This window comes from Xyrauchen texanus, chromosome 34 (genome assembly GCF_025860055.1).
Source record: "Xyrauchen texanus isolate HMW12.3.18 chromosome 34, RBS_HiC_50CHRs, whole genome shotgun sequence".
Lineage (NCBI taxonomy): Eukaryota > Metazoa > Chordata > Actinopteri > Cypriniformes > Catostomidae > Xyrauchen > Xyrauchen texanus.
Window position 1 is genome coordinate 21290774 of NC_068309.1, and position 121896 is coordinate 21412669.

The window sequence follows — 121896 nt, forward strand, 5'->3', positions numbered from 1 at the left end:
CAAGCATGGATCAGTACCAACTGTTCATGTTCCAGCTTTATATCCTGAAGATATTCCCTCGATATTGTAGTACGCAAACCTTAAAATTACTGTGACCCATTTAAATTCTAATAAGACGTTTCTAGTTTAAAGCGTCACAAAGGAAGTCAAGTCAAACCCATCAAACAGGCAGCCCCGACATGCCAAACTGCACTGATGAGGAAAAGAGCAACTCTGTGTTATGCCCTAAAAAATTAAATAAAATCATCTTTACAAAGTTTCACGATTTTACATGAGTAAAAGTGACTGTTACATTTTGATAAAATGTTATTCTTTCATATGAAATAATCTAAAGGTAGAATGAATTAGACTTCATTATTATATCAACAGTGGCAGTTGTAGTTAAAGTTTCAAAATGTGTTTCAGCTAGTATTTCTTTTCATCAATAGGCTACTATAAATTATTATTATTATTATTACTTTTCTCTATTGGAGAAAAACAACCTTGGGAGAAACCAGACTCACTGTGGGGGCCAGTTCCCCTCTGGCTAACATCATGAATATAATGCCAATATCACTTATGTATAGTGAAGGTCATGGTTTAAAATTATTAAACTAAGTAAGTGTTAAGGGACAGTTTGTATGAACTGTAAGATTAATGACCAATGTCTTTGAAGTTCATCCTGGATTAACTGCAGAAGTTCACATAGATGCAATTGTCCTTGTTAGTTGGCTTATAAAGGCTTTTGTTGGCAATTAATTGATAGTTGATGTATTCTATTTCAAGAGTGTAGTCGATCATTAGACTAAGGTGATGCAGGCAGAGATCAGTGAGGTGCAATGCAGTTCAACCTTGCTGGTAATTTCGGTGAGGTCTATCCTTAGTCCAAGGTTGGAGTTGGCATCAGTTCATCCTCTGAAGTCCATCATAATAGACTGAAGTGATGTTTGGCTTGCAACGGCTGCATTTAGTCATCATCATTCAGCAACATGTAGCAGTGGAGTCCAACATGAAGCAGGAATGGAGCTGGAACCAGCCGGTCAACCCAGCTGGTCAACTCAGCGTGCATCCTCTCGACCTGGCCACACCCTCCTTGTCACAGTGTTACTGTCTTCTTAAGATGAATTGCCTATGATGTATCCTTCCTCATTTTGTAAGTCGCTTTGGATAAAAGGCAGGAGAGTGCAGAACGGGATCACTTGTGCCACTCAAAATCGAGGTGACGACAACAAAACTTTTTTTTAAAAAAAGTGAATATTTTTTACATTTAAAGCTCTATCGAGGAAGTCAAACATATCAAACATGTAGACAGCCTGAAATTTTAACCACCACTGATGGGAAAAACATCTACAACACTGTAATACTCCAAAATAAAGGGGTTTTAAACTAAACGTCATCACCCTTATTAAAATTCTGTTTGAATAATGTTTGATAATAGGAAACAAAGGCCATGTTTGCCTTCAGATATCCATATATCTTAAATAAGTATTTATATTTGTTGGATACATTTTTACTTATGTATTATTTTCTTTGTTCCCTTAATTTGAGAAGATATTGATTTTGTTGAGGAAAGTTTATAATAATAATAATATTGGTCAACAACATATCAGACTAAAATTTGGCATACTATAATTTTTTCATTATTTTATGTTGATTTAAAAACCAAGTTGAGTGTTTTTTTTTTCTGTTTGTTTTTTTGTCTTTTTTACTTTGAGTGTTTGTCAAGTTCCAAATAAAGAAAAAATTATAAAAGAAAGTAGTTTTAATGTATAAATTATTTAATTCACTGACTGGTTTATCCAAAACTAACAATACAATATGGTTATTTAATATATTAACCAATTTTTATTGATAAATCGTTATCATGATATAAATTATTCATATCATGATAAAAGATTTTGGTCATACCACCCACCCCTACTCTTCCACCAAATACAAATCACTCAACTGTATCCCCACTCCACATCCTCTCCGCACCACTCACATACTCTGGAAAAGTGAAGAGTTCTTTTACTAAAATATCTGTTTTACTAAATATCAGCACTCTTAGAACCAGTGGTGAATTCTCAGGGCCAGCAAAGCCTTCACTATTGGCCTAACATGCAAAAATATTTTTCATCTTTTCATTCTCAATCACCTTTTTGCCTATTAATTTTTTAATCGCTTTCTACTCTTAATTAATCTACAAACAAATAGAGAAAAACAAAACGTTCATTCACTTGATGCTTACAAGTGAAGCATCACAGCTGTTTCACAAACCGCACGCCAGAAGCAGCGTGTGAGTTTGAGCTCCACATTGTCAGGCCTTCAGAATTTCTATAGAATCCCTCAACAGTTAAATGAATGCACATCTAATGTCTGATTGTCAGATTCATCAGCCAATCACATTGATCTATTTGTTCTTGGTGGGTGTGATCTTTAGGATATGTCCCGGACGAGGCCTTCTAGCTGGCCTTGAGTGACGCAATCACACTTTAAGTGATGTACTTAATTTGAAAGTGAAGAAGAGCACAAGATCTTGTTGACGAGTCGGCTGTCATCACTGCTGGCATTGCCGTTGAGAAAGAGATCCTTATGGATTTACAAACCTGAGATGTTATGCATCACCGTGTGATTGATACATTTTTTAAACAGGAAAGGAGGACTGATTTTCACTTCAAGTAAATTGGTAAGTGCTTTTTGCATTGTTTTAGCAACATCAGGAGTTTTCTAAGTGTAAATTAGTCTGCTGGAGCATTCAGTGTTGGATCAAGTTTTGAAGAGTAGCACAACATTCAATTCAACTCGGAAAGTCGGATTTTCCAACTTCCTACTAGGAAAAGTGCAATGGAATGCATCTTTAAGTCAAAATTACAACTTGAAGACTCGTGCAGAAATTCTCAACTCCGATTTTGCGAGATGCAGGTGCATGATGTCACACAAACATGTCGACACTCAGTAAGATATACAAAGTGATAAACATTCACTTTATTAAGTAATATCGATAAATAGGTTTGTTTCCACATTACATGATATTAAAGCTTGTTTGTTCAGAAACAGGTGTATAAAACATTATAATCTCTTTTGATAATCGTGCACCTGTTGCACAAATGCTAGTGCTGCAGCATTGTTTATCAGTTGGTTTGCTAGACATCTCCAATGAGAGTGGAACTCCTGCTAAGCTAACGGGAGCATTGCAGTTTTGTTTTCTTAAACGTCATCTTCTGAATATCGGGGAATGGACTGCATTTAAGATTAGAGACATCAAGTAATAATTTCCCACATCCAACTTGAATGGAACGCAGCATAACCGTGTACCCTAATGAAATGAAATTTATTGCAAGCAACATTTAAATCACAAATATTTTTAGATAGATTTTTTCCAGATATTATAGACCTCATTGGTAGATCAAAATGAAAATTATGATTTTTGAATGTCTGTCGGGAGACGTTCATTTCCCAACCATTCATGCTGCAGTTCAAATTAGGCTTGCTTGAGCATTAAGTGTCGTTTCAAGTTTTGGCTTTTGTGCTTGGATGTGTTTTTAAATTGTCAATTGGTATTATTAGTTATCTGTGTCATAATGCATGATGCTCAAAAGCATATTGTGTCTTATTCATTGTGAAACTGTGTTTTCTTAATGGCATGAATCACACTAAAGGCCTAGACTTTAAATGCACGGCCCGCCACTGCTCAGAACATACAGTAGAACGCTTCTTAATGACAAAATGTGTAATCTATGCTCAAAATCGAATTGACCGTAGTTTAATTATTCATAGTAATTAGCATAACATCTGTCTTATTCAAATGATTTCAATCTGGTAATTACTGCTCATTTAGTGTATCTGCCTTGTTAATGTGCTCTGAGACAAAGTGAAGTGAATATGACAACCGGGTGCTTGGGTGCTCTGTTGGGTGTTGGCTAGCTCTGTCAATATACATGCCATAGCTCTATAGCTTTCAGCCGACAAATCAAAAGAGTTCTCTCTTTTATTAAAAGAAGAACATAACAAATTTCTGTGTGGATTATTGTAAAACCCTAAAACATCATGATCAATGCTCTTGGGATCTTAAAAAAAAACATAAGATGAACTAAAAATTGTTTGCCAAGCATTTTCCACAAATGAAATAATAAAATGGAGTAAGCATTATGTAAGCAGTATGTGACAGTAATGTAATGCAACCTTGATCAGATGAGGACTATAAATCATTCAAGGTCAGTTTGCATGCTAATTATGAGGCTGGATCCTACTGCAAATAAAAACCCCATCTTAAACCAGCCTAAAATGGCTTGTCTTAATTTAAAATGGTCTTAGCTGGAGATGGCCTTCAGCTAGACTTGCCAGCTAAAAAGTACCCAAAATCTCCCTAAAACCAGTCACTAACCAGCTAAATTACATGCTAAGATTGGTTTAAGCTGCTATTTCTTAAGATTTTCCATCACAGTAAAGATATTAGCTATTTCTATAGCTATAGTATGTTTACAGCAAATTTTGAGAAACTGTATTAGTCTTTCCTATCTCGATAGTTTCAAAGGCAAAACAATTGTTCTGACCCTGGAAATACTAATATGAGCAGATAATAAAATGGAGGGAATCAGAGTAGGACATTTTGGCCCACATACTTATAGATAATAGTTGTATGGGACAAGGAGCAAGGGCAAGGATATATCTTGGTATTGTATCAGTGTAGGAGGAACAATATACATTTAAAAGGAAATATTCCTCATGAAAGGCTCATTTGAACAGAAATAATTTACAATGGTACGTAACTGAGGGTTTAAAATGTTTTCAACGTACAAGGGAATTCAGAATAATCAGAGATCTCATAAAGCCTTTGTCAATTTACATAATTCACACCTGGCTGGCTGAAAACTAATCTCCCTTTCAGAAACTGTGCAGAGGATCTACAGAATAAAAAAATACTATCCAATTCAGAAACTATTAAAACTCCCAGGTGGTACACACACCATGAAACAGTAACACAGAATTACCGTCATGCTCCAATGCTTTTATAAATGTTTTCATGATTATTATCACTATCATTGTGTTCTATATTGTAAAATGCATCACTGACATACAGGTTGAAAGTAGAGGATGAGGTTTCTTTTCAGTTTTGTTTCAAAATGTATGGCTTTGTGTTGCAGTTATCCATTCAGTTTGTTTTATATTGAATGTGTGTGTGTGTATATATATATATATATATATATATATATATATATATATATATATATATATATATATATTGCTAGTTATCATTAAAACAACCTAAATTATATATTCTTTATTGTATAGTCATTAAAAACTGTCTGCAAGTGCATTTTCTTTACTGTAGAGTGAATAGTATTTTTTACAACACCAATTTTTTTGTTTATTTTTTTTGCCTGAATTCTCAGAGCAGATGAAGACAGAACAAAACAGGATATGCACCATGGAAAGATCCACAAGAAGAGACATCCATCAAGGCAGACACACTGAGAGGTTGGAAGAACGCAGTGGCAAAGGCTCTTTGCATGGTGATAGTAAGCCTGTCTGCTGAATCACTCTATCAAACACCCACACAGCAGATCCCCTGTCACTGAATCATTCACAAAACAAATTCTCACAGTGGGAATTAATGATTTATCCCATCCAATGTTTTACTTTAACCTCCTGAGACCTGAGCGTGACTGCTGGTTTTTTCCTCTTTTTGATTTGTAACTAGTAGCCCCTCATAAACATGCAAAATAAATAAATGAATAAATGTGTGGTTAGAAGGACTAAGTTGTGAAATTATACCAAGCTATGGAAAGGAGCGTCTTGCGATTCAGTTTGCTGTTCTTGCCCTGGCCTGAGTTGGCGGTGGGGGTATGTGGCATGGGGGAACATGATCATGTGTCTGTCTGCAGGAGAGGGAAAGTGGTAAGGCTTGTCACCTGGGTTGTAATTACACTAACACCAGTCTCTCATTATAATGATGGCGGAGGGAGACCTGATAAGGCTTGTCAGAGTGTCAGAGGAGGGAGAGACTGTGGCTGAAGGAAGTGGTGTGTGCGCGTGTCTGGCAGCACCATATTAAGAGTAATTATATTATATTTGAGTTGGCTACTGAGAGACTATTTTTGTTTATGTGTGTATGTGCAATAAAGATGCACCTCAACTGTTCGCTGTCTCCTGACTGCTCCATCGCCCACAAACTTAGATTTATAACAGTTGCGTATAGCGAAGCCAAAATGCAACGTCCACACATGTGTATGTGGGGTTGCACAATTTTTAAGAGATCTCTGGATATCCAGATCAGGTACCGTTATCCAGAAAAGTTAAAGTTTTAACTACATGGATGGTATCATGACATTTACCTTACAGTATTAATAAGCAGAATTGTAAATAAAAGAATAGTTCACCCAATATGGAAATCATTGTTGTCATTTACTCACCCCCAGATAATTCCAATCCTGTATGGCATTCTTCCATGGAACACAAAAGGAGATATTATGCAGAATGCTAATCTCAGTCCCTATTCACTTTCTTTGCTCTTCCTTTTTTCCATACAATGACAAAGCATGGTGACTGAGGCTGTCAGACCACAATATTTTGCTTAATATCTCCTTTTCTGTTTCACGGAAGAAAGAAAGACATATGGGAATGACATGAATCATATAATCATATGATGAATTTTTATTTTTGGGTGAACTATCCGTTTAATGGTCCATCAGAGGGAACAAATCTACACTGTCCATTATATGAACAGATGTGATGTATTGTGCATGAACAAAAAAGCATCAGAACACACCAAGCATCATATAACTCTAACATCACCCTTTACACATCAAGATGAAATCTCCCAATGTCATCTCAATGTTGTTGCACTGGAGAGGAAAGAGCCACTAGATGTGCTAGCTGAGCAGAAAGAATGGAATTAACCTACTGTTGTGATCTGATAAGACCTGCTGAACTTAGAGAGGCCCCTCTGGCTGTTTACTGAAAGCTCTGTCAGCTTGCTGCAGTGAGTTAGTCTTTAGCCAAGGAAATTAGACATTGCCGTTTCTCTAGTTTCATGCCTTGTAAATAAAGGAAGGCATAACACAATGTGACTTTGCTTAATGTTTTTACAACACCCATATTATTCGGTGGAGTCTGTATTGTAGGCACATGTCACTGGGGGCAGCAAAGTAAATTATCTGTCAATACAGAAACATTTGGGGGAAGCATTTGCACTGGATAATAAAAACTTGGACAAATGTTCTGATGTTCCCGTATGGCACCATAAACAAAAGGCACTTTGGCACCAACACAGCTGTCATTGTAATGAAAATCAAGATTTCTCTCAGAATGGCTGCCTTGGAAAAAGACTGTTCAAGCCTCAAAGTCACAAATCTCACCTTAAATGCATCTCAAAACTGATTTTGCTCTTCACACATTATAAATGTATCTTAATGTTACAAATCTTAATGTTACGAATTAACTGAAATTTTCTCTGTTCTTGAAATTAATGCAGAAATATGTATGTGCACTGTAACTCTAAGGTTATTAGGGGGAGTGGGGTATTGGATAATTTACACCAAGGGCGTAGATTTGGCTTGACCCATGTTTCCATTGATCATGGTATAAATAATGGAGGGGTTGTACTTGCTTGTTTTGATTATTGGGGGTAGGGCTCAAGTTGAGGGGGGGTGCAAGGTAATGGCATCACCCTTGTTGCAAGAAATACCAATAAGCATTCCCCTTGTAAAACCACCATCCCCTCCTTCCTATCCCCTTTAGATTAATTGTGTCTTGTATTACTTAGAACATTTGATAAATAACAGACTTTAATAACGGCGATTTTCCTGTCAGAATTAGATTTTGATATGTGTAAGGTTGCCAGAATTCTATAGGTGAAATCCCCCAATCAAATCTTGACACTTTGAACAGTTTGAAAATATTCTGCCAGGGTGACGGTTTAGTCACTCAATCTGGTAAACTTGAGCACGCAAGCTCTCTCTCCACTGGTAGAAGATGCCGGTTTCCTGAAAACACTGGTAGGTATGTCGGAGCTTAGCGATGGGTTGATTGGTCCTTCCTAGTGTTCACATTAAAGTTATGCACTGAAGGTAATGCAAGTCTGTGACAGTGGGCGAGCGATCTAGAAAAAATATTTCCCTATCTGTCACTCACTCAATGTTGTGCCGATGAGTTGACACTAGGGGTTCACCCTTGGGAGCCCAGACATCTCTGATCTTTGAGAAAAGGCCAATTAGAATTGGCGTGTGGAATATGCATGCCACTCCCCCGGACATACGGGTATAAAAGGAGTGCCACTTGCAAACACACACTCAGATTTACTCTTCGGAGCCGAGCGGTCGTATTCACAGAGCTGAATTCCTCCTGGTGTTCCTGAAAAGCTGTTGTATCTACGGCGCATTACAGCGGTTCTCCCCCTCACACACAACGGATGTGTTGAGTAACACCCCTGGGCGCTTCGACAGCTGAGCAGCGCTTCTTATATATATAGTGTATATATCCAAGTCTGAGTTTCCCGTCCAGGGCCTGTGGGTTTATGTCGTCACTCACGACAGAGCCTACAGTGCCTACACTGGACGCTCCGTGTAGGCTGGCCCTGGCGTCAAGCCACCTGTTAAAAGCAGACGCCACCTGTCTCCTGGCCGGCCGCCAAGAACCCAAGCGGCCGGCCAGGCCTGCTTTGCACAGACTCCCATCCAATAGGGATGGGCGGATCGATGCTAAAAGTACAGATACTTACGATACTTATGTTGTATCAAAAATATCGATCCTCATACAACAATATTGATTCTAAATAATGTTTTTTTTTTTTTTACCAGGGATATTATTATTTGGTTACCACGAACAATAATCATAAAGCTTCAAAGTGAAATAAAAAGGATTAGGCCATATTAGCAAATACTTGTGCAGGATGGGAACTTTTTCTTCTTCCACTGAAAAACACAAGCAGACAAGTATTAGTTCCGTCACAAGACTCGTTCCAACAAGAGGGATCAGTGCCGTGTAGAGGTAATTATAGAAAATCAGAGAAACAGCTTCTGGTGTGTAGTCTGGGGCATACGCAGGCATATGTCGTATGCCCTCCTATATCTTTTAGGATTTTGCGTATGCCCACCTGAAATAAGTGATGATACATATGGCCGCCAGAACAATGAGCTTTAGACCCGGAACCAATTTATTAACGCAATGCCGCGGCACCGTTGAGTGAATGGTGCTTAATTATTATTTTTTTTTTTTTTTACAGAGATTCTCTCTAAATGCACATGGAGATGCACTGGCAAGACAGACCTGTTCGACTACGAACATTCATTTCAGACGCGATTGGATATTGCTAACCAATCATATTTTCCGTTTCAGTAAGGGGCAGGACATTTCCAGCATCTGACACCAAGCATCCCTGGAGAAACTATCATTTACACTGCATATTCATTTCCCTGCTAAACATAAATATATGTGTATACATTTAAATTTAATGTATGCAATTACATTTTGTGAAAATTCTACATGTTATTGCATCCCTTTTTGATGCTCCTTTTTTCTTCTTTTTTTGCCCTTTATACTGCTGTCTGTGGTGCCTTTTCTCATGATAATAAATAATTAAAATGTATATTTCTAAGTAGGAAAACAATTTCAATCTACACAGAAAAGCACATAATAGCACACCAATAAAAAAAATAACCATTACTTTTTATCTAGGCTATGTATGCTAATGCAAGATAACAACATGTTGAAGTGAACATTACTACACTCATATTAACAATTAACAGTTTATTGCATATTATGAATTAGTTTATTAGTTAGAATAATAATAAAGTATTAACAATTTTCACAGTAGCCTAATAAAAGGAACATTAATGACACCTATTAATTTAAATACATATTTAACATGAAGGTACCAACCCATTGTTATACTACAGTAATATTGTAGTAGTAACCATGGTTAATTGTGTCTAAATACCATGGTTAAACTATAATTACTGTAGTGAAATGGTTAATTTTTGTAATGGTAAACAAAACAGAAGTCTAATAATTTTCTGTTTAGGCTAAAAAAAGAATGACTTGAATAATAACTAAAAATATTATTTAAAATTACCCATTTTATCCCAAGTAATCGCAAAAAAATACATTTAACAGAAGTATCGGTATTGGTATCGGTAGCGACGATATTGGACTTGAAATGATTGGTATCGGATCTAAAAAAAAAAGTGGTATGGCCCATCCCTACCATCCAAGATGCCGACGCAAAAACGCATCTTAGCAAGCGTCCGGCATCAAGGTTGATTCGCGGCAGTAGACCTGAAGGACGCATACCTGTCACCTCGCGGCTTCACGAAGGTCGCAGAGGCAGCCCTTGCCCCGTTAAGGGAAGTGGGTGTCGGCATTCTCAACTATCTTGACTACTGGCTACTTCTAGCTCACTCGCAGAACACGTTGTGTGCACAAAGGGACCTGGTGCTCAGTGCTTCGGGTCAACTGTGAAAAGAGCAAGCTCTCCCCGGTTCAGAGCATCTCGTTTCTCAGTATGGAGTTAGATCGTTCTCAATGACAGTGTGCCTCAACAACGAGTGCGTGCTGAACTGTCTGTGTACACCCAGACAGAATACAACAGTCCAACTGAAATTCTTTCAGAAGCTCCTGGGGCATATGGCATCCTCAGCGATGGTCACACCGCTCAGGTTGATGCATATGAGACCACTTCAGCACTGGCCTCAGACCCGAGTCGAGAGACAAACATGGCACCACGCCATACACCACATTCTCGTCACGCAGCCTTGTTGCCATCTGTTCAGCCCCTGGTCAGACCTAGCATTCCTATGAGCAGGAGTTCCCCTAGGCCAGGTCTCCAGGCACATTGTGGTTATGACAGATGCCTCCCAGTGTGGCTGGGGCGCCGTGCGCAATGGGCACACAGTCGCTGGCCCTTGGACTGGCCCGCGACTGCATTGGCACATTAACTGCCTCGAGTTGTTGGCGGTACTACTTGCGCTGTGGAGGCTATTGCTGCGAGCCTACTTGCACAGATGTTGTGTCAGGGAGGACAAGGAGCAGATCCTTCTAGTGGCCCCTTATTGGCCCCCACCGGACTTGGTTCTCGGACCTCATGCTGCTTGCGACAGCCCTCCCTCTGGTGAATTCCCCTGAGGAAGGATCTTCCATCTCAGGGACGGGCCACCTTCTGGCACCTGTGACTGGACCTCTGGCGTTGCTGTGTTGTATTCCACTTAGAAGCCCCCCCCCCTCCCCTTCTTGGGGCCGGGTGTGGTCTCCACGGTGTTCTCCTCTTTGGAGGGACACCCCCAACATGGACCTTATATGGCCCTCAGATGAACTATTTTGTTCCTTTTTTGGGGAGAACAATAGAGAGAAGGCTATGGCTGGGCCAGCTAGTCCTTAAACCTCTGAGCAGTTAGCCGCTCCCCAAGGTGTAGGGGACTGCTTCATGCCTGCCAGTGTGTTGGGGGTAGTTACGCAACGGCTTGCTGCACTGGCTACGAGGCACACAGAGTTCTACCCGTCTCGCACCTCCAGTCTGCGTAACTCGGTTCAGCTCTTGTGGCGATTTCCATTGGGCCCCTAGTGTCAACTCATCGACACAACATCGAGTGCGTGACAGATAGGGAATGTCATGGTTACTGATGTAACCTCCGTTCCCTGATGGAGGGAACGAGACATTGTCTCCCTCTTGCCACAACACTGAACCAACCGCTGAAATGGCTGAAATGGGAGTCTTTGGCTTGGCTCCTCAGTGCGAAACCTGAGTGTGTGTTTGCAAGTAGCACTCCTTTTTATACAGTATTTCTGGGGGAGTGGCATGCAAATTCCACACGCCAATTCTCATTGGCCTTTTCTTCCATAACACCTCAGCAGTGCCACAGGCTGATAGCATCCATGCCACGCCGCATTGAGGCAGTAATTAATGCAAAAGGGGCCCAAACCAAGTACTGAATACATATGCATGATTATACTTTTCAGAGGGCCGACATTTCTGTATTTAAAATTCTTTTTTTTTTTTATTGATTTCATGTAATATTCTAATTTTCTGAGATTCTGAATTTGGGGTTTTCATAAGCTGTAAGCCATAATCATCAAAATTATATCAAATAAAGGCTTGAAATATCTTACTTTGCTTGTAATGAGTCTATATAATATATTAGTTTCACCTCTTAAGTTGAATTACTGAAATTAATGAACTTTTGCATGATATTCTAATTTTTCGAGTTTCACCTGATATATATATATATATATATATATATATATATATATATATATATATATGTAATGCCTCCACGAATGACAGCGGACAACAGGTTCCTTTCACACTTTTTGTGGTAAAGCGGTTTCCGCTTTATAAAACAATCAGTGTTCACAGAACTCTCTCTCTGATCCAGACTGCTGATCTGCTGGCTTTGTTGCTCTATTATGCCGCTCTCCCCGTGTTCACTGTAATCAGAAACAGGTGTTTTATATAATTTAGCTCAGGTGTAAGCGCCCTTACCACTCTTTCTCTCTCCAGGCGAAAACTTGACCACGCCCCCGATGCCACAATATATATATACCTTGAAAAATGTATTTGAAGAGTTTTTGGAAATTAATGATGAAGTTGTTTATACTCTCATGTATTCAAGGTGCAAATAAAATGTTATTACGCTTGATGGTTACACCACATGACAATTTTAAAGTTTTAAATATTTTTGTAGAAAATACTATAAAGGTTTTTCTCCCATATTTCATTGAATTGAATTACAATTGCACAAAAATGAATTGTGCCATTAAGTTGTGGTTGCTATTCAACCTAACATGTTCATAACAATATCATGTTGTTTTGTCACAAGTTGTAACTTTTACAATGGTCCTTGCCAATTTGAACTTCTATTGTGTCATAATTTTAGTGGAAGTATACTGAGACTGTTTCTCAGTGTTTGAATAAGTCCTGGCAAGTTTAGATCCATCTGGCCAGACAAATTAATGTCTCCTAAATCATTCTCAAATCTACTCTTGCATTTAAAATTGTATTATTGAATTATTCATGCTTTTATCTTTTGTTTTGTCTGACAACCGGCTATCTACAGTCTAAAATGACTCATGAACCTTCGCTTTCTAAACCAGCACACTCACTCATGCATGACCTCCCTATAAACTTTACTGAACTTTGTAATAATACAAAAATACAATGTTACCCTGTCCTTTGTGAAAAGAAGACAGAATGTTTCTGGCAAATGCCACTGCTTAAACAATGCTGCTGTGTCCTTTGTGCAGCACATGCATTTCATGATTGGTTGGGAAAAATGTGATATGTACAAATCATTCAAACAAGCAATACTAGAGACTATTTAGCAGAGAAGGGCCACTTCTATAAAAATTAATTGGAGAAACTGGAAAAAGCAATGGTCAATTGATGCAGAAAAGGAAGTTCCCGCCTTAAAAGTAAAAAAGCCAATCAGCTTTTAGATACAGACATCACCTGTCAATTAACTCAAACTCGAGAACTTGCGTACGCATTAGACAAGCTGGGAAAATTGAGTTTATTGGTGTAATCTGAGGTAAAGAAGCACAATTTATGATACCAGTGTTATGAGATTTTACTGCTGATTTGAAATATGTTCTTTGATCATAATCTTGAACTAGATTTCGGTCTTTCCCCATTCAAGTAGATAGGAGCTGCACATTTATGCCGCTTGTTTATATTGAAAAATAGCTGCCCAGGAGCATTTCAAAGATGTCTGCCCAGTGGACTGACTTGATAAAAAGACTTTGGTGATACCTATCAACAATCCTGTTCACTTGGCTGATGGCCTTCACTGTTCTGTTGTCAGCTATGAATTCAGACCCCAATCCCTTGATTTAGGTGCAGGCATTCTTATCATTAACTTCCAAGTAAATGCATTATGAGATAGTGTCAGCTTTGTCAGATTTATAGTTGTCTCTGGACAACTATGTACCTTAAAAAGATGATGAAACATTGTTATCTTGATCGCAAGGACATGTAATTCTGTTGTACTTACAGTAGTACACCTGCATACTCTATGCAGAGTTGCTGCTTTCACCTGTGATTAGCTCTTGTTATATATTGAAACAAAATTTATTAGGCACAGTTTTTCCTGCCCCAGAGCGCCAATATATGTATATCAATAAAACAGGACATGAGCTTACATGTGTAAAACATTTGAGCAAACAACTGGAATTTTAATGTTCCTTATTACAAGGCTTCCATGAATGCTTACTTCTGATCCTAAAGCATGGCATTCTGAGGTCGAATGCTTTTTTATTATGACCACTAAACCGTATAATTGACTGTTGTCCCCAGCAACCAATTTTCTACATGGTGCTAGTCTCTTGTATCACTCTGTACTCTTTTTCTTCTCTCATCCTAAAAGAGTTTCAACCTCAACTTCATGTTAAATTTGAATGGAATTTAAAAAGTGATATAATGTACTGACTGTACTGCCAATCATTATTGCAAAATAAGTTGCATTGTTGATAATATAATCTTTGAGTTTATTTACAGTATGACTATTACCAACTGACTACATTATCATTTACAAATTGATCTCACTTATGCTTCACTTTCTTTTACTGTACTTACATACACCTTGCTGGACAGCCTGATTAAGTGTACAACATGGTCTCCGGGGCCATGAGGTCCTCCCTGCTCCTTATTGATATTAGCCTCTGTCAGCAGGAGGACATACACCACGCACACACCTCCTGTCAGTAAATAGATTCACCCATGAACCCTTTGCATCCATCAGGCAGGGCAGCAGTGAGGCTTCCTTATTCTCAACAGACACATCGATGTGTCTGGCACTGTTGGGAGCAGAGGTGTGACAATGACGAATGTAACCTGCAGGAATAACAGGGTCATCGTGTTGTCAGGTGTTGAACGTTCGCCACAAAGAAAACAGCCGCTTGAAAGAGTTCATACAAAATCACGTTCAACCCAAATCATTATTTATTGTCCTATGATTAATTTTTTTGGTTAGTAGGCCAGTAAGAATCTAAAAAAATTCAAATTTTCCATTTCTGAAACATAACCAAGCTGTTTTTACTCTCATGGAATGTCTCCCTCCATTTTGTAACCTGCTACTACTTGCACTAAAAGTGGATTAATGGGAAAACCAGGTCTCATTATTATTAAAAAACTCATTACCATAGCTATTCTTACCTGTTGAAATTGTATTACTAGATATCAATAATAGTATATTTACTGGTTAAAAGTCACATTTAAGATGTTCTATTTTCACTAGTTGCTAAGGCTATTTTAGATATCAAGGTGATAATTGTTACTAATAGAGCTCCCTTTACTGATATAAATAACTACATTGTTACTAGTAAAATGTTCATTCTTGATATCAGTAATTGAATTTCAACATGTTACATTTGGTATTTCTGATATCTGGAAGTGGATTTCAGATATCAATAATTTGGACTGTATTTTAAGACTGTATTAAATTAAAACACAAATTAGCATTTGTATTAGTAGGAATGCATGGAGAACACCACGTGTTCGATGGCTGAGTCTGGAATCTCCGCAGACATCCAAGTTTCTGTAAGGCCGATAATGCAGCAGTCCCTTGTCTCTCGTTGGAAAGAGATCTGCGCTCTCATCTCACAGAGCTTGTTGTCTAGAGACTGAACATTTGCCAGTAGAATGCTGGGTAGCGGGGGTCAATTTGCGCAACGTCTTGGAACCATCCTGCCAAGTTTGGTGTCTCCACAACATATGGTCTCTGATGCTCAGATACGTTTAGTATAGAAAAAAGAAGAAGAAAAAGAAGAAAATCAGAACAATTACAAGAGGGTTCCAGCACCTTCGATGCTTGGCTCCCTAATAAAAACATATGTATGGTTGAATAAGGTTTTTAACATGTATTTAAAAATAATAAAGGTGAATTTTTATTTCTTGCTGACTTTAAGGGTTATCTCGTCTTTGAAGTGCTCTGTAATACAACACACCTCTGACATTTGTGTCAGATAGAAAGAGAAAACAGTGGTGAATTGAACGCAATGTTCCGTGTCCCCCACTTTTAAGCACATCCCAGTGGGTGCTCTGTATATATTTCAACATACTGTTTGTATAATGGCAGCCTTTGTGATGTAAATTAAAATCTTGACTTGACAAACAAATTTTAAACCTCATGTTTTCCAATAACCGTTTAATCCTAATTTACTATGGATGTCTGACACATACATTAGTCTCTTCTATAGTCCTGGATTGGTTTAAATGAGAACGACTCACCAAATGAGTTTTCTCCATTTGCTGGCAGAGCAACATCAGCATAGTGATCACTTAATGAACACTAAGTCTGGCTCTCCTGCCTAGAGCTTTAGAGAGAACTCTCTTAATGGCCCCTAATTAGTGGCGCTACCTGGGAGAGTCTTGCTGAAGTCTTTTTCTTGATAACTTGCAGATTCAAGCCAAGAAGTTACTTTAATCAATGCTCAACAGAGTTAGCCAACCAGAAACATTCACCTTAGTTTAAAATAAATTTGGATTTGCTTGTTTAAATGTAAAACGTGTCAAACAGCGGTGTGGATAGTAAGAATATATTAAGAGATATATGATGGGAGATTCAACTGTCAGATAAAGCTGCTCCTTTATGTTAAATACAAAGCTGATTACTTACCTTGAGGAAGTTTGGACAGATCTTTGGTATAAAACCCGTAAAGGCATGCAGAATTTGCAGTCAGGTTGGATTTATAAATGATTTATGATGTAAGAGTAAATGAAATAACTCAATGCAAATGTTAAATCCAATGACTCAATATGAATTGAGATTCTTTTAATGTAAAAATAAACTTAATGAATGTATTTTATTGTTTAACATAACAGTAAAGCATTAAAAATGTCCAACTGTTCAACTAATTTAGTAGTCAATGCAAGGGTGCGACTGGTACTTTAAAATTTTGTGCTTTTTTTGTTTTATTTATTTATTTATTTATTTTTATTTCCAGTGGCTCATCCAACTTGTTGTTGTTTCTACCTTGAGAACATGTAACATTCACACTAAAACAATCATAAGGCATTTGTTGGCTTAGGGAGACTCAATGATAAATGTAGTATTCAATTTCCTTTTTAAAACATGTCGCCTGTGACAGCCCTGATGAAGAGACGGGTTATTGAATTAAATATTGATCTTTATCTCTGAGTCATGGCAATGCCACTTTTGGACTGTGGGATTTCAGGCCTCTAATGACCAATTAACTTGAAGGTTTTTCAGTTTTCATGCAATTATAAATGAGATATTCCGAAAGGCTGTACTGGATACGTATAATACCAGGTTACGACCAAAGCCAGTATATGTTTAAGAAAGATTCTGCATATTCTTTTACATACTGTTAATACAATGTAATGTGCTTTTCTATTAATGGTGATATACTGAAGCATGTTGATTATGAGGGAGTAGCCAACAGCATGGCTGTTGCATTCAATTAGTTAATTAGGTAGGTCATTGCAATGTGTGGGTACTGATTGGTAATGTTAAATTGTTATTTATAATTTATAGGGTATATACTTCCACTTCTTGTTCAGTTTAGTGATAATTATGTGTTATATAGAGAGAGAGAGAGAGAGAGATTAGTGTTCCTTTGAAATACCTCTGACCTTGTTTCTGTTTGTTTCTTAAATAAATCTCAATTAGTCTTCTGAGTGTAACATTAAAAGAGCAGGGGAGTCAGGGCAGAGTCAGTATCTAGTTTTGCATGCATGAAAATGAGGCAGTAAGCCATTCTTAATCTCTTAGGACACATTTAATTTGAATAACTAATGAAAAGGCATTGTCAGAGTAGAGCATCTAATTGAATGGTCACAATGCAGTTTTTAAATGAGGTGAGGATTAATTAATTTATGAATTTAAATAAATATATTTTCCTGTCTCATTTCTGAAAACTCTTCATTTTTGAGGAACACACATCAACATAAATACGAAAATGCATGAAAATATGCTGTGATCCTGAACCTTTTAGAATTTTACAATTTAGACGTGGAAATGAGATGATGTGGAAACATTTGATCTTGATTTTCCGTGAACATTCTGTTGTTTGAGGTCACGTTTGTCATACTGCTCTTTGGCTATTGTTCAAATCCATATAAGAGCCGCAATGCCTACAAATCATTACCAGATGGTTGAGAATATGCCGTGGTCTCCTCACTGCCCCACTATTCACTCATTCCTCATACTTCATACGGCTATTCCTTTTTTATTATTATTGTTTTGCTCTTGTTTGGTTGTTTTGAGGATCTCTCTGTGCCATTCTATGTCTCTATCGACCAGTTCCCCTAAATCTTAATATAACTAGGGATCATAGTGTCACCTCAGCTCTGACATTTGCTTCCTGTTTACTGAACCCAGTACAGAAAACAAAGCCAGACTCTGTGCTCTTTGTCCTTGTGATTAAAATCATTCAGAGGCCAGCTTGCAACGCCTGCAAGGTCAGATTGGTAGTGATGTTAGAACAAGTTCTGAAGTTTGTGTGAGAGGCCCAGTAGTTCTGGCACCCCTGACTTCTTATTTACCTCAAAAGGTCTCAAAGATTATGTTTTAAAAGGCTGTCTGATACAATTTGTGGCCACACACCCCTATTCACATAGGGTGAAATATTGTAATCTTGGCAACATCACACAAGAAGTTGATGGTTTCATCCGGTTTGCCATTTTTCTATATAAATATCTACTGTGTGTATATTAAAGTATTATTAGCTGGCAAAGTAGATTTACAGGTTATAGAGTTACCAGATGTTATCATGAGTATTTTAAAATATTCAGGGGATGTCATAACAACTGTAAGCAGAGCAGCGAGATTTTATAACAAGAGTACTTCATTCATAAATCCACAACATCCTTCCTTCATGCTGTGAACGTACTGAAATGCATCTGTGCTCATGAAACTACTAGAGACAACAGATAGTCATTAAAAATATCTCTGTAAGACACCTCTGACCATCTTCTTGTGTCATTCACCAATAGCGTTAGTTAAGGTGAGCAGATTTTTTAAGTGCTAAACCATGGTGGGGGAAAGGCTGCTACTATATTTACAAACACACACACACACACACACAAACAAGTGTAAGTTTTATTTAATATTTACAACAATTGTAATCACATTTAAGCCTTTTAAAAATGTGGGGTGACAAATACATTTTAAAAAGTTCAAATGTAATGTCCTTTGTTATGAGCTTGAAATGTTATGAGAAATGAAATAATACGAGCCGTTACTGTTTGAAATTTCATGTCAACTACACATTTTAACACAAATTATATAAACGTTAATAATAAACACAAATTAAAATCTAAAACATTAAGCAGAATTACACATAAAAATGTAAAGCTAGTTTCATGAAAAGTGCAGTGTGTCATAGCTGTCTGAATGTGATCAGCCAGGTCCAATTTACCTGACATACAAACATATACAGTGAGAGCAAAAAAAGTAGTATTTTTCACACATAGTACATTTTCATTTTTACGTAGTAAGGGGTGCTGTAGACACCATCAAATCTTGGTGAAAAATACTTTCTGTACTCCCATACATAATTCATTTTGATTGACTCTTTTCAGTAGCTTCAATATAAACAGGATGTTAGATGACAAATTGCAGAAGAGTGGAGCTCTGAAAAGGGGCGTGGCTAAATAAGGTGAATGCCTCATAAAAGTCATAATACTGTTTCTGAATTTATAGTGAGATCAGTCTGATCTGGGACACCTAAGATTTGTGGTAATTTATTTATCTATCACAAGCAAATCTATGTTAACATTACCATATTTAAGCTGTGTTAAATGTATTAAAATGTTTAATCATATTAATAACATGATATGCCCACTAATTAATCGAATTAATCACAAATATCAATATTTGCTGGGAAAGGCAACCAAGGAAAGGTCTCAATATATAATAAACAAAATAATCAAATTCAAAGACATTACATTATTGTGGCAGACAAGTAAAGGATTGATTAATTTGTCAGTCTGTCCAAAGTATACAGGGCTGTTCTTGTGTCAGTCTGTGCTAGTTTTTTGGTCTATAAACACATGCATCAGATGAATGATTTGGGAGTATCTCAGTCTGGTTGCGTTGTATTCCACTGGTTTCCAGCATCTCATGCCATAACCGCTGCTTTTTTTGGAGGCAGTGTCAGGTTAAATGTTGTTTGGAAAATGTGTCTCTAGAAATCTACACTTGTTATGCTCTGTCCAGCTGTCTTTGTTGCCTGCACAGCTGTACAGTAGTTGTGCTGACTGCCCCCTACTGATTGTAACACAAAAACATGAAAGTACTTGAATTGCTCCATTGGTAGAAAATTAATTATTGCATGAGTTATGTATGTCAGGTGGCATGATTAATTGTGTATATATTTAAGATATAATTTTTAATGTAATTAATTGCGATTTAATTGCAAATAAAATCGACAGCTTTACATGTGATAAAGTCTCAGTTGATGGTCTGAAGTATTGATTTGATTGTCGCAGTAAATTGCAAAAACTGAAAGTGGAAAAAAAATTCCCAGATTACCATAATTCACCCTATACTCACCATACTTTACTCAGTGGCTGTATTTAGAGCTGAACTCTGAGGTTCCCCTTTCGACCCGCAGCCTATTTCCAGATGGGCCGCGTGAGCAGCATCATGATTAAATCTGGAGACCCGCAGTTGTTTCATAGCCCTGGGCTATCTCTGCATTTTCCTCTGCCAATTGAGCTGCCATTCTCTGTAATTTGTGAACATAGCAGGGGTTGTATATGTGTGAGTATGTGGCATTGCCTTTAGGTTTTGATGATTTCCATATTACAAACATCAGCATTTATTTGCTTTAATCAAAATAAATGTGATCACGTTAGCAATGTGATTTCATTTGTCAAGTTTGAAAACATTTTAATCCATCATCCAAATATGGTTTGTTTTTTACTTTTTGTGTATAGGCTGAGTGGTATTAATTAACCATTAATACCTGCTGATTGGTATATGTTGCAGCATGAATTCATCATTCATCTGTTTAGATGTCATGTAAAAGCGAGTCTCTCCTCCATATTCAGCACGTCCTTGATTTCACTTTTCCACTAATGCTTTAATGAATCAAATCTTGCCCTTAGCAACAGCACTATTCCCACCCCCTCTGTCTTCATCTCCTCATCTCCACCTTTTATACCTTATCATTTGGTTAAATCTTGCATTCCTCTTTTATTTTTTAGACTTATAGAGACACATTATCCATCTATCATGTGAAGATCATGTAGATCTTCACAGGTTTTCTTTGAGTGCCCCCAAACATCTATTTCCTTCTATTAGATTGTTGTTTTCCTCTGAAATGTCCTCTCCCTCTCTGTATCTTCCAATCTTACCTCGGTTGATTACATGACCCTCATTCTCATTTTGCTGCTTTTTAAACCCATTTCCTGTGGCCATTTCCAAGCTTTTATCCCACTCAGTCTGTTAGCTGTTAGCCTGGTCTCTCTTCTCTCACTTCACAGCATGACAAGAATAATTGACATATTAAAGGAAGAGGTGAAGCATGCAAGCTAACTGCCTACATTAACGAGAGCTTAATTTCCAGATTGCCATCGGCATGGGTCTCATCATCAATACCTTCCTTGGCCTGATTTATGCAATCCATAATAGATCTTCAGCTGATAACCTGCCACGATTTAAACTGATTGCTGTTGGCTTTCTGACCTTGTAATTGGGGTGATTGTGAATCGAAGAACCACTTTTTTCTTCAGGCACCCATTCAGTCATGGCATGTGCAAAAAGCTGTCCAGGGCAAAGACAAGATAAATACTTCTATTCTCTAATGGTTAGCTCACTGAATGGAGTGTCTTAAACAGTTTGACATAGATAACAGTAAAGTGAAACTGACTATGTAGAGCAATATTGTTTAATATATGTGGTATTATTTTGGATTCTTTATTTGTATCTTGATTTATTTACATATTCCTGTGGCCTTTATCTAATTTAAATATAGTACTCTTTTTTTTTTTACCCAGAGTATTCATTACTATGAAAGACAGATTCCACCATGGAATAAAAAAATAAGAGGTAATTTTGACTGCGTCTCATAATTGCAGCTTTATATCACGCAATTGCAACTTTATTATTAAGATCTAAAAATTCAATTTATCACAACTGGGCCCTTATTTCTCATAATTGCAACTTTATACCTCACAATTGTGAGTTTACTGTACATCACACATATGCAACTGTATTATTAAGACTTATCACAATTGTGACTTTATTTCTAGTCATTATGATCACAATTACAAGAAATAAACTCACAATTGTCATAACTGCGAGTTTATTATAAAGAACTGAAGACTTAATTTCTCGCAATTGTGACATCATAACCCACTATTGAGACTTTATTTCTTGCAGTTGATATGAGATATAAACTTCGCAATTGTGTCTAAATTTTGCAAATGTGATTTTATATCATGCAGTTGTGACTATATCTCGCAGTTGTGACTTCATATCACACAATTAAGACTTTACATCATGCAATTCAGAATCGTGAGATATAAAGTCAGAATTACCCTTTTTATTTTTTTATTCTGTGACTGGATCAAGGTACGATACAATACAAAAAAAGAAATGCCCCCACTACTTTTTATAACCATCTTTAACTTCAACAATGCTGAGTGTTAAATTGGTTCAGTCAATAAAATGCTGTTACTTCAATTAGAATGTATTATTCCAGCTCACATATGTGGATACATATATTCCGCCCCTAGAGACAGAACCCAATCTCTGTTTTCTCGCCTTCTCCTTCACCTGTACTGGAATTTTGGGGGATGAGGTAAAACTCAGATTTGTCCCATCAGTGCTTTAGTTAATGGATGTGTTGTGTGCTCTGTTATGGGAGCAGGGGGAAGCTCAAATCAATGATTTATAACAGGTGTTCTAATCCAGCAGTTAAAAGAAAATAGCACTTGTTCAATACCTATGTGATTGGTAATATTTATTTTTTGAATGTGTATTAGCATGCAAGTGCATATCTGTGGAGCTCCATTTGTAGTGTTATAGGGGCTGGGTGATATGGCGACAAAAATGTATATCTCTGTGTTTTTTTTTTTTTGCCTATTGGTGATATCCTATACCCATGTCATGTTCACTGTTGTCTTTTGTTTTTGTGCTTTTATGTTGAAGTTTAATTTAGTTCCTGTTTCCTGTTTGGTTTTTGTAGTCCTTTGTAGTTTCATTTTATGATTGGTTCTCCCCTGATTATTTCTCATTCCCTAATTGTTTCCCCAGGTGTTCCTCATTCCCTTGTTTGTTCCTTTTGTGTATTTAAGCCCTTAGATTTCTTGTTTGCTTTGTTAGTTCTTGCATGTTTCGATATGTTCTGTGCCAGGTTTCCTGTGTTTTTCTTTGTTCTGAGTTTTCTTTATGTTTGTTAAATAAACAGCTGCACTTAGATCCTCATTCTCTGCCTGCTTCGTCACAACCCACTGTAGTCAAGTTTATTATCATATAATACTAAATTATTATTATTATTATGAGGATTAGATTTGTTTCATACAATAGTACCCTAATATATTTCTGTCATAGTTATTTAACCTGGAGCTTTTATTTTGGTAGAACACTGAAAGTGCAGAGTGTATTTGACAGTTTACAGTGTATACCTCAAAACAAATGTTGTCATGCCCTCTATCTTTCTGTGAAACTGTATCGCTCTTGTAGATTTATATAATAACTTGTGTCAGAAACAAATGTTTGCAACTGTGTGAATGTGTGAACCTGTAGCACTTTGCTTTCGCAGTGCATTGGGGCTTATCCACTGCACAGTACAACTTGACTCTGCTCGGTTTTTGGAGGTATTCCACTGTGGATAGTACCTGATACTTTTTTTAGGACCACCTCGGTCGAGGTTCCAAGCGAGTTGATCCGATACTAAATGTGATATCAAAATCCTGCAGATCACTGATTGGTCTGGGAGAATAGTCACTACCAGCGTCACTGGATTTCCGACACACGACATCAACTCGCTAGTTTTAAAGTTAGTAACTGCGATAGCAGTATCATTTGTTCACGTGACTTTCGAATTGTGAAATAAGAAATGGCTGTGCGCAAAACCACGCCGTTGTCAATAAACGAGGTGCAGACGGTCCAGTCGTTAGCAATGAGCGAAACGAAAAAGTCTCTCAGAAAGTGTATCATCTGTTGACTGCACACGGCTACAACCGAACCTACCAACAGTGTAGGGAAAAGAAAAAAAAACTTAAAAGTTACTACAGAACCATTGAGGAAAAGTGGAAGCGGTTCGACCAAATGAACGCTATCTAAACTGGCGAGCAATGGGAGGAAGAGTGCCCTGGATTCAGTCACGATGGAGGATGGTATGTTTTGTTTTCTTATGTTAACTCTATTCTCTGCTTGAAAGCGTCACTTTATTTTGTTGACCAGCTACTGGAAGCTTGCTTCTAAAACAACCAGGCCAATTTCACTGTTATACTTGTGTAAAATAACCATGCAACAACTGCTTTATGCAGCACAATGAGCTAGTAGCTAACAGCTAGCGGTTGTGTTATTGTTTTGGTCAGTTTGTGTTGTGTTTAAGATGATGTCACGGCAGTAGAGGTGGCGCAACTATGACGATCAGCCTATAATCCCACCCATGTTGAGGTGGCACTAATATGCAATAGAAATGAAAGCTCAGAAAAGTTAAGTTGAGGCGAGTCGAACCGTAACCTGCAGTGGAAAATTGCCATGACATCTGGTGCTGATGCATCGTGGGTTACCCGAGTTCGAGTCCTGGTCCTGAGGTCCTTTCCTGATTCCATTCCCACACTTCTCCCCTGTCTCTCTGTCATTAAAAAGCCAAAAAACAGCAATGCATGATTATGAGCCCTGCATGTAAACACAGAACAACACGTCTCCCATTCGCTCTGAAGTGCACGCAGATCATGTATTCATTTAATTATATTACAGCCTTTTGTGGTTTTATATTCACGAATGCCATATCGCGATTCTGATGTTATTTTGATCAACTGTGCAGCCATGTAGGATCGTGACATTCCTATTGGCACGCTCTATAGGAAATAATGTGGCCAAATAAAAATCGCTTAAAAATAATCGTGATAATTACGAAATTGCTTAATTTTAAATAGTCTGCCAAATCATTGCAATTATTTTGTGTATATTCGATATATCGTCCAGCACTATATGCCTATTTTATAGAGGCCCTGAATTGTATTGCTTTGAATGCCCTCTCTCAAGGGACAGTATACATGGACAAGGTATATGGCTTTTGTAAGATTGCTTTTGAGTTCTTGCTGAAGGCTGGAAAGCAACCCTGTGACACACAAATGCTTGTGTTTGAGTGATGCAGCCAGGGTGTGGTTCAAGAGGAAGATATTTGTTTTAGATGGGGTTCCAAACTAGAGCTGGGTGTTATCACAAAAAATTCTGATATCTTGATAGCTTTAAAAAAAATTGCTTTTGAGGATATTCAATATATATATATATATATATATATATATATATATATATATATATATATCAGTCTACACCCCTAGGTATTTTGGTCTGAAATGACTTAAAAGGGTAATCTTTCTTTCAGTCAGAAGAACCTCCACTGTAAACAGCCATTGCTCTCAAATAGTTTTAAAATGTTTAATGTTAAATATAAAATGGTTAAAATCAGTTTAAAAAACAAGGGCATGTTTCCCATATGTTTTACCCAAAATGAACACAAGAATGGTATTTAATCATTTTCAGTACTACCAATTTATATCCAACAATATATTGTAATTAATAACAATGTTTATTTTTTCTACTGAGTTTTAAATGTGAGATACTATTAAAACATCAGTCTCAATGCTCTCATACTTGCGGTTCACCAGAGGGAAAACACTGTAAAACATTTCTGTAATTTTAACAGTAAAATACTGTAAAAATGCTACAGAAATAAAATGTTAATTGAATAACAAATATTTACTGTAAAATATACAGTAAAATATTTTAATATATTTTAAAAGACAATACAGTATTTTTACAATAAAATTATGTAAAAATAAACAGATTTTATATGTAAAAATGTAAGATTTTCCTGTATAATTAATGGTAAAAATTTACATTATGTTTAACAAGATAGTACATGTACTTTTTACAGTAAATTATTGTTAAAATTACAGTGTGGCAGCGGGGGCGTGGTCAAGCGCCTGTCCAGGAGAGAAAAGCGGTAAGGGCACTTATACCTGAGCACAGTCTAACACCTGTCTCTAATTTCAGTAAGCATGGGGAGAGCGCCCGGTGCTGTACATTAGCCAGAAGCTCTCCTTGAGGGAGACTAAGTACAGCACCGTAGAGAAGGAGTACCTGGCCATCAAGTGGGCGGTCCTCACGCTCCGTTACTACCTGCTGGGGCGGGCCTTCACCCTCTGCTCGGATCACGCCCCACTGCAGTGGCTCCACCGCATGAAGGATACTAACGCCCGGATCACCCGTTGGTATCTGGCACTCCAGCCTTTTAAGTTCAAGGTGGTCCACAGACCGGGGGTGCTGACTTCCTCTCCAGAAATGGGGGGGGGAGGGGGGCAGGCAGGCCGGATGGCGCCCCGGCCTGAGTTGGGTGGTGGGGATATGTGGCAGCGGAGGCGTGGTCAAGCGCCCGTCTGGGATAGAAAAGCGGTAAGGGCGCTTACACCTGAGCTAAATTATGTCTAACACCTGTGTCTAATTTCAGTAAGCATGGGGAGAGTGGCATAAAAAGGCAGCAGCCACAGAGCTGAGAGAGTGACACACGTCAGTCTAGTGTTGGCGCGTAGAAGACCAAGAATTGAGAAACTTTGTAAAATTAATTGTAAACATTGCTGTGGCCATTAAAAGCCTTACCTGGAACGTCAAGTGCCCTGCTTCACGTGTCCTTCTTGGGAAAACTGTCACATAGTAAAAAAACATTTTCCACAATTCCCTGCGTGACCCATTACGTTTCATTATATTTTATGAGAATAGTTATGTTTCATCAAATTTCTTATATCAGTTACGTACAGTGGGGTGTTCTGTGTTATATTTGATGTAATTTAGGTAATGTTTACTGCATTATTTAAATCTCACATGTGTTACCATGATGGTGTTTAGTGTTTGTGTGATCTCTTTCATTGGTCATTGCACCTGGAATAGTCACTATTGATGAACTTCTGTAGTTACTATGGTGTTACCAAAAACATTATAAAGTAAACAATAGATTTTTACAGTTTCAGAAGGCTAATATAAAGTTTCTGATTTTATTTACCGTAAATTTTAAATTTTACATGTAAATTATGACCATTTTAAACTGTAAAATTTTATTTTTTACATAATTATTTTGGCAACCTACAGCTGCCAGTGTAGCTAAGTTAGCAAGTCACTCTTTTCTTGGAAACTTAATGGCCAAATAATACGTTTTTTTTTTTTTAAATCAATGGAACATTCACAATGTTGCTTAATTTTATATAGCAAAATATTTGAGAATATATCTATATAATTGACTTCTGATTTTTCCTGAACCTGTACAATTGTGTGCTGGATACACAACCAGGCAAGTTTTCCAATCTTGTTGCTGACCCTCTGACCGTAATCAGCAACAGCCAGCCATTGACACTGAACCTGTCTCAATCACCAGTTGGCCTTGTTTGGCCCAAGGGTATTGGCAGGCCAAAGGCCATTGGCTGATGAAGTGACAGTAGAAACGCAAATGGCCCTGGCACTCCCTAGCACACCCTCAGTTTGCCTGATAGTGGCTTTTTATATTAATGTTAAAAGCCCTGATGTGTCATACTGAAGAAAGCAAAAATTCCTGGTTCCGAACACATGTTCGTGAAGCGCATGTGATTGGTTATGTATAAATCATAATTTGAGTTTAAAATTTAGTAATAAGAATTTATTACTAAATAAATTCCCCTCATAAGATCCTCCCCCATAAGAATTCGACCTCTACATAGTATTTTGTCAAATTCTCATGAGACCATGTTGCTCTCAGCACCTGTTTCCAAAAAAATAACATTCAATAGTGGCACAGTTCTCTTACGAGAGGTTCTCTCGTATTGCGTAAGCTAGCTTACGCTACAGGAAAGATTCATCTTTTCTGAGATATTGAAGCCAAAAAAATCATCCTTAATTTTGTATCCATTGTCAACGCAGTGTGGCAGCTGCAGACCTTGAGCGGGCTAGCTAGCGGGCTCATTGGTTGCTCTGCGGCAACTGCTGCAGCCTATAGACGAGCTTGGGTGAACTCGCATCCAATGAGAGGCGTCCGCGCGCTCACTGCATCAAAGCCCGCCAAAAAGGGCGTGACTAGAGTGCATATAAGCGTAGTTCGTAGGCTGGAACCCTGATTTTCATCTCTTCAGCGAAGCTCTTCGCATCACTGAACCGGAAGCCGCGTCGCCGTTCGAGGGGCATCAAGCAAGCGTGGACAGCGCTCGAAGAAGCCGGCCGTCTTCGCCACCTTCAGCCGTCCTGCGAGCTACGCCATCCGGCGACGTATCCTTTTTAAAAGCAAGCTAGTTCTTAAAGAACTTCACAAAAGAGTACGAGCATCTTTTTTAAGATGTCTCGCTCCACTTGCGCCTCATGCTGCACTCCTCTCAGCACCGGAGACCGCCACATCATCTGCGCTCTCTGCCTGGGACTGGGGCATGCAGAGCTCGCCCTCGCCGAAGGCGGATGTGATCTCTGCGAGGAGCTGCCGATGTCGACCCTGCGGGCTCGACTCGAAGCGCTCAGGACCGAAGCCGCCGCGCCGCCTTCCGTTCAGCCGCGCAGAAAAAAGTGCCGCTCTCAAAGGCTGCCGGAAACAGTGGTAGAAGTGACTGCCTCGCCGGAGCCCATCCCTCGAGCATCGCCTTCACCCTCCCCGCCCACCCGGGACGCGCAGTTGCCGCCGAGCAGCTGCTCTGCTGCCATCTCGGATGAAGAAGCAGAGGATTAGGGCTGTTCCATCATGGCTTCGGACAGCGAGGAGTGGTCAGGCTCACACGCCTCCTCCTCGGCCCAGGAATCCAGCAGGACCCGCGCCGGAGTTGAAGGGGAACTAACACGCCTCCTCACACAGGCCGTCGACCGCCTCGGGCTCGAGTGGTCACCGCCCCTTGAGCAGGCACCCAACAGACTTGACGGCTGCTTTCTACAGAGCCGCCGCCACGCCAGCACCCGCTACCGGGCGCTCCCTTCCTGCGGAACTCCACGCCGAGCTTTCCAAATCATGGAACACGCCTTTCTCGGCCAGGGTCCGATCCCACGTCTCCACCTTTCTTGCTTCGGTGGACGGCGCCACTGAGAAGGGCTACGCTTCCATCCCTCCGGTCGAGGATGCGGTAGCAGCACACCTTTGCTCCGCGAGATGGCGGTCTAAACCAGTGCTCCCGTCTAAGGCCTGTAGAACAACTTCCGCCTGTGTTGGCCGCGCCTATTCCGCCGCCGGCCAAGCTGCATCTGCTCTGCACTCTATGGCCGTCCTACAGATCCTCCAAGCGGACCTTCTGCGGGAGTGGGATGAGGAAAGCAGGCATCCAGAGGCGGTTGCAGACATCGCAGTGCTACGGACCTCGTCCTCCGGCTACCAAAGCTGCAGCCCAAGCTATAGGGAAGTGCATGGCGCGCTGACTGTGACCGAGAGACATCTGTGGCTAACGCTAGCCGACATGGGAGAAGCAGAGCGCTCTCGTTCCTCAGCGCACCGCTCTCTCCATCCGGTCTCTTCGGCTCCGCGGTGAGTGGTATCATTGACCGGTTTTCAGAGGTCCAAAAGCCACACAAGCCATGAATCTCTTTCTGCCTCGTCGCGCTAGCTCCTCTGCAGGCCGCCCACGTGAGCCTCCTGCACGAGCCTCTTCACAGCGCCCAGCTCAACAAAGCCAGACTTCTCAGCGTCGACAGGGCGGCCGCCCTCGATCAGCGCTCAGACAGCCGCCGCAGACCGCCGCCCCGCGGGCCTCGGACTAAATTGCGCTGAAACCTGAACAACCGAAGTCCTCCTAGCTTTGTTGACAAAGCGACGGATCAGTCCCGCTGCGGCGGACCACCGTCAAAGCTTAGCCCCTGTCAGTCCCCTACCTTCAGGCTACTACAGTGGTAGATTCAGCAGCCAACAAGCCGGTGTTAGCGCCCGCTTGCCTGCACTCAAACACTCACGGCGACCCAAATAAATCTGGTAAAGAGCAAGCATGCCATATGTGTAGAAAATGTGCCCACAACACAGTGTTCACCTCTACACACAAGCATTACACATCCGTGTCCATACCAGAGAGCAAACATGTCTTATGTGTAGAAAATGTGCCCACAATCCAGTGTTCACCCCTACACACAAGCATTACACATCCCGTGGCCCTATCACGGCACACTCACATAAATCGGTTCACGAACCGCTCGAGTGTTAGGGTTAATAAGCGCACCCACGAATCCGTCGCGGCGCCCATTCTCTGGCAGCTCTGTCACACGACCAGCCTTATGTGTAGAAAATGTGCCCACAATCCAGTGTTCACCTCTACACACAAGCATTACACGTTCCGTGTCCCCATCAGAGCACACTCAAAAGCGGTTCACGAACCACTCGCGTGTTAGAGTCAATAAATGCGCTCACGAATACGTCGTGCGCGCCCATTCTCTGCCCGCTCTGTCACACGGCCAGCAAACACTTCTCTGTATGTAAGTCCCGTGCCCGTGACTATGCTTGCGTATCACTTAACAGGCGTGACTCTTTCCCCAGTCACCTCAATCGGAAGTCACTCACAGAACAGCCTGTCCATGCTGTCTGCGAGCAGTCCAGCATAAGCACAGTAAGCGCGCTCACACATTCTGTTCAGCGTGCTGTGTGCGGCAATCAGAGCGATTTGGCCACTCACCCTCTAACATTACGCTTCAAAGCGTGGGAAGATATTCCAGGGATATCCGAATGGGTGTTAAGCACAATAAAACAGGGCTATTTGCTACAGTTCGATCGGCGTTCTCCTCGCTTCAGAGCTGGCTCGAAACTACTGTGAACACGGAAGCAGCGTGCATGCTTCGTTCAGAAATAGCAAACCTTCTGTGCAAAAGGGCCATAGAGAGTGCCGCCTCCCTGAGCGAGTCTGGGTTTTACAGCCGTTATTTTCTTGTCCCCAAGAAAGGCGGCGGCCTCAGACCAATATTAGATCTCAGGGTTTTGAACAAAGCGCTTGCAAAAAAGCGTTCAAAATGCTTACAACCAGCAAACTCCTCGCGCATGTGCACCAGGGGACTGGTTTATTTCTCTCAATCTGAAAGATGCATACTTTCAGATTCAGATAAATCCCGTCACAGGCCATTCTTGAGATTAGCCTCGGCGGCCAGGTTTATCAATACACCGTCCTTCCGTTCGGCCTGTCCTTAGCACCCCGTACTTTCACGAAGTGCATGGACGCGGCGCTCGCACCCCTGCGGAGTCAGGGTTTGCGAATTCTGAACTATTTGGACGATTGGCTGATTTTGGCACAATCACATACGGAGCTTTTGTCTCAAAGGACAGTTCTCCTCAGTCATCTGAACAGTTTGGGCCTTGCAGTCAATTGGACCAAGAGCTCACTACAGCCCAGTCAGACAATTTCCTTCCTTGGAATAGAACTAGACTCAGTGGCAATGACGGCTCGCTTATCTACACAGCGCGCACGCCGTGTGCAGCAACTAGCCGCGTCATTTCAGATGAACAGCCTCACACCTCTGAAGAAGTTTCAGAGAGTGCTAGGCTACATCGCCTCAGCCGCAGCAGTACTTCAACTGGGTTTACTGCGCATGCGCCCGCTTCAGCATTGGCTAAGCACCCACGCGTCTCGCCGGGCTTGGGCCACAGGCCGCCAGCCAATCAGAGTGACTCAGACCTGTATTTCAGCTCTGCAGCCCTGGACAGTGGCCGAGTGGTATCAGCGGGGAGTGATGATGGGAGCTGTATCTCGCCGAAAAGTCATCTCGACAGACGCGTCCAACACGGGTTGGGGCGCGGTCTGTGAGGGCTCTCCGGTTTTTGGCCTATGGTCAGTTCAGGAAAAGCTCCTTCACATAAATTGTCTGGAAATGATAGCGGTCAAGTACGCACTCGTGCGCTTCCTCCCGATCATTCAGGGTCACCACGTCCTGGTCCGCTCGGACAACAGGTCTGTGGTATCCTATCTAAACCGTCAGGGCGGTGTCAGATCCAGGAACCTCTTCCATCTGACGAAACGCATACTGAGTTGGTCCCAGCGCCACCTGCGCTCGCTGAGGGTGACGCACGTGCCAGGCCACCTGAACGACGGCCCAGACAGACTGTCCAGAGACAATATTCCCCCAGGGGAATGGTCCCTGCAGCTCAAACAGTCCAGGCGTTATGGCGCATATTTGGCAGAGCAGAGATAGACCTCTTTGCGTCAGAAGAGAACTCTCACTGCCCAATATTTTTCTCAGCGAGGGCAGCTGGCCCAGGACTGACCCAACCACCCGCTTTACGCCTTCCCTCCCGTCTCGCTATTGCCACAGGTAGTGCAGAGGATCAGGAAGCAGCGCCACTCGGTGCTCCTCATAGCCCAGCTGGGAGAATCAAACATGGTTCCCGGAGCTTACGCAGCTGTCACTGACAGCGCCGTGGCCCATCCCAGTGAGAGCAGATCTCCTCTCGCAAGCTCGCGGAACGATCTGGCATCCCCACCCAGAGCTGGGCGCTACACGCGTGGGTGATCAACGACTACCCGTCGCTTTGCCAGAAGGAGTAATAAACACCATCATACACGCTAGAGCCCCCTCCACGAGAAGACTCTATGCGTCAAAATGGTCTGTGTTTTCAAAATGGTGCACCGACAGAGACCTGGACCCACGGACATGTGGGGTGTCGCCGCTGCTCGTGTTTTTAGAAGAGCTGCTGGATAAGGGCAGATCCCCATCCACGCTCAAAGTGTACGTGGCGGCCGTCGCGGTGTTCGCTGAACCCCTGCACGGCCAGTCACAGGGTAAAAACGAGCTGGTCATCCGCTTCCTCAGGGGAGCTAGAAGGATGAACCCTCCGCGCCCCCATCGGTTCCTATCTGGGACCTTTCTATAGTTCTCGAAGCTATAAAAGCCCCCCCTTTCGAACCGCTTCAATCTGTGGATGTGAAACACCTCTCACTTAAAACCGTTTTTCTAACTGCCCTATCATCAGTTAAACGAGTGGGAGACCTTCACGCGCTATCTGTCAGCGCTGCGTGTCTTGAGTTTGGACCAAGTGACTCCAAGGTCATTTTAAAGCCTAGACACGGCTACGTCCCCAAGGTGGTCGGTACTCCTTTCAGAGCACAGATCATTTCCTTGTCGGCGCTACCAGCATCTGATAGCGAACGCGACTCCAATCTCCTTTGCCCAGTCAGAGCACTGAGATTGTGTACTGCGCGCTCCGCATCTTTCAGAAGCTCCGAGCAGCTTTCGTTTCGTTCGAGGGCGCACCAAAGGTCTCGCCGCCTCGAAACAGACACTGTCCAGATGGATAGTGGGCGCTATTGCTGCAGCGTCGGCGTCAAAAGACCTACCATGCCCGCTAGGCATTAAGGCTCACTCCACTAGAGGCATGGCCTCCTCGTGGGCATGGTCCAGCGGGATTTCCATTCACGACATATGTGTGGCAGCGGGCTGGGCTTCCCCCTCCACCTTTGTCAGATTTTACAATCTGGAAGTACCCGCTCTGCAGGCTAAACTGCTAGCGGTTTAATACGCTACAGCTCCCCTGGTGAGCTGCATTAATGGGACACAGTCCACACAGACCGGCACCGCCGCTCTGTCTATGTGCTTATGTACTACACACACACTGGCCCGCACTCTTGCCGGCCAAATATTAATTCCCCACTCACAAGGGCTGCCCCGGGTCCCCCTTAATTCCCTGGGGCTCATGCAGTGGATACTTGCCGCGCACGGCGTTGACAAAGGGTTCTCGTAGCGTAAGCTAGCTTACGCAATACGAGAGAACCTCTCGTAAGAGAAAGAATCGGTTACTAACGTAACCTCGGTTCTCTCTAGATGAGGGAATGAGTATTGCGTAACCGGCCGTGCTCGCGCCACGAGCGATTTTTCGCTTCATTCAATGAAAACCAGGGTTCCAACCTACGAACTACGCTTATATGCACTCTATTCACACCCTTTTTGGCGGGCTTTGATGCAGTGAGCGCGCGGACGCCTCTCATTGGATGCGAGTTCGCCCAAGCTCATCTATAGGCTGCAGCAGTTGCCGCAGAGCAACCAATGAGCTCGCTAGCTAGCCCGCTCAAGGTCTGCAGCTGCCGCACTGCGTTGATAATGGATACAAAATTAAGGATAATTTTTTGGCTTCAATATCTCAGAAAAGATGAGTCTTTCCCGTAGCGTAAGCTAGCTTACGCAATACTCGTTCCCTCATCTAGAGAGAACCGAGGTTACATTAGTAACCGATTCGTTTCTAGTAACAACACAAACAAGATATCCGAAATTCATAATTTTCCCTCTGGAATGTAATCTGCATTATTTGTCATTCTGCCATGGCAGGAAATTTATTTTTTGATTTACAATCGACCAAGAAATGTATCTTATCTGCCTCTACTCTGACAAGATGTGTGGAGCATATGCTCATCATTTGCTCTGCCATAAATCAAACACAAATAAAGATTGCCAAGGACAGAGAGAGAGGCACAAAGATATCATTCAGATATTTGTTGCTGTTCCCCATTTTTTTCATGATTGAAATGAGACATCCTTTATCCTTTATCTAATTGTCTTCTATTCTATCTAAAGATTCTTCTATTTCAGTATCTCGTTCTTTTTGCGACATTTCTCAGGCTTTCTGTTAACACTGTTCTGTCTACTTTTCCTGCTCTTCCTTCATTCTCTATCTCAATCTAAAAGAAGACTGCTCCGATGGGGCATCTCCTTTGGAAGAATGAGCTGGTAGACAGGATGCAGGGAAGCAAAGAATGGTAACACTGCCTCGCTGACTGTCATATTTTTGACTCCTAGCCACTGCACATAATCAGTGAGCTCTCCCACTGGGTCGTCAACATTGATTTATCAGAGAGCTGATTTTTGGGGGATTTAAAATGTTAAATATATACAAATTTTTATAAATAAAGAAGTAAATAATAATAAACTTTAATAAATAATAATAAAAAGTACAAAATTATATTTTTTCTATAGCGCTTAGATTTATATAATATAATATAATTAGTGTTGGGTGTGATGCATTATTAAGTAATTAATTACTGTAATTAAATGACTTTTTCATTGAAAAAAGTAAAGGATTACTCTTAATTATTCAGTAATTTAATTACAGTTACTTTTGATGTAATTTTGTTAAATGCTGTATAGACTATAGAGCAATTCTACATAAAACAATGGGAAATTTAAAGCAAAATGTAACTTCTAACGTTAAAATGTTTGTTTTCTAATTTAATGCAGCCCCCTAAAATTCTTTGGCCAGTTCATGAATAATTTATTTGATTTTATATGATTTATTTGAAAGAATTAAAAGAACAATTTAATGTCTATCCTTGTATTTTTCATTTGGTCGAGGTTGATAAGGGTTTTAGAAAGTAATTATTAATGCAATTACTTTTCAGACAGAGTAATTAGTACAGTAATCTAATTACACTGTAGAATATGTAATTACTAGTTAGTAATTAATAAATTTTTTAAAGTAACATGAATATAATTCAATATAATATAATATAAAAAATATACTAAATGCATGAATATAAATATATTCATGTAAAAATATTAATTTAAAATCAATATAAAACAAATACAAATATACAACAGCATAACAATAAAATATTAATGGAGATGTTTACCAATAGTCAGATCTGGTCAATCCCAAGATGGTTTCTTACAATTAAAAGACCATGTTGGTCTATATGCCTGGTGTTCAATGCACTAATTTGCTATATCCTCCTCATTTCTACAGGCAAAGGCGTGACAAGACAGCTCGGAAGGGATTTAAAGATGTTTGCCTGACAAGCAAAGCCATTTTGTCATCAGCGTTTGTCTTTAACTGTCACCTCAAAATGAGCAAATAGTGAGAGAGGGCCGTTATTTATTCAGAAAGCTTGTGGAACAAGCTAGCTTGTGCTGTTTTATATTCAAAAGCATGTTGCTTTGATTTCTTTGAGCAGTGAGTCATTGTACTTTCTTTTATTTTACTTCCCTCTACTACAATCGATGGCTTAACAAAGGATTCTTAAACTAATTTTACAATTCAAAACTAATTTTACAAAAAACCTGTTCCTGAGTGTATTCATTCATGGTTTATGCGCTAAACCAAGTTGACAGTTTGCCCACTAAATGCTTTTTCATTATTGAATGTACTTTCTTCTTTTTATTTTGTGGTCACAGTGTGTTCATTTACTTTTGATTAAGAGAGATCTCTTTTATCCAAAGAAAAGTTAATAAACCCTATATTAAAGAAATATGAATTCATATGTATTTGTTTTGATCTCGCTTTTCAATTATTAATTTTACTCTGTTGACAGTAACACTGTGGCATTTTAAACACTATGTGTTAAAACTTATGAACTGTCAATAATTATTAATTGTGTATGCAATCAAATGTTTTAGTGAGAATGTGTGATTTTGTTATGTTTTTCCATGTGAGCAATGGAAAATGTTTTGGGTATCAGAAAGTGTATAAATGTGCAGTGGATAATTCATTCTGTTTTCCAATTAAAGTTCTCTGTGGGAGTTTTTTTTCCTCAGGGATGTATGAGCTTCAAATGAAATAGGTAGTGAAGTGGAATCATATATGACATAAGTTCTGAAACAGGCCTTGTGCATGAGAGTACTGACAAATATCTGATACTGTACTCTTAATAGTGTTTTATCAATAATAGTAAATTTTTTAATCTGAAGTGTGACATTTTTTTCGATGCTAATATGCTTTCTTATGTCCCAGCTGAATAACCTGAGTTAATGAGAAGTAAGCCATTCGTTGGTTTAGCTGAAAAGTATTAACACATTGGTTCTGTTTCTTGACTATAGACTGCAACAGTCTGGTTAAGTAAAAATCCCGTTCATTTCTTACAGAGACAAATTGATTTCACCGTGTAACAAATGTATTTATTTTTGTTCAGGGTAGTTAGTGTTATTTCCTAATTGCTTATGTCTCAAAGGTATAGAAAATTTCTATTATTCTCCACAAACTTTGCTTTTGTGACCAGAACAGTGACATTTTGAAATGTACCTATTTTCCAGAACATTCCAGATAGATTCAGTGCTGAGTAAACTTGGAGAAATGTCACGTATTCCCTGGTTTTTGTGCTTAGACTTTTATTTTGAAATTCTTGTTTTGTTCCCATTCCTGTTTCCTGTGTTAGTATGTAGTCCTTTGTAGTTTTATTTCATGATTGGTTCACCCTGATTGTTTCCCCAGATGTTCCTTATTTTACCTTTTGTATTTAAGCCCTTGTTTCCCCTGGTTTCTTTGTCAGTCTTCACATATGTTGTCATGTTCTGTGCCTGGTTCCCTGTGTTTTGTTCAGTTTTATTCTGAGTTCTTTGTTTATCTTTTATTTCATTAAAAGCTGCATTTAGATCCTCATTCCTCACAAATAACTTCTAGAACTTTCCAGTAATATAAATACAGGGGCCTTAAGCCCACCAGATCATTTTAGTGCCAGCTGCCTAAGTGGATACATATCTGCATTTTTCTGAGATGGCATCAAGGGGCTGCAAGTATCCGGGAGACCCATGTTGCTATGTCTGCGGCCAATTTATCAAGACAAGAGCAAAAAAGTACTCTGTGGAAGCATCTGCTAAGATGTGTGATCTTTGTTTATCTTTTGTTTAATTAAAAGCTGCATTTAGATCCTCATTCATCGCCTACCTCATCACAGAATGACTGACCAAAAATGGATCTAGCATCTGTCACAATTTTGGTTCTGAAGCAAGGGGACCGTCCAGTTGAAGGTCACGTCTGTGAGTTTTTAGAGCTACCAAATCTAGTGCTCTATCCAGACCGCTCTCTGGTGTTTTTCTTCCGGACCTGTCTGAACAGTGCAATGAAGGAACTGATGCCTCCGGCTGATCCTCACTAAACGCACTGCGAATATGTGGAAAAGGCTCTGGAACTTTGCAGATCCCTTTACACAGTGGATTTTAGTGGGAACCCTGCATATTCTGCTCCCTTGTACAAGCCTTCCACGGCTGCTTGCTCCAAGCCTTCCACGGCCCCTGTCTCCAAGTTGAATTCTCTGCCACTGATGTTGGTGCGTAGGGCTATGAAGACCCTACCTCACAAATTGTCAGCGCCCACCCTGCCACAGCCAACGAGCCAAAGCCCACGCCTGCCACGGCCAGTGCCCACACCTGCCACGGCCAACGAGCCAACGCCCACGGCCAACGAGCCAATGCCCACCCTGCCACGGCCAACGAGCCAACGGCCATGCCAGCCACGGCCAACGAGCCAACGCCCAGGCCTGCCACAGCCACCGAACCAACGCCCACGCCTGCCACGGCCAACAAGCCAACGCCCACACCTTGGGAACAACCTCCATGGTCGTGAACACTGACAGAGGATTTGTAATGACGTACATGGTCGTGAGTACAGGCTGAGACTGGGGAATGACCTCCGTGGTTGTGAGCACAGGCTGAGACTGGGGAATGACCTCTGTGGTCGTGAGCACAGGCAGACGAGCCAATGCCCACGCCTGCCTCGGCCAACGAGCCAACGCTCGCACCCACCACGGCCAATGAGCCAATGTCCATGCCTGCCACGGCCAACGTCCACGCCTGCCACGGCCAACGCCCATGCCTGCCACAGCCAATGAGCCAACGTCTATGACTGCCTCGGCTAACGAGCCAACGCCCACGCCTGCCACGCCCAACAAACCAACACCCACACCTGCCGCGGCCAAAGAGCCAATGCCCACTCCTGCCGCGGCCAAAGAGCCAATGGCCACTCCTGCCACGGCCAACGATCCAACACCCATGCCTGCCACGGTCAACGATCAAACACCCAAGCCTGCCACGGCCAACGATCCAACACCCATGCCTGCCACAGCCAACCCAAGTCTCTTCCCCTGTTTACGACCACAGAGGTTGTTCCTCAGTCTCTGCCCATGCTCACGACCATGGAGGTCGTTCCCAGTCTCTGCCCATGCTCACGACCACGGAGATTGCTCCCCAGTCTCTGCCTGTGCTCACGACCACAGAGGTCGTTCCCCAGTCTCAGCCTGTACTCACGACCATATACTTCATTACAGATTCTCTGTCAGTGTTCACGACCACAGAGGTCCCCCCGAGACTCCTCCGTCAGCGGTTCTGTCTGCCGTCCTAAAGACGACTCCTCCAGCGGCTCCGCCCGTTCCCCCAACTCCCCCAGAGACTCCTCCTTCAGAGGCTCCTCCCACTCCTCCAGAGTCTCTTCCTCCAGCGGTTTCACCTGCTCCTCCAGAGACTCCTCCTTCAGCGGCTCCACCACCTGACCCAGTCTGTGCCCTGTGGCCACCTCCATGGCCTCCTGGCCCTGTCTCGGCCCTGTGGCCACCTCACAGGCCTCCTGACTCTGTCTCGGCCCTGCGGCCACCTCCCAGACCTTCTGACCCTGTCTCATCCCTGTGGCTGCCTACCAGGACTCCTGACCCAGTCCCTAACTTGAGGTGGCCTCCATAGTCTCCTGGCCATCCGCCTGATCTGCTCTGGTCTCCTTGGTCTCCTGGCCGCCCGCCTGATCTGTTCTGGTTTCCTTGGTCTCCTGGCCATCTGCCTGATCTGCTCTAGTCTCCTTGGTCTCCTGGTCGTCTGCCTGATATGCTCTGGACTCTTTGGTCTCCAGGACCACCTCAACCCTCTGAACCTCTGGCTGCAGCTTGGTCCTCTGAGCCTGCAGTGTCGCACTCGCTCTCCATCCCTCCAGCTCCGCCTTGGTCTCAAACCTCCCTTACTGACATTTTCTATACTTTTGAGCCATAAGCAATTAGGAAATAACACTTACTACCCAGGAACAAAAATTGTGTTACATAGTGTTTTCAACGCTAACTTATAAACCTTTAAAGACAGACCTACCATGAGCTCCAAGGTTATTAATGGCTGGTATATGCTTGAATGTAAGCATCCATCTGCATTATTCCAAGTTCATTGTTAAACATTATGTTTGATAGTGGAATTCATTACCCATGATCCAGCAAAGAAAACTTCACCAATCAGATAACCATGGCCAACAAAGGGCACTGTTGCGCTCTATTGCTATGTTTGTTTGCGTATCCCCATCAGCTTCCCATGAGTTTGAGGCATGAATAACAATTTGTCAGACAATGGAAAAAATAGAGGAATGTTCGAGAAAACTGCTTGAAAACATTTCAGCTTGAAGACCAAAACAGATTGAATATTCATGTACCCTGAAATCAACCCCATTCTGCCATAATACTGAAAAGCACCATCCCCATCAGACACTTTTTCATCAATTTGAATGTGTTTCTCTTTCGCTGAGACACTACTGATCGCACAATCAATCTCCGAGACATGGGTTCTGATCCAGTGGAAACCAGGAAGTAATCAAGGTCACAATTGTGAGCACGATTCATAGGTTGATTTTTCTCTCTAAAATGCATTTTTACTGCACTGATGGTTGGGTTTATGGTTGAGGGCATGGGATAAGAACTACTAAAATGTAGATACCTGCTGGGGGCAGTGTTTTGAATTTCGGTAAGCACAGAGACTTTTAAGGTTAAGAACTCTCACCTACCGTTCAATGTTGAAGCTATGCTGTTTTGGTCAATTGTTTGACTTGGGCACAATTACTTTTTTAGAGGTGGAACTGTCTCTGTACAACCGCAACACACAGGAGACTTAACATGTGCGCACATCAACGTCAACGCACCTCTCCCTCCTAGGTGTCTCTGTATCCACTCCCCCTCCATTTTTGTATCCATGCGCCACCGCTTTCCACGGCAACAACCAATGATAATGTTGATTATAAAGCTGCTGATGATCTTTGTTGTTGTTGTTGTTGTTGTTGTAATACTTTGGAGCATAACCATTTACTTCTCTTAATTTTTTTTTTACATTTTCACCTCACTTCACCTTGTCTTCCCTCTCAATGCATATCACTTTCTCTTTAGTCCTCCAAATACATCACATTTACATTCTGCGGGCCTAGAGAGTGACCCACTTTTCTGGGTCGTGCAGCATCTCAATACTGATTCTCAAATGGTGTCTGGAATACTGTGTCACTTGTTGTTCACAACATTATGGCCCGAATGCTTTTATATGAATACGTTGTGGCTCATCCATTCTTTCAATCCCAATGGGGACTATTTTGGATTTAATGAAGCAGACCTTAACATGGCATAGTAGATCTGCATTGATCTTTAACACTGGCAGCTTGGGGAATCAGTGCCAGTTTTTTAACGGATTAGCTGAAAGATATAGACAACAAATAGATGCATTTTGGAGAGCTATGACATAAACAGATCTTTAAGGGGTTTTGTTTAATCTGCCTTTCCATAGAAAGCTGCCTGCATAAGGATAAATGTCCAGCACAGAAAACTTTCATCTTAGAATGATTTATTTTCCTAATGAGTGTATATTTAGATATTAATTTATTATGTTTTTTTTAGCCTAACTCCTACCACACTTCTTTAATAATTTGATACATAATTCATTTATGCAACATGTATATGTGTTGAAGCAGGCCAATTGAATTTCCTGGCTCAAGGGCAAAGGCGCAGCAGATTTTCTTCTATGCAGAATCCAGGCGGATTCATTTCTATGATGGCAGTAAAAGTAAATAAACAGATGGATGTTGGTGGTGATCGTGGGTAGAGTGTTAACAAGGAGAGAGAAGCTTTCACACTTGGTTTGCAAGTGCAGAAAAGTTGTCAAGTGGGTTAAAGGGCTCAAATGTGCAATGACTTTCTGTATATTCTACCCAATTTCTAAACCAACTTCCTCTTACTGCCCCCAAAGTGAACATTTGGACCCTTATCATGTTTCTACAAAACAAACAAAACAGAATTGCATCAAGTTCAAGCACGTAAGAATGCAATGAAATCAGGATTATATACTTACAAATGGTGTTAGTTACTTGTAGTGCTATTTGTATCTTTTTTGACAGGCTTGGCAAAAAAGGCTCATCCAGACTGTAATTTGCATTTAAATAAAAGCTCAGTTCATCAGTGTATGAAATTCCACATCGACAGCATGCTCATTCACTTTCCCATCAGGGGGATGTACGCTAACCCTGTTTGATCAAAACTGTGCTGAGTAGGGATAAAACATGTCTGCATCCTTGCTGTCAATGCATGTATGTCTTCTGTCACTGTTTTAAGCCCTCATATCTGCTCCATTTGAAGTGTTCCATTTACAGTATATACTGTTGGTAATTTAGCCTTTTCTGGTGCCTTTTGCAAGCATTGAACATATAATGTGTTTATTGGGTATAGTATAGGGGTTAAAGACCTTGGATAATGGCCCAAAGTTTGTGGTAGGTTCAAACCTGGAAAGGGCAATTCATGAACTATACCAGAATGCTCCAGAAAGACTGCTTTAAGTGTACTTTACATTGCTTAAGATCTGCTAAATGACAAATAATTAAATGTTATCATAGTGTCAGGTGAACAGGTATGCAGAAAAACAAATTATACAGTACATTTGTTATTTAAATTCACTTTATTCATTCAGCCTACTGAAGATATTGTCTGTTGCTTGGTCTCTTCTGACCTCAAAGTAAACACTTGAGAATCAACTCAAATTGTGCTACAAATAAGCACTTAGTGGAATACTAATTTGAGTTGGCTCAAAAAGGCATGTATTTTAGAGGAATCATTTGGCATGTTGGCAGCACTTAAAAGGATAGTTCACCCCAAAATGTAAATTCTCTCATCATTTACTTACTCTCATGCCATCCCAGATATGTCTGACGTTCTTTCTTCTGAAGAACATAAAGAAGATTTTTAGAAGAATATCTCAGCTCTGTAGGTCTATTGTGTATGTACTACGGTAGGCAAGTGAATGGTGACCAAAACTTTGAAGCTCCAAAAAGCACATCAAGGCAGCATAAAAGTAATCCATAAGACTCCAGTGGTTTAATCCAAGTTTTCTAATGTGATTCAATTGGTTTTGGATGAGAACAAACCAAAATGTAACCAATTTTTCATTGTAAAATAAATCTTGACATCAGCAGTCTCCTTAACATGTCATGATTAATCATGATTTCAAGCATGATTACACTTATTAGCGCCATCTAGTTCTCTGCGCATGCAATTCGAGAGTATAGATTCTAAGCTTGGAAGATTTTTTATTTTTTTTAATTTTTCTTTATTTTATCCCCTTTTTCCCCAATTTGGAATGCCCAATTCCCACTACTTAGTAGGTCCTCGTGGTGGTGTGGTTATTCACCTCAATCCGGATGGCAGAGAACAAGTCTCAGTTGCCTCTGCTTCTGAGACCGTCAATCTGAACATTTTATCTCGGGGCACTTGACTACCAAGGGGCCCTTGACTGCCTAAGGTTGCGTGATCTAGTTTGGTGATCCCCCGCTAGAAACCCTTTTGGGCATGAAAAACAACCCCCTTTCCATTCCAAAGGCTATGAATCATTTGAATGAAACCTGCATTCTCCCTTACTGAATAGAATTATAGTTTTTACTGTCCATGTGATGACACTGGAATAGAATGGCAAGTATATCAACGTAACCGTGATGTTTTTCAGAGAGCTCCATTCATCTTAAATTTACCTCATGAAATATGCAGTATAGATTTCTTTGTTGAAATTTTTGCTTGATGGAAGTCTGACCTTTGTTATGAATTATAAATTTGGTGAAATTAATCCAATAGCATGTGGCTCTGCTAATATTAGAACTTTAGGTTCCAATCCCTTCACTTGAGGAGTCTCTTTTATCTTTCAGCATTTCTTGTCTCATTTTAAGTCTACATGAAATCAAAATGTGCCTTATTTATTTTTTTTAAATACATTTTCTTTTTAATTACGAATGGCATGTCATGTCAACTTTAAAATTGACTAAATAGGTTTTTGTCCTATCAAGAAAAGTCCATTGTTCCTAAAATTTGACATTGTTAAGTGAAATACATATTTGGGAATGCTCTTACCTGGTTCTGCAGACAATAGTCATCTAAAGACTGCAGGATGTTGCCATTTTTCTCTGTAGTACCAGCAAATGCTTCTATGCCATCTCAAGGTAATTTTTGGAGCTGCTGTCAAACTGCTGTCTTTACGCAAACACTGCTTCAGTTGCTAACATAATTGTTACAAATTTAAAAAACACATTTATGTGTTGTTTTCTTTATAGGTTCTCAGAGGATTCAATATATTTTTATATAAACTGCAAATGAAACAACAACTAAACTTGATGCTCATTTAGTATTCTGCTTTATTTTTTTAATCACAAACTATTAGACTGTAAAATTGTACCCTTTGAGATTGTGTCAGTGATCCTGTTTTTAATAAGTAAGAATACAACATAATTGCAAATGCATGAAAAATAGATCTTTGGGAAAAGCAGTCAAAGCCTTTTGAGAAAAAGAGGGATAATGATGTAATACTGCTACTTTCAAATGAAAGACAATTCCACTTAGAATTTTAACTATGATAATAAATCTCTAATTCTGAAATCAGTTGTGAAAGTACAACAAAAGAGGAGATGACATGCTGAATGAAACCATCTGTGGTTGACTGTGTATCTGACAGGTGCCCAGTAGATAATCTGCACCTTGCAATAGGTAAAATATACTATAGGGAGTTAGCAGTGTACCTTAATGAAGTGCACAGTCGTTTTGACAACTGTGCCAGTGAACTGCCATAGCAGACATTTTTCAACCATAGCTACTTATTAAAATTAATTGCAGGCAGTTGGTAGCTCATTTCCACTCATACCAACTGCTTTATATGGCATTCAGAACTATACTTTTCATTTCAACGAGTTGAAATGAGGATTCTTCCAGGACTGAAGAATATTAGCAATGATTGAACAAAGTTTTACTCCGTACTCTGATGTAATCCTCAGCAGAGAGTTGCCTACCTCTCTATTATGTCTTATAGGCCTATGCAAAACAGGTATAGGTTAAACAAAGAGAACATGTTGCTTCGGTCTCACACAGAATGCAAGATCTTTGCAACTGAGGGCATCCTTGAAACGCTTGTCTCTGTCTGCTAATATGGATACATTATTCAAGCATTGGTCTATTTTTAACTCCACCCTACACCACTCTCACTGACACACCTGCCAGATCTCTGAAGGAGGGAAAAAACATTCTGGACAAAATCGGTTTTACCACTTCAGTCGTTCAATGGCTGCAGGGCATGTGCCAACCTATGAAGCGCAAGAAATGTGCAGATTTATAGACAGCGACTGAATTTTTTTGTTTTTGTTGAGTTGACGGAGGAAAGAGATATACGTTTTTAGGATGCTTGTAAATTTGACCGGGAACATTCGACAGGGATTTTAAATGCAACACATCCTTGTGCGCGCGGCGGAAAACGCCTGTTACGCCACGAGGAGAGCGCGAGACCGGTGCACTTCTGAACAAACCAGTTAAACATTTGAACTTTTTATAAAAAGTAAGATGACACTGGCTTTTGGACCGAGCATTTGACCTAATGGATCTTCAAGAAACTCTGCTTCTGTGACAGTGTGGCTGTCACATGCCAACGGGACCGAGAACAGATAACTGGGTCAACTGAAAATGTCTTTATTTTTCTCGTAAACATTTACAATTAGTGCTACAGTGTAGCTATATGAGTCATCAAACACTGGCATTACAAGCGTCCAGAGACTTCGACAATTACAAAACACAGTCTTTGAAGAGGTGAGTGGAATTCAAACCTTACACTTTGTCTCTTTTAAACTACTAATGCTAAATCGTAGGATTAAGATTAGACGTACACAAATTATGTTGTAGCACCTGTTGTGATGTGAACACGATGGCAAGCAACGTAGATGAGAGATGTTTTACGAACCGTTCCATACTGAGTGACATTTGTCGTTTTTTTATTTTTTTTATTTTATTGATTGTTTTTTAAACAATTTTAAATAAGTAGTGCCCTGTTCGTTAATTTTAGCGGAAATATTCTCACATATATAAATTCCCTATGTAAATTCGGACAATTTTTTTACTCGAATTTATTTTTGAGGTTCGTCGTCCTCAAAAATAAATTCGGAGTAAAACTAAAAATTGTTATACACACACACACATATATATATATATATATATATATATATATATATATATATATATATATATATATATATATATATATATATATATATATATAAAATCATACCCAGTGAATATATTCAGTCGTAATTTCAGTTCTGAAATCAATACCTAATTATACATGGGTCTGTTAATTCTATTGGTTAAGGCGTTCGTCCACTGTAAGAGCAAGGTGACATTTGAAAGACCGGTGATGTATGGTGTGTGATTTATTGCATGACACTTCAGTCTCCAGGGGCGATGGGATGGGATGCTACAAGCCCGCTCTTCGCACTGTTCCGCTGAGGTGTTCATAAGAAGGCAGCTAGGACTGCAGTTGTCGGTAGGCACCTCAGCGAAACTGACAATGCCCTGAGAGATATTTCAACTCAATGCCTGAACTGCTGTTATTATAAAGGATAATGGGCCCGGAAAAGAATAGGTTTGAATTACCTTTACGCGCCGTGGACGTGTCCGGTTCATCACCAAGGAACGGAGAAGAAGGAACGGAGACGTGTGCACCGGCCGAAGTGACAGAGAGTCACTCTGAGGATCCGCTTTTGATGCAACTGCACGCTGAGTCCAAACCGTGGAGGTAACTGACACAACTCAAATTTGATTGCTCGCGTGCACGTTTTCTCGTGCCAACATCAACGACGTGTTGGAGTCTTTCGCCGCCGTTGACAAGCTTACAGCGGGACTGCTAAGAGGACGCCGGCGCCTTCAGCCGCCTTCGAAGCCTTCTGCTACACCATCCGGCGCGCATCGCATATCCTTTACTGCAAGCGCTCGCCCCGCGATGCTTTTAAAAGTAAAAGAGTAATTTTCCAAGGCGTTGTTTCAAATGCCTTCAGCCTGCGCCTCGTGCAGAGGCCCTCTTCACGACGGAGATCGGCACATCATCTGCACTCGCTGCCTGGGTCTGGACCACGCAGAAGCTGCACTCATTCAGGGCGGATGCCCCGAATGCGACTCCTTGGGCCTCGCCGAGCTGCACGCTCGCTTTGCCGTTTTCACCGCAAACGAGCCGGCTTCCACCGTGCAGCCACCTCCGTTCGAGCCGCGCAAGAAAAAGCGCCGCTCACAGAGGCTGCCAGAGCACGGCGACTTCGGTGACGTCACGCCGGCCCAGTCCCCGCGTGCATCACCGGTACCAGAAATCTCCCCGCTGCCAGTCCATTTCACGAGAGCGGACCTGCACCCCTCCAACAAAGCGGTGGGTCTCGTCTCGTTCGGCACATCAGGGGACGACGATGGAAAGGATGACAGCCTCTCTCTTGACGCTGCATCCGACGACTGGCCAGCATGGACTTGGAAATCGTCCGTATCCTGTCAAAAGCCGTGGAAGACCTTGGGCTCGACTGGTCTTCCCTGGAAGAACCCGCCCGCAGCCGGCTGGACGAGTGGTTCCTGCAGGGGCGCCGGCAGGCCCCATGACAGAGACCCTCTCCTTTCTTCCCTGAGGTCCACGACGAGCTCACAAAGTCGTGGAAAGCCCCGCACTCTGCTCGCCTATAGCCTTTGTTACGTATTAAGTCATAACTCTATTCAAAATAGAACAAAACCATCCATAACAATTAACAGGGATCTGATCAACAAGATCCCTGGAGTTCCCCGCTCTCACTCCCAAGGCTTCCAAAACACCAAAAACACTTTAAAGTGAAAAAACAAAAGTAAATTTATTAAACATAAGTCAGTAAGAAATAACCTAAAGCTTCAGGAGGGAAACAGCCAAAACAAATAATAAAACAAAACTAACTAATTTAAAGATACTAACCTAGAAATCAGATAAGAAACAAAAATACAAAAGCTTCCCTCCCTAACTATAATAAACAAGAGAAAATGAATAAATCAAAAAGGCATCCACCTCCCTACCGTAGCTCCAGTTAGATAAGGGTTAGGATGTTAAGCTTAAAATTTAACATAACAAATCACAACTTAACATAAGATTGTGATTCACATCAAATGCCTTTAACATGCACTAAGAGATCACAATAACACAACTCTTCATCAAGGAAGCCATGAGAGCAGGGACTCCTGGATCCATGACTCAGGAGACTCAAATACAGCGCCAAACACTCTCGTCACCAATCAGGTCACTCGTTAGCAGCTCCACCTGTGAATCATTACAGTGAGAGAGAAAAGAGAGAGAACACACCAAGGAAAACTAGACCAATACACTGTTTTCCCCAACAACACAAAGCAAATACACTCCCACGTAACACCTCCCCACCAAAAAGATGCTAACAGGAAGTTTGTATCTACTACACTGCACAACAGCAATTATCTTACTCTTCAGCACCATAGACTCGGGACAACGCGTCCGCAACAGTATTCTGCGAACCCTTTTGATGTCGAATATCCAAATTAAACTCCTGAATTATCAATGCCCAACGCATTAAGCGTTGATTCGAATTGGACATACGAGCCAAAAAAACGAGTGGGTTGTGGTCGGTATACACCACAATTGGAAATGAACTTCCACCTAAATACACCTCGAAATGTTGCAACGCTAATAGCAACGCAAGGGCCTCTTTTTCGATGGTACTATACCTGCGTTGACATAACGTGAACTTTTTCGAGAAGTAACAAACTGGGTGATCAACATCCAACTCGCTCTCTTGGAGTAAAACTGCACCAGCCCCAGTAGCAGACGCATCCACTTCCAGCTTGAAAGAGCGCGTAAACTCTGGCGCTGCCAAAACAGGAGCATTACATAGCAAATCTTTAGCTGCACAAAAAGCTTGCTCACAAGCAGGAGACCACACAAATACTCTAGCAGTGCTGAGGAGATCGGTTAATGGTGATACAACACTGGCAAAGTTACGACAGAACCCTCTGTAGTATCCTGCCATTCCCAAAAATCGACGTAGTTCTCTCTTATTCACTGGTACTGGAAACTTCACAACTGATGCAATCTTCGCATCAACCGGGCATACTTGACCCTGACCCACTCTTTTCCCCAAGTAAACCACTGTTGCCTTGGCGAACTCACATTTGGCTAGGTTTACCGTCAGAGATGCATCACAAAAACGTGAAAACACTTCACGCAAAGAACTCAAATGGTCTTCCCAACTAGAAGAATATATTATAATATCGTCTAGATAGGCATCACACTTCTGTACTCCACTTAGTACAATACGCATTAAGCGCTGAAATGTGGACGGTGCGTTTCGCATTCCAAATGCCATAACAGAGTACTGCATAAAATCGTCAGGGGTCACAAACGCTGAAATCTCTGAGGCCCGAGGGGTAAGAGGAACCTGCCAATATCCCTTAAGAAGATCTAATTTCGTAACAAACTTTGCGGGACCAACACGATCAATACAGTCTTCCATACGTGGAAGTGGGAAAGCGTCAGGTTTAGTTACTGCATTGACTTTTCGATAGTCAGTGCAGAACCGAACCGACGAATCAGCCTTGGGAACTAACAAACAAGGCGAACTCCACGCACTCAGACTGGGACTCGCAAAGTTATTCTGATGCAAATACTCGACCTCAGCTTTCATTAACTCACGCTTTTTCGGATTAAGCCGGAAAGGATGCTGTTTTATGGGCTGCGCATTTCCCACATCGATATCATGCTGAATTACTGTAGTCTGCGAAGGAATGTCACAAAAGAGTGAATAATGACTTTCAATTAACTCGACGATATCTTTCCTTTGATCCGGAGCGAGATAATTTAAGTGAGACTCCAACTCACTTAAAATTACGGAATTCGCCAAACGACCACAAGGTACAGAAAAATCCTGTTCAACCTCATTTACTACCGACGATACGACGGCACTCGACTTGACAACAAGGGTAGATTCGTCTGTCACATAAGACTTTAACATGTTAACATGAACCATCCGCGACTTCCTCCGACGTTCAGGTGTGCAAATCAGATAATTCGTATCACTCAACTTTTTAATCACCTTATAGGGACCTGAAAATCTTGGTTGCAGAGCAGACCCTGGCACTGACATTAACAACAAAACAGATTCACCAGGCTGAAAAGTACGAGCGACACTTTTACGGTCGTAACGCTCCTTCATCTCAGTCTGTGTTTCATCCAAATTTTTCTTTGCCATCTCACAAGCCCTGCGAACACGTTCACGAATAGAACTAACATACTCGGATACAAGAACAAGCGGTGTTTTATCAATAACAAGTTGCTCGCGTAATAGCTTTAAAGGGCCCCGAACCGTATGTCCAAAAATGAGCTCCGCAGGACTAAACCCCAATGATTCTTGAACGGTTTCCTTATCGCAAATAAAAGCAAAGGGAGATCATCAGCCCAGTCCTTACCGGCTTCTACACAGTGCGCCCGCATCATTGATTTGAGCGTCTGGTGAAATCTCTCTAGAGCTCCCTGCGACTGCGGATGATACACACTCGACACTACGTGATTAACGGAAATTCCCTTTAACACTTGCTCAAACACTTTAGATTTAAAATTTGTTCCCTGATCAGTCTGGATCACACGAGGTAACCCAAACGTTGAACAAAATTTAATCAGCTCTTTTACAATGGTTTTCGCTTTGATATTACGCAATGGTATTGCCTCTGGAAAACGAAGTCGTCGCACACATCAGTGTCAAAATATACTGATAACCCGCTTCGATTTCGGTAGGGGGCCGACACAGTCTAGAATGAGTCGCTCAAATGGTTCTCCCATCATTGGAATCGGCTGCAAAGGAGCCGGACGAATTATTTGATTAGGTTTACCAGCGAGTTGACACACGTGACATGAACGACAATGCTTTGACACAGCAGATCTTAAACCAGGCCAATAAAAATATTTCGCCACTCGCATAAATGTTTTAGTACTGCCTAAATGACCAGACAGTGGGTGGTCATGAGCAAGTTTAAGCACAGCCTTTCGATAACCAGAGGGTAATACAATCTGATAGTCTGGACTTAACCCAGCCTCTTTTGCATTGCAAGACAGCCACTCACGCATTAAGACGCCTCGGTCCCAGAAATACTGTACACCATCAACATTACCTCCTTTCACTTTATCCTCCACGGCCTCAACACAGTGCGTTAGAGAAGGGTCAGACTTCTGGGCTTTACCAAGTTGTTCTCTCCCCATCGTCAGGGAAGCTTCTTGATCAGGTTGCTCATCTGTGTTACCCCCACTGGAATCCACAGATAACCTTAGCTCAGACAGAGAATCTGGAGAAACCATAAAAGTGTCAGATAGATCAATCACATCCTCATTTTTGCGTACTTGTGCACGAGTGACAGCACAAGCTGAAAATGTTGAAGGGAATCGACTGGCAAGCTCCCCATCACAAAGCGGATTCTTCGCTACAATTGGGTGAGAAAAAACTTTAGCACCGGCCAGGTCATTTCCCAAGATTAAACTTACGCCCTCTACAGGCAGTCTTGAGCGTACCCCCACTTTTACAGGACCTGAAACAAGATCACAGGTCAAAAACACAATATGAAGAGGAACTTTAACACAATTCAATTCGATTCCACGAACCAACACATCAGTCCCAGTGTACGTCACATCTGAAAATGGTAATGCACTTTCCAATATGAACGATTGAGCTGACCCCGTATCCCTCAAAATCGTGATTGAATTCACAGTACCATCCAGAGAAACTGACACACTACCTTTAAACACAAAGGGAGTAAATACAGAACTGTCTGAAAAATTCTCAGCACCAGACATTGACTCAAGAACAACATTAGCTACACTTTTAGGCTTGAAAGAAGAATTCTTAATCTTCCAGGCTTTACAATCAACAATACGATGATTTGGGTCCAAGCAATAAAAGCAAACTCTTTTATTCTCAACACTCTTGCTCTCTTCCTTACCCTGGGCTGTAGAACGCACCATAGGTTTCATTGAGCGAGTGTACATCAAGGGTTTCTGCACACATGGAAACATCGAAGTACCAGGATTCGGACTAGCAGCAGAAGAAAAAACAGTTTTATGTGTCAGGATATATTCATCCGCCAACACTGCTGCAGCTGAGAGGGACTTAACCTTTTGTTCATTTAAATAAACCACTAAATTATCTGGAAAACAATTTTTAAAATCCTCCAACAGAATCAGATCTTGAAATTGCTCAAACGTAGTAGTTTTAGAAGCGGCGCACCACTTCTCTAACAGAACTCTCTTATCACGTGCAAACTGCACAAACGTTTGTTTAGCCGATTTATTATAGTTACGAAACTTCTGCCTGTACGCTTCAGGCACAAGCTCGTAAACTCGCAAAACAGCAGCTTTCACCAAATCATAATCAAGCGACTCCTCGATGGGCAAAGCAGAACATACTTCTTGAGCTTTACCTACTAAACTACATTGTAACATTAACCCCCACATATCGTTAGGCCAGTTTAGTTTAGCAGCAATACGCTCAAATGCGATAAAATATGCATCGGCCTCTGACTCTCGAAAAGGAGGAACGAGCTTAATGTATCTACTTGGATCAAACAAGTTACCAGCAGCAGGCTGAACAGATGAAGGGACTGGAGTCACAAGTAAAAGGTGAAACAGCATTAAACGCACGCTCCCTTTCCTTTTCCTCATACACCAACTCTAGCTCACGTAAATGTACCAAACGATTTTCATGTTCCTGTCGTTTTATTTGTAACTCCACTTCTTTTACTTTCAACAAGAGCAAAGGATCTGATTGAGATGTCAAATCAGTTTTAGCAGTATCTAAAATATCACTCTTCCCAATTTCGCTCTCCATATCAACAGAAAAAAAACCTTGTTCAACCAGTTTAGCATAAACTTCAGCTTTAACTACCTGTTTAGGTGCAGAGCTCAATACAGAAACCTCTAAAATTTCAGCTATCTGTAATAGATCTTTCTTTCGAAATGCATCAAACTGCTGTATAGTAGGTTTTGATATAAAAGATCTGACATCTAACTCCATTACTAATGATCGTTACTGCTTTAGACTTTATATGAGCAAGACACAAATAGGAGTACATCTTACCACGTGTTCATTACTCATACAATTGACAAGCGGCCACTTCCACTTGTTAAATCAAAACATGAAACATTCGTTAAATCAATACAAAAAACAGGCGGACGAGCCCCCATTTGTTACGTATTAAGTCATAACTCTATTCAAAATAGAACAAAACCATCCATAACAATTAACAGGGATCTGATCAACAAGATCCCTGGAGTTCCCCGCTCTCACTCCCAAGGCTTCCAAAACACCAAAAACACTTTAAAGTGAAAAAACAAAAGTAAATTTATTAAACATAAGTCAGTAAGAAATAACCTAAAGCTTCAGGAGGGGAAACAGCCAAAACAAATAATAAAACAAAACTAACTAATTTAAAGATACTAACCTAGAAATCAGATAAGAAACAAAAATACAAAAGCTTCCCTCCCTAACTATAATAAACAAGAGAAAATGAATAAATCAAAAGGCATCCACCTCCCTACCGTAGCTCCAGTTAGATAAGGGTTAGGATGTTAAGCTTAAAATTTAACATAACAAATCACAACTTAACATAAGATTGTGATTCACATCAAATGCCTTTAACATGCACTAAGAGATCACAATAACACAACTCTTCGTCAAGGAAGCCATGAGAGCGGGGACTCCTGGATCCATGACTCAGGAGACTCAAATACAGCGCCAAACACTCTCGTCACCAATCAGGTCACTCGTTAGCAGCTCCACCTGTGAATCATTACAGTGAGAGAGAAAAGAGAGAGAACACACCAAGGAAAACTAGACCAATACACTGTTTTCCCCAACAACACAAAGCAAATACACTCCCACGTAACACCTTCTTTTTCTTCCTCGCTCTCCTCAGTGGACGGCGCGAGAGAAAGAGGCTACGAGGCAACTCCGCCCCTTGAGGAGACCGTGGCCAACCATCTATGCCCACCCTCCACCGCTGGATGGAAGGCCAGAGCTTCTCACCCCTCGAAGCCCTGCAGAACCACCTCAGCTCTCGCCGGTCGCGCATACGCCGCCGCCGGCCAAGCTGCGTCAGCGCTGCATTCGATGGCGGTCCTACAAGTTTTTCAGGCCAAACTCCTCCGCACCATGGACGAGTCTGGACCTGAACCCGAGGCTTTCAGGACCTGCGCAGCGCTCACGGACGTAGCCCTGCGAGCCACAAAGGCCACCGCCCAATCCATCGGCCGGGCCATGGCTAATTTGACCGTCCTTGAGCGCCATCTGTGGCTAACGCTAACGGAGATGAAGGACGCGGATAAGGCACCATTTCTTGACGCGCCTGTCACTCCAAGCGGCCTGTTCGGACCGGCGGTGAGAGAATTCACTGAGCGCTTCACTGAGGCTCGGAAGAATTCGCAAGTTATGCATCACTTCCTGCCCAAGCGCTCCAGCTCGTCTCAGAAACCGGCCCAGCAGCAGCAGCGAGCCAGGGCAGAGCCGCCCGTCTCCCAGCCGAAGAGCAGACCTGAAAAGGATGCTCGACGCCGCTCGCGTTCCGCTGGCCGAAGAAAGCCGCACGAGCAATGAGGTCCTCGGCCCAGAATCACTCTGAACACGAAGCCTCGTAAGTCTTCCTAGCAACAGGAAGAAAAAGAGAGAGTACGTGTCTCGCAAAAGCCGGACCGCTCTCTCTCAAACATCTAAAACATTACCCAGTCCCCTTACAGGCGGCTGGAAATGTCTATACAGCAGTCAATGGGCCAGTCATAAAACTCGCTCACCTTCAATCAAACGCCGTTTTTACGGCGACACACAGAAATCACGAAAAGAGTCATTTTCTGCCTGTGTCACTAAGGGTTCACATGTCCACACTAAAGTGCGCATTCCCACATATCAATACTGTCCAAACAGTGCCAAATACCTCCCCAGTTCAGGCTGGATGTCCCAAAAATGTAGATCGTGTGCCTATTGTCATGTATGCACCACTACACACAAGCACTGTTCCCACAGTTATAAACACTTCCCCAGTAAAAACGGGAAATACTATAAGTGTAGCGCGTGTGCCTGCTGTACTGCACGCACCCCTACACACAGTTACCCATACAGTTTCAAACAGCTCTCTATTTCATGCCGCAAGCATCACAGATGCAATGCGCGACAAAGAAACTCCCCGCTAAATGCGGAAAGCTTTATGAATGTGGCGCGCGTGCCTATTATGATGTATGCACCCCCACCCCAAAACACTGTTCATACAGTTTCAAGCATCTCTCCGACTCATGCTGTGAGCATCTCGGAGATAGCGCACGTGCCTGTACTCTCACACGCACCCCTGCACTCGGCACTCAATACGGCTGCTCAGCGCGCACCTGCGCCTCTGAGAGCCGTAGACTCTGTGTTAGCACAGAGCGATTTGCCGGTGGGGCCCATACGTCACTGCGACACGCCCCCAGCCAGCATTCAGCCCATATCTGTGCGAGCAGAAGCCTGGGAAAAATCCCCGACATGCCGAAATGGGTTTTGAACATAATAAAACACGGATACTCACTTCAGTTCGCTCGCAGACCACCCCGCTTTTCAGCGGTGGTCGAGACGAAAGTGAGAAAAGATGTGTCACATGTTCTACGCACCGAGGTGCTCAAACTGATAGAGAAGGGCGCTATAGAAACTGTTCCTCCCTCTTTGAGCGAGGCGGGTTTTTACAGCCGCTATTTTCTCGTCCCGAAAAAGGACGGTGGCCTTCGCCCCATCCTGGATCTCAGACATCTGAACAAAGCTTTAATGATTTGCTCGTTCAGAATGTTAACAACCAAACATATCCTCGCGCAAGTTCGCCCCGGGGATTGGTTTCTATCAGTGGATTTGAAAGACACTTACTTTCACATTCCGATAGCGCCTCATCACAGGCCCTTTCTGAGATTCGCTTTCGAGGGACAGTCATACCAGTACACAGTACTACCATTCGGCCTATCATTGGCCCCCCGTACATTCACGAAATGTATGGACGTGGCACTTTCCCCCCTGAGACAGCGGGGAGTGCGAATACTGAATACATCGACGATTGGCTAATCATAGCACAATCAGAGGACCAGTTAATGACGCACAGATCTTGGATTATCAGCCATCTAGAATGCCTGGGTCTGAGAATCAATTTTGCAAAGAGCGTGCTATCCCCCAGCCAGAATATCTCTTTTCTGGGAATAGTGCTAGACTCAGTGCAGATGACAGCGCGCCTCTCATCAGAGCGCGCGCTCTCTATTCGACGCCTTGCAACATCGTTCAGAATGGGCGCGCACACCCCGTCAAACGATTTCAAAGAATGCTCGGTCTCATGGCCTCGGCATCAGCTGTACTCCAGCTAGGATTGTTGCACATGCATCCTCTCCAGCGCTGGCTCAAGAGCCGTGTCCCCACTCACGCGTGGCGCTCGGGCCACTTTTTGATCAGAGCGAATCACAGCTGTATAAAAGCCCTGATGCCCTGGAAAGCCATCAACTGGTATCAAACCGGCGTGAGTCTGGGCGTGAGTACGCGGAGAAAAATGATCATGACAGATGCCTCCAAAATAGGATGGGGGCCCTTTACGAGGGCACACCGGTCTCCGGGTTTTGGTCAAACCCGGAAAAGCGCCTACACATAAACTGTCTGGAAATGAAAGCGGTCGCCTTGGCTCTCAGAGCCCTGCTTCCGTAACTAAAAAACGAACACGTCCTGGTCCGAACGGACAACATGACGGTAGTTTCGTATATAAATCGCCAAGGTGGACTCAGGTCGAGCTCCCTGCACTCTATGGCCAGGGAGCTCATCCTATGGTCACAACACCACCTGCGCCGCTAAGGGCAGCGCACGTGCCAGGTGTCCTGAACCAAGGAGCGGACATGCTATCCAGAGACAAGGTTCTCCCAGGAGAATGGTCTCTCCACCCTCTGATGGTTCAGTGGTTATGGCAAACCTTTGGCGAGGCAGAGGTCGACCTCTTCGCCTCCAAGGAAAACGCGCACTGCCCTCTCTTCTTCTCAAAAAGCACGGATGCGCTCACCCAAGTTTGGCCGAGCCGCCCCTTGTATACTTTTCCCCCGATCGCGATGCTACCTCAGGTCATCAGTCGGATCAGGGAGGTGAAATGTGCAGTGCTCCTGGTAGCCCCACTCTGGAAAAACCAGACGTGGTTTCCAGAACTGATACAGATGATGCAATCTGCCCCATGGCCGATTCCGCTGAGGCAAGACCTCCTCGGACAGGCCAGCGGGATGATTCTTCATCCCCGCCCTGATCTGTGGGCCCTCCATGCATGGCCCCTCAACAGGTTCCCGAGAACCTCCCCAGTGGAGTTTTGAGAACCATTACTGAGGCGTGAGCGCCCTCTACGAGGCGCTTGTATGCCCGAAAGTGGAAAGTGTTCAGTGACTGGTGTGATACCAAGAGTTTGATCCCCAAAACGTGCGAGATACCAAGTGTACTCGCCTTTTTGCAGGAGCTGCTGGAGGCGGGCCGCACACCCTCCACGCTCAAAGTCTATGTGGCTGCCATAGCGGCGTCACACAATCCTGATAAAGGACATTCATTAGGGAAAAACGATCTGATCGCTCGTTTCCTAAGAGGCTTAGGAGGATGAACCCTCCTCGCCCACCTTCGGTGCCGATCTGGGACCTGGCCACGGTCCTGGACGCACTCAAGGGTGCCCCGTTCGAACCTCTCCGAACCGTGCACCTTAAGCAGCTCTCGCTCAAAACCGCGCTCTTGCTGGCGCTCGCTTCAGTTAAAAGAGTGGGCGACCTGCACGCGCTGTCATCAAGCGCTGCTTGCCTGGAATTTGGACCTAACTGCAGAGTTGTCCTTAGACCAAAGCACGGGTATATTCCTAAAGTGCTCTCTACACCCTTCAGAGCACAGGTGATATATCTGGCAGCGCTATCGTCCCCAGCAGACGAAGGCGACGCAAATTTACTCTGCCCGGTCAGGGCGCTCAGAGTATATTTGGAACGTTCTGCCCTGTTCAGACAGACGGAACAATTATTCGTATGCTTTGGCGGCCGAACTAAGGGTCTCGCTGTCTCAAAGCAAAGAATATCGCGCTGGATAGTGGATGCTATAGCGCTGGCTTATGAAGCCAAGGGCCTTCAATGCCCCTTAGGCATCAGAGCTCACTCTACGAGGAGCATGGCCTCCTCGTGGGCGTGGTCGAGTGGGATACCCATTGAAGATATTTTTGCGGCGGCAGGCTGGGCCTCGCCTTCGACATTTATCAGGTTTTATAACCTACAGGTCCCCTCATTGCATTCCAACATTCTATCAGCCTGACTATAGAATGGAATAGAGTGTGTTTATGCTGGGCATCACCTCCTCCCTTATAAGGTCCGTCTCTGACCGACTTAGAGGATTTATTATGCGTACCAGTACATAAAAAGCTCAGTACATAAGATGTGTGCTTGTGTTTATACAAAGAGCGCCCCGCCTTGGGCAAGGACGCTCTGTAATATCCCAGTATATAGCTCGCCGTTGGCCGGCTCGGGGAATAATCACTTTGCTTTAAAGCTCAGGCACCTGCCTCTGGTTTTATAGAGCGAAGTCAGCACGCACGGCGTTTTACATGGTGTTCCCATAGCGTAAGCTACTTACGCAATAGGAGAGACCTCTCGATAGGGAACGACTCGGTTACTAGCGTAACCTCGGTTCCCTCAGAGGAGGGAACGAGTATTGCGTAAGCTGCCGTGCTTGTGCTTGGTCAGTTCGCTTCAGGAACTCTCATGACGGGGTGCCCATTATATAGCCTGCCTATGCTAATTTCAGCAGGCTCTGAGCGTGCGAACGCGGTAGCGCTACCATTGGTTGGCGCTGCTCAGAGTCGCCCGTCATTGGTTCGAGCAGTTGCCGCGGCACAGCCAATGACCGAGCTGCCTCGCTCATCGCTGTCCTGCTGTGCAGCTGCAATGCGTTTTACATAAAGACTTCAATATTTCTCGAGAAACGGAGTTTTCCCATAGCGTAAGCTACTTACGCAATAGGAGAGACCTCCTCTCAGGGAACCGAGGTTACGCTAGTAACCGAGTCGTTATGGTTCTTGTTGATCAGAGGCTGTTTTAGTTGGTATTGAGGCGTCGGTTGCAGAGTGAAGTTTTCTGAGCAGATGACAAACTGATACTCTGTGAGAAGCCATTTTCATCTCTGGTCTCTTTGCATAATGAATCGAACTTGCTCTTAAAATTGTTTGGACAGAGAACAAACAAGCAACAACCCAACTAACAGTTTTATGTTCTAAGAACGTTTTCAAAACGTTCCCTTTAGGTTGGGAAAAACGTTCATAACGTCCATTTAAAAATAATGCTCTTAGAACGTTTTTTCTTGGTTATAACGTTCTGGAAATCGTTTGAAATTTGTGGTGGGGGGGGGGGGGGTGTTCATTTTTTTTCTTTTACAATGTAGTAATGTTTAAAGAGCATTTCACTAATGATGTATGAATAACGGTTTCATGCTAAGGTTTTGAGAAATCAGAAAATATTGAAAGATTGTTCTATTAACGTTACTGCAAGAATGTATGTTCATAACTTTGAGAGAACTTTCAGAGAACGTTGGCTAAATGTCTGTGAAAATTCCCTGTCTTTCTCATGGAATTGCCTGAAAAATGATGGACAATTACATTTTGTCTATTTGTATTGGTAGCTTGGTGACATCTCTTGAAGGATGGTAATTCAGTTAATATCCAGTGGTCATGTAATACAGTATTATTGCATTTCTTTCTCTAAGGTAGGCTGAATCACTCACTTTCCTTGAGTATTGTGTAATGCAATGATTAGGAACTTATGCAATGTGTTTTTTTAACCTCCTGAGATGCCACGTCCACAGGTGTGGACATTAAATATAGGCTAATCATAATTTAATTTCATTTAAACTGACTGAACTCGGTTCAGGAGACTCTAGGCTGTCATTAAAGGGTTAAACTCGATGCACTGAGTCATGTGACAAAACAACATGACGCCGATCTCAGCTGAGTTTGTCTTTGGGAGAAACGGCAACAAAACTACATCTGGTAAGAAACCTCATTAAGTTTTTACATTAAAACCTATTTGAGTCAAAAAAGTCTCTAGTTTCATCCGATATGCCATTTTTAAAATGTCATACATTTATTCAAAATGACACGCTGTTAAACACAATACATGTAACTTAATATATCCTATATTCACGGTGAATTATCACATTGAGTATCAAAGGGTTCATCCCAAAAGCAGAACCTTTTTGTTTTCAGTGGCTTTATATGGAGTTAAGATGAAAATAATGTGCATTTCAAACTATTCTGAGATAATGCAGACAGACAACACACTGGAGGTTAAGTCATTCACTAAATAGGGAGCTAGAAAGCATCCAATATCTCTATGCAGCCAAGTGCATTCACTCCTAATATCCAGTCAAAAGTTGAGTTTCAGGCTGCAGATGATGTTTGGACCATTCAACATGTTTGGTAGACATGGAACAATGGTAAACAGTACATTTATTCGGAATGTATTATGTATAATTTTATTTTAACATGGTTGGCAGCGATTGAATGATGTTGGCCATTACTTTGAATCAGAATGAATTATGATATTTCTGATGTAATTTCTGTTATGTCTCAAAAACATGATTAACCAACACTCCTGGAAACATAATAAAATATTTGTTTAAAACAAATCTGACTTTCAATAACTTGGTATTACTTAAAATTTCACAACTTAGTCCCGCTGTCCACATATGAACATACATTTTTAGGAAAACTAAAAGAAAAAAATTGTTTTGCATGTTTTTTAGGGGCTCTGGGTTAAGATAATTTACTACATTCTTGTGGTTTTCGTGCTTTAGTTTGTCTTTATTCTCTTTTTGAAGCTGGTATTCAGGCCAATAGCATACATCTCATAGTTAATGTTGAGAAAGGATAATATTTAATTCTTAACTAGAACAGTAGTGGTATAAGATTGTATTTTTGATGTGTATGAGTGTTGACACACACTCATGAGGTGAAGTGTTAAGTGCTTCACAGCATGCAAGTGTCCACGGAGCAGCTCTGGCATTTTTCCGATGCAGCTTCACTCGTGACTTGAAATTATCTTTTAATCTTTCATCTTTATCTTTTTACCCATCTTTTTTGAGAATAAAATTTTAAGTCTAACATAATTTGTAAACCATAATCACTATGTAAACCGTAATGTCACAAAATTGTAGTTTAATGCCCTTTTGCATTTCAGTAAAAATAAGCTTCCATCTGCATTCCCTATTACCTTATAAAGGTCTTAGATACAATTCAGTGTCTCTTTAGTGTCAAATTTGGACTCTCTGATCACAAGGTGTCCGACACCTTCTTTTGAGACAAATCCTTATATCCGCGCACAACAATTGACCTTGTGAAGGTGCGTCCTTGCTGTTGTGGCTCATTATCGTCACTGTCCTTACACATTTCTGTTTGTGGTCACTTAATGAACTGGATAAAAGTTGTCCTATGTAGGTGCAGTGTCTGTGACCCAAAACAAAACTTCTTTAACAGGTTCTGGATCAGAGGCAGGAGCAGATGTGCAAACCCAAAAAGACAAGCTAGCCCCTACTACTCACAACATGTGGAAACCTCACATCTTTTCTGTTGCTGGCAGATGTGTTGGTCCCAGGAGAACTGTGTGAGACCAGCTAAAAGGTGGCTGGAAATAATCCATTACATAATATATCATCATATGTTATTTATCATACCAGTGATGGATGTCACTTCCATTCCATTCTCTCTCTCTCTCTATTTTAAATGAGGTGTTATGCAAACTCTCAGGACCACGTTTAGGGATTAATGCTGTCACTGCATTTTGGTCAATAACTGTTCACATCTGCATTTACATACTGCCTTATTAGGATTTAAAAGACTTCAGAATAGAATTAATTGAAAGAGTTTGTCAAGGTTATTTTGAAAACCTCAGCATAATGTTCTTCTGAGTCTGTTACCAAAGCAACAACATAAAATTTAGCCTTGGATATTTGTAAATTGCATGTCTTTTAGCAAGTAAATGCCAAGAGTGTAGTGTGAATTGACAACACATTCCCAAATACCTTATTTTGCCAGCGCTACCTTTTCAAGCACATTATATTAACTTAAAGGGTATATTCTGGGTTCAATGCAAGTTAAGCTCAGTCGACAGCATTTGTGGCATAATATTGATTATCACAAAAAATTATTTTGATTTGCCCCTCCTTTTCTTTAAAAAAAAAATCTAGGTTCCAGTAAGGCAGTTACAATGGAAGTGAATAGGGTAAATTGTAAAATACTCACTATTTCAAAAGTGTAGCCACAAGACATTAACAATATGAGTGCTAACAAGATTTTAGTGTGATGAAATAGCTTACTTACCTTTGTAGTGTAAAGTTATAGACAATTTTACAACTTCGTTGCCATTAGGATGTAATGTCAACAGACTAAAACCCTAAAACAACTGTAAAAGTTATGATTTAAACAACATTGCAGCTCAAATAATACTAAAGTTTTAACAGAAGAATGAATGTTAGTGCTTTTATAAAATTATAAGCTTCACATTTCTGCCTTTAAACCCTCCATTGTAAGTAACTTCACTGTAACCTTGATTTTTGCTTTAAAAAAAAAAAAGTCAGGACAAATAAAAATACTTTTTTTGTGATAACATTATGCCACAAATGCTGTCGACTGAGCTTTAACTTTTATTTAACCCAGAATATTAGTTAAAGCCATTTTCCTCCATATTGGTTTACATTTGCCACACAGGTCAAGTTATCAAAGTGATCCAAATGACTCATCGATGGTTCTTTAAAATATTCATGTGTAGCTGCCATAAGTTGAGCCCAGAATCAATCAAACTCCTTTCAAAGCTGCCTTCAGCTATAGCTGATGTTAATATCTATGGTAATTACAGTAGCACAGAGTCCTTTTGTACAGCTAGGGTTTGTCCTTGGTGAGCATTACCACAAATTAGCTAGCTTCCTCCTACCTGTCACCTCCTCTTAATTTTGCCTTAATTTACATGAAACTCTCTGTTCTGAGGCACTGTGTCTCTCAGAATAGAATTCATCAAGGATTCCCTATCATATCTTTGGATACTCTTTTGCTGGAGGCAATGCTTGAGCTTTGTGCTTACCTATTGGTCTTGTTTTTTCAGCCTGATCTTATGAAAACCATCTTGATCTCTTACAAAATGACATTACGTGGATCATTAAACATATAGCAGCAGCTCTGAAGTTATATTTTTGGCATTTTTTGCTTTTAATAGATAGGTTAGGTGCGAGAGATTGAAAATATCTGGGAAGAAGAGGGGGGAACAGGTTGGGACTCAAACTCGGGTGGCCTGGGATGTTACTGCACCTTATGTCCAAACTCTAGTGTTAATATCATCATGAAACTTCTGTGATATGTACAACGAGCTACATTATAATCATTAAGAAAAACATGAGATTCTATGAGATGTGGTTGTGTTTTTCAGATGTGTCTGTATATTGCAAAAAGTCTCTCAGGCCAGTGCTCCAGTTTAACTGCCTCTCAGGACCTGAAATGATTAAAACAGACAAGGGACTCATGACATATTCAAAGATTTATCTGATGGTGTGACAGTGTAAAGAATTCAAAACATACATTGTAAATATTTGACCAAAACATCTGTCAAATAAAAATATTTTGTAAGATTGCTAGTACAACAACACAGTATCAATCCATAAACAATTGTGCTACTATATTATACAGGTAACTTATCTACCTTGACATTATCATTGTTTAAAATTAATGACTTGAAAGAATGAGCTCTCAGAAACACACAAATGTATTTCTTACTAAGCTAGAGATATCTCTTGACTGGATATTGACATTTCTGACAGGAATTTAAAAGAACTGCTCTTCTAGTTTGGTCTTATAAATCAGAGTGACAAGAGTTTTAGCATATTTTTAAAATCTATTTGTCAAGTATTTGTGAATGAGTTTGCTTGTTAGAGACACATTTAATTGCAACCCTGGTCTCGTAGAATCATGACCTATTACAACAGCAGCAAGGGGGACAGGCGTGTAAGTCGTGCTATGAATTTACAATCTGTGTGTGTGTGTGTGTGTGTGTGTGTGTCAGCCAGAGTATGCGTTTGAAACATTGTAGAATGTACTTTGATTGAATGCACTCATAATTGGACATTTATGCACACTTCACACTATAGTTTATGTATGTATATTGTACACTGGGGCATTTGGTCTGGTCCTTGTTTCTTGGTCTGGTAACTTTCTTTCAACAACAGGCATGAGATCATTACTCACTTTTGGAGGCTTCGCTGAGGCTGCAGGCACAGTGTGATTGTGTGTACATCGATTCATCTCAGTTGTTTGTTATTCCCTTGAAGGGTGAAGATGCCTTTTCACCATGTGAGAGCAGGGTTGCTCTACACAGACAACTACCTGAGGAACTCTCTCTCTGAAACCAGTGAAGAGCAGCTTGCTAACCTCTCCACAGAAGAGCTTGGTGGTGAGTGTTTTTTTCCCCCTTTTCTTTTTTTCCTGTCTGTTTTTATGAATGTGTATGTATTGTTTTTTTATTTCAATTATAATGAAGGTATTCTTAGATTTAAAGAAAGATTTATTTATTTATTTTGGAAAACAAAAGGAAAATTTTGGAAGATTCATCAGCCACAACATTAAAACCACCTGCTTAATATTGTGTAGGTCCCCCTTTTGCCACCAAAACAGCGCCAACCCACATCTTAGAATAGTATTCTAAGATGATATTCTTCTCACCCCAATTGTACAGAGCGGTTATCTGAGTTATCGTATACTTTGTCAGTTCAAACCAGTCTGGCCATTCTCTGTTGACCTCTCTCATCAACTCAGATAACCGCTCTTTACAATTGTGGTGAGAAGAATAGCATCAGTGCGGGTTGGCACTGTTTTGGCGGCACGAGGGTGACCTACACAATATTAGGCTGGTGGTTTTAATGTTGAGGCTGATCGGTGTATATAGTCATCTGATGTCATATAATAACTTTGCATGAGGAATAGAAATTTTGGTTTTCATTCACTGAAAATATTCACTTCTGCTTCAGCTCTCAAATCTCACTGTGGGTATGGGGGCGGGGTCATGTGTCTGTCTGCGGGAGAGAGAGAGAGAGTGGTAAGGCTCATCACCTGGGTTGTAATTATCTCTAACACCTGTCTCTCGTTACAGTGATGGTGGAGGGAGACTTATGGCGCTTTTCCACTTAATGTTACAGTTCGACTTGCCTCAACTCTATTCGCTTTACTTTTCTGAGCTTGCATTTCCATTGCAGTTTAGTTCCACCTCAACGTGGGTGGGATTATAGGTTGATCATCATAGTTGCGCCGCCTCTACTGCTGTGACATCATCTTAAACAAAACACAACCGCTAGCTGTTAGCTACTAGCTCATTGTGCTGCATAAAGCAGTTGTTGCATGGTGATTTTACACAAGTTTAACAGTTAAATTGGCCTGATTGTTTTAGAAGCAAGCTTCCAGTAGCTGGTCAACTAAAAGTGAAGCTTTCAAGCAGAGTATAGAGTTAACATAAGAAAATAAAACATACCACCATCCATCGTGGATCAACGCCAGTCCAGCCCTTTAAAGGTGACCAGTTCACCAGAGAAGAGGAGTGAGAGAGAGAGAGAGCCACACCCAGCTGCCTTGTTTGTGTTTTGTGTCTTTTTTTTTTTTCTTCATTAAATATTACTCTGAATGTTCAGCCGGTTCCCACCTCCTCCTTGTCCATGTGAACCGTGTTACATAGGCTCCGAAACCTGGGAAGGCACAAAAAAGTATCAAAACACACACACACGGCTGCTGCATGTGGCTCTCTCTCTCTTCTTCTCTGGTGAGCTGGTCACCTTTAAGTCTCGCTCCGCCATCACTATAACAAGAGACTGGTGTTAGAGATAATTACAACCCATGTGACGAGCCTTACCGCTCGCTCTCTCCCACAGACAGACACGCGACCACGCCCCATCCGCACACTCACATATTCACACAGACGCCTCACATTCAGTTACATCACATGTGAGAATCAATGGCATTTTGCCATTAATGACATCATGGTGTAATATATTTGAACCTGAAAAGAATGCAAATGAGATTTCAGAGCTTTGGCTAGGTGTCAGAAAGTGTTAGTATCGTGTATAAAGATGACCGTTATTCGTCACATTGCGTAAATTTGTTAAAGGGATTGTTCACCCAAAAAGGAAAATTCTTTCATCATTTACTTACCCTCATGCCATCCCAGTTGTGTATGACTTTTTTTCTTCTGTTGAAAACAAGTTAAGATTTTTTGTAAAATATCTCAGCTCTGTAGGTCCATACAATGCAAGTGAATGGTGGCAAGATATTTGAATCTCCAAAAATCACATAAAGGCAGCATAAAATTAATCCATACAACTCCAGTGGGTTAATTCATGTCGTCAGAAGCGATAAGATAGATTTGGGTGAGAAACATATAAATATTTATGTGATTTTTTTACTATAAATCTCCACATTTGACCATCCTTGACCAGTAGGTGCACGGAGAATGCAAATTGCCAAAAAACAAAAGAAGAATGTGGAAGTGAAAGTGAAAGTGGAAAAAGGACTTAATATTGATCTGTTTATCACCCACATCTATCATATCGCTTCAGACGATTTGGGTTTACCCACTGGAGTTTTATGGATTATTTTTATGCTGCCTTTACATGCTTTTTGGAGATTCAAACTTCTGGCCACCATTAATTTGCATTGTATTGACCTACAGAGCTGATAAATACTTCTAAATATTTTATTTGTGTTCTGCAAAAGAAAGAAAGTGATACACATCTGGGATGGCATGAGGGTGAGTAAATGATAAGAGCATTATATTTTGGGTTAATTTAATCAAACAAATCTCATTGTATGGCTTCAGAAGACTTGGAATATAGCACACAAGTCTTATTTTTGTTTCTTTTTTGTCCTTTTAGGAACTTGACAGCCATGGTCTTTATAAATCTGGCATTAAATGGAAATGATTTGCTTCAAAATGCTTCAAAATTACTGCTTTTGTGTTGAACAGAAAAATAAAATATTATTGGTTTGAAATGACATGAAGTCATGAAGGTAAGTAAAATTATAGAGTTTTCATTTTGTGGCGGACAGTTCCTTTAAATGAAGGAAACAATCTTTTCTTTGTTTCCTGTTTTACTGTTTTTTTGTTTGGGTCACTAGAGAGTAACCATAACAACCCCAGGATCTATTCCCTTGTGCCTTTACTATTATAAACATTACAAAATCTCTCTACACATGGTTGCTACCCCACTATAATCCTGCAACTGTAAATCTCACTTTTCTCTTCTGGAACGTCTCACCAGTCATGTGTTAAGGCACTGCCCCAGGGCACGCAAGAAGATCGATGGTCTGACTTGTTCTTTGAGGGTGTTGTGAATACAATGGTTTGAGATGTGAAACTCTGGTCAGTGAAATTACTTTTAGATGGAAATAAAGCTTCCAATACCTCCTTTACAAATTCATGTTTTGACAGACAGGAATTGAGGGCATGAGAAATATAATCATGTGAAAAATCATCGGATATATTCATATTTATACCTGAGGCCCAAACATAAATTATGTAACATTTTCCATAGAGAACGGTTGAAGCAAACTACCAAGTATGTTTATAATCAGTTCTCTTAAGATTAGGTCATGATGTGTCAGCCTGATACTTCAGTGTTAAGTATGTTTTTGATCTAATATAATTGCCTATAGATCTTTCAGATGCCAAACAGAATTTGATGGTTTTATGAGGATATAAACATGAGGATATTTTATTTTAGAGCAGTGCAAAGGCATATAAGCATTTGTTAAATGCTGGGAGTGCAAGCTTCAGCATATCAAAAAGCACACATGATATCAGCTTTTTATCCCACGCCAAGATGGGTCTTTTAAAGAGCAAAAAAAAAAAGAGAAGCTACTCCTCTGAAATGATAGAAGAAACGTGTGTTATTTTTGTTATTAGAGCGTGTGACTTGTTTTGGGGGCCCTTAACACCACCTGAAAACCAGTGTTGATACTCTTAGAAACAGTGGATAAACATTCTGTCACAGCGCAGTCACAAAGAATTCACAGCTTTGAAATAGAATGAGCCACATTTAGTATTTCTGTGTCATTTGTGTGATAGGACAGGTTTTGTAAGGTACACCTGAAAAAAACATGCATTATATAACGTAAAGTGTCTTGAGCTTGTGAATTGTAAATCTGAATCTGAATTGAGGTACAATATTTGTGTTTACTCACCGTTTAATACTTTATTAACAGTGAAATTGTTTTCTCCTTTTCTCTCTATATATCTGTGTCTCTTCAGAGATTAGAGAAGCATTCCGTGTTCTAGACAGGGATGGGAATGGTTTCATCTCTAAGCAGGAGCTTGGTATGGCCATGCGCTCTCTTGGGCACATGCCCAGTGAGGTGGAGCTGGCTATTATCATGCAGAGACTAGACATGGATGGTAAGTCGTCTCACTTTCTCTCTCTGCACTCGCTCCTTCAATTTCTATCTCTTTCTCCAGTTTATTTCTGAGCTAGCATCTAAGACACATTTTCATTGCCATAGTTTGATGAGGGGGTGCTGAAGGTGGGGGTTGTGTGATGTCATCAGCCAGATACACAAAATAAGATATGTCCAAACAAAAAACTTTAAATATAACAGTTAATGGGAGAACTTCAATCTTATTCAATCAGTCAACGTCAGTTTGGATAAGTCACACTGAAGGGAACGCTGGCGCGTTTTGGCTGCCGCTCCTAAACTGTTTCACTATTGTTTGTTTTTATGTTGATGCGGTTTTTCTACCTGCTATTTTTAGTTCTCAACTTGTTGCTATGTCGCGGGACTATTTTACATTTGCTGGATTATTGTTTATATCTGTCTGCGTTTTCTGGAGGACCCTGGATCCCTATCCGAGGAGTTTACCCTGTGGCCTTACTTTGAACTTTCGCTGCCTTGAGACTGTTGCGATCCTGGATCCAAGAAGTATGGCTTTAAGGTACACTGCACACCAGTTGCTGAACTTAAAACAAAACTACTACTTACAAAAAGATGTTTATGCACTCTGTCGAAACGCCGGTCTGCTGAGACGAAGACGGTACATTCATCGGAGTTTTGGCCGTAGATATGACCTCTTTCCTTTTAGCAACATCTGCGTGCCAATGTGTTGGCGTCATGCTAAAAGCGTGTCTCGTACTGGTGCAGTCCTGAGTAATCTATCCTCGTTTGTTCGGTCGGAGTTGCACTCTGTGATGTACCAAAGCCCCGTGAATGTTGGGTTGTTTAATGCACGCTCAGTAAACAATAAAGCCCTGCTTTTATCAGACATTATCGCAGAGCGAAAACTGGACCTATTGTTTTTAACTGAAACATGGCATAAACAAAATGACGGTCTCCTCTTCAACCAGATCACTCCTGAGGGGTATGGACTGTTTGATTTACCGCGATCTACTGGTGGAATTATTGTGGTTCATAATCTGCAATCTAACATCAGCGCCGTGAGTGTACCACAGTTCTCATCTTTTGAATGCCTTGTTTTAAATATTTCTGCTCCAAAGGCAATTACCATCGCTACTGTCTATCGACCACCAAAGGCAAATGAAGCTTTTATGACTGACTTTGCTGACTTGTTGTCAATGTTGTGTTACAAATTTGAGAGAATCCTCATTCTAGGGGATTTCAACATACACATTGATGAAAATGACTGTCGCGATGGCAAAAGACTTCCTATTTCTATTAGACTGTTTTAATCTTAAACAGTTTATCAGTGGTCCTACACATAACAAAGGTCATACATTAGACCTTGTGATTGCAAACCAAGCAATTATATCACATCAGTGCACAGTTGATATTGGTCTTTCTGATCATCTGGCAATCTTTTTAATATGGAACTGCCTTTTCCTTCTACGTCTTCTTCACATTCTGTTCATTTTCAGTAAATGGAAATCAATTAATCCGTCAGATTTTGCAGACTCTGTTGTTTCCTGTCTTAGTGGTCCACAGTCATCTCATCTGGAAGATAAGATTTTACATTTGAATGCTGTTCTTGCCTCTAATTTTGATTCTTTTGCTCCCTTGAGGTCACGCAGAGTCTCTTTTTCTCGTTATGCCCCATGGTATAATGATGACCTGCGCTTTAAGAAAAAAGCTTGCCGTAAAATGGAGCGTAAGTGGCGTAACTCGGGCCTGAATTTATTTTACCAGGCTTGGAAAGATCACTTGGCGGAATATAGATCTGAAATTGAGTCTGCTAGGTCTGTTTATTTTTCCCAGATAATTGATGATAATCTAAGTAATCCAAGACATCTATTTCATACTATAAATAGGCTTCTTACAGCCAATGTTGGCATCTCTCTGCCTGTTTCAAATCAGGTGTGTAATGATTTTCTCAATTTTATTAGCTCTAAAATTGAAAATGTTTACAAAATGATTCATGCTATACCGGTTTCCTCTTCTATACTATGCTTGCCTTCTTTCTTTGGCACATCCTTTACTATCTTTTCTGAAGTTGACTCTGAGCTGCTTACTAGGGTGGTAACAGGTATGAAAGTTACCAATTGCATACTTGATCCCCTCCCTACAAGCCTGTTTAAATCCTGTTTTGATTCATTGTGTCCAGTTGTTCTTGGCATTGTCAATGAATCTTTGTGTTCTGGTGTTGTCCCTGCAGCATTGAAAACTGCTGCTGTAGCGCTCTGTTCAAGAAGCGTGATGCAGAGTTGGATAACATAAATAACTATCAGCCCTATATCAAATCTTCCTTTTCTGGCAAAAATTTTGGAACGTGTTGTGGCTTTGCAGCTACATAGTCATCTCTCAGTAAATAATCTTTTTGAGCCCCTTCAGTCTGGTTTTCGAAAATTTCATAGTACTGAGACAGCCTTGGTTAAGGTCACCAATGACCTGTTGATAGCCTCAGATTCTGGTTCTCTTTCCATTCTTATCCTTCTCGATCTTAGTGCCGCTTTTGATACTGTTAATCACAATCTTCTACTAAACCGTCTGGAAAATGTCTTTGGTGTTTCTGAGACTGTATTAACCTGGTTTAGATCTTATCTCTCGCATCGTAAACAGTTTGTTTGTATGAATGGTTTTCGGTCTGAGATTGGTTCTGTCCGTACGGGTGTTCCCCAAGGTTCAATTCTTGGTCCCTTACTTTTTAGCATTTACATCTTTCCACTCGGACTGCTACTAAGATCACTTGGACTTAATTATCACTGTTATGCAGATGACACTCAGATTTATATTCACTCTAAGCCTGGTCAAAATCTGGATGTTCTTTTTTAACACACTGTATTTCTGAGATAAAAACATGGATGTCTCAAAATTTTTTGTGTCTAAATAATGATAAGACTGAGTTCTTGCTTATTGGCACTCCTCATCAGCTTCGTAAGGCTGGTTCACTAATTCTGAACATAGATGGGACTGACTTGGAGGCACAGACTAAGTTAAAAAACTTGGGAGTTATATTTGATTCTAGTCTGTCCTTCGACTCTCATGTGCGGTACATTGTTAAGAACTCTTATTTTCATCTCAGAAATATTGCCAGACTTCGCTCTATGTTATCCCTCTCTGTGACTGAAAGGCTTATCAATACTTTAGTTTTTCTCGCATTGACTATTGCAATGCACTTCTTGCTGGAGTTCCAAAACCACACTGAACAAATTACAATGTGTTCAAAATTCTGCTGCTAGGATCTTGACTGGAATCAGAAGAAATGAGCATATTACACCTATTTTAAAGTCTTTGCACTGGCTCCGGTCAAGTTCGAGTCGATTTTAAAATACTTATGCTCACATATAAGGCACTGCATGGTCTGGCACCGCAGTATTTGTCTGCGCTTTTAACTTTATACACACCCAAGCGTCATTTACGCTCTTCACAAGCTGGTCTATTGGCAGTCCCACAGACTCGGTTGCGTACTGTAGGGGATAGGGCTTTCTCATCCTATGCTCCTAGACTTTGGAATGCACTCCCTTCAAATATTAGAGATGCACAGTCTTTAAGTAATTTCAAATCTTTATTGAAAACGCATTTTTTAGGCTAGCTTTTATTTGACTTTTATTTTATTGTATTTTATCTTGTTTTTTTTTTTGGTTTTTTTTTTTTTTCTGTGATGTATTTTTGTTTTGCTTGTTTTATTAGGTAAAGCGCCTTGAGAAGCTGCTTTAAAGGCGCTATATAAGAATAAAGTTATTATTATTATTATTATTATTAATATAGTTAAGCATAAAACATATATAGGTCAGGAGATTCAGTTAACATTCACATAAACCAACAGAATGGGGAAAAAAAATTATCTTATTGATTTAGAACGTGCATGATTATTGGTGCTAGATGGGCTGGTTTGAGTATTTCCTGGGATTTCCTGCACATCTGTCTCCAGAGTTTACTCAGAATGGTGCCAAAAAAAAAAAAGGTAGTGTGAGCGGACGAGCAAGGAGGTTGGTTTCGGGCAGTAAAAGGTGCCCTCCATGACTTCCTCAGCTCTTCATGCACTTCTGGAAAGCTGTGAGCACCGCCCTGCCTCGAGGAAACAATCATCTAGCCATGAGGGCTGAGGGGAGGATGGAGGGTTCCAGTCCAGCCCCATGCTCACGGCGGCCCGGGCAAGCATATCAGCCATCTGCGCGTCAGCCTTAGACTGGGCAGGCAGACCCGAAGTTGGCAGCCTAGTCTAGTCCTCCGCGTCAGATGCCGTGACACTCTCCGATCCAGTGGCGATGTCATCATCCAGCTCGAGGGGTCTGAAGGAGATATCAGACTGGCCGTGGGGTGAGCCAATCTTACATTAGGCCCGGACAGAAGCAAACGAGCCTGCCGGGGGCCGGATTGTTCGTGGGGATTTACCCATCGAAACCGCACCAGCTGAACACCCCAAATCGTCTCCATCGCCAGCCGCGTCGGCCTCAATCCCGTGGGAAGAAGGCGTGATGCGGGGGGGCGGCAGGAGTGGCGTTTCCTTTCAGAAAGGAAAGCCGTGTCCACAACATTGCCATGGTCAAGTTCTTGCAGTGAGAACAAGAACCATCCACAAATGCTGCCTCTGTGTGATCATGGCCCAGACACACAAGGCATCGTCTATGACCGTCAGATGCAAAGAGATATCTGCCCTATCCAGGAACTACACAAAGGCGGAAAGGCATCTTTAAAAAGCAGTGTCTTTAAAAAGACTTTCAATGCCAATTTGTATTGCTTTTTTAGAGAAAATACTCTTTTAGAGGTTATTGCTCTTTTAGAAGCACTATCGAAGCGCCCAGGGGCGTAGACAGAGAAAAGAAAAGTTGCTGGTAACGCGGCGTAAGATCCAACAGCAAAGCTCTGCAGAGGTGAGTGGAACAGTAGTGAAACGTCAGCTTGCTGCACATACAATCGCAAGGCTCAGAAAAAAAAATCTGAATGAACAGCTGTATTGCACCCTCTTTATACCCGTATATCCAGGGGAGGGGCATGCAAATTCAGTTTTTTATTGGCCTTTTATCAAGTTCAGAGGCAACCAAGGCTCTCAAGAGAGACCCCTAGTGTCACTACAATTGACAAAATGTTGAGTAAGTGACAGAAGGGTAACACCTTTTTGATGAGAGGTGTCAATGGAGAATGGCCAGACTGAGGATGGTGCGGGAGAGAGAGATCATTTACGGACATGTCCGTCATGTGTGTGTGTTTGTCTTTTGTTTAAGTTGATCATTAAAATATTATTTATGCTGTCAAGCCGGTTCTCGCCTCCTCCTTTCCATTGAACTGTGTTATAGTGAGTTTCTAAATTACTTTTACCTTTGGTCAGCTCCACCCTTGAATATTTTGTTACTCACTTGGTTTTCGGTTATTTCTCCAGTTATTTATTCAATATATAAAGAGCTACAGTGTCTGAGAATTTTGGCTTACTGAGATGAAATTAATAGTTTTTGTCTGGTCATGTGATTTAAACATGGTGGATCCAATGAGTCAGCTCAACTCCATGTCTAATACAACAGCTTTTATAAGGCTTCTGTTATAATTCTCAAGTGATATAACTTCTCATGTGATTTTCAATATATTTTTCAAAAGTACAATTTATTTTCTCACTGGGTGCACTTTTAAAGGTTTTGTCTTTGTGTCATCTTGGACTTGCACTGATGCCTAGTGGCTTTGATTCAGCATCATTTAAAAACAATAGTTTTCAGTTTCTGATGCCATTGTAGAAATTTAGTGTTCACAGTCAGCCATGATTACTTTAATCCATTAGTGAAAGTGTCTGTGACAAGGAGGAGGGCGGGGCCGGGTCGTGACTATGCACGCCTGACCCCCAATCGGGCTAATCAGCTGAGAAGAGGGATAAGTGCCATGAGATGCGGCAGTTTGAGAGAGAGAGAGAGAAAGCTACTAGCAGCTGCCCTGTATGTGTTTATGTTTGTGTGTTTTTGGGTTTGAGTTTATTAAAACATTACTTTGATGCTTCGTATGGTATCCACCTCCTCCTTTCCATCGAACCCTGTTACAGTGTCAAATAACAGGATGGTTACTGAGATTAAACAAGTATTATTCGGCTGGTCATGTGATTCTAACATGGCAGCCTCCATGTACAGACATACATGTACCTCTCCATGTAGAATAAAACAGCTTTTATAAGGTTACTGATATGACTGGAGTATTCATTTTAATGTGAGTGGTCATGATGTCCTAAATATATTGCAAAATTACAATTAATGTCTTTAGGATTTAAACTTTTTTAATAAAGAAAACATTACTGAGTGCACTTTTAAGATCAGAAGCACATTCAGAATAAAGTTATATGCTGTAGTAAAATAAAATGTCAAAAATAAATCAAAAATATATTTTCCCCAAAGACTTCCTCATAGAATACAGATAGGAATGCTCAACTTTATTATACTTCAGTAATGATTATTCAGGATTCAGTGGAGTGGAGAGTTGCACTGGGATTTGAGGCAAAGTGAGAACATTAGAGTGATAACCGCTTATCAAATTCCACTGTTACACTCAACTGGTGTTTGAAACAAAGCTTTGTTGCCAATAATTGCTTCATTAAATTCAACTGCAAAAGAAACCAAAGGCAGCCAAATTGTGTAAGTAAAAATCATGAAAGTTGTTGCCCTAAATGTGTATATCGAGTGAATTTGAATGTATCACATTTGTAACCTATTACTAAGTTCAAAGACCCTGAAAGGTTTCATTAATCCGTTCCGCACCAGTAAAAATTGCACAATGAAGCAATCAGCATAACATTAAAGATCCTATTAAACTTGTTTCTAAAAGAGATTATATAGATTTACTCTACTGATCCCTGAAATGTTGTTTTCCCAAATATTCAATTCAATTCTATTCTATTATATTATAATAATGTGCTCGAGTTCTAGACAAATGCACTGAATCTTCTACAGTTTATTTTGCTGTTACATTAAAAAAATATTACATTGTTTTTTCAACTTATCACATTGTGTGCTTCAGCCAATACTACAGCAGTCTAGAAATGTTTTTAGCTTTGAAAAATAATGTTTCAAAATGATTTTTCAACTTTACCTTTTTCAGTGTTGAGGCTACTCTCATCCAAATGTTCTCTTTCTTATGCAGGTGATGGACAGGTGGACTTTGATGAATTTATGACAATATTAGGCCCCAAACTCCTTTCTTCTGAAACCAGAGAGGGCTTCCTAGGCAGCACTATAGACAGCATATTCTGGCAGGTATGAAAAAAAAAATTCCTTTCCCTTTCCATCTATATCCCTGCTCTTTTCTTTTCCACCCCCTTACATATTAGGTGTGTATTTATATTCTGGTCATAGGTATGAGATTGTGAGTCACGCTTTTCCCTCCCCACCTGCTTTCTATCTCCCATGACGATGGGAGAATGTGATTCTTCCCAGACTGTGAACATCAAAGTGAGTGGGCAGATCTGCCCATTTCAAAGTGAATAAGTAGTTAATATAGTGAGGAAATCCCAGTTTCAGTGGCAAGAGATTTCAGTGAGTTTTGTAGCATCAGGAAGACATATTAATTGAAAGTTTCAGCACTTAAAAAGAAAATATAGCTCTTTGAATTAGTCATCATAAACATTTGGTCAAGGATTAGGCATCTCTCTCTCTCTCTCACTCTCTCTCTCTCTCCAAATATTAGCTTACTTACTGACTTTGAAGAAGCAATATCTGAGTTTACATGTTTATGTATAGTCACGTTTTCCTCCTTCATGGAGGAAACAGAACAATGTGTGTGTGTTTTTGTGTAGGAGTGAGTAACAGGAAGGTCGCAGACAATGGTTGTCTCGAAAGGTGATTTAAATGCTCATCTGAATACAAATTTAGTGGAACATAGTGACTCATAACTGCAAAAGTTATCCATGTAACATCATCATACCAGCATACCAATCACCCCTGCTGTCTCTGATTTTATTATGAGACCAATACAAATTTAACAATGGCACAATGACACAACCTGAGCAATAATGTGTTTTGACTTTGGAAATGGTGTTAGAATCCCACAAGTTCCAAATAAAGAAATCTGCGAATCTGAGACACCAATGGCAAATGAAGAACAGTAATTATTTTTAAAGGGATATGTGACGAGGACGGGGATGTGGCCAGGCATGCGTCATTTACTCATTTACATCATTTACTCACCCTCATGCTATCCCAAGTTTGTATGACTTTCTTTCTTCATCAGAACCATGTTGGACCATGTTGGAAATAAGTGTTTACACTTTAACATGTTATCCTTTGGATTATGTTGTCTGTCAAATCCAAAATAAATCAAATCAAATAAAAAAAGAACACATTTGAAGATATCTCAGCTCATAAGGTCCTTAAAATGCAAGTGGATGGTGATTCAAACTTTGATGCTCCAAAAAGAACAAACAGTCAGCATAAAATTCCATTGGTTAATGTCTTCTAAAGCAAAATGATCACTTTTGCTGTTACTATACTTTTTAACTATAAACCACTGCTTCCGGTCAACAGCCCTATGCGCATTCACAAGAGGGCTGAGTTCACATGAACTCTTCGCATGTTTTGGATCTAATCGCAAGTTTTTATCTCAGTTGAGAAATCCAGGATGAGCACACAAAGACCCCATTGTGAGTAAACAAACAGACCAAACAACGAAGCATCTGTACAGCGTTCCTCCTAAACAGTTGTAAACAGTGCCGCTCTTCCAGGTGTGTCGCATGTGTGTCTGTTCTCGCGTGAACATGTCAATGCAATTACGTCACACACGCGTACTGCTACTGACCGGAAGCGATGATTTATACTTAAAAAGTACTTAAATATTGTTCTTTTTCGCAGCAAAACCGATCGTTTCTTAGTAACTAGAAATGGGTTTACCATAAAAAGGCTTACATTAGGATTTCTTACTTGACTGATGTCAAGCGACCCTTTGGTACACCACTTCTTTGGTTATAAACCTTAAGACTTGCGTGAATGCACTCAATACACTGGCAGACCAAAGCAACTAGAATTACATTTGAGGCTTACATTTTATCAGTATGTGTGTTCTATGTGTTGCTAGGGTGATGCTCTGCCAGCAGAGCTACGGGAACACCTGCATAGTATGTTCAAAAATTATCTGTGTGATGTTCCTGTCAAATACATTACAAGCTTTGCATCATAAAACTATCTATAAAATAATAAGGACCGATTCTTGGACATTGGGCATGGTAGTGATCGTCTTGATGTAAAGTGTCACAAATATTTTAGTCAGTGCATTTTAAATGGACATCCCATCAAAAGGTATTGATATATAAATCTGTGCTGCAGATGTGAATTCATAAATCAATCACAGGGCTTTAGGTGAGATCTAGTGTGTCTGTTTGTGTGTGTCTGTGTTTTTTCCAGTGTGCACATTGGGGTGTCATCTCTGTTTGTATTTGCATGCTTACTGGGATATTTTTCATCCCAAGAACCTTGAATCCCTTGTGAAACATGAAAGTCTGTGCACTTATAAGTGGATATATTTTAAAATATTAAGAAAAACAAGATTGTCAATAGGTACATCAGAGTGGAGCCAAGAGCTACAGGCTACCATGGATTTTTGTGGAACACACAGGCATAAACAAGCTTGTTTTCCCAACCCTCAGCACAAACCTTGGGACTGTGTGTGTATTGTTGCTGCCAGCAGCCCCATTTTCATCTATTAGTGGAAATGATGATCATTGGAAAATAATGTGTCAAGTTAAAAGTTGTTCAGCTTTTAAAGGAATATTCCATGTTTAATACAAGGTAAGTTTAATTTGTGGGATAATGTTGATTCCCATGAAAAGTATTTTTAATTGTCCGTCATTTATTTAAAAAAATCTAATAAAATGTTGGATACAGTAAGGCACTTACAATGGAAGGGAATAGGCACATGTATAATATTTACATATTGTGGCTATACTTTTGAAACAGTGTGTATTTTAATGTTTATGGACTGCCCCCATTCACTTCCTTAGGTAAGTGCTTTACGCCATTTTTTATTTATTTTTTAATAAATGAGGGACGATTCTAAATTATCTTTGGTTATCAAAATCATGCCATAAATTCTGTAGATTGAGCTTAAATTGTATTGAATCTGGAAAATTTATTTAAAGAAAATCATCTCAAAACATTTTTATTTACATATTATTTGCTGTCTAAATGAGACTTTAAATAACTGAATGCATTGTTATTTCATTTATTTGTTTAAAATGTGCCTCAGCCAGTTTTATTTTTGCCCTCTGTTTAGTATTCAAGCAGGCACAGAGCACAGGACAAAAGGACTATTTTAAGACAGAAAAGATGGAAGACAGTTGGAGTAAGTGAGCGGAGAGGTTGCGAAAAAGAAACTATGGTTAATATGAAAGCATGCTGCAAGCCAAAAAATTGCAAAAAGGACAGGAGCAATATAGGCAGTATTCCCAACTGTTAACAAATGTTAGGGAGTATGTCTCTTTTTCAACACTATGCAGCAGACAACTCCATTATGCTGTGAATCAGCCAGCCATGTCCAGCCCAAATTAATGACACCAGCATCTCTCTCTGCCACCATCTGCTTGTATAGCCAGTGTCTATACAATAGTATAGAGCTATAGCTGTCTGATAGTAAACTAAAACTTCTGTGGAGGCATTTAAAGCAGTATGACAAACTCAGTGTAATGAACTCAGACCGGAGGTTAGGTTAGAATCCATTTTGCAGAAGAGTTTAATGAACACATCCAAATCAGCAATCACAAATGTAGTCGGTAATACAGGCAGAGGTTGGCAACAGGTAATCAGTCCAATAAGGCAAACAATACAAAAGGCGTACTCCAAGAACGTAACGTGAAGAACGTGAGTGTGCATGGCTTATATACAAACAAACAGGAAGTGACATGTTCAGTATTCAGGTGAGGGCTCCTTCTGGTGGATGGGAGACTGCTCAGATGTTACACTCAGCAGCACTGGATAAACAAATATTTACTTTACAGAACAGTTTGAGATGACAGGAGCGAAGTAGTTACCACTATTGGCCCACACTGCATTAACAATACTTGACAATGACTAAATGACAGACCAGTACCTCCACATTAGCTCAAACCACCAATTTAAAATAAATGTTACAAATATACTGTGTAGTATTATACATGCAGAAGAATTGAAACAACATGATTTGAATCTAGGATTTACCCAACCTTTGCAAACCTGGAATTCTTCACTGTCATAAATCAAACGGCCCATGCCTCAACATTGCTCAAAAAGGCCCCTCAGCACGACCTCCTGAACTTCCACACAGAGTTAAAGCAGACTTCTCTTTGAAAGGTTTCCAAAAGACCATCAGATTGGCATGACTCGAATACTAACACATTTAATCTTAATCAAGGAACATTCTACACAAAGTCACAGTACTTAACCGATTTAACCTTCTAAAATGTACAGAATGCATTTAAATCCACGATTTATACAAGACCTAGGCTTGCTAGGTAATTCTGACAATTGCTTTGAACTGTGGTAACATGGATAACTGACAAATTAATGATTATAGCCTGATGTACCTCTTTAAAATGTGTGTAATATTCTATCCATGTTGTATAACCAACGAATTAACCAGTATGATTTGTAACCAGGGATTTTCATGTTTTATTACCTACACGTACAAATATAAATTAAAGAATGTCAAATTTGGTATGCAAACGCTCGCTTAGTTACATGGAGGAAGCTGATGACAACGAATATCATGTCTCTTGTACCATTCACAAGATATAAAAGTTCATGATTAAATATGCACTATTTTTGAGTGGGGGATTTGTAATAATCTGAAACAAAGGACCATAAATCAACTGTCAGAAAACAGCCCAGTTGACCAGGTGACTCTGAAAAGTCACTTCTGATTGGCGCAGGACACCTTTGGGGATGCGGCCAATTTCATTAAAACATTTTCAAAATAGTAAGAACACTCTCTCTACGCTCTCTTCTCCTCTGTCCTCATGCGCTTCATCTTCTGCTCGTCTGACTGCTCAGACTTCGCTCTGACTCTTCCCTCGTGGTCTTCTCTGGATCTCGTCGGAACCCGATCCATGCCATGTAAGGTCTAAGGAAGCTCGGGACTCGAAGTCCCGAGAAAGCTTGTCACTCTCTATGGTTCACACACCCATGAGAAGGCCTCGCTTCAAAGCCAACCTCATCATTCATACAGACAATAATTATACGGTCTTACAGAGGTCCAAAACATCAACGGAACAAACTTTCAAACAAGAGCCAAGAACCAAGCAACACAAAGAATGCAAAGAAACACCACTACACATAAGTATATCTCCAATATTGTGCTCAAAGTGCTGGTGTATTTGCTAAATACTTTGGGTAATCCGATAGCAAATCGATGTAGACTCAAAGAAGGGTAAATAGTTCTTAAGGCATTGTAAACCGACTCCATAAAATTCATTTTCACTGTATTGATCATTTATCTCACATTCTGTCACTCTTTTCACCATCCTGTCTCATGTATATATGTGTTAGATTAGATTTATGTTTAGAATAGTAATAAAGTTTGTCTGTATTCAAAGATGAATGACTGTGGTATATTTTTATAAATATTCTCATCCCTGTTTCTAAAAGATTTAGCTTCAAAGCTGTACTTAAAAACATGTGATATTATTTTCAATAAGCCATGAGAATAATACCATTCCAATAAGTGAATTAATCACAATTCACTTATTAAAGCTTATTCCTTACTGTAGAAATTGTGAGCGGGTACAACGAGACATTGTATTATGATTTTAATGGTGGAGAATTTATTCAGTCAAATAATCTAGTTATTTGTTATTTATCTAACTTATAATGGTTGTCGAACGCGACTAATTCCATTATACATTTCATTACCTAATAATGTACAATAAGGACAGTTTAATTTAGTTCATAGCACACATATTTTGAGACCCTAAATTCCCTTCTAAAATTAGTATTCCAAATACCCTTAAATATATTGGTGTTAGAAGACGGGCACGTTAACGTTTCCTGTCTAAATTCATCAACCCCTAAATATCTTACAACTGTATATACAATTGTCAAGTTACCGATACATTTAATGAAAATATTGATCATTCTTAAAGCTTTTGTTAAGCATAAGTAAATGTTAATGTAATTCTTATTGTTAAATCAAATGTTAAATCATTTGTAAAAGTTTTTTAAATAGTAAAAAAAGGGTTTTAAAAACATTTCTCTTGAACGCAAGAAAGTGTCCTGTGTGAACAACCCCTTTTTTGTGCTGCCTGCGCTTGGTAATTGTGGCATTGTTAGTCACTAGTATGCATTCCTACTGCTGCCCTAGCATTATTGGTGGGCTGCACAACTGGGCAAAGCTTTCAAAATTCAGGTCACAAATGAAATGTATTGCCGATAAAAATAAGATACCTGCACTTCTATAATTTACTCTACAGAGTACCAGCAGTTTTTCTTGCGTACCACCACTTCTCAGAGTCTCCCGGTGTAATGTCTTTTTTTAAAGCAAGTCAGTGTTCCCCTTCTGTCAATCACTCGACATTGTGTCGATGTAGTGACAGTAGGGGTCTCTCTTGAGAGCCTCGGTTACCTCTTATCTTTGAGAAAAGGCCAATGAGAATTGGCAAACAGAATTTGCATGCCCCTCCCCAGGACATACGGGTATAAAAGGAGGGAGGTGTTCCACTCACCTCTATCAAGAGCGTATGCTGTTGGAGATACAGTGAAAATCAGCGGCTTTTCTTTTCTCTTCTCATTTAATTATTTTTAAACACTATTAAAAAATCGTATTTTATCTAAATTACACAATGATGATTAATCGACTTTATAGACATTACAGTTTTATCGTCTGTTAATGCTGATATTCTGTAAAGCTGCTTTGAAACGATGTGTGTTGTGAAAGGCACTATACAAATAAAATTGACTTGACTTGACATGACTTCTCTGCACCCCAGTGCAGACTACGTCCCTGGGCTTTTCGACAGCCACCTAAAAGAGTTTAATTCTCTAAAAAAGTTTACTTTATCTAAAAGAGCAAGCACTTGGTCTTTAAATACGTCTTTTTAAAGTCTGGTCTTTTTCAAGATGCCTTTCCGTCCTTGTGTTATTCCAGGAGCGGTCGTGACCTCTCTGCTTGAGACGGCCACAGACGCTGCCTCACGTGTCTGGGCAAAGAACACACTGAGGCAGTGTTTGTGGATGGTTCATGTTCTCATTATGAGAACATGACCATGGCAATGTTGCGGTCACGGCTTTCCTTCTTCCGGGGGAAAGCCACTCAAGCCGCCCCTGCATTGCGCCTTCTACCCACGGGTATACTGCTGGCACAGCTGGAGCTGGGGGTGATTTCGGGAGTTCAACGGGCGCGGTTTTGCTGGGAAAATCCCTGCGGACCACCCATTCCCCAGCACGCTCGTCTGCCTCCGTCCGGGTCCGAGATGAGACCGGCTCGCCTTACGATGTCTGTTTCAGACCCCTCGAGCTGGATGTGAGTTTCGCCGCTGCATCGGAGAGCATCATGGCCTGTGCCCACAAAACGCCACCACCTGGCGGGTTCGACCATCACTGTAGGTTGACAAGGCGTCTGGCGCGGCCTGCTCATTACTGCTAGTTACTTCACTTCCCTCCCTCAGGGATGTGGGGAACTATATCATGTCTCTTGGGGCATTTGGGGAAGGTTACGTGCAGCCTGATTCACCAGCTATTTTCGCACGTAACAGCTTGCTTGCACCTGCATCAGCAGTCCATGTAACACGTTCAGTGTTGTAGTGTTTTTGAATATGGACCCCTAGTGTCACTAAATTGACACAAGGTCAAGTAAGTGACAGAAGGGGAACGTCTCGGTTACTGTCGTAACCTCCGTTCCCTGATGGAGGGAACGAGACGTTGTGTCCCTCTTTCCACAACACTGTACTAAGCCGCTGAAATGTCCGGGACCTTACTCTCTGCTCCTCAGCTCAAAACCTGAACAAGTCTGAACATATGCATGCCTCCCTCCTTACATACCCGTATGTATGGGGGAGGGGCATGAAAATTCTGTTTATTTTATCATTGGCCTTTTCTCAAAGATGGGAGGTAAACAAGGCTCTCAAGAGAGACCCCTAGTGTCACTACATCGACTCAACGTCTCACTATCTCCATCAGGGAACGGAGGTTACGACAGTAACCAAGACGATTTGATGCTGCCCTCCAATTACTTTTATCTAACCTTCCAAATGATTTTGATAAAAATCACAGTTAACATCCGAACACTTTCTGAGAAAAAAAAGCGGTGAGTTTTACTTTACACGTGCAACAGGTGATCATCAATCTATCCGTGGAAGTGATGGGAATTCTGATTCTTTTCCGCAAAAATTATTCTTTCGGTTCAGAAATACGATTCACCAGTTAATTTATGTCATCACGTTATGTCATCACTGTACATAATGCTAATACGCCGGTGTTATAGATTACAAGCTCAAACACATTCAATAAAGCTTTATGTAGGTGCATTTTGCTGATTATTAAATTTTATTTAATTAAGTTATAATAATAAGGATGTTTATTGTCATCAGTGTTTCATTCAGTGATCTTACAATACATCCTAAATTAAAGTTTTGCACCTAAATCACCCACTACTGACACTGATATACAAATGCGGATCTTCTACGCGTCTAAAGCATATAAAGTGATTAGCTACTCTTAAACAACGCACCATTTTTTTTACAGAAACCATGATCCAAAAAGAGTCATGTGGTGCCATGCAAGTGTCAGTCATGTAAACGGCAAGCTCTGCACACTTTGCTAGTTTTTAATAATTTTTATGTCATAAACCAGTGAGATTTGATACACCCTGCTACATAACTGTTTTATGAAGTCAACAATGCAAAGAATTCAAAATCCTTGGGCTCTGGAGACATTAAAAGACACTTACCTGCTCAAGCTGATACCCCTGACAGGGCCACAGATCAGGGACTCGGTTTGGACAGTGCATCTGGAGAATTTCAACGGCAACTGTCCAGCATGTCTGTGATCTTATGTTACATGAGGCAAGGAGCAAGGAAGGATTTCTTGGAAGAACCACAGCCTTTTCTTTTTCCCAGACTTTGCGAATTTGAAAAGAGAGAAACATGATCAATGAAAGATTGCTTTTGCACTAATGTTTCCAGCCAAGCTGAGAATAGATACTAAGGATGGCCGCAAAGTATTTACATGTCCCCAGCATTGTCTTTCATAGAGACGATGGGGTGATTTTCATGTTGCCCCCAAGTGAGCTCATCTCGCTGTACATACACTTGACTGTCTGAGGAAGCAGGGCGCCTGTTTTTTTGTGTTGGTTCCACCTAGCGGCTGGAGTTTGTTTCGTGGAATAAAACTCCTTCAAGAAACTTTTGCATTGACGGAGGATCACTTTTGCACTGATGTTCCTGGCCAAATTGAGAATGGATACTAAGGATGGCCGCAGGTTATTTTCATACCCATAGCAAGTGATGTCTTTCATAAAATTGATGGACTGAGGATGTCATGGTGTGTTTCTCACATTGCCTTCAAGTGAGCTTGTCCCGCTGAACATACACTTGCTCGTCCGAGAAAGCTGGGCACCTGTTTTGTTTCTTTTTGTGCTGGTTACACCTAGTGGCTGGAGTTTGTTTTGTGGAATAACACTCCTTCGGGACACTTGTGGATGAATCTGCTAAATTTTTGTGTTTATGCATCCTATTGGCTGTAGTTTGTTTTGTGGAGTATTTTTTGCAGGCCATTGGAAGGATTATGTTAGGATTAGGATTATGTTTGTTAGGTTCAGGGAGAAGTTTGGGGTTTGATTGTTGCACTAATGGGGAATGTGGTCTTTCTAATCTTGTTTTTGACAAACAATCTATTTTTCCTAATATGTCAAAATGTCAAAAGTTAATATGAGTGGACTGTCTTTATCCACGTGGAATGTGAATGGGTTGGGACACCCCATAAAAAGAAGGAAGCTTATTTATTTTCTTAAGCGTAAGAAATATGACAATGTGTTTCTTCAAGAAATGGAAGTGGAGCGTAGTTCTAGCGGGAAGACCAGCAGGTGTACATATCACGTTGCTGTTTCGGTGCGCTAACACGGCAACTTCCACCTCCCCACCACCACCAGTTGAGCCCGGTCCCGCAGGGGGGTAGGCTCCTCACCCCTGCCTCCTATCTCTGGCAGGACATGACTGTTCCGGGTACAACTCCCTCGGACTGCCGGACGGGGCCTACGCCAAAGAGAGAGACATCACCTCCCGTTTTACATCTATCAGATAAACGGCATCTCAAACTTCACTCAAGCTTGCGTGTCTTCCCGATAGAAATGCATTTTTCCCTGCAAGAAGCTGAAAAATTTGGGAAGATATGGGGTGGACATGTTTTCTTTAGTACTGGCTCAAGTAAGGGCAGGGAAGTCATAACATTGATAAGTAAACATCTACAATTCAAATGTCTCAAACAGAGTAAAGATAAATAAGGAAGAGCCATTATTGTTTTAGCTGAAATTCAGGGGCAAAGGTTGATTTTGGCTAATATGTATGCACCTAACGCTGATGATCAGGGAATTGTATAGATCTTGAAGGGATGTTGCAAGCTGCTGGCTCCCCTCATGATATAATATTGGGAGGAGACTTGAATCTATTGATGGACTCAGTCCTTGATCATAGTGAAGCAAATGTGTGTAAGCCCCATAGAGCAACACTGATGCTTCTCAGGATGTGTAAAAATCTTGGTCTTTCAGATATTTGGAGACTTCTGAACCCATCTGGTAGGAACTTTACATTTTTTTCATCAGTCCTTAATATTTATTCTAGAATAGATTTTCATTTTATCTGTTGTTGACTGCTCAATTGGGAACACCTTAGTCTCAGATCACGCCCTGGTGAGTTTAAAGGTGTTGCCACTTATGGAGATAAATAAATCATATAGTTGGCTCTTTAATGTATCCCTTTTGCAAAAATCCTGATTTCCAACAAATGTTAAAGGCTGAAATCAATGTGTATATGGAGACCAACTGGCCCTCAGTATCCTCTGTGGGTGTGGCTTGGGAGGCACTTAAGGCGGTTCTTAGGGGTCAGATCATACAGTATGCCTCATTCATAAAAACATCCAAAAGCACGAGAACTGGTGGACTTGAAAGGGAATATTAAAAGTGCTGAGTTAGAGCTAGAGCGCCGAATGTCATCTGATGGCCTCAGAGAATTGATCCGATTGAAATACAGATATAATACTATTTTGTCACGGAAAGTGGAGTTTTGGCTTTTCATGGTAAGACAGTCATACTTTGAGTTGGGGGACAAAGAAGAGAGTCTTTTTCTACCATTCCCTCAGTGAAATCTGTTGGTGGTGAAATATTTACCACAGGCATTGATATTAATAATGCTTTTTTATAGATATAGAGTTATATCTTGATCTTTATAGTTCCACATCTTTGTCTACTGATGAAGATATTAGATACATTGTGGAACCTCTAGCACTCCTTAAATTGATGACAGAGCAAATAAATTCTCTTGATTCTGAGATAAGCTTGATGAGGTAATTAGGTCCTTGCCTACAGGAGAGGCTCTGGGGCCAGATGGCTTTGCCGCTGCATTTTTGAGATCTTATGATACAGAACTGGCTCTGCTTTTGTTGGAAATTTATACAGAATCATTAAAGAATGGAAAGCTTCCGCCAACCATGACACAACCCCGGATCAGTCTGATTCTTAAAAAGGACAAAGATCCAAGCGAGTGCAAGAGTTACCGTCCAATTTCCCTGATCCAACTAGATGTTAAAATATTGTCAAAGATTTTGGCTAATCGATTAAGTAAAGTTATTAAATATCTTATACCTATAGATCAGGTGGGGTTTATTCAGGGCCGCAGCTCTTCTGATAACATTAGGTGTTTCATCAATATCATGTGGTCAGTGACGAATGATCAGACTCTAGTCGCTGCCATCTTACTTGATGCTGAAAAGGCATTTGATATTATAGAATGGGTTTATCTTTGTAAGATTTTGGAAATGTATGGGTTTGGGAGTACATTTATTGGATGGATTAATTTACTTTATAGACACCTTGTAGCAGTGGTACAAACAAATGGATTAATTTCAGATAATTTTACTCTGGATAGGGGGGCCCGGCAGTTCTCAGGATACAAAGTCAACTTGTCTAAATCCAAAGCTTTGCCTCTGACAGCATATTGCCCAGTAACGGCTAGGCCTTCCAGTAACCCAAACAGGACATGAAGTATTTGGGTATTTTATTCCCAGAAAATGTGTCTGATTTAGTTAAGAGTTCAATTTGACCCTTTAATAAAAAGGTTTTTGAGCGATGTGGGCAGGTGGGCTTCATTAAATTTATTGATGATTGGGAAGGTTAATGTTATTAAAATTAACTGTATTCCAAAATTTAACTACCTGCTACAGTCACTCCCTATAGATGTCCACCTCTCTTATTTCAAGCAATTTGAGAGCATAGCAAAGTCATTCATTTGGAATGGTAAGCGTCTCATATTACATTCCAGTAAGATACAGCCGACTGACAAAGTTGGGCTATGCCTTCTCAAGATTTTGTTTTATTATTATCTGTTCGCTCTCAGACATTTGGCACATTGGTCGCTTCCATCTGAAACAGCCCCTCACTGGTTTTTTATTGAACAGGAAGTTCTTGCCCCTATTTTGCCATTGCAAAGCCTTTCTATCAATCTAATCAAAGAAGTTAAATTACACCCTGTTTTCTCGCATTTGCATTTGGGATGGACAAAAGTGTCCAGAGTGTTTAATGCAGAAATGTATCTAAATGTTGCCTCGAGCTTATGGCTGATCCCCAAACTACATATTAATAAGTCCCCTTTCTGCTGGGGTAATTTCGAAGTACAGTGTGTTCGTGTAGGAATGGGGTGGGTATATGTCATTTATGGATGGGTGATTATTATTATTAGTATATTTTTTAATCGTTTATTTATTTATTTTTTGTCTGTGTGTGTGTGTGTGTCTATATAATTTATGACCACTGAGATGTTGTTGGAGCCAGGTTGGGATTACAATAACAGTAAAGCTATGAGCGTACATAGTCATTTGCATAATTTATTCAAACCACAAAGTGTTAATGGGAGCTGAAGTGCGGCTTGCTGAATAATGCTCACACCTAATAAAATGCAGAAAATAAGTCATTAAAAATATTACTTTGGGCTATTTTAGTCTTTGAGGTTTACTTTGTTGAAATAATAGCAAAAACAGCACTTGTCAAAGCATAGGGCTTGTCACTTTTTTGCAAGAATAATCTGGGGAAGGAATTAAAACACTGCAGGTATAAAAACGCAACAAGCTCACATAGAGTAAATACGAGCAATTCATTTGCAAAATATCTGCATAGATCTACACTTTAAGGGGTATGTTTATTATTATTACATTTTACATATATTTATATTTGTTAATATTCTGGTCAACATTGTTTTCATTGCTTTTTTTAAATAAACATTTACACATAGTTCTGTAATTGATATAAAAAGCATTTTTTGCATTGTCATCAGTGTCCTGCTGGTTGACACTTTCTTCATCTAACTATTTTAAACAACATTTTATGATCTTGTATAGCAACGTATTTGTACGTATATAATATATTATTATTATACTTGTTGTTTCCACAACCTCATATTAACTTAGACAATAGTTCTCTTACGAGAGGTTCTCTCGTATTGCGTAAGCTAGCTTACGCTACGGGAAAGATTCATCTTTTCTGAGATATTGAAGCCAAAAAATTATCCTTAATTTTTGTATCCATTGTCAACGCAGTGCGGCAGCTGCAGACCTTGAGCGGGCTAGCTAGCGAGCTCATAGGTTGCTCTGTGGCAACTGCTGCAGCCTATAGACGAGCTTGGGCTGAACTCGCGATCCAATGAGAGGCGCCCGCACCACTGCATCAAAGCCCGCCAAAATGGGCGTGACTAGAGTGCATATAAGCGTAGTTCAGTAGGCTGGAACCCTGATTTTCATCTCTTCAGCGAAGCTCTCCGCATCGCTGACCTGGAAGCCGCTCGCCGCTCGAGGGGCATCTAGCAAGCGTGGACAGCGCTAGAAGAAGTCGGCCGCCTCAGCCACCTTCAGCCATCCTGCGAAGCTACGCCATCCGACGACGTATCCTTTTATTCAGCAAGCTAGTTCTCACGTAACTATTCACAAAAGAGTACGAAGCGTCTTTTCAAGATGCCTCGCTCCACTTGCGCCTCATGTCGCGCTCTTCTCAGCACAGGAGACCGCCACATCATCTGGCGCCTCTGCCTGGGACTGGGGCACGCAGAGCTCGCCTCACTGAGGGCGGATGCGATTTCTGCGAGGAGCTACCGATGTCGACCCCTGCGGGCTCGACTCGGCGTCAAAGCAGAAACCGCCACGCCGCTTACCCTCAGCCGCAAGCAGGAAGAAGCGCCGCCACAAAGGCTGCCGGAAACTGTGGTTGAAGCGACTGCCTCGCCGAGCCTCTCCTCGAAAGCATCGCCACCCTCCCCGCCTCGGACGCCAGCAGTTGCCGCCGAGCGGCCGCGACTGCTGCCATCTCGGATGACGAGGCGGAGGATAAGGGCCGCTGTTCCATCATGGCTTCGACAGCGAGGAGTGGACAGGCTCCCAAGCCTCCTCCTCGCCCAGGAATCCAGCAGGACCCGCGCCGAGTCGGCGGGAGTTAACACGCCTCACACAGGCCGTCGACCGCCTCGGGCTCGAGTGGTCACCGCCCCTGAGCAGGCACCCAACAGACTCGACGGCTGCTTTCTTCAAAGCCATCGCCGCTCTACACCCGCGCCCGGCCGCTACCTTCCTGCCGGAATTACATACGGAGCTTGCAAAGTCGTGGAACGCCCTTTTTCAGCCAGGACCCGCTTCACACGCCTCCACCTCTCGCGCCGGTGGACGGGCGCCACTGAGAGAGGCTACTCCTCCATCCCCCGGTCGAGGACTCGGTAGCAGCACACCTTTGTCCGCCTCCGCGAGATGGCATGCCCAAGCCTGTGCTCCCGCCTAAGGCCTGCAGAGCGACTTCCGCCTATATTGGCCGCGCCTATTCCGCCGCCGGCCAAGCCGCATCTGCTCTGCACTCAATGGCCGCTTTACAGATCCTACAAGCAGACCTTCTTCGGAGTGGGATGAGAAAGGCAGGCACCCAGAGGCTGTTACTGATCTACGAGCACGACAGACCTCACCCTTCAGGCTACCAAAGCTGCAGCCCAAGCTGTAGGGAAGTGCATGGCCTCGCTGACTGTGACCGAGAGACACTTATGGCTAACACTAGCCGACATGGGAGAAGCAGAGCACTCCACGTTCCTCAACGCACCGCTCTCTCCAACCGGTCTCTTCGGCTCTGCGGTGAGTGGCATTGTTGACCGCTTCTCAGAAGTCCAGAAAGCCACCCAAGCCATGAACCTCTTCCTGCCGCGTCGCGCTAGCTCCTCTGCAGGCTGCTCACGTGATCAGCCTCCTGCACGAGCCTCTTCACAGCACCCAGTTCAACAATCTCAGACTTCTCAGCGTCGACATTGCGGCCGCCCTCGATCGCGCTCAGACAGCCGCCGCAGACTGCCGCCCCCCCGCGGGCCTCGATCTAAGGTAACGCTGAAACCCGAGCAGCCGAAGTCTTCCTAACTGTGTTGAACAAACGACGGCTCAGTCCCGCCGCGGCCGGACCACCGTCAAAGCTTTGCCCCCTGTCAGTCCCCTTCTCTCAGGCTACTACAGTGGTGAATTTAGCAGCCAACAAGCCGGTGACACTGCCCGCTTGCTCAGCACTCAAACGCCGCTTTCACGGCGACCCAAATAAATCTTGTAAAGAGCAAACATGTCTTATGTGTAGAAAAAGTGCCCACAACCCAGTGTTCGCCCCTACACACAAGCATAACACATCCCGTGCCCCTATCAGAGCACGCTCTCATAAAGCGGTTATGAACCGCCGAGCGCCAGAGTCAATGAAGGCGCCCACAAATGCGTCGCGCGCCCATTCTCTGCCCGCTCTGTTACACGGCCAGCAACCATTCCTCTGTGTGTAAGTCCCGTGCTTGCGCGATCACGTAACAGATGTGACTCTTTCCCCATTCATTCCAATCGGAAGTCACTCACAAAACAGCCTGTTCATGCTGTCTCGCGAGCAATCATGCATGAACACACTAAACGCGCTCACACATTTTGTTCAGCGCTCTGTGTGCGGCAATCAGAGCCGAATTGGCCATTCACCCTCTAGCGCTACGCTTCAAAGCGTGGGAAGCTATTCCAGGGATATCCAAGTGGGTGTTAAGCACAATACAACAGGGCTATTTGCTACAGTTCGATCGCCGCCCCTCGCTCAGAGCGCAGCTCGAAACCACTGTGAACACGGAAGCAGCGTGCTTGCTTCGCTCAGAAATAGCAAGCCTTCTGTGCAAAAGGGCCATAGAAAAGTGCCACCCTCTCTGAGCGAAGTCGGGCTTTACAGCCGTTATTTTCTTGTTCCCAAGAAAGACGGTGGCCTCAGACCCATATTAGATCTCAGGGTTTTGAACAAGGTGCTTGCAAAAAGACCGCTCAAAATGCTTACAATCAGGAAACTCCTCGCGCATGATGCGCCTAGGGGACTGGTTTATTTCTCTCGATCTGAAAGATGCATACTTTCAGATTCAGATAAATCCCCGTCACAGGCCATTCTTGAGATTCGCCGACGGCCAGGTTTATCAATACACCGTCCTTCCGCTCGCCTGTCCTTAGCACCCCGTACTTTCACGAGCGCATGGATGCGGCGCCGCACTCCCTGCGGAGTCAGGGTTTGCGAATTCTGAACTATTTGGACGACTGGCTGATTATGGCTCAGTCACATATGGAGCTTCTGTCTCACAGAGCAGTTCTCCTCAGCCATCTGAACAGTTTGGGTCTTGCAGTCAATTGGACCAAGAGCTCACTACAGCCCAGTCAGACCATTTCCTTCCTGGGAATAGAACTAGACTCCGTGGCAATGCCGGCTCGCTTATCTACACAGCGCAGACGCCGTGTTCAGCTGACTAGTCGCATCTTTTCAGATGAACAGCCTCACGCCTCTGAAGAAATTCCAGAGAGTGCTAGGTTACATGGCCTCAGCCGCAGCAGTACTTCAGCTGGGTTTACTGCACATCGCTCGCTTCAGCATTGGCTAAACACCAGCGTCTCGCCGGGCTTGGGCCACAGGCCGCCAGCCCATCAAGGTGACTCAGACCTGCATATCAGCTCTGCAGCCCTGGACAGTGGCCGAATGGTATCAGCGGGAGTGACAATGGGAGCTGTATCTCGCCGAAATGTCATCTCGACAGACGCCGCCCAACACGGGTTGGGGCGCCGTCTGCGAGGGCTCTCCGGTTTTCGCCTATGGTCAGTTCAGGAAAAGCTCCTTCACATAAATTGTCTGGAAATGATAGCGGTCGAGTACGCCGCGGCGCTTTCTCCCGGTCATTCAGGGTCACCACGCCCTGGTCCGCTCGACAACAGATCTGTGGTATCCTACCTAAACCGCCAGGGCGGTGTCAGATCCAGGAACCTCTTCCATCTGACAAAACGCATACTGAGTTGGTCCCAGTGCCACCTGCGCCGCTGAGGGCGACGCACGTGCCAGGCCACCTGAACGACGGCCCGGACAGACTGTCCAGAGACAATATTCCCCAGGGAATGGTCCCTGCACGCCAAACAGTCCAGATGTTATGGCACCTATTCGGCAGAGCAGAGATAGACCTCTTTAGCGCCCAAAGAGAACTCTCACTGCCCAATATTTTTCTCGAAGCGAGGACGCCGCTGGCCCAGGACTGGCCCAGACGCCCGCTTACGCCTTCCCTCCCGCCTCGCTATTGCCACAGGTAATGCAGAGGATCAGGGAAACGCGCCACTCGGTGCTCCTCATAGCCCCGCTGGGAGAATCAGACATGGTTCCCGGAGCTTACGCAGCTGTCACTGACAGCGCGTGGCCCATCCCAGTGAGAGCAGATCTCCTCTCTCAAGCTCGCGGCACAATCTGGCATCCCCACCCAGAGCTGGGCGCTGCATGCGTGGTGATCAACGACTACCCGTCGCTCTGCCAGAAGGAGTAATAAACACCATCATACACGCTAGAGCCCCTTCCACGAGAAGACTCTATGCGCCAAAATGGTCTGTGTTCTCAAAATGGTGCACCGACAGAGACCTGGACCCGCGGACATGTGGGGTGTCGTCGCTGCTCAGATTTCTACAAGAGCTGCTGGATAAGGGCAGATCCCCATCCACGCTCAAAGTGTAGTGGCGGCCGCTGCGGCGCTCGCTGAACCCCTGCACGGCCAGTCATGGGGTAAAACGAGCTGGTCATCCGCTTCCTCAGGGGAGCTAGAAGGATGAACCCCCGCGCTCCCATCGGTTCCTATCTGGGATCTTTCTATAGTTCTCGAAACTATGAAAGCCCCCTTTCGAACCACTTCAATCCGTGGATTTGAAATACCTTTCACTCAAAACCGTTTTTCTGACTGCCCTGTCATCAGTCAAACGTGTGGGAGACCTTCACGCGCTGTCTGTCAGCGCTGCGTGTCTTGAGTTTGGACCAAGTGACTCCAAGGTCATTTTAAAGCCTAGACACGGCTATGTTCCCAAGGTGATCGGTACTCCTTTCAGAGCACAGGTCATTTCCTATCGGCGCTGCCAGCACCGGATAGCAACGCGACGCCAATCTCCTTTGCCCGGTCAGAGCACTGAGATTGTATACTGCGCGCTCCGCTGCTTTCAAACGCTCCGAGCAGCTTTTCGTTTCGCTCGAGGGCGCACCAAAGGTCTCGCCGCTCAAACAGACACTATCTAGATGGATAGTGGACGCTATTGCTGCTGCATACGCGTCAAAGACCTGCCATGCCCGTTGGGCATTAGGGCTCACTCCACTAGAGGCATGGCATCCTCGTGGGCATGGTCCAGCAGAATTTCCATTCACGACATATGTGTGGCAGCTGGATGGACTTCCCCTCCACCTTTGTCAGATTTTACAATATGGAAGTGCCCGCTCTGCAGGCAAAACTACTAGCGGTTTAATACGCCACAGCTCCCCTGGTGAGCTGCACTGATGGGACACATTCCACACAGACCGGCACCGCCGCTCTGTCGCTCCCGTCCTACTATGTGCTTATGTATTACACAATCAATGACCCGCATTCTTGCCGGCCAAATATTATTTCCCCACTCATAAGGGCTCCCCGGTCCCCCTTAATTCCCTGGGGCTCATACAGTGGATGCTTGGCGCGACGGCGTTGACAATGGGTTCCCGTGAGCGTAAGCTAGCTTACGCAATACGAGAGAACCTCTCGTAAGAGAACGTATCGGTTACCTAACGTAACCTCGGTTCTCTCTAGATGAGGGAACGAGTATTGGCGTAGCCGCCGTGCTCGCGCCACGCGCTGACTTTTCGCTTCAGTCAATGAAAACCAGGGTTCCAGCCTACGAACTACGCTTATATGCACTCTAGTCACGCCCATTTTGGCGGGCTTTGATGCAGTGAGCCGCGGACGCTCCTCATTGGATGCGAGTTCGCCCAAGCTCGTCTATAGGCTGCAGCAGTTGCCGCAGAGCAACCTATGAGCTCGCTAGCTAGCCCGCTCAAGGTCTGCAGCTGCCGCACTGCGTTGACAATGGATGCAAAAATTAAGGATAATTTTTTGGCTTCAATATCTCAGAAAAGATGAATCTTTCCCGTAGCGTAAGCTAGCTTACGCAATACTCGTTCCCTCATCTAGAGAGAACCGAGGTTACGTTAGGTAACCGATACGTTTATTTGCACTTATTATACACACTTTCCCTTGTACTTTCATGTATATTTTAACCTAACATCTGTATGTTGGGGAAAAATCTTTACTGACATGTTATTTGTCTGAGCTATAAAATGCTTATTTTTACTGCTTTCTCTAAAAAAATCCACTCATCTCATTTACAGTGGGTTTTATATATTTTAAAGACAATTTTTGCACAGGTGGGGCACGTTGTCATGACTTGCAGTCAATAGACATGTCTTTTTTTCAACACAGAAATCTGAAATTGAGCCAGAAAAATAAATCAATGAGTGGGCCGCTCTGGGCCTTAAAGTCCAGGGCCCCTTTTTAGTCCTAGTCTACCCCTGTATTTAGTCACATGATTTTTTTGATGCACATCTTATATTCCTAATAAATTTAATAGGAATGTTTATGCAAAAATAATTTTCGTTTCGAATAAAAAATGTATCCACCTCAAGTGAGCATATACGTTTTGAATGTGCATTTTGGATATTTTATTGGCATCTTGGTGTTTCCATCCAGCAGTCTTTATGCAATATCCCAAAATGTGCATAAAAAGTGTGGATGGAAACCCATTTATTGTAATTTGACAAGGAAATTTCATTTTTGGGTAATCTTTCCCTTTAAGACACCATTTTTGGGGGGAGAGAAATTATGTATGTATTACTTTAACTTGATGGTACCTGTTCTCTCATGATTCCTGGTCACAATATAGTTCAATTATTGGTTCAGGTGGAAAATATTCTTTAAGATGATATGCAAGAAAACCTATTACACATAATCAACTGCCTACATACCATCTGTTTGTTGGTTTGTATCATCAGACATTGTAACCCTTTATTCATATTTGCTCAATAGCTAATGTAACATTAGTATTCATTTTTCTGTTTATATTTACAGTTATGCAAATAACAATCTTCCCTGCGCTCCCTAAATGTTAAAAAAAATGTCAATAGATTTTGAATTATCTGAATGTTTTTCTGTTCCTCAATGCATCACATATTAATTTGTTATCCAAAATTAAAGGTGCATTGTAATTTTTCCCCTCATTAAAAAAGTTTAACTCCTGAAGACATGAATTGTAACTTTGCAATATATTTGTAGGAAATCATAACCACTCACATTAAAATGAAGACTCATATCAGTAACCTAATAAAAGCTTTTGATAACACTTTATTATACAGTGTCCTTGTTACACTAACACTCATTGCCTTATCTTCTCTAGGACACTTCGGCTAATAGAGAGCAGAAGAAAAGGACAGAGACTTTTCCTCTTTCACAGCTCATTAACATGACAAGATAACAATCAGACCCACGAGCAGATGGGTCGTAACCGTGTCAAATGTCAAATATGGAGACTGTGACAGAGACACTGCATTGGTTGCATGTCTTAAAACTCGTGTTTGCTACAGTGGTGTTGCCACGGGTGTGTCAGGGTGAGCAAATGCCACCCAAAACGTCAGGTTATACAGGCAAATTAAATTAAATTTTCATATTTTTTTTAATGCTTAATAAGAGTAGGGGTGTAAAAATGCATCCATGTCATGAAAATCAGATCAAATCACTTTATTGTCACACAACCAAACGCACAAGTGCAACAGTGGGGGAAAGTTTTGTGTGCAGTTCCGAGCAACATAGTAGTCATGACAGTGACGAGACATATAACAATTTATAATAAACAACGTATTTACACAACACAATTTACATATCTAATGTAAACATAACTACACAACACAATAATTATATACAATGTACAGTAAACAATACACACACTATAGAATACACATACACATAATATAGAAAACACACACAAATTAAAAAAAATTAAAGTATATAAAGTGTATAATTTTTTTTTACAGTAGGTTGTATTGTAAAGAGAATATAATTTATAACAGTCCAGTGTGAGATAATAAGAGTAATTAAGTGCACTGCTGATGTATTTTGATCATGAGAGATCAAGTGTTCAGCAGTCTGATTGCTTGGGGGAAGAAGCTGTCATGTAATCGGCTGGTGCGGGTCCTGATGCTGCGATACCGCCTGCCTGATGGTAGCAGTGAGAGCAGGCCATGGCTCGGGTGGCTCGAGTCTCTGATGATTCTCCGGGCTTTTTTTCCCACACCTGGTATATATGTCCTGGAGAGAGGGAATCTCACCTCCGATGATGTGTCTGGCAGTTCGCACCACCCTTTGCAGGGCTTTGTGTTTGTGGGCGGTGCTATTGCCGTTCCAGGCAGTAATGCAGCCAATCAGGATGCTCTCTACACTGCTGGTGTAGAACTGTATGAGGATGTGGTGGTTCATTCCAAACTTCCTCAACCGTCTCAGGAAGAAGAGGTGCTGGTGAGCCTTCTTCACAACAGCCTCAGCGTAGACAGACCATGTGAGTTCCTCAGTGATGTGGACACCGAGGAACTTGAAGCTGCTGACTCTCTCCACCAGTGCTCCATTAATGGTGATGGGGCTGTGTTCTCTGTCTTTCCTCCTGAAGTCCACAACAAGCTCCTTTGTCTTACTGACATTGAGGGAGATGTTGTGCTCCTGACACCAGCGTGTCAGAGTGTGCACCTCCTCTCTGCAGGCTGTTTCGTCATTGTCAGTGATCAGACCTACCACCGTCGTATCATCAGCAAACTTAATGATGGCATTGGAGCTATTTGTTGCCGCACGCGTGTACAAGGAATACAGGAGTGGGCTGAGAACACAGCCCTGTGGGGCTCCAGTGTTGAGGGTCAGTGATGAGGAGATGTTACTGCCCATTCTAACCACCTGACGTCTGCCTGACAGGAAGTCCAGGATCCAGCTGCACAGTGAGCTGTTTAAGCCCAAAGCCCAGAGTTTCACATCAAGCTTGGAGGGCACTATGGTGTTGAATGCTGAGCTGTAGTCTACAAACAGCATTCTCACATATGTGTTCCTTTTTTCCAGGTGGGAGAGAGCAGTGTGTAGTGTAGATGCAATGGCATCATCAGTGGAGCAGTTGTTGCGGTAGGCAAACTGCAGTGAGTCCAGTGAGGTGGACAGCACAGAGCAGATGTGATCTTTGATTAGCCTCTCAAAGCATTTACTGATTATGGGGGTCAGAGCACCAGGACACCAGTCATTTAAGCAAGTGTTTTTGGATTGCTTTGGTACAGGCACAATGGTGGAAGTTTTGAAGCATGTGGGTACAGGTTGAAAATGTCCGTAAAAACACCAGCCAGTTGGTTCATTTGATGAACATTTAACACATCAATTATGAAATGTAATAATTGATTATAATAACTATACAAATACTCGATGTGTTACAGAGGCCATCTCAGATTGCGCGCTCTCACAACAGACACGGACCACATGCTGTAGAGTTCGTCTTTCTTCCTAATTATTCATAACTGCTTGCGAATAGTGCATTTCTACAATGGCACTGGTAACTTGTTTTGCTCTTGCATGATGCTGCAGCTTCCCTGCTAATGGGGGTGTCACCACTAAAAAAATTATAATAATAATAGAGGAACGTTGCATCCACATGGGCAAAATAAGTTAGTTGTTGGAATATTTGGAGAATACACTTGGAAAGGTTGTCTACTGTAATGCTCCTTTACAAGATGATTTGTTTATAACTTGTTATACACCATTAATAATTCTGTGACCAAGCTTGATTTCATGTGCAATTATCTGCCTTTTGTTGGTGACAGATTTCATTTATAGTTCAATTATTGGCTCAGGAGGCAAAATGTTCTGTAAGAAGTTATGCAAGCAAATCTATTACGCATAATCAACTGCCTACATACCATCTGTTTGTTGGTTTGCATCATCAGACATTGTAATTCTTTGTTCATATTTGCTCAATAACTAATTAGTAATTAGTTTTTCTGTTTATATTTGCAGTCACACATAAACCAAACTTCCCTGCGCTTCCTAAATGTAAACAATGTTCAGTAAAGTTTTTAATTATCTGAATGTTCTTCTGTTCCTCAATGCATCACAAATTAATTTCTTATCCAAAATTAAAGGTGCATTCAGTAATGTTTTACCTCATTAAAAATGTTTAACTCCTAAAGACATGAATTGTAATTTTGCAATATATGTAGGAAATCATAACCACTCACATTAAAATAAAGACAGTTTTAATGTAATCAGTAACATTATAAAAGCTGTTGTTAATACTTTATTTTACAGTGTCCTTGTCACAGATATTACATGTAACGTCTATAGTAATAACAGGAAATTATGCATTATTACAAACAACTGACCCTAAACCAAATCCCAACGATATCCATAAATCTATAATAAGCACATGTTAATTTGTAAGCACAATATTACTCAGTACTTACTTGTGCAATTACACTGTAAGAAGGACACTGTAAAATAAAGTGTAACCAAGCTGTTTCATTCTACATGGAGAGGGTCCGCACATGGGAGCTGCCATGTTAGAATCACATGACCAGCCGAATACTACTCAATTAATCTCAGTAACTCTCCTGTTATTTGACACTTTCACTCATTGATTAAAGTAGTCTTGGCTGACTGTGAATACTGAATTTCTACAATGGCATCTGAAACTGAAAACTATTGATTTTAAATGATGCTGCATCCAAGCCACTAGGTGTCAGTGTCAAAGCTGACACAAAGACAAAAGTTACTGAATACACCTTTACATTTTTGAGCCAGTAAGCATAAAAACTTGTGTATTTTTAATTAATATTCCCGTAGCTTGACCCTCCACGTACATTTTGTGTCTTCAGTATATTTAGGGTCACATTTTATATTAGGTGGCCTTAACTACTATGTACTAACACTAAATACATACAAGACTATGTATTTACTGGGTAACTACACGTTGTTCTGCAAAATTCCCACATTTGCTGCTACTGAGGTTGTGGTACGGGTAGGTTTAGGACTAAGGGTAGGGTTAGGGTTAGAATTAGGGGCTAGATTTAGGTTTTGTGGTAAGGGTTGTGTTAGGGGTAAAGTTAACAGTGTAACTATAAATGTAATTAAATGCAAATACTTTAAATGTAATTACAATGCAACAACATGTATGTACATAATAAGAACATTGTTTAAATGGTTAAGTACATAGTAGTTAGGCTACCAAGTTGGTCCTATTTGGGAAATAAATATGAATCGTTCCAAAATAATTTAATCGATTTGTTGTAGATTTGTTTTTTTATGACTAAATATACTAAATATAAGGCTAATGTTTGGATAAATTAACAGGCCTACTTACTCCACTGAGAGAGCAGTATTACTTTGTAAAAATGCAATAGATGTTTATGGTACATGTCACTTTATTGTGCTTCAGTTTTTTTGCACACCCTGTTTTCCCATGGCACACGCATAGCCTTGTTTCTGGCTACGCCACTGGTTCGCTTGTCACCCCTGTCAGTTTTGTGTGAAAGAGGGTTTTGTCTTGACAGGTCTGCATATGTCATGCATTCATACATCCACTATTGATTGTTTGAATGAAATTTAAAGTAATATTTAACCAGGTCATTGTGCAAGGAGTTGATCTACCTCAGCCGCTATTAGAATAAGTAGAGGTGATATTAGTCCAGGAATTGTGGAGATTAATGAAAATGAGACCATGCAGAGTAATGGATGGCTGATAAACCCCAGACCCTCCTGTTCCAATCACCCTGCTCCCAGACGCACCATATACACCCGAATGCCATCTGTTCAATTCGCACTTCCCAAAGAGACAGTTGCTGAAATTGCAGCTGAATTAGAGGCTGTTAGTGCTTTGGAAATGTTTTCAGAGAAACCAGTTGTTTGTGTGTGCATGTACTTCAAATCTTTAGATCAAGCTATAGTAAAGGCATATCACTGCAGTTCCTCAAACGATTTTTCAGTACTTTTTTGATGCACAGAGATTAGATGTTGGAGCCTCTGATAAGACACCACAGACGGCCACTCCTGATAGCTTGAAGGAGTGATATATCGATTGGCAGTCTGTGTGAGACATTCTGAATCCTCTTGTCCTGGTAAGAGATCAGCTTAATTCACTGTGTCTCCACAAGGCCACAAGAAAAACATATTTGAACAGCATTATATAGGTAAATTAGGGCTGTCAATGAAACACATTAATTTAGTGCAATTAATTAAATAAAATAGCAAGTTAAAATAAATTGTGTATTACTATTACTAGCAAAGCACCTTGCTAAACCACACTTACTCAGTAAGGGGACATTCACACAGGATGTGTTCTTTCATAAAAAAATAGCTAGCTGCACCGCAATGGAATTGAATGCAGATGTCATGAGACATTTTTTTAAAAGATTAACAATATTTAATGCCTTAAACAAAAAAGCACACTGAAGAAACCACAAAATGTGATGCAATGGCCAAAGATGCACATGTTTACACAGACCAACAATTAAAATATAGTGCAGCAGATGGAATTTAAAAATGTCTGAACGGCCCTACCTCAGATAGATTGACAAACCGGAAACTGCCAAACGGATTTCTGTGGACTGTAGGTATGGGCTGAAATATGTGCCACCAGAAACTGAATTTGAACCATTTATATTTGAATTTGAATGGCTAAACTTGAATAATTGCATTGAAAAACTGAATTTGAATCACATAATTGAAATTGTATTGTTTAATTAAAATTGAATTTATTCAAAAACTGAATCTGAATTGTATCATTTGAAATTGAATTTATTCGTTTGGAACTGAAGTCCAATAAAATTTGATCCTCACTGAAAATTAAACTCTCTATATATCTTCACATTCACTTCTCACAATTCAGATTCAGTTCTCAAATTCAATTTCAAGTTACTGAGACAGACATCCGGGTAGTTGGAGGATGAAGGAAGAGCAATCGAGCGCAGATCGATAGATAGCGTTCATAGGTTGGTTTCACGTGACGTCACGCTGCTGCATCGCGAGAGCGCGCAATTCAGATGGAGGGCAGGAAGTGAAATAGCTGAGGATCTGCCGTCTGGCAAAATGCCAATGTTTTGTGTAGTTTACGGCTGCTCCAATCGTTCTAATCGAGAAAAGGGAAAGGGTTTTTATAGAGTACCGAAGATTGTCACTCATAAAGGTGAGAAATGTAAAAAGCTCACAGAACAACGCCGTAAAAGTTGATTTTTAACGTACGTCTGCGGTCGGGAGGAGCAGAGTCTGTTAATGCCCGTGTCTGCAGCGACCACTTCGCCGGAGGTATGTTAGCAGCCAACGTGTTTTTTGTGTCTGTGTTTATATAGCATTAGGTTGTCATTAAATGCTCATTTACTTAGTAATGCTTATTAAGTTACCGGTAGTCTAATATGGACTTGATTGGGGCTTTTAGGTTGCCCTAGCGCTTGTCTAATCTTTCGGAGTCTATTGTCCCATTGGAGTGAGGAGGAGGGAGAGGGATAATAATCAGTCAGTCCAGTACCTGAGCCCTCACACATGTAGTGTCCAATACCTGATCCCTGCTTCTTGGCTCTGATGATGATAAGTAAGAGGACATGGAGTAGTAGTACCTGAGCCCCGACACATATCAGTCTGTTAATATGTTTTCAACAAGTGTAATACTTTTATCCACTAGTCCAATTGTACTGGCTATATGTATTATATGTAATGAAATGGATTCTAATCTGTTATTGCACACCATGTTCTTGTTATTATAACAATTGTTGAAAAATCTAATCTTGTAAATAAACCACCATGTATAATTCTGTCTTCTCAATGGCATTTAATCTTTTCATTTAAATTATACAACAGCCAGAACTCACAAAGACCACACTCATAACAATAGTCAAAATGTAATCTTGTCTCATACAACCGTATTGATATAACAGCAATATCACACAGCCCACTTTCAAGAGTGCCTGGATCCTTTCATTACATTACACATGTGAGTTTGTAACTTGCTGTCCCAGTATTTCTGGAAGTATACCGTTTCTAAAAAGCCTAACATCATCCTAAAGTTCAAGATCGGGCAAAATCCTTTCAACAAAAATGTCATTGTGGTTCCACACAACAAAATCACAGTACTCAGCGTCTACAATGTGAAGCTGTCCCTGAACTTGGTAGTAGTAGTCATGAGTCCGGTCCAGCATGACATTATCCCCATCATTGATGAGGCAGAAGCCCTTTTCCCCAGCACACAAGCGCAGATTGGCTTCATCTTGGTGAGAGTGTGGACACTAAAATCACAGAGAGAAGGACACGTGAACAATAGATTAACAAATATATTTTCTGCCTTTTGCTCAGTTTAGGACTTGAGACACGCACTCAGTCTCGAGATTTAGGACTTTACTACAACAGAGACTGTAATATTACCTTAATCTTGCAGATGCCAGTTCCAGTGACAGTCACAAGCAACAATCCCATCAGGGAGGACCCCATGTATGGCCACTTGGGGTTCAGCCAGAGACCACTGTCCATACAGGAGAAGCCTGCATGCTCCCGACCCATCAGCTTCTCATAGACTCCTCTGGCTTGTGCTTCATGTTTGCATCCATAACTGTACACAGTACACATGCAAAACATGAAAAGGAAATGATTACTTAGTATTGGATGTGTAGAGCCAGTTCAGTGATTTAAATGCCATTTCCCTAACCCCTATACTTAGTTCTACTCCTGCATAACCATAGTCTTATAACCCTAAAACTAATAACTAACGTGCACCAAAGCAATGTGTTACTATACATTTCATTTAATATTCCACCAGTAAGATACATTTACTTAATAGACAAGCTTCTTTTTATCCAAATTATACCCTCTGTTGTCAGTGTTTCTTTTTCTGGACATAAACACTGTTTACACGAGGCCTTACCTCTGCCTTACCCTAATTCAAACCCTAAATACCTTGTAGCGGCTGTGGTGAACCTATATGCTTCTGGGTAGCATATGGCCTTGATCAAGCTCTTGGATGGTTGCTGGGGGTTGGTCTTAATAGCTTGTTTCAGCTTGGAAGCAGTTATGCGTCCAGCTCTTTGCCTAAACCAAATCCTGCATGCACTCTGACTTCGAGTTGCCCTCTCTACAGCCTGGACCTGGGACATGATGAGCTCTTCTAGCTGGAATACCTGGCATAGCTCTCCAAGCTCTTTGGGGGGTAGCTGCAGAGTCTCTGGTGTTCTGTATTCAAGAACAGTTTTAGGAAGCATACTAGATTTGGGGATGAATTCTTTGTAGTAAGGCTCCCTAGCCATCAGTGCTGCACTCCTTGGACAGTTTTTGCTTAAAGTCTCAAAAAACTAGCATATGTTTCTGACCCTCTCTTCACTCTTGGGCATGAAAGTGATTTCCCAACCTGGTTTTCAGTTGTCCTGCCATCAATAGAACGGTCAAGCTTTTTTTTTTTGGCTTTAGCAGAGAAGTCGATCAGAGCTACTGGAGCAGCAGGAATCTGAAAATAAGTTAACACAAAGAAGATCATTAAGTCCACATTTCTGTGGTCCATAACCATAACATATCTATATGCAGTATAAATCTGGCGTTTATCCTATGGCTGTGAGCAAAACAGGTAAGGCTGTCATCACAGGATTGAGATGCCAAACTGTGTTTATGTGGGTCTTTGCTGTCTTAGCTTCTCTTTGTCCAACAGGGAAATTGTGACTGACCACATTGTCACAAGCTACACATGTTAAGGCAGAATATAGAATAGAAATAATTTAATAATCTCCAACATTAGGTATGATGGAATATAATGAAAATCCCCTAAAAGAAGATGAAATGTAGGCTAGATGAAGACAAGCAATCTGCCTGATTAAGTAACCAAAGGGGCACAATATAAACATTAATTTAACATCATAATTTAGCCTACAGTTACAGTGTCCAAAAATACAGTGTCACCTTACCTTTTTTACATGTGATGGCATCAGCCACTTGCACTGCTCTGTTGTGCAGGAAGCTGTATCGCTTTCTTTCGAAGTGTAAATGTGCTATTTTTGTGTTCTAGTCAAACGGAATTAACTAACTTATGCATTCAATTCAAATGAATAGGGCTAGTGCTATGGTGTAATTGCCCTGAAGTTTATGGCCTTACATTATGCTAGCACCTGCCAAACACAGCGACACATAACTTACACGCTTACTACTCTCTCTCCTCTCAGTAAGCAGTAACGTTACTCTGACAATGACAACCACGAGGAGAAGTTATCGGAAAAAAATCACACTGAAGACATGACCAGTCTACTTGGTGGCGGCTAACACTAGCTACGCTTTGCAACAACATTTTCACCGGAGGAAGAGGCAAACGCTTAGAAATAATAAACACCAGGCAAAAATGTTGTTACAAGAGCTAGTAGGCTACCATAAAACGTGGGATTATAGCTACTGTTTGCAACGCCGGAGAAAGATTTAATTTCCCTGTTTCTACAAAATAGCTATAACATTAACAACAGTTAAACAAAAGATCGTTAGATCGTAAAAAAAAAATTCATTACCGTATTTGTCCCAGCCGAATCCATGGTGGTGGTGGTCACGCAAGTCAGGCAAGCACTTCTTCTTTGTTTCATGGCGGGTAACGTACTGTGCTCCAAAACATTGGTGCTGATTGGCCCAAGAGGAGTCCTGTGCGCCAATGAACGCTATCTATCGATCTGCGCTCGATTGCTCTTCCTTCATCCTCCAACTACCCGGATGTCTGTCTCAGTAACTTGAAATTGAATTTGAGAACTGAATCTGAATTGTGAGAAGTGAATGTGAAGATATATAGAGAGTTTAATTTTCAGTGAGGATCAAATTTTAATGGACTTCAGTTCCAAACGAATAAATTCAATTTCAAATGGTACAATACAGATTCAGTTTTTGAATAAATTCAATTTTAATTAAACAATACAATTTCAAATTATGTGATTCAAATTCAGTTTTTCAATGCAATTATTCAAGTTTAGCCATTCAAATTCTAATATAAATGGTTCAAATTCAGTTTCTGGTGGCACATATTTCAGCCCATATGTAGGTCAGTGGGTATGTTTACATGAACACCAATACACTGATAACTTCCTAAAATCAGCTTATTCAAAACATCCACCAATGCAAAAAAACTGCTTTACATGAGATTTAAAATGATCAGATCTCCGATTTTTTGACGTCAAAACACAAAAAGACATGCACACAACACCTGCGCACATTGGATATGTCTGTAAGAATGCCAGTAAAGGTGTTTACTGTGTTGTTTTTAACTTAAACTGTTTATGACCTTAGAAAAGGAAAAACCTTTTAAGCAATTTACATGATGTAAAGGGATTAATTGAAAGGAAGAGAAGAGAACCGGCTTGACAATATAAATAATATTTTAATATAAAACTGAAACAAAAAGACAAACACACGGACAGCTGTTCATAAATCTCTCTCTCTCTCTGTTGCACTGCAGCTTCCAGTCTGCCTTTATCCTTCTATGAGTCTTGATTAGCCTGATTAGGGGCCAGGTGTGCGGAATCATGACCCGGCCCCACCCTGCCACACATGACTTAATTACAGTTCATTTGTTTAACTACTTGGCAAAACATGTAATTAATTACACTTTTTAATCAATTGACATCCCTTGTTAAAAGTATACAAAAATATTGAAGTGACCCTCACTAACAGTTTAATAAATGCAAACCAGATTATGAAATGTCCTGTACTGTGCTCCAAAGCTTCCTAAAGAGTCAACTGACATAGTTCCCTTCTCACATCAGTGTAGCTTATCACTCTATATCAATAGTAATGTGAGTTATGGAGGAGAGCAGGCAGACGGAAATGGGAAGTAAAGAGAGCTGAGCTCCTATTTCAATGTGATAAATGTATCTGGACACCTTCAAGACAACGCTTACCGCTCTTGTTCCTTGCTCAGTGGGTCAGCCAAAGACATCAGCCTTTGATAGATTTCTTCATGGCCCATCTCCCCCATTGAGCAGATCCACTTATACATGTGACATGAGAGCTGGCCACAAAACAGACACACTTTTAACACCAGGTTTAGGTTTTGGGGGGGAAAGCAGTTGCAGAGGGTGATTTCGGGGGTTTAAGACACAGTGGGGCATTAAGCAGTTGCGTCACTTTAGAGCTCATTGCAAAAAATCTCACACAAATTCTTAAAGAGTAACCAGCAACGAGCTAGTTTAATCATGTTCTAGATGTGCTAAAATAGAGCTGCAGAGTAGTATTTAAATTGAAGAAATTATAAGATTGCTCTTTATCCATTTGACAATCGAGTTTAAAAATGCCATTTGACAGTTGACACGTGGAAGCAACCAATTAACTTTTTGACTTTTGAGTCACACGGAGATGTAAGGCAGTCTGTCATTGGAGGTCTATTGACGCCAGGAGGTCTGGCATCTTTTTCCAACGGCTCAGTACCTCATGCCCGTGGAGCGAGAGCATGGCGGCCACGCGCTTTTCAGTCAGTGGTGCGTATCGGTTCTATTTATGGCATCGCAGTTACCAGATCCCTTCCTGGACACATAGCTCTCTGCATGTTCGGGGAGGGCTGTGCTTGGCATTTAACTGCAGCAGCGACAAGTGACCATTAACCTCCGATATGCCTTGCGTTCATTTATTTTGCAAGGGCTTTATAGACAGTAAACCTCTATTAATAGTTAACAATGAATTAAATAAACATTTAAATGTGTCTGTTTATTTGTCCATTTATAAATTGGTTTATTTATTCACATTTTTATTTTAAAATTAATAGATTGGCTATTTATTTCTTCATTCTTTTTAATCTGCACTCCGCAGCTTCCATACTCGATAAGAACATTTTTACTAGTGAAAGTACCAATTAAGAGCTCTACAATTAAATATTTACTTATCATATGTTTCCAATGACTCCTGTTAATTTTTAATTACAGAGCTGTACAATTTTAATTTTACTAGTAAAAATGTAATTAGAGAGCTCTTTGATTTATTATTTTTAATAGTAAAAAAATCAGTTGTAGATCTCTTTAATTGGAGTTTTTACTACTAAAAATACAATTGCAGAGCTTTATTAGTGAAATTATTTTTATTAACAAATATATTTTAGAGCTCTCTAATTGAAATATTACTAGTAAAATTCAATTACAATGAGTAATTCTGAGAGCATTGAAAGCTAAATTGGCTTGCCATACAGCTGTTTGTTTCAGTATCTGTTACCCAGAACAAAACTTCATATGGAGCAGGTTATGGAGTGTAAGTTACTATGGCGATGAACACAGGTAAAGGCACCGTGCCTAAAACTCAAGGTTGACACAAACTAGACTAAAACGTACATGGCTAGCCACCTAAACGATAACCACTGTACAGGCCCCATATGAATGCGTCACATCACAACAAATACATAATCGTTTTTTAATATCTCAGGGTGTGTCTCAATCAGTTCCCTAGCACCCTATGTTGTGAATCAGTATTTTGTGAGCATGAATTCGGGCACTGGTAAGGGGAACACTGAACATTGGGACACATAACTCAATTACCTGCGACACGATAACGAGCTCAGTTGTTATTAAGCAGCATTGCTTTATAAATGACACAATCGTTAATTTTCGTTGAAGCTATCGAAAGGACAGTGTTATTATAACAGATAAATTATATAAAGACATAAAATATAAAGGACTGTATTTTAAACCTTCCTTTAACAACTGTAATATTTAAAAGATTGTTTCCCTTTCATTGTGGATGACATACAAAAAACTTCTCTTTTAAAGCAAAAATAAGGCTTTGACATCACATATTTACACTTGTGCTCGTCTTTTAACGACTTGAGAGATTAAAGAGGACATGATGATGTTTCCGGTAAGGGAACATAGTGAGCAACGATGCTCCCCAGTGCATTGTGGGATTTTTTTAGGGAGGGAATGTTTAAGTGCACCGGAACAATTTTACAAATGAGACAGCCCTAAAAACTCGCTGATCAGTGCCCTGACTACTGAACTAGGGAACTGATTGAGATGCACCTTTCCCAGTCTACACTACAACCTGAATACAACGTTTTTAAATGTATTCACTGGGAAGAGCGTTTTAGAAAAGTTGTCTCAGTGTGGACGGAAGGCCAAAACGTACAGAAAAAGATGTGTTTTCATATTAATGTGGACATAGTCTTAGAGTTTAACCAAATAATTTTAATGAGATGTTCCTTATCGAATTAATCTTGTATCTGCCATTAAAATAAGAACACTTGGGTAATTGATACTTTAATCACCTGCTGTATTGGGCAGTCCTTCAGGATTGGTGGCCAAATATACTAATCAATGTAGGCTTTCAATTCCACCACTGCAAAATAAGCAACATAATACATGTAAATCTGTAATAATGAGATAAGCCCCCTCAGATGCTTGTCAGATCAAACAGACTGCATGGATTACAGCCAGCAGTCACACTCATATTAGCGTTTACTCACACACTGCAGACCTCCAACAAGATCGCTCCTTTATTGATGTCATCAGATAACTGGATGCACAAGATTGTATCATGTTATTATGTGGCAATATATTTTTTCTGTAAGTAAAGCTCAGCATTTCAAATGAAATGCTATAAATATTCACAAGCTGAAATCTCACTGGAGAAGGAATTCATGCAGCGGTGTCTCTAAATAGGGGCAAGTGGGGCGCTTTTGTGCAAATTTAATGGACTCATCACAGATTTATTTTAAAATAATATATTTTCCGTAACGTAAATGTGTTTTAGGGCGGCACGGTGGTGCAGCGGTTAGCACTGTCACCTCACAGCAAGAAGGTCGTGGGTTCAAACCCTGGTTGCCCCGGCCTTTCTGTGTGGAGTTTGCATGTTCTCCCCGTGTCTGCGTGGGTTCTCTCCGGGTACTCCGGCTTCCTCCCACCATCCAAAAGACATGCAGGCTAGGTTAATTGGTGTCTCCAAAAAAATTGCCCTAGGTGTGGATGTGGAGGTGAGTGTGAGTGTATGTGTGGCCCTGCGATGGACTGGCGACCTGTCCAGGGTGTCCCCCGCCTTTCGCCCAATGTTAGCTGGGATAGGCTCCAGCCCCCCGTGACCCTGTACACAGGATAAGCGGTTGACGATGGATGGATGGATGGATGGATGGTAAATGTGTTTTATGTCCATTTTACAAGAAAAAAGTATATTTTCTTTTGAGATTATATCTGATTATTATAAGGTATGTTGCGAAAAAGCCATTTAATCGTTCTCATTTGCAATGCCAGGGGCTAGCCTTTCATCCTCAATGTTAATCAACGGAGATCTGGAGAATGTCATGTGCATGTGCAACGAGGGTTAAGCGATGTCTGAGTGGCTAGTTTGCCTTTTCCCCTGAGCCATTCAAAAGCTTTGATCATATTTATGTCAAGTTGTTGATGTGAGCATCGAAAGTTACCAGGTGCAGAGTAGACCTGCGTATAGTGAACTTCATTGACTGTGGTGAAGTTAGTTTTACGTTTGACTTTTGTTATATATTTAGGTTTATACACCTTAAACTTCAAGACCACTTGACCTGAAGATATCAAAACAACTGTAAATTAGTCAGAATAGTATTCCCTCAATTGCACAAGGCTTATTTTTGGGAGTTTTTCTTTGGTAGTTTTTTAAATGGAATGTTTGGTCTCTATAAATCCATTAAACTCCAAGACCACTTGACCTAAGTATGTCAAACCAAATGCAAATTTGTATTGCACAAGGCTAATTTTTGAGAGGTTTCTTTTTTCATTTAGAATTTTTCATACATATAACTCAGTTGTACTTAGCTTTAGCTCAGACTACTGCATACATTTAAAGTTCTAAAATGTATAAAACATATATTCACCAAACAGAGACAGGATATTTTTCTGAGCATTTCACTATTAGTGTGATGTTATAACATCATATGGTTAAATTTTTTTAATTGATTTATAAGGCTAATTATTATTATTTTTGTATTATTATTATTTAAGCCTTGTGCTATGCATAATAACTGTTGTTTATGTATATCTAAGTTGGTTTGGGCTCAAAACATGAAATGTGATGGGAAATCGAATGTCCAATGAATATCAAACATGTAACTTTTGGTAAGTTTTAAAAGCTAAGTTTTTTCGAATGTGCTGCTGGTTGGATTAGTTCATGTGTGACACTCATCATTTAAATTAATTGCCATTGCATTTAGGTGTTGTGTTGTTGGATCATTGGTTTGTATTAGATTACAATGTCTGCTAAAAAATAATATTCACACCCTTTTGATGATTTGCCTATTTGTGGTTTACTCTACGGTCACTTGAGACTTTTTAACATGGATGTGCACGTTTTAATTGTGGTTTGTGCTGAGATTAAATAATTAGGGATTTTTGTGAGGCATTATTGTCAGAGTTTGTGTTAGAAAAAAGTCTTTATTCGTCACTCTCTGTAAAATCTGTCATGGTCTATTTTTATTATTCATACTTGTTTTCATTTTATAAGTACTAGGGCATTGATGGACGTAGCATCCATTATAATGGCACATAAATGACAGTAGATAGGCTTTTATGATAGATTTTTTTGACTCCCCTAGTTTGAGTCCGGTGAAACCAATGAGTTCTAGTGTGAAACTTCTACCGGCTGTGGCTCTTGTGGTAGAGTGGGTCGGCCACTAATTGCAGCGGCTCGATTCCCGGCCCACATGACTCCACATAATGAAGTGACCTTGGGCAAGACACTGAACCCCAAGTTGCTCCCAATGGCAGGCTAGTGCTTTGCATGGCAGCTCTGCTGTCATTGGTGGAATGCGAGTGTGTGTGTGTGTGTGTGTGTGTGTGTGTGTGTGTGTGTGTGTGTGTGTGTGTGTGTGTGTGTGTGTGTGTGAGTGTGTATTTATCACTTTGTGGGGACCAAATGTCCCCATAAGGATAGTAAAATCCAAAATTTTTGACCTTGTGGGGACATTTTGTCGGTCCCCATGAGGAAAACAGCTTATAAATCATACTAAATTATGTTTTTTGAAAATGTAAAAATGCAGAAAGTTTTCTGTGAGGGTTAGGTTTAGGGGATAGAATATAAAGTTTGTACAGTATAAAAACCATTATGTCTATGGAAAGTCCCCATAAAACATGGAAACACAACGTGTGTGTGTGTGTGTGTGTGTGTGTGTGTGTGTGTGTGTGTGTGTGTGTGTGAATGAGATGCAGTGTAAAGCACTTTGGTAACCGCTAAGGTTAAAAAAGGCACTATATAAGAACCGCTCGGATCTGAAGAACGAATCTGACTGAACAGATGCACGATCCCCGCCTTTTATACCCGTATGTCCGGGGGCAGGATATGCAAATTCTGTTCGCCAATTTGGCATTGTCCTTTTTCATATTCAGAGCCATCCAAGGCTCCCTAAAGAAGCCCCTTGTGTCACTACAATCAGCACAATATCGAGTGAGTGACAGAAAGGGAACAAAAAGTTTTCTGTAAAAAGTGTTTAAAAAGTAATGTAAAAGTAAAGTAACTAAGAAGGTGATTCCTTTTTTGATTAAGTAATCAGTAAAAAATCTGATTATAATTTTAGATAAGTAATTAGTCATTTGTTATGGATTACATTATTATTAACTTACCCAACACTGAATGACAACAACAGTAAATAGATGTAGATAAAGAAATAATTTAAAATTGTCTATTCAATTGATTTTTGTCCTATATTTATTGCAACTAAAGTCAAATCCGCTAATATTTACAGTATTTGTATTTTCCATTATTATAGATGCTTTAGTGTGGTGGGCAGTAATGCAGTACAAATACCCTTGCTGATTAGATCAAAACACAACCACATAAGATAGCTGATCAAATCAAATAAAGAAACAGCCAAGAGCACAATTTATAATATCATCAATATGTCATCATCTCATTGAAGGTCATTATGCTACAGTAATGAAGAGAGTTGATAGTTTTCTTATTTTCAAGCACAGAAGTAAGTGCAAGTCTGTGGATAAAGAGCTCCAACAACCATAGAACAATGTGCTTTATGGCCACTGAGGTACTTATCATATAAAGGTTTTTTAAACATGTTTTTGGGTACCCTCTTAGCTATGGTAACCCATCTTTTTTGCCTTTTTTCATATTTTAAAAATAGGGACAGTGAGGTATGAGACAATAACTAGAAGAGAAGAGACATGAGCCTTATTCAAACAGGCCTATACATGAGTGTCACTATGCAGTGTGTCAAAGCATGTGCACTATGGTCTTCCACTATTAAATGAGAAGTATGTGATTTCTGCACTGCTAGTGTCACCACACGGAATTGTGAAAATAATGACTATTTTCAGACAAGTTCTTTTTCACTTTCCTGAACAGTCTTATGCAAGGAATGCTGTGAAATGAAACCTCCACCTTCCTTCACTATGACATATATTTTTGAGATAGCTTCAATTCAGAGTCAGAGAATAGAAAGTGCTGGAAATAGAGTAGAGTTTGGATGTTGAAAAGGCACCAATGAGAGAGTATGTCATCTTACTCCTCAAAAGAGACAATCTCAGCTGATAATGCTTTACAGAGGCTTAACTCATGGCTTTGTTTAAGTGATATCTTCTGTCAGTCCTCTGCAGTAACATCTCTACAAGGGGTCGACCGATTATCGTCCTTGCCGATATTCATAATTTTTCCTAATTATCAGAATCGTTATTTTGTCTGATTTGATTGCCGATAAATGTTAAAATACGCTCCGTTGGCTGTGAATCTGCCTCTCTCTGAAAGGTAACTGCTTGAAGTCTGGCTCAATGTCCCACCAACAGTATCGTCGGATTGGTTATATGTCACAAGTAAATGGCCAATGGAAAAAAAATATAAATTTCTGTCAGGGAAAGGTGAGAGAGAGGAAGGCAGCAAGAGAAAGACTCATCACTGAGAACAAGCTGTTTTCAAAAGCAAGAATGCAGATACTGAAGTTGCAATAAACATCACAATACTCTATGCCAGTGGTCAACAGTTTGCGGGGAGATAGGGCAACCATTGTCATGATGTTTCGCGGTCCATGTCTGAACTCCGAACCATATATTTGTTCCATCATGACAACGGTTGTCCCATCTCGCCATTTCTACACTTTAGCATGTCAAAACAACGGAGCTGTGTACACCGCAAGCACTCCAGGGCGTAGATAGCACTAATCTTGCAGTGCTAAATCCTTGAATATAACACCGAACACACTTAATTAATGCCTTTTCGCACTCCACATGCATTGCCTCACTCCACCGGCCTGCGACCTGAAATGCCAAATAGTAGAGCTGCAGACACGGTTATTTTAATGACAGTAGACAGTAACAAAGAAATACAGTGAGCATCTTTCACTAAAATACACTGCAGAAAACATAAATGAAGCAGAAACAATCTTCATGTGTCTGATATGACTCCGACGGTTCAGCTAAGCAAGGTGACAGGACAATTTATCATGGTTCCAGAGCACCTTTAGACTAGAAATTATTTTTTTCCCCATCTGAAATTAGCATTATTAATCAACATGTTTAGAGCATGTTGTTTGATAACAAACAAAGATTTTTGTGTACATTTTGTGAAAATTAATCAGAGATATCATCTCTGGCATTGATGGCAAGAAAGACAAGCAAAACTTTGAAATTACGAGTTCTCTGTTTATGATGAAAAACATTATTTGATTGTCAGCCCCTTTATAATTAACAACTACATTATTTTTAAACTGTACTATTTAGATAGTACATTGTTTGTTTTTTGTAGATTTGCATCTTAAAATATTAAAATGGATTAAGACTTTTAATTGCATTCTCTCTCAGGGGTTACCATGAACCCCCATTCAGTATATTTTCTATATACATGTATATATAAACAGCAGCAGATACCCCATAGTCCACTTCTTTGGTTGTCTTTGGGCCACAATGTCCTCATTCTTGCCCAATTCTACAGAGACTTTTTGACTGTTTTACAGTTGTTGTTAAAATGTTTACTACAAATGCATACCCCCCATATGAAGAATACAGAATGGATTGATCTTTATGTAAATATAATGTTTTAAATGTGTAAAATAAAATATATTATGATTTTTCATAAAATCCTTTGGCTCTTTTTATTTTGGTTTAGCTGGTTCTGAAAGAATCAGACATGTAATTAAATCCCTCTGTGTTTACATGATGCACATCTTATATGCTTGAGCATCAATAATGAATACCAAATGTAGAACAGCTTGCAAAGATTTCAAAAGTCTGGAAATGTATTTGAGTTGATAGAACCAAGGAGAAGGACACTTTCAGCAATGTAATACATATTTTCTCATACAGGTAAATTATTTATTGATTCTGCCAAGACAGAGTCACCCTCTGCCACCAAAGCTCATTCAAGGATTCTGAGAAGACCCATGACACAGACTTTGCTGTGAAATTGAGAAAGTTCATGTCTGTCTCTCACTGGTAGTAAATTATTGAGCTAACCCAAATCTGTTTCTCTATTTCTCCTAACGTTTTTATTCTCTCTTTCTTTATTCAGCTTTCACACAGCTTCAGGTCTCATAGTGCTGTCTCTACAGAAATGTGGTTCAATTATTTATTACTGTACAAAATGAGGACAGAGCTGCAGTTATAATTGGACTGTTTTGCCTGAGACAAACTCTTAAATGTGTAATGTCTTATTACTGACCACAATTAGCCAAATCTCATGAATCATTTAATCAGAGGACAAAACAATTTGGAGTTTTGACAGCCGTCTCAGTTGTGTGTTTGCTGGAAGGCTAGTAAATATGAAAAACTATTTACACATCAACACTGATGTTGATATCTGAGTTTGCATCACTGACAGGGACGAGCACAGACATTTTGGGGGGGCAGGGGCTCAAGTGGAAAAAAGGGCACTTCTCATAATTATTTATTTGTAAAACAAATGTTTAAACAAAACAACTCTGACTTCCTTACCAAGTTATTTTAATTCCCTCACACGGGCGCAATTGTTTCATACTAATCATATCAATCACCATCAATAAATGGTGTTATTGGAATACAAAACACTTCAATGTGTGCAAATTAGCACATTTGAATTAGTTAATGCCTAATTTGCAAATAATGTGGTGATTGTGATGATGCTATTGGACACAAATTTTACTGTATTCACCTGTAGTGTCTCCATTAATTACAGTACATTAGCCAGTGTGGTCATGATATATTGCCTTAGCTAAACTTTAGCTAACTTATTACATTAGCTAGTAGCTCATGAGTCATGCATGTTAGCAAGACACAAGTTAACTATATTATTCTTTTGGCTAATTAGCTGTAAAGTCGAGGCTTAGTCTTTTGTTCATTACCACTCACCTCCACACAAGCCAAGAACAGCACAACTGGGATAAGAGCTGGGAGGGGCTGCTGCCTGCCTGTCTGCCTGTCTGTGTTTGATATGCAGATGTGTGCTGCACGTTGAGACCCACTTGGAGAGGGAGAGAGAGGGAGGGAGGGCATCGGAACTCCACAAAGTCTCATCTCCTGCCCTGATGTTTAGATTTTTTTATTCAATAAATATTTTTGTTTGACAGGGAAGCTGTGCACAAACCGGAATATATATATATATATATATATATATATATATATATATATATATATATATATATATATATATATATATATATCATTTATTAAAAATGTATTTTATTTATCTCTTCTTCTCTCGAGGAAGAAAAAGGGCAGGTGCTCAAGCCCCCATTAATGTCTATGTGTGCACATGCCTGGTCACTGACTAGTAAACTATGCTCAACTGGTCTTTATCATAACTTTCTACTAATTTCATTTTCTTCTCTAAACTTTCTGTCAAAGGAAATTCTCCCATAATAAATCACTTTGCATTATACTTTCTATGATCTGGGCACTGCCCCACAGAGAATCTGTGACAAGCCAGCCATGCCGGGAATTGATGACAGGGCTCTTGTGTTTCCACCCTGCAGTTTGACATGCAACAGATGTCCCTAGAGGAGCTCAAACACGTCCTGTTCCATGCCTTTAGAGACCATCTCACCATGAAGGACATTGAGAACATCATCGTCACAGAGGAGGAGAGTTTGAAGGAGAACTCAGGAAACTGCCAGACTGAATTTCAGGGAGGTAAATAGCAAAGAGAACAATCAAATTTCATATTAATTGACGGATCCTGCTACATTTTGTGTAACTCACACAGATTTAAGTGTACAGACACTGGGGAAACTTTTGGGAAGCTTGAAGGTGTGGGATAAAGTTTTTACAATTGCTTTAGAATTCACTTCTGTATAAACACTAAGGAAGCTCCAGATCGATAGGCTACCGATCAGTGTCTGTCGTTATTCATGTCTTATGATTCGATCGTTAATTTGGTTGATCGCATAAACCACTCCCTCATGTCGCTAAAGACCGCCAGCTCCTTTAAGACTTCAGCAGCACTGTCATAGCATCACAGGGTGTAGGAAATACGGGCATAGTTCTGTAACACAACAAACTTGATTCAGCAGCTGTCCTGTAATGTTAATTTGGCATTTCACACGCTACAAGTCAAAGGGAAAACATTCATGGCGGCAGCTTCTCAGTCTCCGCCTGCCATAGGCATCTCAGTAATAATGCAAGTTACAAGATGTGGTGAAATTCAAACATCTTTATTAAATATTTCCAGATTAAATGGCATTAACAAAAGTAGCACCTGGAGAATTCTCTTGCTCTCATTAGGGAGAGCGTGTGTTCCGCTCATTAAAGTTCAAGCAGCAACAAGTGAAAAATGTACTATTAATATAATCATCCAACTAAATGAAAAGGCAGGGAAGGAATTTATAAATATAATATTTCTTCATACAATATTAAGATACCAAAATACCATGTATTACATGGAATGCAAAAATAATATAAGGAATAATAATATTAACTATATGAAATAATGACAATGAATCAATAACCAAAAATGTCACAGTAAGTTAATTGCACCTATGGGTTATCAGTTTGTCTTCAGTTTGACACTAAGGTATTTTTTTATAGAGCTATCTATCTTAATATTGAGAATATTTTATTAGCCTGTACTTGATTTAAAGTCTGTTTTTTTTTTTTATAAAAGCTTTTTTAATAAGCTTTTAAACTTTTTTAACTGTTTTTGTCAGCAAAAATTGGAAAAGTGATATTACTGGGAAGAGGAAAATTAAATTGGTAGTGACAGTGTGAAGAAAGCTTACATATAGCCAGTTATGATAGAGATCCTGATAAAAGGTGAAATGATCGGGTTCACCAATATTCAGTCAGGTGACAAGAATATTGGTGATTGGTATTGGCTGTAAAAATCCAGATCGGAGCATCCCTAATAAATACCAATTCAATCAACCTAGTCTTATAGAATGAATGTTTTTATAACTACATTTTTACAAACCGAGTTTTACGTGCCGCTTTCTAAGTTTTGCTGCAGATTCCTGGTGAAATTAAAAATAGAGGGCTCCAACAACTGTGCGTTTTATTCACTTTAACACAAATCACGTGTTTAGCTGATTATGACTTTAAAAACACTTATTTTTCGCTCTATTACACACACACTATTATGATATATCAAAACACTGTCACTATAACAGATCATTTGAAAAACTATACATTTTAACGCCTGTATAACAAACCTGATAGAGTGTTGGACTTCAGACTCAGAGACCGAATCTGGAGCCAAGCTAAGCATGCTTGAAACAAAAGCAAAGTGAGAGTGTTGGTTTAGGTGAAGGATGTCTGTTTTGTTCATCTCTTATTTATCATTAAAGACAGCTAGGTTAGGTTTAGGTTAAAGTTGTCAGTTAGGAAGGAACGTTTTGGGATCACTTTACAATAAGAATTCATTAGTTAACATGAACTAACAGTGAACAATACTGTTACAGCATTTATTAATCTAAGTTCATGTTATTTAAAACATGTACTAATACATTTGTAAACATTAGTTAATGTACTATGAACTAACAATGAACAATTGTATTTTTGTGAGCAAAGATTAATAAATGCTGTAAAATATTGATAATTGTTAGTTTATGATGATAAATGTACCTTATTGTAAAGAGTTACCTATGTTTTACTCAATAAAACATCCATCTAAAATTCTAATGATCCAGAATGTCTCAAATTGCTTACAGCACGTTTAAGGGGTTAAGAATGGGTGGCCCAGGATTTACTGCAATCAGAATCATGCTTCATCACATTTGTTCCCTTTTTGGATGGAAGCGCCTGCTAAATTAAATGTAACTGGTGAATGTCTAATTTGTCTTTGCTGCCAGTAAGACATTTTCATTTAAACCATTATTGTAATTTGTTACTCAATTATGTCCTGAATTTGGGCCATAGATTCAAATTTCACCAGTTGTTGAAGCATGGTTCAACCAGATGTTTTCATCACCTGACAAAAGTAGCAGAATGATTGGAATTTAGAAACAGGCAAATTATTTTAAAAGGCTTGTATCCAATTATGTCTCAGTATCTTGCCTGAAATTCAATATTTAATCTCAAGCAGTAGCCCATAATAACAAAATTATCCAAATGTAATCGAATGGAATCAGTTAGCTATGCATGGCCAGAGAAAAAGGTGAATCAAATGTAACAATTTCATGCCTCAAAATCCAATTAGTCTAAGTGTTTTATAATACATGGATTATGAGCCTCTACCATGGCATGCTTTTGTAATGTTGAAACATTGCCATTTTGTAATGTTTATTTTCCTGAATTTTCCTGTGTATTAGTCAAATGCAGGCAAAGAGAGAGGACAATCATTAGCATGTGATGATTATTTAGTCAATTGTTGTAGCTCACTGGAGCCATATGTATTGGGTCCTCTGTTTAATTATTATTTATTTTCAAAGACTCGTGATGCACCATGTCAAACATGGTGGATCACTCTCTCTGAATGGCTTGCTTGTTGTGTGCTCTCATCTCTTCTCATAATGTCTCTTTTACGTCTTCTGTTTTATCTCTGCTCTGTTTTACTCAATCAGTGCATTCTAAAAAGAAGAATCGTCAGACGTGTGTCCGTAAGAGCCTCATCTGTGCTTTCGCAATGGCCTTCATCATCAGCGTCATGCTAATCGCAGCCAATCAGATGTTGCGAAATGGCATGGAGTAGCCCTGCCCACTGTGAACCTTGGGTGATTCGTTCTTTGCTTGTACTGTACCCTCTTAAGAAATAAGCATCAAAAACTGCTAAAGCAATTCCACTTTCTTTTTTTTTTTTACCATCCAGCGGATTCGGATGAATCTGAAAATAAAGCTCCCTTTTATTTTTAATATAGCAATTACACTGACTGTGACAAACTTTCCAACAGCACTGAGGGATCATTTGTCCTCCATCTTCAGTTTTTGACAGGGACACGCAAGGGCTCCTCACTGGATGCAGTTTAATGCAATTATATATTGTGCCCCTCTGTGCTGTGTTTTTCTCACTCTCTCCTTGAGAAGCCAGGACTTGTCTTTGTACTGTATCTCACTCCAAGCCATGTCAGATGGGAACGATGAGGAGTAGAGTGATTGGCAGCCTGTCCAACAGTCACCACAGGATATTTGGCATCAAGAGTGTGTGCATGAGAATGTGTCCATGTTCATCTCAAATGGTCTGTGTATTCCTCTGTTGCAGCTCATTTATGGAATTTATAAAAGATATATTTTAATGTTCAGTTCAGTCGAAGACCTTTGACACAATATATACTTCACTCACTGAGCAGTTTTTGTTTTTTTGTTGCTAAAGATTTAATGGCAGAGCATTGCACTAGCAACATCAAAGCTTTTGGTTTGATTCACACGGATCAAACTGATCAATATACTATCACTGAACATTTTATAGGAACTCTAAGGTCCTAATAAAGTGCCGGATGTGGTCTTCTGCTGTTGTAGCCCATTTGCCTCAAGTTTCGATGTGTTATGTACTCTGAGATGCTATTCTGCTCACTACAATCACACAGAGTGATTATCTGAGCTACTGTAGCCTTTCTGTCTGTTCAAACCAGTCTGGTCATTCTCTGTTGACCTTTCTAATCAACAAAGAATTTCCATCAGCAGAACTGCCATTCACTGGATGTTTTTTAATTTTGCCACCATTCTAAGTAAATTCTAGAGACTGTTGTGTGTGAAAATCCCAGGAGATCAACAGTTACAGAAATACTCAAACCAGCCTGGCACCAATAATCATGCCACGGTCGAAATAACTGAGATAAAAAAAAGTTCCCCATCCTCAAATCAAATCACTTTATTGTCACACGACCATATGCACAAGAGCAGCAGTGGGTGAAAGTCTTGTGTGCAGTTCTGAGCAACATAGCAGTCATAAGAGTGACATTCTGATAGTTGATGTGAATATTAACTGAAGCTCCTGGCCCGTATCTGCTTGATTTTATGCATTGCAATGCCACACGATTGGCTGATTAGATATATCTTGAATAAGTAGGTGGTGTTCCTTATAAAGTGCTCAGTAAGTGAAAATAGTGAAGGGACTGTGGGATGACGTATGGAATAGCATACTACTCATACTGTGTTTGCAGTATGTAGTGAATTAACTGGACATGCAAATTTTCTGAACATATGGAATACCTGGATGACCGTCTCGATTTTTACTAGATCTACGACTCTTTATTTGAGTCAAAAGTGAAAACATTTTAGATAACATTGTATTTAAAATGCAAAATATCTCTAATGGCACTTGGTGACTAAACATTATTGACAACAATGTAGCAATCTACTGTCTGAAACGTTTATCTTTACATACTGTGCACTGTTCCACATACTATTTTTTTAAAGAAATAGTAAGAGGTATGCAGTATTTAGGCTACTGTGCAATATGCAGTAAACGGTATGCTAATAATCCATCCTGAACATACATAGCAATCTGAATACTTGTTTGTTTTATATGTCACAAATATTTTATAGATGTATATTAAAAAATATCACAATCTGCAAAGCAAGTGGGATGAATTAAATTCCATTTTGTGGTACTTCCTGTGTACCCTGTAAAAAAATAATGGTTGAACTAAATCCTGTAATTTTATAATGAGGTCTATGTGCTTCATTCATACTCAAGTACTCTCCAATGATATTTATACATGTGTCTAGTTGAGAGA

The 121896-nt window shown here is 40.8% G+C and overlaps 1 protein-coding gene and 1 long non-coding RNA gene across 2 annotated transcripts; one reads left to right on the forward strand and one right to left on the reverse strand.

The window, feature by feature from the left end:
- Positions 1-45492: 45492 nt before the first annotated feature.
- LOC127627917 (calcium-binding protein 8-like) lies at positions 45493-121397 on the forward strand. The gene is made up of 6 exons (XM_052104532.1): positions 45493-45640; positions 64246-64367; positions 68208-68351; positions 75455-75567; positions 116764-116920; positions 119785-121397. Exons 1-6 carry the CDS (start codon positions 45570-45572, stop codon positions 119910-119912), a joined length of 735 nt encoding a protein of 244 aa, XP_051960492.1. The 5' UTR covers positions 45493-45569; the 3' UTR covers positions 119913-121397.
- LOC127627918 (uncharacterized) lies at positions 103343-105668 on the reverse strand. Its single transcript, XR_007968595.1, has 3 exons — positions 105401-105668; positions 104266-104361; positions 103343-103473 (listed from the first exon to the last, which is right to left on the reverse strand). It is a non-coding gene; the product is annotated as an uncharacterized LOC127627918 (long non-coding RNA).
- Positions 121398-121896: the final 499 nt, after the last annotated feature.

Bases quoted from the DNA above. Each gene is read 5' to 3' on its own strand.
- LOC127627917 (XM_052104532.1), top strand. From the start codon at position 45,570: ATGAGTCATCAAACACTGGCATTACAAGCGTCCAGAGACTTCGACAAT. The intron at 45,641-64,245 runs GTGAGTGGAATT...ATTCCCTTGAAG, and splicing joins AAAACACAGTCTTTGAAGAG to GGTGAAGATGCCTTTTCACC. The intron at 64,368-68,207 runs GTGAGTGTTTTT...GTGTCTCTTCAG, and splicing joins CTCCACAGAAGAGCTTGGTG to AGATTAGAGAAGCATTCCGT.